The sequence below is a fragment of the Dromiciops gliroides genome, chromosome 3, assembly GCF_019393635.1.
Source record: "Dromiciops gliroides isolate mDroGli1 chromosome 3, mDroGli1.pri, whole genome shotgun sequence".
NCBI classification, from domain to species: Eukaryota; Metazoa; Chordata; class Mammalia; order Microbiotheria; family Microbiotheriidae; genus Dromiciops; species Dromiciops gliroides.
This window is the reverse complement of record NC_057863.1, coordinates 417,944,840-418,089,018: the sequence shown is the minus strand read 5'-3', so window position 1 is coordinate 418,089,018 and position 144,179 is coordinate 417,944,840. Positions and strand designations below refer to the sequence as shown.

At 37.5% G+C, this 144,179-nt stretch overlaps 3 protein-coding genes and 1 pseudogene across 4 annotated transcripts; 2 read left to right on the top strand and 2 right to left on the bottom strand.

The window, feature by feature from the left end:
- Positions 1-7,899: 7,899 nt before the first annotated feature.
- Positions 7,900-9,720, bottom strand: LOC122747739 (calpain small subunit 1-like). Its single transcript, XM_043993600.1, has 2 exons — positions 9,665-9,720; positions 7,900-9,145 (listed from the first exon to the last, which is right to left on the bottom strand). The coding sequence occupies exons 1-2, from the start codon at positions 9,718-9,720 to the stop codon at positions 8,542-8,544; spliced, it is 660 nt and encodes a 219-aa protein (XP_043849535.1). The 3' UTR covers positions 7,900-8,541.
- A 6,015-nt stretch (positions 9,721-15,735) lies between these two features.
- On the bottom strand, positions 15,736-16,089 carry LOC122747738 (60S ribosomal protein L34-like). The gene has a single exon (XM_043993599.1). It carries the CDS (start codon positions 16,087-16,089, stop codon positions 15,736-15,738), a length of 354 nt encoding a protein of 117 aa, XP_043849534.1.
- Positions 16,090-27,246: 11,157 nt separating this feature from the next.
- LOC122747737 lies at positions 27,247-27,622 on the top strand (annotated as a pseudogene).
- A 26,852-nt stretch (positions 27,623-54,474) lies between these two features.
- GLS (glutaminase) lies at positions 54,475-143,731 on the top strand. 2 transcript variants are annotated; one of them, XM_043997090.1, is made up of 18 exons: positions 54,475-55,071; positions 76,065-76,161; positions 76,491-76,612; positions 80,254-80,383; positions 83,413-83,492; positions 87,478-87,641; positions 92,856-92,914; positions 100,393-100,425; positions 100,519-100,577; positions 105,366-105,432; positions 105,973-106,023; positions 111,153-111,329; positions 112,279-112,410; positions 114,707-114,799; positions 138,517-138,578; positions 139,861-139,937; positions 140,024-140,087; positions 142,958-143,731. In XM_043997090.1, exons 1-18 carry the CDS (start codon positions 54,710-54,712, stop codon positions 143,112-143,114), a joined length of 1,986 nt encoding a protein of 661 aa, XP_043853025.1. In that variant the 5' UTR covers positions 54,475-54,709; the 3' UTR covers positions 143,115-143,731. The 2 variants fall into 2 exon arrangements, with proteins under 2 accessions (XP_043853025.1, XP_043853026.1); XM_043997091.1 differs by lacking the exons at positions 138,517-138,578; positions 139,861-139,937; positions 140,024-140,087; positions 142,958-143,731 and adding an exon at positions 116,105-123,197.
- The last annotated feature ends 448 nt before the right edge of the window (positions 143,732-144,179 follow it).

Below are 144,179 nucleotides of genomic sequence, written 5' to 3'. Positions count from 1 at the left end.
AGACAGCTCTCTTGGATTCAAACACAGGCTTAGTTATTAATGGATTGTGATATGAAGACATAAAAAATAGCCCCTGCTGTCAAGGAGCTAATGGGTGAGACAAAGAAAAACTATGTACAACAATCTGTGCAAAGAAAACCATGTACCCCATCTATTCTCTGTAAAAGCTTTGGTCTTTCTTCCACTGGGGAGAAAAGCCATCTCCTTCCCTGGAGGCAAAGTCTTTGACTTCCCTCTTGGTCACTTTCTCCAGCACCCAAATAAAAGACTATTTTATTCTAATTGGATTGTGTATGAGAGTTGTAATTCTTTAAAGAGGAATACCTAAGGACCCCCACCACCTATTTCCCCTGTGACACTATGGTTGAAAGTTTTTTCATCTAAAAGTGGCCACATCTTTGGTGATGAGCCTCTCTGCATTTTAGCTAGTTTAGTCTTCAGTGAGCAGATACGCCTTCTGTAGGGGGACTGTCCTTGAAACTTTTCCAGTTTCATACAACCTGCCAGAGCTGGCACTTCTCCTGGCATAATCTTAAGAATATAGAGTCACCTTCATAATATGATGAAGCATTATAGTAGGACTTTAATATGAGAAACCAAGAAAGGTAATTTACTTTAATGATTGAACTTGACACAGAATAAATATGCTAATTGTTCATGCTTCAGGATCTTATTTAAGCTAACAAATGATTGTGTTTGATGTAGAATTCAAAGGGGACATTAATGAATTCTTGTTCCATATATTATATATAATACATGTACATCTGTGTATATAAAGAAAATATATAATACATGCATACATGTATATGTAAGGAAAATATTTGGTCATAATGTGTTGAATAATTGAAGTAGAATTAAGAATTTTCATAATTTTTAAAAAGTTAATTAGGTCCCCCCCCCTTTTTTTAAAGGCAATCATGTAAGAGCTGGAGGGGGAGGGGTGGTTTCCACCATTAAATATCCTTCAATATGAGGCATTAGATAAGCAGCATGATTCTGCAAGAACTGAACTGTAGCCAGTCCCCATGCACGAACTCATTTCATAAATATTCCTCCCTTTAGAAAATTCAGAGGATTGATGGTTACAAAATATTCTAGTAAGGTATTTAAAATTCTGATCACAGCTGTCTCAGGGGGTAGCTCCCATCTGTTAGCTCTAACAGTTCAACTTGCTTTACTTTATTCAGTGATTCTTAATGAAGACTTTGAAGCCTCAGCAGGAGAATAAACATTTTCTATTTTCTTCCTTTTTATTAAAATCTCATGTTTATTTGCCCCAGCATAATGGCTGCTCCTCTTTTTGAGGGAGTAGGGGATGGGGGTGATCTATGGCACAACCCAAAGGGCACATGACTTTTGCTGCTACAATTTTCTTTTTTTTTTCTTTTTTTTTTTTTTTAGTGAGGCAATTGGGGTTAAGTGACTTGCCCAGGGTCACACAGCTAGTAAGTGTTAAGTGTCTGAGGCTGGATTTGAACTCAGGTACTCCCGACTCCAAGGCCAGTGCTCTATCCACTGTACCACCTAGTTTCCCCTGCTGCTACAATTTTCAACTGGATGTAGACCACTGGGTTATCTGCAGGTATCATCTGGTCCCTCTGCTTCTCCAAAGAACCTGATCCTCTAGACATGGTGGTAACCTTTGAAAAACGAAAGCACTGATTAGACTTTTACTACTTTTTAGTCTACTTTTAGACTGGCCAACCAACCTAGTTAATTACCAATTCAATAAGCATTTACTTAAGGCCTACTATATACAAAGTAGCCAGGAATCACTGAGAAAACAAAGAAACAAGAAGAAACAATTCCTTTCTTCAGGGACGTTCCCTTCAACAATATATCAAACAGTATGTACACAAATGCAAAGGGCTTTACAAACTTTAAAGCTCCCATAATTGTCTATATGAGCTATTTTTTTTTAAATAGCAAGGCAACCAGCAAAACACAAATTAGAGAAAATATACATTTGAGAACGTATCATATGTGATGTCCAAAAAGTCTTTGTGCAATTTTAAGCTTTAGTAGTTTATAAATATCACAAAATAAATATGAAGTTGGGGGCAGCTAGGAGGTGTAGTGGATAAAGCACCAGCCCTGGATTCAGGAGAACCTGAGTTCAAATCTGGCCTCAGGCACTTGACACTTACTAGCTGTGTGACTCTGGGCAAGTCACTTAACTAACCCTCATTGCCCTGCAAAAAAATAAAATAAAAAACAAACAAACAAATAAATAAATATGAAGCACTGAGGGATGAAGAGAGAGCATTTCCAAGGTTGGAGAAGGAAAGCAGGAAAGGCTTTGAGCCCAAAGTAGCACATTAAACAAATGAATACAAAAACATGTAAAGTATTGAAATGGATTGTTTTGTGTAGTTCATAAAATGATTCTGGAGGTCACTCCCAAAGAGGATGTTAAAAAATATTCTGAGCAGTGGCAACATCTTTGTAATAAGTGGACAGTTGCCCCAGGTGACCACTTTGAAAAGTAATATTCATGGGGGCAGCTAGGTGGATAGAGCACCAGCCCTGGAGTCAGGAGGACCTGAGTTCAAATACAGCCTCAGACACTTGACACTTACTAGCTGTGTGACCCTGGGCAAGTTACTTAACCCTCACTGCCCCACACACAAAAATAAACAAATAAGTAGACATAAAAAAATAAAGCATTTTTTTTAAGAAAGAAAAGTAATATTCATTCGGCAGCAAACAAGATTAGGTCACTTTATCATCAGGTCCAATACTCCTGCTTATTGTATATATGCTATTTGCTGCTTTCTTCCATGGCAATAAAACACTCTCATACTTTTAAAAAAATCACAGTTTTTATTTCCACCCCCAGAAAGTTGTTAGATTTTTGTTTGAAATGGCTTTTTGTTTTTATTTGCTTCCTTCTCTCCTTTCAATTGAATGACTGGTTGTCACTTGTGACTCCTACCTGAAACCAAACAGGGCTAAGGACACTTTATCCTGGCTGTTATAATCATGTCTCAGCTTTTTCTTTTATAACAGATTTCTATAATCAGAGCAAGTAATCAGTAGAAGATATGAGCACAATACAAGTATATAAGATCTTACTGTTTTCAGTCTAAATGTGTGGTTAGTCACTCAATATGCTGAACAACTAGGTACATTAATGCTAAGGGTTTCCAACTGCCTGCTAATGCCTACTTGGTATTATGATAAGGCTAAATTAACTGGGTATCTTCTTTTTTGGGTTAGAAGAAACTGTAGGTCCTCTCCATTGCAAACATGTTTTGATGAGGGGGGATGGTAACTAGGAGGATTTCTTTAGATTAAAGATAGTTATGCATTTCATGTTTTCCATTTGGAAGAAAGAGTACTATTGACCTCAAAGAATTCTCCTGTGAAGCATGTGGTCTATGGGGTCACAAAGACTCAGACATAATTGAATGAATGAACAACAACAACAATTTTCAAAAAATGTTGTGTCAGAGCACAGGACTAGTAACAGTGGGTTTTAGTGATCTGTTATGTGGCTTTGAAGAATAATAATAGTCCTTTAAAAAGGAGGGGGGAAAAAAAGGAGGGGGGAGGGACAGCTAGGTGGCACAGTGGATAGAGCACCAGCTGTGGATTCAGGAGGACCTGAGTTCAAATCCGGCCTCAGACATACTTACTAGCTGTGTGACCCTGGGCAAGTCACTTAACCCTCATTGCCCTGCAAAAAAAAAAAAAAGGAGGGGGGAGGAGGAGATGGGAATGTCACTTTTACGCACTAATTTATACCAGCAGTAGTGACCTTTTTATGTGTATATTCCATACATAGGATTGTACTTAAAGATTGGTGGGACACTTACTAGCTGTGTGACCCTGGGCAAGTCACTTAACCTCAATTGCCTCACTAAAAAAAAAAAAAAAGATCGGTGGGGCCCAAGATAAGTCAGATGGTATGCTCTCTTTTCTGTTCTCCCCAACCCAAATAGTTACAAATTCAGGTGAAATCAAGAATAGTTAAGGTGGAAGATCAAGGTAATCTTGAAGGTGGAAAGCAGCCACAAAAAGCAAGCATATTGCTTGAAGGATTGTGATGTGTGTGTGTGTGTGTGTGTGTGTATGTGTACGCACAGGCGCGCATGCACAAAAAGGGTTAAGTAATACAATCTACTTGCTTTGGTGGATATAGGGAAAGAAATTAGGGAAAACTTGGATACTTGGATGCTATTTGTTTGCCTGAAAATAGGCCTTAGGAACTTTTGTTTTTTGAACTATCTATTAAATATTTTGTATTTTTCAGATGAGCAAATGTAATGGGCCTTCAAAACCATTGAGTTCAGCTCCCTCATTTTACAGATGAGGAAAATGAGACACAAAGAGGTTAAGTGACTTGCCCAAGGTTATATAGATAGTAAATTGCAAAACCTGGAACTGCAACTGGGTCTGCTGATTCCAAAGACAATGTTCTTTCCACTGTACCATGAAACTCTACCCCACCCCAACCTGGCGACTTACAGGTAGCAGCAAGTGGCAAGTAACTTAGGGAATTGCTTAAGGATTCTTAGAGGTTAAGTGACTAGACAGAGCCTGCATGTGTCAAAGAAAGGTCTTGAACCTAGGTCCTCTTAATTCCAACGCTATCCAGTTCTCTATCCATTCTGACATGTTGTCACTCATTAATATTTGCTTAGTTAAAATATTAACAATGATAATAACTGCATATTCATAGATTACTCAAAAGAACTTGAAATAACTACCCACAAAGAAAAAGACAAATGTGAGAAAGGGGTATTTCTCTTTCATTTAATAGCTAATTATTGTATTAGAATCAAGGTTTTTCCCCTTTTTTACTTCTTCAGCCAGAAACCAACCAGTATGGGAAATCTTAGGTAGAGATTTACCCAGGCCAAGATCTAATCTAACAGTCAAAGAAATTCTAAGCTGGGGCTAATGGGTGCATTCCTGTTTATTGTGTTTTCTCAGACAGGTCTGGGAAGTATAGATTCTCCCTTTTGTCAAACAAGTGATATGGAAATTGCTAAATCTCTATGACCAAGATTTGGGTGATCCAAGCCATGTATCCCAAGAACCCATGGCCATTAGGGGTCTTTGGTCTAAAAGAGACAACCAAATGACCATCCATTTATTAATAAAAGTGCTAGCCTTATTAATAAAATGATTAAATTACCCAGAAACTGTGTCTCTTCAGAATCATCACAGTGGCTAACAAATGTCTATTGTCCAGAGTATAATATATAATCAGTTGGACAACCTATGGAATTTGTTGATTTTATACAAACACACGTGCACACGCACACACACACACAAACACATTCATATATGTATGCATCTTAGATGCTTCAACTAGATAGTGAGTTGGGCCCAGAACTGCACATGAGGCAGACAGTCAACTTGATTGCTTTTGGGAAATTGTATGGCGCTTTTTTTTTTAGTGAGGCAATTGGGGTTAAGTGACTTGCCCAAGGTCACACAGCTAGTAAGTGTTAAGTGTCTGAGGCCAGATTTGAACTCAGGTACTCCTGACTCCAGGGCTGGTGCTCTATCCATTGCGCCACCTAGCTGCCCCTGTATGGCACTTTTAATGATCTTGTTATGAGGTAATTAGATACAGGTTTGAGGTAGGAGTTCTGAGGAATTCCTCTTTAAACAATTATACCCTTGGGGCAGCTAGGTAGCTCAGTGGATAAAGCACCAGTCCTGGATTCAGGAGGACCTGAGTTCAAATCTGGCCTCAGACACTTAACACTTACTAGCTGTGTGACCCTGGGCAAGTCACTTAACCCCCATTGCCCCACAAAAAAAACCAAAGCAAAAAAATAATTATACCCTCTTGAACACAAATCCAATTAGAATAAAATAATAATTTATTTAGGGGCTAGGGAAAGGAAACCAAGAGAGAAATCCTTGGACTTCTCATGGGGAGAAGGCATGGCACAGAGGTGTGGCTCTCTGAAATACCTATCTCCTCAGGCAGGAGACAGGTAGATACTTTTATAGAGGACTGATGGTTGTCCCATGAGGTGATCATCTGACTGGAAAGTTCCCTTACTGGGGGAGGACAATGCTCCACTGGTGGTGGCTGGGGGAAGTTGAGTGAGGGGCAGCTCTGGATCTCTCAAGCCATCTCTGTTCTCCCCATGCCACAAAGGCAGCAGCCACATCTAATCTTATCTCCTTGAGGGGTCGGGGAGACTAGAACAAAGGGTGGTGGTGCTGGGGCTAACTCAGTCCTGATCCAGTGCCACTTATCTCTTTAGGTGTATCTGTCCTTTGATTTAGTTTCTCAAGGAGAAGGCTCTTTGATATACCCCAGAAAACTTCTGAGGTACCCAGGGGCCCATAACAATCCCAAGTTTTCCCTGAAACAAAGGCCTATCTTCTTAAATACCAATGTTTTTCTAAGGTTATGTAGCAGCATGTACCATAATACTACTGTCTCAGAAGGTTTTAAGTTGAAGAACATGAAAAATACAATAGGGTGGCACATGGTGGGTGCAAACAGATTGTAACATCATAAATGAACAATTATACAGGAGGAATCATGTGAAGAATATCATCCCAGAAAGGTACAAACAAAAATAAAGGTGGGTCAGTCATATAGCAAGAGTGAGCAATTCACAATCAGTGGAATGCCCACATGGCCCATTGGTAACCCTACAGTGTTAGGAAAATCTGAGAAAGGACCCAGAACATTAGGTGGACCCCCATGGTGAATTTATGGGAAGAACAGTCACATAGGATGAACAGTAATGGATAGGTTATGATTGATCTCTATTAATCACAAATCCCAGTACTTCATTGATCACCATGTAGGTCAGTAAGTTATTGAATCTTTGAGTATCATCATTAGACTATTGAGTATCATTATTAGACTTATTCCTCTTTACTTCAATAGAGATTGATACTTTGTACAAATGGAATTTTGACAAATGAAATGTGCCGATGAAATACCAAAATTTGAATCCTGTTTCTGCTATTCACCATCTGTATGATTTTGTCTCTCTGGGGCTCAAAAAACCTCCTATAAAATGGGGACATTGTCTACATGACTTCTGAGGCCACTTTTTTTTTTTTTAGTGAGGCAATTGGGGTTAAGTGACTTGCCCAGGGTCACAGAGCTAGTAAGTGTTAAGTGTCTGAGGCCAGATTTGAACTCAGTTACTCCTGACTCCAGGGCCGGTGCTCTATCCACTGCATCAGCTAGCTGCCCCCTGAGGCCACTTTTGGCTCTAGATTTATGGTACTATATTTCTGTGGAACTCTTTCTACAAAATTATAGAGGCTGTCTTAATTGACAAATCTGATGTTCTTTTCTCAGTCTCCATCCTTCTTGGCCTTTGTGTTACTTTTGACCCTGTTTATCACCTGTTCCTCCTGCATACTTTTTTCCTCCTCTAGACTTGAAAACTATGCTCTATTTCAATTCTCCTACTTGTCTGTACACTACTTAGTCTCTTTTGCTAGACCAATATCCACAAACCTTGGTTGCCTCCCAAGGTTCTGACCTGTATTGCCATTACTTCTCTTTTTACATCCTGACTCTTGGTGACCTCATCAGTTCTCACATGTTTGTTATCAACACTATGATGACATAGGTCCATGAGGATATGTCCAGTGAGGACATATGTCCAGTCCTCTCTCATGAACTCGTCTTGTATGAACATCTTCCTACTAAACATCATCTGGATGTCCCTTAAGTACCTCAAGTTCAGCATGTCTAAAATAGAATTCTTTATCTTCCTTCTCACACAAAAAAATTCCTTCTCCCCACCTCCAAACCTACATATTTCTGTTAAGAGCACCACCATCCTTCCACGAAGCCAGGTTTTTAACCTCAAAGTCATCTCTGATGATTTCCTTTCCAATGTCCTCCATACCCAAACAGTGATCAGATTTTTGTCGGTTCTAATTCTATAACATTTCTTTTTTTTTTTCTGGTGACCACTGTTTATTTGGGGCTTGCCTGCCCTGCCCTGCCCTGAGGTCCACCCAGAGAGGAGGGGAGGGGGCCTGAAGCACATGGGGAGTGGGAGAAGGCACTAGATGCCAATGAACCCCATGGGGGCAGCATGTGATGGCACCTGGCTGACATGTGCATGTGGTTAGCATGTTAAAGCATGTACCATGCACCAACAGGTCTCGGAGCAGTGGCAGGCATGGCATGTGATGTTTACAGGGGATCTGCGTGGGGGGGATAGGGCACTAGAGCAGGAGGATTTCTAAGGATGCTGGGAAGTGTGTGACTGGCGTGTCAGAGCATGTGACATGTTTACAGGGGTGCTGGGGGGCAGGGTGTTAGAGCATGAGGGTTCCCGAGCCTGTAGCTGGCACACACTGGACCTGGGAGGTGGGCAGGGCTGAGGTGGGAGTAGGGGCTCCTTGGTGGCCATGTTTGTATGGTCAGTGGTAGGTGGGACACCCAGGCACGACGTGTGACATCAGTGTCATGTGGTGCCTGTGCCAGAGGGTCCCCACCTGGGGAAATGTGGCGGGGAGGGAGAAGGGGAGCAGCTTCCTGGTGATCTCTGTCCTGGGGGTCCCGGTGGGTGGACAGACACATGGGCCTCAGGAGTACATAGTCAGCTGCAGCCACTCCTGGATGTTGACACGAATCTGCCCGCTGCCGTCTTTGTCCAGAGACTTGAAGGCACGGAACATGGCGTCCAAGCGCACAAGGCAGCTGATGAAATTGTCAAAGTCCATATTCCCGTCCTCATCGGCATATCGCCGAATGATCATCTGGTACAGCTCTGGGCTGAGCTGGAAACCTGCAGCTGAAAAGGCTCCAGGAAGCTCGTTGCTGCCGATGGTTCCTGAATGGTCGATGTCATACTGTTTGTAGATGGCCTGCCACTTCTTGATATTGTTCCAAAGGTACTTAAACTCCTCAAAGCCAAGTTTGCCCGTGGTGTCGCTATCCATGACTGCCACCATGCTCCGACAGGTGTCGATGCCAAAGCCGTCCGTCTTCAGGTCAGGGTGTCGGGTCACCACCTTGTTCAAGATGTTCATGAGTTCAGATGCGCTGACTTCCATGTCATCTCCGGCCAACTGAGAAAACAGCCTCCTGAACTGTCGCACCTCCTCACTTTCATTGGCCTCGATGTGGGAGAAGTGGGATCGAGGGGGCGGGGGCTCTGGGTTATAATTGGCTGCAGCTTCGCTGGGTCTCTCTCACAGTTGGCCTCTATAACATTTCTTACAAGAGGGAACCTAGCATAGAAGATTGAGAGCAGGCATAACCAGGAAGAGATAGGTTCTACACATAATGGCTCCCCTCTCCGCCCCCCACCCCCCAACCCTATAAGACTTTAAATTGCAGAATGGTTGCTGACTTGCATTGGTAAAGGGAGTTTCTTCTCCAAATTTCCCTATACCATTGAAATCAGAGCTCCTGATAAAGCAAAACATCTCTTGCATCTGGCTACTGCTCCAGTTCTGGTCCTCATCACCAGTGGTTGGGACCTGTAATAGTCTCCAACTGAGCTTTCCTGCTTCTTCTCTTGCCTCTCTCCAATTCTCCTACCACATAGTTGCCAAAATAATCTTCTTAAAGCACAGATCTGGTGATGCCCTTCCCTAGTCAACAAACTACAGTAGCTCCCTGTTGCTTCCAGGATAAAATAAAGCCCTGCTTAGCAAACGAAGACTTCCACAATCAGATTCCTGTCCACTTTTTCAGACTTACATTCCATTATTCCTCCTCACATGTTCTACATTGCAGCCAAACTTGGCATCATACATCTTGCTTCTCTGCACCTTTATGCAGGTGGCCTTACGATCACCTTAATTCCGTCTCACATCAATACTATATGCCAAAATAAGGTCAAAATGGATCAATGGCTTAGACATAAAGAATGATAGGGGAGCATAGAAAATTAACCTGTCAAATCAATGGATACCTGAATATTTTATGACTAAACAAGAAAGAGAGGATCACAAGAAGTAAAATGGATAATTTTGATTACATGAAATTAAAAGGAGTTTGTACAAACAAAAAAGCCATTACTTCATCTAATCCTCAGAATGATGCTATTTAGTACAGTTACCATATCACCCCTGTTTGCCTGAGGCTAAGAGAGATGAAGTCACTTGCCCAAGGTCACACAAGTAGTACTCAAATAGTACACACACAGAAGTAGGACTCAAGCCCAAATTTTCTGACTCAAACCCTATACTCTTTCCACTACTCCCAGATATCTCCAAGCCTTCCTGGCCATATTTATCTATATCTAGAGTCATTTAGCTGCCATGAGTTTTCTCACTCAGCAATTTTTAAAGTATAACATGACTTATCTTCCTAGTCTTTTTCTTTCTTGGTTAGCAGGAAGAAAAATCTAAGAGAGAAAAACATCTTGACTTTTGTTCCTTCCTCGTACTTTCCTTCCCTGCTCACCTTCAAGAAACAGGAAAGTAGAGAAAATCCTAAAGTCATATTTTCCTAATAAAAGCTCAAAAGTTCAAGTAACTAATCTTGTTCATTGCTCATTCATTCATTCCTAAAAGGTACCCAGGTCCCTGTGTTCTGTTTTCATTTTTGAGTGAGAAACAAAAACACTCTCTTCCATGATCTCTCATTTCACTTTGAATCTGTTATGCACTTACCACAATTAGCTTGTGCCTATTTTTTCTCATTTACTAGATTGTTAAGAGCATAGACTAATTCATTCTAATTCATCTTTGAATCTCCAGTGTGTAGTCCAACACTTCACACGTAGTGGATACCCCATAAATTTTGAATGAATGAATGAATGAAACAGTTCTTCCAGCTTCCCCTTCCCTTATGATAAATATCTTAACTAACAATGAAGATCTTAGTAATTCAGTAACAGCCTGCAACTTTAACAAAGTGTTTTTTTCAGGACTAACACACTGAACAATTTTCTAAAAGAACCAATGTCTCTTATGGAATTAATATTTCAGAGCAATGTTTTTAAAACAGAAAACTCATCATGTTTTTAAAAAAACAAAGAGTTGTTGTGCTGTTACCACACTTAACACAAGCAGTGGAGCCAAGGATCCAAACCCAATGGAGCACACTGGAGTTTTGCCATAGAACAAAGTATCCTCTGTGATTTTTTTAAAAGTCCTTTTATTATTTTGGGAAACATCTTCTGTATAAGGTACTAGAATATAGAAAGCATGTAAGATGGAATTCTAGGATGGCCAGTCCACTGTGGGAAAGAGTGAGAAACAAGCTAAAAAAGGATCACTTCTCCCTCCCTCTCATCCAAAATTCGTACTTTGCCAAAGTAATTTTTCTTTGCACAGACCTTGTGCTCAAAAAATCTTTAGAGGTTCCCTTCAAAGGTTCAAATTCCTTTGCTCTCTATTCAAGGTCCTCCACTATCTATTGCTCTCTTGTCTTTTAAGTCTAATCTTATAGTCCTGGCAGCTACACACTTCACACTCAAGCAAAGCTAGACTTTTTTTTTCTGTTCTTCCAGCCTCTGTATTTCTGCTAACACCTATATGTTCTTCTCTCCGTTCTTCTCCTGTGGCCTTCCCACCCATCCTTTGAATGTCAGCTCAAGTTCCAACATCCCTTCACTCCCCCAAACCTCCCCAGCCCACCTTGATTCTCCTTATTGGTAACAATTGAAGGGACAGCTAGGTGGCACAGTGGATAGAGCACCAGCCATGGATTCAGAAGGACCTGAGTTCAAATCTGACCTCAGACACTTAACACTTACTAGCTGTGTGACCCTGGGTGAGTCACTTCACCCCAATTGCCTCACCAAAAAAAAAAATCTTGGGTAACAGTTGACTGTTGCCTGTCAGCAACCACACAGCAGTTATCATGTATATACATATAATATAGTTGTCTGTATATATGTCTCCTTCTAAGGCTATAAGCTCTATGAAGATAGCTCTATTTGTCAAAATTTTGTATCTCATCCAGCACCTAGAACAGGGATAAGGCACATAGTAGGTGCTAAACTGAACTGACATCTTGAGACCACAGTGAAGGACCTAGACAAGTCATTAGGTGGGCCTAAACAGGTGTAACATGTTAATTGCACTCTCATAAGAATCATCTTAACTGCCACATATCATGGGTTCGTACTAAGCTTAATAAAAGGTCCCCTGAAGTTAGGAGGTGCCAAAGAGATCATAAATTTTGACGCCAAAAGACAGGAGCCTATTTTGAGGTATGAAGAGCAAACCACAAGGGTCAACTTTGGAATATTAAAATGGCATGGAGGGGCAACTAGATGGCACTGTGGATAGAGCACTGGCTCTGGAGTCAGGAGTACCTGAGTTCAAATCTGGCCTCAGACACTTAACACTTACTAGCTGTGTGACCCTGGGCAAGTCACTTAACCCCAATTGCCTCACTAAAAAAAAAAAAAAAAAAAAAAGATGAGTTTGGAATTCTGAAAGGTTAAGATGAAAAGGGAGAGGGGCAGCTAGGTGGCGCAGTGGATAGAGCACCAGCCCTGGAGTCAGGAGTACCCAAGTTCAAATCTGACCTCAGACACTTAACACTTACTAGCTGTGTGACCCTGGGCAAGTCACTTAACCCCAATTGCCTTACTTAAAAAAAAAAAAAAGATGAAAAGGGAGAGCATTCCAAGAATGGGGGATAGTCTAAGACAAGACATAGAGACCAGGAGTAGGAGGCTGTATATTACTAAATACTCTATTTTAGCTGAAACAGAGTGGGTAAGGAGAAGTAGTATGGAACAATAGTCTCGAAAGATACCATGGAACCTGATTATGAAGGCTTCAAATGACAAAGAAGGGAATTTTTCTTTCATTCTAGAGTTAATAGCTAGTCAGAGAAGCTTCTTGACAAGTGGAATAATATAATCAGAACTGTGCTTTAGGAATGTTGGTTCAACAATTATGTGGAAGAAGAATTGGAGAGGGGAGAAATTAGATACAAAAGAGACCAACTAATAGTACAGGCTAGGATGAATTAGGATAATGGAGAGAGAAAGGAATGCATGCAAGAGGGGTTGTGGAGGCAGGATCAGAAAGAATAGTGAGGAGTAAAGAAGAAAAAAAGGAAGTAAGTATAACCTCAGGGTTTCAAAACTGAAAGATGAGAGAGATGGTAATGCCCTTTCTAGAAACAGAAAAATGAGGAAGAGGAATGAGTTTAGTGAAAGAAAATGAGTTTTGTTTTGTAGATGTTGAATTTGAGATACATATGAGACATCTAGGTGGAGTTTTTTGGCAGGCAGTTGGTTATATGGGACCAGAGCTCCAAAGAGCCATGAGGGCTAGATATTTAGATATTAGAGTAATTTGCATATAGATGGTAATTGAATCCATGGAAGCTGGTGAAATGGCTGAGATAGTATGGAGTTAGATGAGAATAGGGCAAGTGACAGAATCCTGATACATGCGTCTATAGGGTAGGGGATATAAATGATGATTCAGCAAAAGAGCCTGAGAAGTAGTAATTAGATAGGTGATAGGAGAAATGGGACAGAGCAGTACCAGGAAAAACCAGAGAGGAGAGTGTATCCAGGGCAAGTATGTAGTGAAAATTTCTAAGTCCAATGAAGGAAAAGAAACAGCAAAGTCTCCAGGCCATAGAAAATAGGTTTATTGAGAAAGGGTACCAGTCTCACAATAAAGCCAGTCAGTCAGGGGTAGGAACTGAAAGATCCCGAGTAGTGTCACTCGGCTGCTCTTATACCCCAACAGGGCTCTAAAGTATTTATATAATACTCATTTTGGACACACAACATAATCAAAATGGGGCACTTCAGTAAGACAAACATACTCAAACTCAAAGTAATGCATATTAGTACATATTTAAAGAAATAAAACCACTGAACATAAGCAAAGTGGGGGTTTCCACAACTAAAGTAGGTGGGACATAGTGGATGATCAGTCTTGATTGGTCTGTCTAGCTCAGGAGTTACTATTCTTGGTAGTTGACCTTTTAAGTGGTGGATTTGACTGCTAGTACTGTGTGGATTCAGCTAATAATTATGTGTTTGAAGACCTACTTCGATATTGTATGTGGATAATCTTACCAACATCTATCTTACCTAATCCATATTACTGACTTAATCTACTAATAAAATAAAGTATCTAGATATATTAAATCACAATTTTAGTTAATGTACTGATTATTACCATAGTTAAATCACTTATAACTAAGGGGTGGGGAAAATCTCACTCACATTATCCCTCCTTTGATCCCAACCCCAACTGCCTCACCCCCCCCAAAAAAAATCAATAATACTGGTTTTATTTAACCTAACAGAAGATGTAGAATAGGCTCATACCAGAACCCCTTGACAATTACAAAAACTCTTCTTCCTTTTCTGGAAGATGTCAAGCAATCTTCCTACCTTCCCTTGATACCTGTACAGTCCATAATACTCATTCAGGTACTCACTATTTGAATTTCAAAGAAAATGGGCCAGAGATATTTTAAAGGAACACTTCTATTCATTTGGTTCCTTTTTTGGTTTTGAGCAATTCCCCCCCCCCCAATTAGGTCCCACCTTCCTATAGGAATTATTCAGTATCCCTGACTCAGGTCTTTAAAATTGAATTTCAAAGAAAACAGGCTAGAAAATTTGTCTTTTAAAGAAATGCTTTCATTCATTTCATGAGATTTCTTCAGCCAAGCATTTTTATCACTATTCCTTCAGTTAATAGTCCATTCTTCTAACCTCTTTCCACTTTCTTCTCCTATTAGTCCCAACTAACTTTTCCCTGGTTTTATAGCTTTGGTAAATAGGTAGCATGAACCAGGTGGGAAGATGGGCAGACTTTCAGTTGTGAAAGGGACTTTGGGGGCAAAAAATGCATTGATATGTATTAGTTATGTCCTGTGAGTTCTTTAATGTCATGCTGATGGAATAGGCATAGGTCCTGAATGACATCTTAATACCAAAATGAGCTAACCATGGGATATATTGTCTCACTGTCACAGAGTTTTTATATACAATTATCCAGTTGGTAGGTCAAACTTTGGCTATAGGGCTCTAACCATAATAAAAACTCACATTTAAATAGAACTTTATGGTTTACAGAAACTTCCCTTAAAATAACCTCACGAGGGGGCAGCTAGGTGGCACAGTGGATAAAGCACCGGCCCTGGATTCAGGAGTTTCTGAGTTCAAATCCGGCCTCAGACACTTGACACTTACTAGCTGTGTGACCCTGGACAAGTCACTTAACCCCATTGCCCCGTAAAAAAAATAAATAAATAACCTCACGAGGTATGTGCTCATGTCATGAGGCAAGTAATGGTATCATTTTTAAGATGAGAAACTGGCTTAGAAGTGAAGCGACACACCCAAGGTCATATAGCTAACAAGCACGACAGCCAGGACTAGAACTTAATCTTCTGCCAGTCCTTTCTTTCCATAAACCCTCCCTGAATTTATATACTGTTCTTCTCCACCCCAAAAGAACTGTGGCTCTTCCAACTTCATGGAATTGACTGATGTCTTTCCAGAGGTTTCAGCCAGGATGTTCTGGCAGAGGCTATAGACAGAGATTGGGAGAAGAATAAAATCTTAAGGACAAGTATAAGCTGGTGGCCCAGGATGCAAGTCTTAGAACTACAAGGGTGAGGTGACAGGCATGTTTAAAGCCAGAGCAAAGGTCAGTAGACAGCTAAGTTAATTATGATGCTAAATTCCTGAACGCCACCATCATTTAGGGGCCTGTACCTCCTGTCTTTGATACTCTGAAAGATCTGAGTCATAAAGTGATTAAAACAGTAATATTTCTTTTTTTCTTCATATTTTAATTTTTTATTATTCAGACAACATATTCTTTTTATTTACTTTTTTGACTCTGAACTTGTGCTTCCAACACCTTCACAACCATTTTCTGCTTCTCAGTCAGGAAAGCACGCTTGACCCTGTCACGGACACATTTAGCACACATGGAGCCACCATCAGCCCTGCTGACGTGCTTTTTTGTCTTTGATAGCCCCATAAAAAACTTTAGGTCTCCCTGCACAAACACCTTGAAGTCTTCCTGGACACACACCACAGGCTGACTTTGGTGCTTTTCCAATTTTCCTGGTATAATGGTAAATAATTCTGTTACCAGGGGTTCATGACAGCTGAGTATTTTGGAAACTGTATCATAGGATGATCTATGGCAATATGTCAGATGTTCAACCATTTTTAATTTCTGTCAGATCCATCACCAGAAGAGGGAAAAGGATATTTACTTCTTATTGGCCTTTCCAAGGATATAACAGATGAAAAGATCCTTGAGAGGAGGGAAAACCTTATATCTTCCACTCTGATAGCACATTTTAATTGAGCTGTTTCAATATCTCAGAGTTTTTCACTTGTCACTGGAGGTGGAAGGAGTACTTTCTGGTCTTAAGAACTAGCTTATTTAGTTCTTTGTCCAGTATACCCAAGAATATCATAACGATCAACCTCTCAAAAGTGCACTGCCTTCCTCCCTTTCCAGTTTTTTTTTGCATGTTTCCCATGAGTTAAACATGAAACAATATGGGAGAAGAGCTATACAAAGTCAAAACCATGTTTGATATATGAAAGCACCATTTTGAAAGCATATGGTCTCTCATCATTGTCCACATTGACTACAAAATCTTGAAGCACCTTTAAATGATCTGATAGCATAAGCACTACATGTTATTTTAATATATTCAATACTGTATCACCATACATGTCACCACTATCTGTGGATAAATATACTGTCATGGAAAGCAGAATTTGAATACCCAATAGACCACACATGCTGATGAACCATATTGAAGACCAAAAGCTTCAAAATCATATGATTTTGACTGTGCCCCCTCAATTTGATCTACTAGTTAGATCTATGAGACATCTATACCCAGTCTCAGAAGTCTTACTTCTAGATTGATAAAATACCCACCTCAAAAGAAGCTCAGTTTCCAATAAACTCCTACACTTATCCTCATGTCTATACATTTTTCTCAGTGAGACTAGATGGGCAATATTCCTACTTTGCCCCTGCCATGACACCCCAGGAGTGGGACATATGGGTCTATTCAAAATTTTACAATTATTTTCCTAGGACTTTTAATGGCCATAAATGAAATAGTCTTGGCAGACTGCCAGATAAGTTTAGGTAGGTTTAGTGAACATTTCACTTAGAGCTAACTGATAATAGACAAGTAGTCAAATACTACACAATAATACCCATCAGGTTGGGTCAAGTCAAATCAAGTTACCAAGCATTTGCTAAATGCCTACTCTGTTTCAAGCACTGCTAAGAACTGGACAGATATATTCATGATTTAGGTTCTAGAAAGAGGCTAGGTAGAGTAGTAGGTAGAGTGCTGCTACTGCCTTAGACTCTTGCTATGTGACCCTAGGTAAGTCTTTTCTATAACCACTCTATGCCCCATTTGCACTCGATGACTTCTGAGGTGTCTTCTAATTCAAAATCTATTCTTCTATGACCCAGTAATATTATTCTACCATGATGCCTTGCCCTTGGAAGCAACAAATCTGTTGGTTGGTCATTCTGACCAAAGTTGGTCCTCAAAAATCTCTTGGCATCTCTGGGAGATGCCCACGCACATTCCTTAATAAGGGTCTATATCCCATAAAAGAAGGGTGGCTCAGTAAGCACCTGACTTTTATAAATGGGATAAAACAAAGGAAACCTTGGCCTAGACTGTAAGGACTTCTTAGAAGTAGAAATCCTTGAATAATTTGCAGTGGGCTAGAAATCCTTGAAGACTCTCCACTAGCTGGATAATAGAACTTCTACTACCTACAGATAGGACTTCTGACTCTACCCTTATCCAGGGGTTCTTAATTTCTTTATTTCATGGACCACTTTGGCAGTCCAAACAAACTCTTCAGAATGATGACTTTAAAAAAATTAATAATTGAAGGAAATGCTAAACTTCAATGATAATTTAATGAAAATAAAAATGAATTTTTTCCCCTTCAAGTTCATGGACCTCCTGAAATCTATCTATAGACTACTATGAGTCTATGGACCTCAAGTTAAGAAATTTTATCCTATATAACTACAGGATTTATTAATAGAATATAACCAACTAGTAGTACACTTACACCCAAGGTTTCACTCTTGTTATGGTCATATCATAAACAAATGAGAGGAACAAGGAAGAAATTACCTTGCAGATTCATAGATACAGTTAGAGTTCATGACCAAACATGGGTGGAATGAATCACAGAAAATAAAATGGACAACTTTAACTCACAAAATTTTAAAAATGGCACAGAAACAATGCAGCTAAGATTAGAAGGGAAATAGTTAATTGGGAAAAAGTCTTTGTAGAAAGTTTCTCTGACAAAGTTTTCATTTCTAAAAATGTATAAGGAACTGATTCAAATGTGCATGAAGAAGAGCCATTCATCAATTGATATATGGTCCAAAGTTATGAACAAGACATTTCATTTTTTAAGGAAGAAATTCAAGCTATCTATAGCCATTTGAGAAAAAAAAGTTCTAAATGACTAATAATTAAAGAAATGCAAATTGACTCAGAATAGCAAAGTTGACCAAAAAAGGGAAAATTACAAATGTTGGAGGTGCCATGGGAAAACAAACATATTGATACACTGTTAGTGGAGCTGCAGATTGTATAGCTATTCTGGAAGGCAATTTGAAACCATGACAAAAAGTTATTCAACTTTGTATCCCATAGGAGGTCTATATGCCAAAGAGATCAAAGACAGAGGAAAAGTTCTTAGATATACAAAAAACATTTTAGCACCTCCTTTTTAAGTAGCAAGGAACTGAAAACCAAAGAGGCAGACATTAATTGGGGAATTGTTGAACAAATTATTGTATATAAATGTAAAGTTACATCATTGTGCTATAAGGCAGGATGAAAGAGATGGTTTCAGAGAAACTTAAGAAGATTTGTATAAACTGATACAGAGTGAAATGAGCTGAACTAGCCAGACAATGTAAACTGTGACATTAATATTGTAAAAAATGAACAATTTCGAAAGATCAATGTAATAAGTAATCATGATTCTACAGGACTGGTAAATAATGCCACCAACCTTCTGAGAGAGATGTGATTGACTAATACAAAGAATGAGATATGCATGTCTGGACACAGCCAATGTAGAAATTTGTTTTCCTTGACCATGCTTATTTATTGAAAAAGTTTTAGTTTTCTTTCCTTCTTTCTTTTTCTTTCTTTCTTTCTTTCTGGAGCTCGAAAAATAAATGTTTGATAATTGAAAAAATTAAGCAAAAAAAGGACTTATGCTTATACGACCATGTCTCCCTGCTTTAAACCTCACTTTGTCAATGCTCAGTAGGGTTTTTTGGGGGGGTTTTGGTGGGGTTTTTTGGTATTTTGGTGAGGCAATTGGGGTTAAGTGACTTGCCCAGGGTCACACAGCTAGTAAGTGTCAAGTGTCTGAGGTCTGATTTGAAGTAGTTATTGATTAAAGTGACCTGGTTAGTGGCATCTGCCAGAGTCTTAATTAATTTTTACTTTTATTGTAGAGACAGGGACCCTTTATTTAGGGGAAAATCATCAGAACTGCATATTGTTATGAGTCAAAAAACTTTTTTTTTAAAAAGCAGCAAAAAAATAGGTAAAATAAAAAAGTAACAAGGGGCAACTAGGTGGCACAACAGATAAAGCGCCGGCCCTGGATTCAGGAGGACTTTAGTTCAAATCCAACCTAAGATACTTGACACTTACTAGCTGTGTGACCCTGGGCAAGTCATTTAACCTTCATTCTCCCCCCCACACACACACAAAGTCAGTCTTATATCCCTTATTTGTCTCAGTTTTGTGGACCAAAAGATTTGTAGAAAATTGTCTGCCAAAACCTTTTCATTCCCTTTTCATGGTTTCATCAGTGTTAGAACCTCAATGCATACAGAGGCTTATGACAGATTAGTCACATAATAAATAAGGCCTCATCAATAACTTAGTGCTCTACTCTCTATCATCACATACATCCTTTTACTTAAGTGTATGTGTCATCTATTATGTAGCACTAATGACTCTGTCCCCACTTACAGAACCTCCCATTCATTCCAGATTAGTCTCTCACTACCTCAGTGGCATTGTTTAAGCAAATATTTTAATAAAGTTAGATAAAGTCATAGGAAAATTCAGAAATAATAAACATATGTATTATACAGGGTGATAGTTTAATCATTTCCAAGTTCTAACTCCATAAAGTAAAAACGCATTATGTTAGAATCTAGTCTTCTGGGGGCAGCTAGATAGTGCAATGGATAGAGCACTGGCCCTGGATTCAGGAGGACCTGAGTTCAAATCCAGCCTCAGACACTTGACACTTAACAGCTGTGTGACCCTGGGTAAGTCACTTAACCCTCATTGCCCTGCCAAAAAAAAAAAAAAAAAGGTTGGGGCAGCTAGGTGGCACAGTGGATAGCGCACTGGCCTTGGATTCAGGAGGACCTGAGTTCAAATCCAGCCTCAGACACTTGACACTTACTAGCTGTGTGACCCTGGGCAAGTCACTTAACCCTCATTGCCCTGCAAAAAAAAAAAAGAAAGAATCTAGTCTTCCACCCCTTCAGCCTTTCAAATTGCAAGTGGATGAAATCAGGAATTTCATTTGCTGACAATTGCTCCCATTTCCTGATTCTTGACACAATGCAACTAGGGAAGTAGGTCAAGATAGGGCAGTCAGGGCCCTGAACATAAGAGTCAGGTGGGACTGGATTCAAAACCCACCTCAGATACACACTGGTTATGATCTCTGGGCAAGTCACTTAATCTTGCTCTGCCTCTGTTTCCTCATCTAAAAAAAAAAAAGGAGAGCATTGGACTTAATGTATGTGAGATCTGTTCTAGTTCTAAATCTATGGTCCTGTGATACTATGATTCTATTCTACCATGATCCTTTGCTCTTCCTAGAAACAACAAATCTAGTCGTTGGTTTTGCTAGACCAAAGTTAGTTATCACAGGTCTTTTGCCATTTCTGGAAATGACCATCAGTATTCCTCCATGAAATGGAGGGTGGCCCAGCATGCAGCTTGCCCTTACAAATGAGATAAAACAAAAGCCACCTTGGCTTGGGACCTACAAGGAGTTCCTAAGAGTGGTCCTTGAACAATTTGCAGTGGGCTGGAAAACACTGGGGTTGGATTCAATGGCCCCTAAAGACCTTTCTCATTCTAAATCTATTCTTATATGCTCCCTTCACTGCACACCCAGGAGGTTCAGTCTCTCCAACAACAGGCAAATGCCAAGCTGGGTTCTGGCCTCCACCAGAGTCACTGTTTCTCTCACAGATGTGAGGTCAGGATCAGGATCCTAATAAGTTGTCCTTCCATCCCCGATTCCCCTACCACCAGCCTCTGTGGGGCACACCCTGACTCAGGAGAATTGAAGCAAAGCTGCCAGAGCATAGACTAGAGAAGAGGAGACCCCTCCAGGTTCTATATCCATCAAGAAAAAGGGGCACAAATACTTCTGATAAAGGCCTCATTTCTAAAATATATCAGGAACTAAATCAAATTTATAAGAATCCAAGTCATTCCCTAATTGAGAAATGGTCAAAGGATATGAACAGGCAGTTTTCTGATGAAGAAATCAAAGCTATCTATTGCCATATGAAAAAATGCTCTAAATTACTATTGATTAGAGAAATGCAAATTAAAACAACTCTGAGGTACCACCTGACACCCATCAAATTGGCTAATATGACAAAAGAGGAAAAAAATAAATGCTGGAGAAGCTGAGGAAAAATTGGAACACTAATGCACTGTTGGTGGAGCTGTGAACTAATCCAACCTTTCTGGAGAGCAGTTTGGAACTATGCCCAAAGGGCGATAAAGCTGTGCATACCCTTTGACCCAGCAATACAACTTTTGGGTCTTTTTCCCAAAGAGATCATAAAAAAGGGGAAATGACCCACATGTACAAAAATATTTATAGCTGCTCTTTTTGTGGTGGCAAGGAATTGGAAATTGAGGGGCTGCCCATCAATTGGGGAATGGCTGAACAAGTTGTGGTATATGAATGTAATGGAATTCTATTGTGCTGTAAGAAACGATGAGCAGGAGGAGTTCAGAGAAACCTGGAAGGACTTTCATGAATTGATGATGAGTGAGATGAGCAGAACCAGAAGAATATTGTACACAGTATCATCAACATTATGTGTTGATCAACTGTGATAGACTTGATTCTTCTCACCAATACAATGGTACAAGAAAATTCCAAAGGACTCGTGATGAAAAAGGCTCTCCAAATCCAGAAGAAGAAAAAAACAAAAAAGAACTGTGGAATATGGATGCAGATTGAACCATACTATTTCTCTTGCTTTGGGTGCTGTTGTTTTTCTTTTTTGAGGTTTTTCCTTTTTGCTCTGATTCTTCTCTTATAACATGACTAATGCAGAAATGTGTTTAATGTTATTGTACATATATAACCTATATCAGATTACCTACTGTCTTGGGGAGGTAGGGAGGGAGGGGAGTAAGGGAGAAAAATTTGAAATTAGAAATCTTATGAAAACAAATGTTGAAAACTATCTCTACATGTAACTGGAAAATAATAAAATACTTTTATAATTAAAAAAAGAAAAAAGAAAAAGGGGCACAGTGGAGACAGTTCTGACTTCTGCGACAGAACCTGTCATCACTTTCCCCTCTCTCCTCTCCCTCTCCCTCCCTCTCTGTCTCTCTCTCTCTCTCTGTCTCTCTCTCTCATTCTCTCTCTCTGTCCTTCTAGACCCTGGGCAACGTTCCTATGTCTGATGTCACAGCTAAATTCCACCAAAGTAAGCTATGTTGTCAACAAGCCACCCAGAAACTGGTCTGTAATGGAGTTCCTGTGGAAATACCACCTCCAATGGGCTCATTTCCTATAGAACATTCTCAAAAGATTATTTAGAGATAACAAAGCAAACATAGAGGGGCAGGAGTTGCTAACATTCTCTCAGTCACACACACACACACACACACACATCCTTTTTGGGGGGAGGCAAAAGTACCCATTGTGGTCTTTAATGTTTTAGATTTTGGGAGGAGATAACTTAAAATTAATCCTTGAGAGTGCTTACAACTTTATTATCCTTAAAGAAACAACATAGTACAGTGAATCTGGAATCAATCAGAGGACCTGGGTTTGAATTCTGCCTCTGTCACCAAATACCTGTGTGACCTTAGGCAAGTCACTTCAACTCTGTGGGCCTCAGTTTTTTCACCAGTAAAGTGGAGGAATTTGGACCTCTACGATCCCTTCTAGCTCTCAATTTATAATCCAGTGATCTTCTGTATGTATTTGATCTAGTCAAGCTGTTTCTCTTGACTTCATCTTCTTAAATGCAATTGCCACCTATCTATATGGTACATTAGGTACAGAGGTAGTAGTAGAGAAGAGGGGTCAAACACGTGGCCCACAGCCCTCTTGAATGTAGCGTGAACCAAATCAAAATACAGTTCCTTTTAGATTTTAATGTGTTGGTTTATTAATAAAAATGCATAAACATTTGGGGTTTTCTAAGCCAATCTGTGGCCCACAAGGATCCTTATGTCCAGTTCAGTGGCCCCTATTTCTATTTGTGGTAGAGGACAAATATGAAGGCTCCATTATTTTTGTCAATGAAAATAGATCATTATAAGAGTATTGGCAGGTCTTCTATTTTGAGATTGTGGTCCTCCTTCCAGTTTTATCTACAAATGTTCTCCAGATAATTTGACCAATTATTTTATGCTTGTTAGAGGCATCACCCTTGGCTGTGATGTCCATACTGAAAAGACCAAGCATTTTCTGGCTGAGATTGGTTGTTTTTTTTTAAATCTCATGATGGTCACCATTGTACATAAGCTAAATTTCTCTGAGAAATTAGGATAATTAGAATTGATGTCTTTACTTTTGTCCAAATCCTACTCCATTTTGTAGTTGATTGCTTATTTGAATGGGTATGACTGCATCTTTTCTTTTTTTTGTTGTTGTTTTTGGTTTTTTGCAGGGCAATGAGGGTTAAGTGACTTGCCCAGGGTCACACAGCTAGTGTCAAGTGTCTGAGGCCAGATTTGAACTCAGGTCCTCCTGAATTCAAGGGCAGTGCTCCATCCACTGTGCCACCTAGCTGCCCCCAATGACTGTCTCTTTTAAAATTAAGCATACTATCTTCTTTTTTTAGGACACCCACGTGGTCCAGTGATTAGAGTACCAGGCCTGGAGTAAGGAAGACCCAAGTTCAAATCTAGCCTCGGTCCCTTACTAGTTGTGTGACCCTGGGCAAGTCACTTAACCCTGTTTGCCTGAGTTTCTTCATCTGTAAAATGAGCTGCAGAAGGAAATAGCAAACCACTCCAGTGTCTTTGCCAAGAAAACCCCAAATGGGGTTATGAAGATTCAGACACAACTGAAAAGACCGAAGCACAACAATCTTCTTTTTTAATCACTCTTATTATTTAGCATTTCCTGTGGACTTTACCCTTGGGAGTAAATGTTTAGATTGCATGCAGACAGCTAATTCTAAAATAACTGATAAAATCTATCTTGGTATAATAAAAAGAGGATAGTCCCAGAAGTCAAATTCCACCTCAAGCACTAATTGACTTTGGGCAAGTCAATTAACACCCTTGGATTTAAATTTCCTTATCTATAAATGAAGGGATTGGACTAGACGTTCTCAGGCCCCTTCCAATTCAAAATTATAATCCTATTACTTGTTTACCTTCATTCTTTTCCTATCTGTTAAGATAAAGTCAAGTGACATTTTTGGAATGTTGTTTGGTACTCACAATAATAAATGAGTCTTTTGACTCATTTTAGTGAAAGTATTCATGCTATACAAATATGAAACTTCTGAGTAGTCCATAATAAACCTCTAGACTCTCTTATCTCATGATCTTGAACCAAATTTTTCAAGTTTTCACAATCTTCCCCAGTGCCCATTTTTGTGCTGAAGTCACCAAATGTCAAAGTATATAGTGACTTAGTTTTGTAGATTTTCATCAAGTTCTTCATGGAATTTCTCTATTTCTTTATCCTTGCAACTATTTTCATGGTGGTCTTTTTTATGACACCAACTATGAAATGACCAAAAGTTGTTTCTTACTATTTTAGCTATTATTCTTTTTTGTTTGTTTATTTGTTTTTGGGTTTTGGGGTTTTTGTGGGGCAATGGGGGTTAAGTGACTTGCCCAGGGTCACACAGCTAGTAAGTGTCAAGTGTCTGAGGTCAGATTTGAACTCAGGTACTCCTGAATCCAGGTCCGGTGCTTTATCCACTGCACCACCTAGCTGCCCCCCAGCTATTATTCTTTTACTACTTCTGGTATCCCTTGTGAGGGAAAGTCAATTTTGACATGGTTTTGTTCCATCAGTAGTATATCACCTTATTGGTAGTTGAAGAAAGGTAGCTAAAAGTATCAATAATTAAATGATTTTGTAGACAGACTAAAAATTGTAATTCTTAACATCTTCCTCCCCACTACCATCATCACTGTGGAATCTGAAAGAGCCATTTCATGGGTTGTGGTGGCTTAGAAATGTAATACTTTTGGTTATCTTTTTGGGATGGTCCTTGGACAGCAGACTCATAGTCTGTCACCAGGACTGTGCTTGAAATCTTTCAAACATAGATGAACCCACCAGATTTTTTGTCCCACTTAGTCTTTGAGAACCCTGGGTCACCTTTGTATTATAATCAGTTTCTGGAGTAGGACTTTTGCAGAAGTTGAGTCCCCCTTATTTCATTTACAATACTGTGATCTCATCTAATCATACTATTAAGACCTGAGTAAACACCATAGTAATAAGGGTTTTGAAAATGAAATCAAACCTACATTTTTTTTTCTTGACATGGTTAGTGCTGACTGCTTTTTACAGATGAGGAAACTAAAACTTAACATGGGACTTTTTGGAAGAGGCTTAAGTATATGAAAATGTACCTGGGATATTTGGAATCCAAGGGAAAAAAAATCCAATTAAGACTAAAAGCTTCTGTTCAGAACTTTTTTTTGGGGCGGGGGGGGACTCTAGTGTCCAAGGTTTGACTCTTCTTTGTAGCACAAAAAAGTTACTTAGTCAAACTTGCCCATTCTTTTTTAAAAACTTATAAAAATAGTAACCATCAACCAAATTGTACTCCCAATACATGGTGGAAAGGCATATGCTGGTCCCATCAGAACTCTACTCCCCAGAAAACTGTGTATCTAGGGTGTAGGAGCTACTGTGTGTATATGAGTGGTAGAGATGGTGGTGGTGACAGCAATTTCTGGACTAGAAGTGGAATAGCCATGTGGAGAAAGATTGAAATGGTGCTGTCCAGGAACCAGAGTGCCCTGACATTCCTGACCCCACATAAAACAAGAAGAGGAAACATAGACTATACTACCTCTAATGTCCTTCCGATCCTAAATTTATTATAACATGATCAGAAGGAATCGCAAGACTTGGGACTCCTGAACAAGATGTTTATAGGTAATTAGAATAATCTTCAAGATCAAGAGTACCTGCAAATGTCCCATTTCATTTCCAGGGAGAGAGAGAAAGTGAGATAGTGAGACTATGACCTTCCTCCATCTGAGAGTTATGAGTTGTGGAGATAATTTTCCCAGATTACTCTAGTGACAATTGGGAATATCTGATTTCATGTGGGAATTGCTGTCAAGATATATTTTCTTATTCTTTTGCTAATTGCTTTATGCTCATTTAAGTGTTTTATTTTTTAAATGTACATTCCTTTTTTAGTATTACAGAAAGGTGCAAAATTAAGTTTCAATGATTATAGAGATTTCCATCTAAGTTGGAAAGGAGGACTTAAGTCAGTTGAAGTATCCTTGTTCCTAAATTATTTTACATTGAACCCAGTGGTTCCTATGAATCAAGAGCTATGTGGAATGAGACAACAACTTATATAAGCAAACAAGTTAAGAAATAAAAATATAAAACCACAAATTCTAAACTATGATTAGTTTAAAACAGGAATATGTAAATAATAAAAAAAAATGTTTTATTTGCTTCTGCTTCTAATCTCTTTTTCCTCTGTGTAGTTTATTGGAATATGTTGTTTATATGTGTTTATATATTTATCCTTCTTTCTATCTATAGATATTGATATCCATCTACCTAAATAGACCTGAGTTCAAATACCTCCTCAGATGCTCACTATCTATATCTATAGATAAACAGAGGTACATAGATATATTAGATATAAATATAAGCATAGTCAATTATATATTATTATTCTGATTACGCCTTCTTCTTTCTGTATCATTTCAATGTTTTTCCATCTTCTATTCTTTTTTTTTTAATTGTTTCTTCGTCCCGCTCCCCACGTGGATGCCCCGCCCCGGCTGGCCAGAGACAGTCCAGGTTTGCAGAGCCCGGCATGGCCCACTACGAGGAGGTGCGCGTGTCAGGCTACGGCGACTTCTGCAAGGCGGTGGAGCAGTACTGGAACAAGACCATCTTCGCCTACTTCACGGGCGACAAGGACGCCGAGGGCCGCGGCTGGGGCCCGGACTGCGTGGAGGGCGAGCCTGTGGTCCTGAAGGCCCTCAAACACATCCCCGAGGACGCTGTGTTCATCTACTGCCAGCCAGGTCGGGGACCGGCCCTATTGGAAAGATGCCAAAAATGACTTCAAGAAGCAGCTAAATTTGACTGCAGTGCCGACCCTGCTCAAGTACGGGACGCCCCAGAAGCTGGTGGAGTCCGAATGTGTGAAAGCCAGTCTGGTGGAGATACTGTTTGCGGATGTCTAAAGAAATGGGAGTAAACTGTGCCGGCAGACCCCGATTCGATTATAAAGGACCCTCGCCATTGATCGTGTGATAGCAGCATTAGCCGAAATAATGTTTAGAAAGCCCGTAATGAATGTTTTGCAAATAGAGCACCCTTTATAAATGGTAAAAAAAAAAAAAAGTTTCTTTTGGTAATACATTCATATACCATCAATCATTCATTTTTCCACTTTACAATCCCAGGACATAGTGGCTATTCCTAGTTTTTCATGATTATATATAAAGCCTTTATGAATATTTGTATACAGGTAGCTTTTCCCCCTTTTAATAACATGCCTAATATATAGTTCTAGTAGTAGGATCACTGGGTCAAAGTATATGATCAAATGTAATCTTTACTGTCTTTTGTCAGATTACTTGCCAGAAGATTGCACAAATTTATAGCTCTACTAAATATATAATAGCGCCTTTCCCCCTATATCTCCAGTAACAATAAATTTTATTGCCACTAGCTCTTTGCCACTTTAATAGGTATAAGGTCATGCTTTAGAGTTGTTTTTAATTTGTATTCTTATTATAAGGGAGTTTGAACAAACTTTTATATAACTATTTAAGTTTTATGATTTTTTTTTCTTTTTAGAACTGCCTATTCATATTCTCCTATCATTTATCTATTGGGGAATAGATATTACTTTTAAAATTTGTGTCAATTCCTTATCAGTGTAGATATAAGTTTCTTATACTATATATAAAATGACAATTTTTCTCATCTTTTCCTTTCTTTTGTATTTTTCTTGATTACTTTTTGTTTAAAACTCCTTTATTTTTATGTGACAATCTATACATTTTGTCACCTTTAATTCTCTTCTATTTGTCAAATAAAAAAGAATTTCCCTTCCCTACACGGTTGTAAATATATATGAGTATGTGTATATGTATATATATATATATATATATATATATATACACACCTATATACATATAATAGATATTTCATTTTCTTCTTATTTATTTCTGGAGTATTCCAGAACTTTTATATCATCAATTCACCTTGAATTTATTGTAGGATATAAATTTAATATACTCTTTATGATATTACTATTCAACTTCCCAGAAGTTTTGATTGAATAATTATCTTATTTTATAATGTGGGGTTTATCAGACATGAATCTCCTTTGGTCTAATTCTTGATTATCTATTATGTCCTAATAATTTATTTGTCATTTTTTGAAATCTAGTATAAATAGTTTCATAATTATCTTTTTAGAGTATAATTTAAGACCTCGCTAGGCCAATCCCCTTTCCTCAGTTTATTATCATATTGTTCTTCTTGATATTCTAGTTCTTTTCTTTTATATAAAATTTTGTTATCAATTTATCTATTTCTATGAAGTGGGCTTTGGTATTTTTATTGGTATTATATTAAATCTCCAAATTAATTTGGATAGTACTGACATTTTTACTATGTTGGCTCTACCTAACAATGCATATTCAGTAGATTTCCAATTACTAAATTCATCTTTTATTTTTGTTAAAATTGTTCTTATAGTTGTTATATAGGTCTTGGAATTGTCTTGGTAGGTTATGGCCCAAGAATTTTGTATAGTTTTGCATTATCATAAATGATATTTCTAATCAGTTTATCCTGGTTAAGTGATATAGAAACAAAGATGGTTTTGAGGTAGTTCTTTTCTTTAATATTTAGAGGCAGCGTAGTAGAGCAAAGAGCATTCTTGACTTAGAAGAGACCTGAGGGGCAGCTAGGTGGCACAGTGGATAAAGCACCAGCCTTGGATTCAGGAGTACCTGAGTTCAAATCTGGCCTCAGACGCTTGACACTTACTAGCTGTGTGACCCTGGGCAAGTCATTTAACCCCCACTGCCCTGCACAAAAAAGAAGAAGAAGAAGAAGAAGAGACCTGGGTATGAATCTTGCTTCCAGCACTTATTTGCTGTGTGACTACAGGCAGGTCACTTAACCTCTCTAAGACTCATTTTCCTCATCCACAAAATGAGGATAATAATAGCTATAGTATTCACCACATAAGGCTGTGAGAATCAAATGAGATAATATACATAAAATTTTTTGTAACCTCTAAAGTTCTATCTAAATTTGTCAATATGATTATGATTTGGTGTAGCCTTATAAACAGAGTGATATGGTAGATAGAAAGATGCCCTCAGAGTCAGGAAGACCTATGTTCAAGTCCCTCTGAGATGTATGGCCCTTGTGTGTAATCAGCATCCTAGAACTATCTGATTCTGTTGTGCTTTTCTAGAGCCTGCTTAGAGGCAGCTAGCTGGCTTAGTGGATAGAGTTCTGGGCATGGAGTCAGGAAGATCTGAGTTCAAATATCTCTTTAGATACTTATTAGCTGTGTGACCCTGGGAAAGTAATTTAGCCTCAGTTTCCTCAACTACGAGATAGGGATAATTATATTACCTCTCTCCCAGAGTTATTGTAAAGCACCTAGCACAGGGCCTGGAACATAGTAGATGCTTAATAAGTATTTGTTTCCTTTCTTATTTTACTACATTACATATTTATTACATTACTTATATTCCTTTCTTATATTACTACAAAGGCCTGTGTGTTTGGTTATTGCTAACCTGAAAAAACTAAGGGAAACCTTGCTAACTCTAGATAGGACAAAGAAAGGCTTATTCTACCTGATTGTGCAATTTTCGACAATCCCTTATCTGTTAATGTGTTACCTTTCTCTGAGTATTCTGGAGGAGGTTGCTATACTTCAGTGATTCACCTATTCACCTTTAAATGTATCCATTAATTTCATGAATAATTCTATAAATTCACTAATCTCCCAAACTCTCATGCTCTGTTGTCCCTATACTGCACACCCTTTCATCATTGATTCTTTTTCCTCTTTGTTAAAAGTTTTGGATTGTTCTATTTGTTGAGAGATTCTTGCTGTCCAGACAAAACAGAGTTTGCAGTGGATCTTTCCCATGTATACACCTATTAATAAAGGTAATATGCCTTGGCCATTTTAGAGTAGAGGAAGGATAGTTATTTCTTGAACCCTGGACAAGTCGATGAACCTCTCAGTGCCCTTGGCAACTATCTAAAATTATAAATTGAAATATAGTCACCAATCTGCTATGGTAAAGGGAATTTTCTCACTGGGATTTCCCTTCACCAATGAAATCACAGATTTGAACCAAAATCATCATCACCATTACCATCAACACTACCACCATCACTAGCTCAACACTAAGATTGTCATCCCTCTGTGAGAATTAGAGTGCTACCAACCTGTTAAGGAAGATATTGCAGGGAAGCTCTGCCATGAGGAGAAACCATGTGACTTTGGCATCTGAAAGTTGTGTCTGCTGTCTGAGTCCTGTCAATCAGTGCTACCAACCAATTAGCTTGGAGCTATGTGTGAGGACAGCCAGGATTCCGATGTCAGAGGGGGATTCTAGGAGAAGGCCCGGTTAAAAAAAAATTATTAATAAGTATATCTAATCTGAAAATATATATAATTGTACTTATGAAAAATTATGAGTATATGAAAAATTATAGGTTTCGGAAAATTATAATTGGGCCATAAGTCCCTTCGTGGTCGCCATTCAAATGTAGAAATATTTTTAAATGACTAGGGCTAATTTGGGGGGCTAATCTGACTGGGGTGACTAATCTTCGGACTTTTGACTATTTGGCTATCTGACTGCTATTAACTTAGCATGGGCCGTTTATAAAGTTCCACCATACTGCTCCACTCCCCAAATTGATAAGCAAAGGATTAAGAAGCTTCTTAACTAAATAATCAAAGCAGAGTTTATTTATGAGATACTATTTAAAATTATGAATACAGGGAAATAAAATGTACAACCTGTCAGCCTCTCTTTTCTCTGTTCCCGTTCCTTCTCATCTGCCAGCCTCCCTGAGTCCTCTTGTCAGCCTCCTCCCGCTTCTTCTAATCTTGTCAGTCCTGTCTCCCTTGCTGTTTCACTCCCAAGTCTATATATATCTTTCTTATCTCCACTCAAATCTCGAGACTTTTTTTGCACCAAATGGGCAGCAGGAAAGGAAAGGTGCAGGGGAAATGAAGAGGAAGACAAATGGGTGGCCTTGGACTCTATAAAAATATGGGTCATGGAGACAGCTAGGTGGTCAAGTGGATAAAGTACCAGCCCTGGATTCAGGAGGACCTGAGTTCAAATCTGGCCTCAGACATTTACTAGCTGTGTGACCCTGGGCAAGTCACTTAACCCTCATTGCCCCACAAAAAAAAAAAAAGGAAAAAAAGAATAAAAAATTTTTTTTTAAAAATAAGGGTTGAGAGAGCACATAATAGGAATAGTAGCCTTGACAAGTAACATAATTGTCCCTGGCAATTCTCTACCAATATAACTTGCAGATAAGTTGCTGGTCTGTTTGAGAGAGCAGAAGCCAACTACACTGGTAGTTCCCTATGTAAATGAAACCACAAGTCAACACCCATATATACTGGTATACATACCACATAAACACATGTATAATATAAACAGAGGAACACGTGTTCCAAAGATCTCTATAATTCACTGTAGCATTTTCAAAAACATTTTTCTTTATTATACTAACCACTTGAGAAACACAGAGTTCTAGCATAATCCAAGGTTATAATTTGAATAAGATTATCTTCATGCCTATTGTTTCAGAATTTAGCATTTATGGGTCTAAATTAAGCGGAAGGAGGAGGGCTAACTTTTTTCAAGTACAGAATGTGCTGGTGTGGGGTTTAAAGTTCGCATCATGATCTAGTTTCGATTTTCTCTGAAACACTTGGGAATTTATTTATCACACTAAAAACCTCTCAGGTGCTCATGCTCCTGAAAAATGCTTTGTGCTCCTAAAGGAAAGCTACCCTCTAAGAATCTTATTGTACCCAGTTTTTAGTAGTTTTTCTAGCAAGATGATCTATCGTCTAGTGATTCTGTCACAAAGTCAACAATAAAATTGAGCCTCCCCCCACCCCAGTACAAAACACAGCACTAAAAATTACAGGAAGAAGTAAGAGTCTGTCCTTTAAGTGTGTGTAGTTGTGCTTCCTTTATAAGCAAAGGCTCTTCTCAGCTTTGCAATATTTCCCTTGGGAAAGCTTATACCAGTGAAGATACAAGATTAGAGGTACAAATAACCTGTATCTCAGCAAAAATGTTTAGGAGGTGCCTTCTCCCGGACAATAGGGGCCCTCATACTGCTTCCTGGCAACTCAGACTCCCTCAGTCTGACCTGGGTCTAATTTCTCCAGATCATGCTCCTGTTTCAGTAATTTTTTTCCCCTTTTCACCCTTCTTTCCCACACTAAAATGCACTTGTTATGTGACTATCCAATGTTCTCAGGCTTGCTTTCAAAAATTACAGCTCCTTTCCCTCTGAGAAATTATTCCATACTAATATATTAGTATGTCAACTATTAGTCAGTCAGCTAGCATTTATTAAGCACCCACTATATGCCAGACTGTGTGCCACTTGTTGTTGATACAAGAAGGACAAACAAACAAACAAATAGTCCTTGCCCTCAAGGAGCTCACAGTCCAAGGTGGGAGACAACAAGAAAACAGCACAAGATACAGGATAAATCAGAGGTAGTCTCAGAGAGAACTAAAATTAAGGATGACTGGGAGGACTCCTTCTAGCACGGGAGCCAATGATCACACAGCCAAATAGCACGGAGAGAGAAGAGAAGAGGGTCAAAGGACAAGTCTTAGGAGACAACCACAGTTAGCAAGGCATGGCATAGATAAAGATCTGTCAAAGGAGAAAGAAAAGGAAGAGTCAGATGTAGGAGGAGAACCAAACAAAGAGAGAAAAGAGTAATCAACAGTGTTGAACACCGCAGAGGGGTCAAGAAAGATGAATATTGAGAACAAGCCATTAGATATGGCATTGAGAAGATGGTTAATAAATTTGAAGTGAGCCATTTTGGTTGAATAAAGTTGAAAGCAGGACAACAAAAAATTGAGCAGAGTGAAAGGAAGGGAAGTATAGGCACCTATTGGCCTTATCAAGGAGTTTAACCACAAAAAGGAGGAGAGATATAGAATAGGAAGAAAGCTAGCATGGTTGGACCAATCAAATGAATGCTTTTTGAAGATGAGGTAGAGATGAGTATGGTTGTAGGCAACAGTGAAGCGGCTGGGAGACAGAGATTGATGACAAGTGACAAAGTAAGGATGGTGGAAGAACAATTTGCTGGAGAAAATGGTATGGAATGGGATCACTTGTGCACATTTAGCTCTCTATGTGTATGTATATATGTATTTATATGGCTATATATGTGTATATATATGTATATATATGTGTATATGCATACATATATAGCTATATCTAGAATCTAACTACAGATATATCTACATCAATATGTCTATAATTGGGGGCAGCTAGGTGGCACAGTGGATTAAGCACTGGCCCTGGATTCAGGAGGACCTGAGTTCAAATCCTGTCTCAGACACTTGACACTTACTAGCTGTGTGACCCTGAGCAAGTCACTTAACCCCAATTGCCTCACTAAAAAAAATGTTTATAATTGTATATAAACTGTAAATTCTTTTCCAATAACTTTCTTTAAATATTATTTTAACAAGAAAGCATAATCACCTTTCATTGAGCCAAGTTAGAGTTCTGTCTTATCTAAAGGAAAACAAAAGAACTTTACTCCTCCAGATGAAACAATGGCACCTGAAACTTTGATCTGCCCATTATTAACTGGAAATTACTTTTGTTGAACCTAGATTATAAGAACTCCTCACTCACATCTTTTTGTTGTTGTTGTTGTTTTAGTTTTGGGTTTTGTGTGTGTGTGTGTGTGTGTTTGCAGGGCAAGGAGGGTTAAATGACCTGCCCAGGGTCACACAGCTAGTGTCAAGTGTCTGAGGCCAGATTTGAACTCAGGTCCTCCTGAATCCAAGGCCAGTGCTTTCTCCTCTGTGCCACCTAGCTGCCCCCACCTCACTCACATCTTAAAAACAATTTATACCAGGATGATGAAAATTATACACACACATACATAATACAAATTATATAAATATATATGAATATGTACATACATACACACATATATATTTCTATAGCAGCTCTCTAGGCTGTCCAGCTGTCCATCCAATTGTGCATTATAATCTGTTCAACATACATTTTTTTTTTTGCTGGGGCAATCAGGGTTAAGTGACTTGCCTAGGGTCACACAGCTAGTAAATGTCAAGTGTCTAAGTCTGGATTTGAACTCGGGTCCTCCTGAATCCAGGACCAGTGCTTTATCCACTGAGCCACCTAGCTGCCCCCTATCAACATACATTCTTTATGTATATGGTTTTTCCTGGGAAGATAGGCCAAACTCTTTTAAACAATTAAGGTCATTATTTGGGAGGCTCTGTAATGTTGTAGAACTTACCTTTATTTGTTTTGTTTTTTTTGTAGGGCAGTGAGGGTTAAGTGACTTGCCCAGGGTCACGCAGCTAGTGTACTGCGCCACCTAGCTGCCCCAGGACTTACCTTTAATCAGCACAATGTCATCTACAAACAGGAATATCTGGAGGACCTCATCTTCAAAATCCCTTTTTGATTTATGCTCCATACTGAACTTTCTTCATGGAAAGGGGAAACCCTTTTAGTTCTAATGCTTCCCTATTTGATGCTTTGCTTTCTATAATCAGAGGGGGCATTGAACACAGTTATTTCTGTTGTTTTATTTTTCAAGGTATTGTGCATGATTTGGACACATGCATGGGAGAAAGCTCACTGGAGAGCATTTATGGTTTCATTCTGCTCAGCTCTTCAACCCAAATACCTTTTTAATAGTCAACAATCACTAAGCACAGTAGAATCTTGTATTCTCTTCACCTTTCAGCCAGTTGTGACTGTAAAAAATATGATCTGTTACCTGGTCCTTCTTCTTACCCTTATCAAAGATTTCTTTAACCCATGTATAGATCATTCTCCCAGAGAATTTGTAGAGATGGGAAAGTAATAATGGGGTTGGTAATTACTGATATTTTCTCAAATATCTTTTCCAGAAGCAATGTCATATAAGTTTATTTGTTTATTTTCTGAGCATTTGGTACCATCCCCTCTTTCAAGTATCTAGAAAATCCATCCCTCAGTACTCTCAGAATTGTACCACCTCCTGCAATTATCTTTATGGCAGTCTTTTTACAAATAAATGGTCATAAAAAATCTGGAGAAATTAGGCCCAGGTCAGACTGAGGAAGTCTGAGTTGCCAGGAAGGGGGGCTGCTACAAGAATGCTAAGGAGGGGCAGCTAGGTGGTGCAGTGGACAGAGCACCGGCCCTGGAGTTCAAATCCGACCTCAGACACTTAACACTTACTAGCTGTGTGACCCTGGGCAAGTCACTTAACCCCAATTGCCTCACTAAAAAAAAAAGAATGCTAAGGAGACTGAGGCTGTGTAAAGAGAAGGGCTGATGGAGATGGAAAAAATGCTAAGAGCAAGGAAGTGGGATTCTTGTAGCAGCCCCCCTTCTGTCCGTCCTCTTAATCTTCCAGCCTCCCTGCGCCCTCCTAGTCCTTCAGCATCCCCCCTTCTCCTAATCTTCCGGCCTTTCCCAACCTCCCTATGTCTGCCTCTTCCCTGGCTCACTAGCTCTCCATATATATATATATATATATATATATATATATATATATATATATATATATGCTCCTTCTCTCTCCTCAAACCTCGGGCTCTCTGCACCCCCACACAAGCCAAGTTAATCCGCCGGCGACACTAGGACTGTGCCCAGTAGGGCTGGAGGGGCCTGTGCCCCTTGCTGTGCACCTGGAACCTCTGCACAGGCTATGCTAGGGCCTGGCAGGACAAGCCTGGGATCTTGGGCAGCTCCCCTCAGGGCGTAGGGAGCAGGAGCTTCTTTTTTTTTTTTTTTCTCCCAGCCGTCTGACTTGGTGTCCTGAAAAGCCCATGGGGCTTTTTTTTTTTTTTGGCTCAATTAAAGTGGAGGGGGAGGGGCACTAGCTCCTCACATAAAAAAACCCCTGAGAGCCTAAGGCTTTTTAATCTCAGCCCAAAGGTAGGGTCCCCAAATCAAAATAAATACCCACACCTGGCAGAATGGGTGGATGAGAACAATTTGTTCCAGCAGCCATGAAGGCGGCTGAAGCAGGTGCTATGGAATGCTTAAGAGTTTGTTTAGACATAGAAGATGCCAAGACCATCCACTGAATCCTGGGCCATGGCCAGTCATCTTGATTTTTGTCCTGTCACCGGACTTTGATGAGTCTGGAGGAGAGAGTGAGGCTGATGACTTTGTGCAACTCTGCCTCACTTCAATCCAATTCACACTCAAGACATTACCCATGATGTCGCTGATTTCTACAGAAAAAAGGACAAAAAACAATACATTTATACATTATTGCATAGGTATACAACTAGACTGCCAATTTCACCAGTGTCATAAACTCTATGAATATCCTGCCTGACCTTCTTTATTGCACTGGGTTACACATTCTTCCTCTCTGTCCCTTTCTTTAATTCTCTTGTAGACCTGGATAAATCTGTGAAAGTATCAGTTGTTGGCCTTTGCTATGCAGTTCTTAGAATGGTGTAAAAAAGTAGGGGTTTGGGGGCAGCTAGGTGGTGCAGTGGTTAGAGCACTGGCCCTGGATTCAGAAGGACCTGAGTTCAAATCTGGCCTCAGACACTTACCACTTAGTAGCTGTGTGACCTTGGGCAAGTCACTTAATCCCAATTGTCTCACCAAAAAAAAAAAGAAAAAGAAAAAGAAAGAAAGAAAAGTAGGGGTTTTGGAAGAAGAGGAGACAAATCTTTTCTGACATTTTCAGTAAAATAACTGAGAACATATACTGTTCCTGGGCAGAAGGAGCAAACATTGCCCTTTCTCTCATGAAGACATCCTGCCCAGTACACTTGACTCCAGTTTGATCATGGATGAGAAAAATCTGATGTGTGCTTTGGAATACTACATATCTGTACACAAGACTGACCTTAATATGGAGAGCTAGCTTGGCCTTCCTTCCCCTCAAACTTGCTAGTTGAAGAGGCTATCTAAAAAGTGAGCAGAGTATATATAGAAGTTTCTGATAACGTTCTGCAGTTTCCCTTGAATGAATTAACAAAGACATTAACTAATCTGCTCCTGTGATTTCCTAACTAGTGTCTTATGACTCCAAAACTTGTAGGGTTGATTGGTAGGCTGCAAATTTTGAGCTGAAGTGTGAATCATATAAACAGGAAGAAAGGACAAATGTGCTTTATGAAGACTTAGGGATGTATAAGGATAGAACTAGCCTTATTCATAGGGTCAGTAAGCTGTGCCTATGTAATATGATCATATTTCAGTGGTGCCAGGAAAGGTAGGGACAATGGACTTCATGCTACAATTAGAGATATGAATAAAATGCACATGCCACTTGGAGAAGTAATGCAATTAGTTTACACTAAAATGTAAATGACATATGAATGCTTCTATGAGAGCAGTTTTTAGGGTACTGGAGATTAAAGAGAAGGAGAGGAAGCTGTACTCAAAGGAAAAATCTAGGAAGCTGAAAGATCCAAAACCAAACTTTATTTACTTCACAATTTTGCCTACAGTGTCACTGCTTGAGAGTATACAATGTCCAAGCAAACCTTCCAAGAGAAAGAAGAGGAATTCATAGTAACTACTAAATAACTGTCCCATTGATTCTAGTGACTCAATTATGGATAATTTCAAACCATTATAAGCTATATTTCACTTAAATTCAAATATTAATAAATAGTTATTTATAAGCTCCTACTATGTGCCAGGCCCTATCTTTGGCACTGGGAATACAGTTCAAATCTGGCCTAAGATACTAGCTATGTAAACCTGGAAAAATCACTTAGCCCTGTTAGCCTCAGTTTCTTCATCTGTAAAATGAGCTGGAAAAGAATATGGCAAACCACTGCAGTATCTTTTCCAAGAAAATCCCAAATGGGGTCATGAAGAGTTGGACATGACTGAAAACTGAACAACAACAATAATATCAAGGTGCTTACATTCTCATAAGTATTTATTATATTACTTTGGAAATGAACAGATGGTTAAGAAGATGGTGTCTGAAATTGGGATTCAGATTTCAGTAATGACTTAAAATGTAGCAATGATCAATTCGTGGTCAGGGATGGAGTGCACCTGGTAAGAATGTACTTGTCTGGAGTCAGGCAAACAATCAATAAAGCAATAAATAGAATAAGGATGATGGGGAAAGGAGGGGACTTGTCTACAGTATTTCTACCAAGTTAGTACAGAGAATAGTTAAAATGAAGAAAGAAAAGCAAGTAGAACCATTTATAAATTTAGAGGACACAACATTCAAGAAAGGAGCTAGTATTAAAACCCCTAACTTCAGATATCTATATGTAAATTCACAAAGCATGGGTAACAAGCAAGATAAACTAGAGATCCTAATGCAGGAAGGACAATTTGACCTTATCAGTATTCCTGAGACCTATGCCTGGAGTATGGCTTTGAAAAGTTATACTTTGTTTTAAAAAACCAAGATAAGTAATAGTGGAATCAAAGTGGGATTTTCTATTATGATTATATACTCATGATGAATCTAATAATAATAATAGCATTCATATATTCATTTGGTGCTTTAAGGTTTTCTTTGCTAGTATTATTTCATGTTATCTTCACAACAACTCTGTGAAAAAAAAAGCTCTATTATTATTCCCATTTTACAGATGAGGAAACTGAGGCAGAGGCTAAGTGACTTGCCTTGGACCACACAGCTGGCCTCACTAGGCTTGATTTGAACTCAGGTCTTCCTGACTCCAAGTCCAGTGTTATAGCCACTGAAAAATTTGGGGAAGGGAAACATGGTAAAGAGTGTTTGGATAAAAAGAAATGGAGGTAGAAACAGAACTGATATTGTAGAGACCCTGCAATAATTTTGGGAAATAGACCATAAGCCTGGCATAATGGCATAATACAATAGTGGTGGGGAACTTCAATTATTTTTATATCTACCAGAGCTCTCTCTCACTGTCAAAAGCAGAGTGGTTAATACTTTATTGATTTACCTTAATGATAATTTCATCCTTGGAAAGGTGAAGAAACCAAGGAGGGAAAATTCTGTTCTGGGTCTGATGCACATCAATAAGGAAAAACTGGTCCCTGTGATAAAAATGAAGGAAAATTTGTGGGGAAGTGACCATTCCATTTTGGAATTTGTGATAGAGGAAAGGAAATCCTGGCATAGTATTACATCAGGCTTAGCTTTTGGGAGAGCAGGGTTCGAAAGGTCAGAGAAAGGATAGGTAGGATCCCATGGGCTAAAATTCTATAGGGGAAGTCAGTCCAAGAAAGATGGGGGAATAAAATGAACAGAATTCTCAAGAATACTCAACAAAGAGAAGTAATCTGATAGAAAGTAAAAGGGGAATTTGTCTAAAGGAGCCAATGTAGATGTACAAAGAATTCAGCAACCAATTTAGATTTTTTAAAAGATATAGATAGAAAATGAAAACAAGTACAAGTAACAAATAACGAAGACAAAAATATGGCACAATTCTGTGAGATAGTGTGATAGTTCAGAATGAGTTGAAGCTAGTGAGAAAAGTAGAGAGGAGAGGGTGTGGGGGTAGTAGGCAGAAGAAATTAGCAAATCAGAGAAAGGATAAAACTATTTCTCAGAGTGGATGGAATAATGATAACTGATTATGGGAAGAAGACAAAGTCACTTGCTGGGAATGTTACAGGGGGGATTCTTTTTTTTTTTTTTTAGTGAGGCAATTGGAGTTAAGTGACTTGCCCAGGGTCACACAGCTAGTAAGTGTTAAGTGTCTGAGGTTGGATTTGAACTCAGGTCCTCCTGAATCCAGGGTTGGTGCTCTATCCACTACGCCACCTAGCTGCCCCAACAGGGGGGATTCTTGAACAGGTACAGGTTGATTAGGTGGCCTCAGAGGTCTCTTCCAACACCAAAATTCTGAATTTTATGTTGGTTGTAATCAGAGAAGATCATTACTCCTTTAGAGACCAAAAGGAAGATAAAAGTAGGAGCTCAATTCCTTGGAAACAGGGAGGGTCAAGCCAAAACAAGGCAAGGCCTCATGGGGGGAACTAAAGAGACATGTCAACAAAGAATTGAGTGCTTTAAATTTGAGAATTTATGGATAGTTCATAGGATTGTTGATTTAGAACTGGAAGCTATAAGTCATATATTTCAGTCTGATTGCCTCTTGAAATCAAGTTGTGTACTAGGCTTTGTTATGTTAGAATCATCATCTATGAATGATGAACTACAATGGATAGTTTGGGAATAAGGAATACCGATAAAGAAAAATAAGTAGTAGGAAAAGTCTGGTACCCAGAAATATATGACCTTTGGTTCTCTGATTTTTGATCTTCCCCTTTTCTACCCTTGGTACTGGCAGAAGCTGTCCACTCATTCAGTCATGTCTGACTCTTTGTGACCCTGTAGATCATACTGTCCTTGAGGTTTTCTTGGTAAAGATACTGCAGTGATTTGGTGCCATTTCATTCTTCAGTGGATTAAGGCAAAGAGTTTAAGTAATTTGTCCAAGACCACATAGATAGTAAATCTCCTGAGGCTGGATTTGAATCCAGGTCTTCCTGACTCCAGGCCCACCATTCTATCCACTGAGCTATCTAGGTGTCTCAGCTGGTAAGTCTGCTCTCTTAAAGCCATTCCTGTCATTCCTGTAAGTACTAGGGACTTATCTTGTCAAGCAGCCAACCACAGTGAGATTATCGGGTGTAGTTATTTGGAGTGAAAAGATTTTGATTAAAGATAAATGGAGGATGGGTATTTTGCCTCCTGAAAAGAAGAAAAGAAACTGCTCTTGACTTAAAAAGTGCCTCTGCCCAAGCCTTAACTATCCTGCTATTTTCTTGTGGTTATCCACTTTGAAGTGACTTTTTCTAATGATCCCGAAATACAGCCCTCAGCCATCTATGTCTCCAATAATGAGTGGAGTGTCACTATGGCAGCTCTAAAGAGAGCCAACAGCCGTTTCTGATGACAGTGAGCACGTGCATATAGAATGACTATGCAATGATCACTACCCCAGTGGCATGTATCCAGCCTGCTGCATAGTGCATGAGCTACCCTTGGTTTTTATCTATCTCTGTATTCTGATAATGTCTACTACTGGAAAAAACTCAGACAGTGGGAGGAGATCACAGCCCTATCAGCTGGGATATTGAGACACCAGTCCACACCCTAGTGACAAGTTTCCACTAGGTAGCTTACTCACCCTAACCTAAAGCCTTTGATGGTGCTAAGCCCATAGACTATGGTTCTTTTAACACTTCTAGTTGGCAGTCCAATATCATAAACCAAAAGGAACTGTATTCTTTATCGTTGTTGCAAAACTGCCAAGTGATTATTTATAGCTTTGGTCCAGTCTGGGCACTGTTGTTGTTGTTTTACATTTTGTTTGGTATTTACAGCATGTCACCTGTCATTTGAGGTATCTGATGTGGAGAGGGGGCAGGAGAGGGCTAGAAGGCTTAGTCAGTCAAGGTCTGGGAAAGATTTCATAATCTTCAGCTAAAAGATGCAATTCAGTGCAAACTACCAATAGAATCAAGGAATGTTCAACTGGAAAGGATGATAGAAATCACCTACTATAGTACAATCTTTTTATAGGAAACTGAGGCCCAGAAACAAGAAGTCATATGCTAGTTAGTGATAGGACATCTGATTTCCAACCCAGTGTTCAGTCTATAAACCATATACAGTCTTAGTAAATATTTTTAAATCAATACCAAAAAATGGATACTTTTCACAGCAATGTTCCTTGACCTACTTTCCACGTTACTGAGGCAGAGATTATTCATGGGGAAAAAATGTAAAGAAGGGGAAGTTTGTCCTTGTACCTCTCCCTTTCAAAATGTCTAATATTACCCCTCATCATTTCATTGGCCCCACTTGAGCCTTTTCTGTGAGGATAGTAGTTCATGCACTGAACTTTTCTTGATCTTTTTCCCCTCACCCCTAATATAATTTACCTTTGTTCCATTCCTTTGGGTTATGTTCTCTAAAGTGAATGCTATTGTAGCATGGCATAATAGAATATTACAATTTAAAAGGGCCTTTGGAGTAACCTAGTCCAAAATTCCATGCCCTGAAGGGAATTCCTTCTACAGCTCACTCACTAGCTAACCTCTGACCTTTGCTGGGGGCCTACCTGTAGAGGTGAACTTTACTTTTCAAGACAACTAATTCCATGGCTTATTTATTAGGTACCACTCACAGTATATGTCAGCCAAAATTTTGTGAAGGATGCCTTTTACATCTTCATTCAAATTATTGATAAAAATGTTATATATGACAAGAAAGAAGACATCCCTGTGGCATATTCTAGAAATCTACTTATAGGCATACTTACATATAGTGCACAAGGAAATCATGATAGAGACTTTGTCAAATGACTTCCTGGAATCCAGACATGTTCTCTACAGTGTTTTTCTGTTCTATCATTATAACCCTAGTCAAAAAATTATGAATTTGGCATCACAAGTCTGTTGCTACCTAATGATCCTGCTTCTTTCCTTTTAAAAAAATTGTATTTTTCCCCAATTACATGTAAAAACAGTATTTAACATTTTAAAAAAGTTTTAAGTTCTAAATTCTATCCCTCCCTCCCTTACGTCCCCCCTCCTTGAGATGATAAACAATTTGATATAGGTTATACAGCTGCAATTATGTAAAACATTTCCAAATTTAGTCATTTTGTGGAAGAAAACTTGAACAAAACAAAAGAAAGTGAAAAATAGTATGCTTCCGTTCTGTATTCAGATACCATCCCTGTTTCTCTTTCCAAAAGCTCACAAACCATTTAGGAACCTGTTTGGGAATTTAAATTGGGAGCAACATCAACCAGCAGACAAAGCAGAGCAAATATTCATATGAATAGTTGACATTTATATAGTAATTTAAGGTTGACAAAGCACCTTATATACAGAATTTGAAATGGATCCTCACCAGACTATAAAGTATATAACAAGAGGTATTATCTCTGTGAAATAGAAAGAAATTGAGACCAACAGGGGTCAAATAATTTGCCTATGACCACTCAGGGAGTGTCCGCAGTTCCAATCCACATCCCTCCTGGCTGTAAATACAACATGCTTTCCACTACAACAGGCTGTCTCTCTCACCAGTGGATGGGTTATGCAGATGTCACATCCATGGGGAATGATCTAGATTGAGAAATTTGTGCTAGAACATCAGTGAAGATATATCTTTAATTTCTGTTTTCTTTAATCATTCTTTTTTTTTTTTTTGTCCCATTCCCCCTTGGAACAGACATGAGAAGGCTCCTAACATTGACTCGTGGTAAGGTAGAAGGGCCCGACAACTTCAAATTCACCAGTCTAGAGTTTCCAAAATCCACTCCTTTTTCCCGCTGCTGGCTGCCGAAGTCAAGACTTTTGCCTGTCTTTAGTACTCCTGTCCTCTCATTTTCCACAGTTCCTCAGTCATTGATTTCTTCTCTAAGTTCTTTGGGTACTATAGGATGTAATTTATCTGGGCCTGGATATTTGAACTTATCTAGCATAGCTAGGTACTTTCTTACTATCTTCTCACCTATCTTTGGCTCCATTCCTTTTTAACCATGCTTGTTCTGCCCTTTTCAAGTTAAGAGCCTTTTGTGCCCATGCTACTCTTTTATAGACATCTTTGATTATGTGCCCCTCTTACAATTATTTGAATAGATCCTTTTAGTTTCATATAAAAGCTTCTGTGTAGTCACATAGGTCTCTTTCTATGATTTCCCTTTACTTTGTTAACTGGGATAATGCACTATTATATTATCAACATTTCTTTTTGAAGAGACTCATCCCTCTTGGATCTTTTATCCTATTAGAGCATGAGGTCATAGTGTCATGTGTATTTGTTTGAACATTACAAAAGTTGCTTTCCTAAATGATGGTCACTTTCTCCTAGGGTTTTCATCACTTCTACTTTGCCATTTCCTCTGGCCAGAAATAGGCCCAGATGAAAAAAAAAATGGTATAAAAATGTAATGGAAAAGATTGAGCTATAAGATGTGATGAAATGGATGGTTTCAGAAAAACTTGGGAAGACTTGTATGAACTGATATAGGGTGAGATGAACAAAACCAGGAGGACAATGTATATAATAACAACAACATTGTAAAGAAAAACAACTTTGAAAGACTTAAGAACTCTGATCAGTGCAATGACCAACCCCAATTCTAGAGGACCAATGTTGATCCTACCTACCATCTGACAGATTAGTGATGCAGATTGATAGATACGTACAGAACCTACACGACAGTGGGTATGGAACCAACACATGGTGGGTTCTTGCCAATTGATTGATTCCTCTGCTTTCTGATATGGAACTGCTAACAAGGCAGGACAAAAATGTTTTAGATATGCTTTTAACAGAACGATATTTCTAGTAGATATCCAGGTAGCTGAAGTCCCCTCTTGCTACTGTTACCTGCTTATGTACCAATTTAACAATCTTCAACAGGAAAGCATCATTCATATTCTTTTTCTCTGTCAAACTAAGTCAGGAAGCATTTATTCAGCGTCTTCTATGTGCCAGGGGCTGTTATAAGTGCTAAGGATACAAAAAAAGCAAACACAGGCAATAGCCTCAAGAAGCTTACCATCCAATGGGAGAGACAATTTGCACACAACTATGTACAAACAAGATGTAGACAGGATAAACTGGAGATAATTCTAAAATGGGACAATCTCAGGAAAAGTTTCTAGCAGAAGGTGGGATTTTAGCTAGGACTAAAAGAAATCAAGGGAGCAAGGCAAAGGTAAAGAGGGAGGGAATTCCAGGACAGCAGCAAAAATGTAAGGACACAGACAATCAGGAAGCCAATGTCATCGTGGAGTACAATGGAGGGAAGTGAGGTATGATAATATCAGAAAGGTAGAAAGGTGTCAGGTTTGAAGAACTCTAAATGCCAAAGATTTCATCTCTGATGCTTGAGGTAACAGGTAGTCATTGGGGTAATATGGGGAAAACGCAGTGGGCAGTGGAGGACAGAACAGTGTATGAAGGGTAAGAGACAGCAATTCAGAATCCCTGGGATAAAGTTGCAGAGGATAGGCTGTGTGTTGTGAATCTTTGAGGAATAAATTCAGATAGGCTATCAACATCCCTAGGGGTATGATGTCCTTCAGGAAGAGTCCCCTCAAGCTGTTAAGCAAGTAACCAAGGAGGGGAGCTGAAGGAAGTGCATATTTGTCCTTCCTTGCACGCAGATCAGGTGAGGTCAGGAGTTTCCCCTTCAGGAAGGTGAGATTGCACTGTGAGGCAATGCCACCTAATCTCAGGGCCTTGGGCAGAGTTGGAGGAGGAGTGGGAGAAAGTATATCCACTGGGGAGTAAGGCAACCAGTGTGGAGTTGTCAGAGTCTGGGAACTTCCTGGCTTCTCTGGTCAGGAATTCTGTAGAATATTTCCACTGAGATCATTTATATTTTCCCAAGCACAGATGCAAATTAGCAACTTAATAACTGGTAACCTATAGGCTTAGAGAATAGCCTTCTAGTTGGTTTCTCTGCCTTACGTCTATCCACCGGTCTACTCCATCAATCCATTCAGGGCCAAAATGATTTTCCTAAAATGTAGGTCTGACCATGTCATGCTCTAATTCAATAAACCCCAGTATCTCCCTATTTTCTTCAGGATCAGATATAAAGTTCTTTGACATTTGAAGATCTTTAAAACCTAACTTCTTCCTACGTTACCAGTCTTTTTACACATTTCTTCCCACCATCTATAGTCTAGAATCTAGCTAGTAATACTGACCTTGCTATTTCCTAGACATAATCCTCCGTTCTCCAGACAACATTCCTTTTTCATTGGCTTTCACTTTACCTCTTGACTCATGCTTGGATTTTCTCTCAACTAGCCTCTTAGTTTCCCTGGCTTCATTCAAAATAGCTTAAATCACACCTTCTGCAGGAGGCTTTTCCCGATTGGCCAGCTGCTGTCTGAGATTACCTTCCATTTATTCTGTATTTACCTTTTACTTCCTAGTCATTTAAATGTTGTCTTCCCCATCAGAATGTGTGCTCCTTAAAGTCAGGGACCATTTTTGTTTTGGCCTTTCTTTGGATCTCCAGCATTTACCATGGTGCCTTAATAACAAGCACTTAATAAATGCTTGTTTAATGATTATCTGACACTGCAGTTGATGTTTTGAACCCATGTTGAACCAAAATAACTCAAAGCTTATATCATACACAGTGCTTTTCTCAGAGAAGCCCTATGAAATACAGGTAGTACAAATCTTATTTAACAGATGAGGAAACTAAGGCTCACAAAAGTTTATAGCAGAAAAGATTTAGATGTGGAAGGGACCTTTAAGACTAACTAATCCAACACTTTAATTTTACAGATAAGGAAATAGGCCTAGAGAGGTTGTGACTTCTCAAAGATCATATCATAGTAAATGGTAGACTACTTATAACCTTGGTTCCCTTCCTCCTAATGCATCTCCCTTTCTACTGCACCATGAAGTTAAGTAATTGGCTAAAGATCACTCAGATAGTACTGTTCAAGTAACTGATTGGCCCCCCTGGGTCTATAAAGAGCTGAAAAGGTGATCAAAAATTTAGTGGGATAAAGTCAGCAGTTCAGCTATTTGGAATCATTGATAGTAATGTGCAATGCATTGGTGCTCTCATGACTAGCAATGACACCCTAGTGTGAATCTGAGATGCATATATATATATATATCATATACAAATTCATATGTATACTGTGATGATTAAAATCTAATGTGTGTGGGGTGGCTAGGTGGCACAGTGGATAAAGCACCGGCCCTGGATTCAGGAGTACCTGAGTTCAAATCCAGCCTCAGACACTTGACACTTACTAGCTGTGTAACCCTGGGCAAGTCACTTAACCCCCATTGCCCCGCAAAAAAAAAAAAAAAAATCTAATGTGTGTGTCCTTACCTGCTTCCCAGTGTGTTGGGGGGGGGGGAGAAGTAGCTAAGGTTTACTTATAAATTCAGCAACAGTTTAGGCTTTTAAGCATTTATTAAAGTATATTAGGGGTTCGCAAAGAGAGAGAGAAAGCTGCCTTCACCTAGCTATCCAAGAGACTGAATTTCCAAAAGTTAGGAAACCTGGCTACCTTCCTCATTCTTCTGACACCACTAACTCCTTTCCAAACCAAACAGAGCAATCCTGAGTCTCCTCCAGCAGAAGCTTCCTGCCTGACCTGGGGAGGGGAGGTCCCCACGCAAAGCTCTAAGCTAATTGGCTGGTCTATTGATCGACAGACTTACAGGTGGTTCTGTGAATAGAGGTAACTTCCAGATACCAGGCAGCTTCTGGAGGCTAGTCACATGCTTTCTCATCAGGGGTGGTGCCCTGGTTCTCACAATATATATGTATATGCATATATGTGTGTGATATGTTTATATCATTATATATTTATAATGAGATTTGTGATCTCATTAATGTGTGTTCCCTCTAACAATGCAGATCAATCCATGACTGTCCATTCTGTGTGGCTCTTGTCCAAGTCATTCCATAGGTTTTCCACAAGGATTCCACCAATCCTGCTCTCTCTTGAGAAGATACCAATGGAGCATACAGGCTATCTGTCAGTTGTTCCTCATTCTTATCAGGTGACCAGTTCATCATTTTGATCATGCATTTCTTTGATGACATCCTTTGTACTACAATGTCTATGCTTACCTTCATTTTACCCATTTTTTCTTTTTTTTGGTGGGGCAATGAAGGTTAAGTGACTTGCCCAAGGTCACACAGCTAGTACGTGTTGAGGCCGAATTTGAACTCAGGTCCTCCTGAATCCAGGGCCGGTGCTTTATCCACTGTGCCACCTAGCTGCCCCTACCCACATTTTTTAAAAGTAGTTCTTCCTTTTTTTCTTCTTTCTAATTGTTTGCACGTAGCTGGTAACCTGGGCACTGGGCTTAGGTTTGGTTAATCTAATTGCCTCCATAGCATCTTGAAATTCTGAATTTCATCTTGAGATGCTTTCTAAATTATGTTTAGTTATTTTAAGGGAAAAATTAGATGTATTTTTAGAAGAGATGCTTTCATGATCTGATGAATAATTTTAAACTGTCTTTGACTTGTGTTTTCAAAAGTAGGAATGGAAGTTTATCCCATTAGTAGGCCTCCACCAGTCGCAGACAACCATGGATCAAGCACCTTGAAGAGCCACAGGACACAGTGTGGCTGTGCAGTCCGATACAGGAGCCACAGCTCCTGAGTGACTTATAACCGGTAACTGCCACATCCCGTGTTGTATCTACCCCAAGAGGAGTAGCTGGAGTGTCCTCTCCAGGGTGCTGGCCTGGGCAGATCAATATGGAAAACAAACTGTTGCCCATGCAGCAGGTTTTCCCTCTCTGTGACACTGGTGGATCCAAAGGAGAGGCATAGCCAGTACAGTTTGGCACCAGTGCCGCTGCAGGAGTTTGCCAGAGGGATGTGCTGTCCAACATCCAACTGCCTAAGGGACTCCACTCCTGATTTTTCCTCAGGGTTAACTCCCAAAGCCTTTTCCATATGCAAAGCAGCAGAGGTTTAAAATCTAGGTTTCCTTCCCCTAGGCAGGTTGCCTGCCAAGGCTAATGAGCCCCACCTGTCCATTCACATTACTTAGAAAATTTACAGAGGGGGATTAGCATTGAGTACAGATCACTTCCGCTTATATTAGTCTATGTGTATTGTGTATGTTTTCCAATTGTGGTGCTGGAGACGACTTTTGAGAGTCCCTTGGACAACAAGGAGAGCAAATCAGTCAATACTTAAAGTAATTAACTGTGACTATTTATTGGAAGGCCAAATACTGAAGCTGAAGCTTAAATATTTTGGCCACATAATGTGAAGATGGGACTCAATGGAAAAGACTGATGTGGGAAAGACTGAGGACAGAAGGAGAAGGGGATGAGATGGATAGTATCTTTTTTTTTTTTTGGTGAGGCAATTGGGGTTAAGTGACTTGCCCAGGGTCAGACAACTAGTAAGTGTGTAAAGTGTCTGAGGTCGGATTTGAACTCAGGTCCTCCTGAATCCAGCGCCGGTGCTCTATCCACTGCGCCACCTAGCTGCCCCCTGGATAGATAGTGTCATGGAACAATGTATGTGAGCTTGGACAGACTCCAGGAAACAGTGCTATGGTGCACAGGGACACAAAGAGTCTGACCATACTGAATGACTGAATAACAATAATATATATTATAGGAGAAAGTGAGTCTCTGGACTTTAGTAAGTGAAAGCAGGAAATTAACAGCAACAACAACAACAACAAAAGACCAGAACATACAGACTCCCTAGAAATTACTACAAAAACTACTGTGAGAAAATAATAGGGTTTTGGGACTCCCCAGAGGCCGCTGAGAGAGCCTGGCCTGACCTTTCTTAAGGTCAGCCCAGAGCCAGGAAGTGACCTCACTCAAAACCACACCTACCTGAAAGCCTTGTTCCTGCCAGAGGATCTGTTCTCTGACCTCAGCACGACTGTGCATTCAGTGAACCAATAGATCTGAGTGATGCTAGCCAACTAGCTTTGAACAATGTTTATGGGTGGGCTCTGTTCCTGCCCCCAGGAAGCTTGCCGGGACACTAGATCTTTTTTGGTGTCGGAACGGGGGTGAGAGCAGATGCAGCCCTCTAGGGTTCCCCATTTTCTCTCTTCTCTCTCTTCTCTTTCCTAGCTAGGCTTTCCTATCTTTCAGAGCCATGCATGCTCTCTTTACTAATATTTAATATACTTTAATAAATGATTAATGTCCCAAAACTGGTGCAGTAGCCTCTAATTTCTAAGTAACAAATATATTAGAAACCCCAGCTAATTTTCCCTACACTTGGGACAGTAATAGGGCTACTACATATAGTTTTTTTTTGGTGGGGCAACGGGGGTTAAGTGACTTGCCCAGGGTCACACAGCCAGTAAGTGTCAAGTGTCTGAGGCCTGATTTGAACTCAGGTCCTCCTGAATCCAGGGCCGATGCTTTATCCACTGTGCCATCTAGCTGCCCCCTACTACATATACTTTTACTCACCACACTACAAATGTAATTTTAAACTATAGTTCTTTTAAACTGCTGTCTGTGCGGAACATGATTTTCTGTGTGTTTTAAATTTTCATCAAAATTATAAACTAATGGTATTTTTTTTGTAAAGGAAGAATTTTGTTATTCAGCTATACACTATAGAAAAGCATTAAGATCCTGAAAAATTTGTTATCTCAGACCCTCAAATGCTGTCTAGATTATGACAACTCAGAAACCTTTCTTATTTTTTTGTTTTTGTTTTTGTTTTGTTTTTGGTGAGGCAACTGGGGTTAAGTGACTTGCCCAGGGTCACACAGCTCGTAAGTGTCAAGTGTCTGAGGTCAAATTTGAACTCAAGTCTTCCTGAATCCAGGACCGGTGTTCTATCCACTGTGCCACCTAGCTGCCCCACATCTTATTAATTTATAAATCAATCAGTCAGTATGTATGAAGTACCTACTATATGGCAGGCACTATGCTAAGGGCTGGGGATACAGAAAGGGGCAAAAAAGACAGTCTCTGTCCTCCAGGAGCTGACATTCTAAGCAGGGGGCAGGGTGGGGATACAACATGCAGATATATACAAAGCAACCTATATACAGGATAGACATCTTATTATTATTATGAAAATAGTTTGACCTCATGGACCCCATGAAAGGGTCTCTTCCTCCCTCCTTCTCCCCCAGGGGTCCCACTGGGTCACCCTACACTTTGGGAATCTAGGGAACTCTCCTAGGTAAGGAAACTCAAGTCTTCTGTTTTTAACTTACAGTTTTAGGGATTGCCTAAGGCACTCAAGGGGTCAAGTGACATTTTCCGGGGTTAATCTGTATGTGTCAGAGGTAGGACTGAAACCAAAATTTCTTGGTTTTTCAAGGACAGACTTCTCTCCACCATGTCATGCTGCTTCTCTTTCTATAACAAAATGAGATGATGTGAATTTAATAATAAATACAATGAAGTCAGGAATAAACTTGAAAATTAGATTCTGTAGTCACATTTGATTGAAATAGTCTAATATTGATAAAAACATTATAGGACAGATAGAATACAGCTATTTGAGAATCAGATTTAGAATATTAATGATCTACATTTTAATTCTAAATTTACTTACTGTGGGTAATGGTTTAGATTTGTAGTTTACAATTTGCCCAGTTGTTGATTCACTGAATGTGATGGATGGTATGCTCTAAGCTTATCTAGCTCCTTGGAGTAGCAGCTGTCTTTCCTCTACCAAACTCCCTTTCTCAACCTTCTCCCCCCCAAATCACATAATTCTGCCCCAACTCTTTTGCGTTTTGGAGTTTTTGCTTTGTTTCATAGGTTTCCTTGATCAATGAATTGCCACCCTATTATATAGTCATAAAAATGCAAATAAATATAGTAATTTATATTAATAAATATATGCACAAACAGGTTTATAAATATATACATAAATATATGTTTGCAACAATATATATTTGGGTGGGTCCTCAGTAGACACCTTCTATCTTTGGGATTGTACTGAAAGCATTTCTAATTTGGTAGAAACTGTCTCTACTTCATGCCATGTCTTTTTTTTTTTTTTTTTGGTGAGGCAATTGGGGTTAAGTGACGTGCCCAAGGTCATACAACTAGTAAGTGTCAAGTGTCTGAGGTCGAATTAGAACTCAGGTCCTCTTGGATTCCAGGGCGGGTGCTCTGTTTACTGTGCCACTAGCTGCCCCCATGCCATGTCTTGATGAGGCACAGGAGGAGAACATTTGTGCTTTTATTACATGTAAATGGAGAGAAATAAATAGGTTACAGAAAAATATAAATATTTCTCATTTACAGAGGAAACTGACAGGATGAAAGAAAAGTTATTAGGGGAAAAAAGGCCTGATTTGGTAATAGCTTGGATGTGAAGTCAGAGGAGGGAGGAAGCTATAATTGACACCAATATTAAAAGAGATAGGGGAAATAAAAAGGTTTATAAGAATCATTAATAAAGGAGAGATGTAAGAGGGAAAGATTAGCTGTCTCCTTCTGAGTGAGTTATAGATACTGCATTACTAAGATGTAATAAAAAGTATAATAAAACAGTAAAGAAAAAACTTTTAAATTGGATCAAGTGGCTTTTTTTTTTAAAGATTAACCTGTTTTATAGCTGTTAGTCTTCTTAAAGTTCACTAAACTGATCAAGCATTTATTAAATGCCTGCAGTGTGAAAAGTGTGGTGCTAGGTGCCAGGGAAGATAAAAAGTTTAGAAAAGATGGAGTTCTCACAAAGCTTACAGGAAGACACAAACCCAGATAACCAGAATACACAATAATATGAAATAAAAGCCTAGGCAAAGTTCAATGTGAAGTGTGAGGGGAAGGTTGTTATGGGAAGGGAAGCTTCCCTGGGTGGGGTTCTTTGGCTTTTAAATGGGGCTCTCTCTCAGTTCCTGGGTAGGAATTGGGGGAAGGGGGAATGAAAGATGAGGAGGACTTTCAAGCATAGGCAAGGTGAGCAAATATCTAAAGATTGTTCTATAGGTAGATGAACCAATAAAGTTAGCATTTTATGGAACGAAAAAAATATGTGCACAGGAAGGTTCTGACATTCCAAAGGTCGTACAACTCTTAAGTGCAACCAGATTCTCCTCACTATTAATGAAATGTCAGGATTCTTTAGATTTCTAAAGAGCTATTTTTGACATACCATTTATGGTGAACTATTTATGACATTACTATTTACGTTTCATAAGTATTATATCTGAAAACTGTGCATCCATTAATTTTAAATCTATTTTATCGGTATACATAAAAACATTATGACTAGGAAGCATCATAAAAAAGGGTTTATGGAATTTCTAGGATTCCAACTTCACCGGAGTTTTTAAGATAAGAATGAAGAGATATAGATGTAGTTTAGTCTAAGTTGACATAGTTATTAGGAGGCTTGGATATTTTCTCTTTAAACAATAAAGCAGATCACCTAAAACTACTTAAGGTTTTATTTTCAAGCTAATAAGTAACTGATCTAAGTTGAATGGTTGCAATAAAAAATTCTGACTTTTTGAAGCATATGTGTAGACCTCAAAATAATTCCTAAAGAGGAAGGGACATTCGGGGTTTTTTTTCCCCCTTTTCTCTTCTCCTTTGTGGCTTAAGTCACATAGCTGAAAGGATTTTATTCATTTTTTCCAAAACACTTCACATCTGGGTGGAAGCCAAACATGGAAAGTTTCAGGGGCAAAAAAAAAAAACCCAAACCAAAAAGAGTGCCCTCTGGGAAAGGTATGATGCTCCTCTTAACGGGACTGCTCTGGCTGTTTAAGTGCATTTCCTTATTCCTTTATCGGATGGTTGGGGGTCCCAAGGCAAGCTTTGGAGCATCCAGAACTCAATCCACCCTTATTTCCCAGCTGCCCTCCAGTTCCCCCTGCTCTACAGCCAAGAACTCAGGGCCCATCAGTTTTCTCGTTTAAGGCCCCAAATTCAATAACCTTCCTTCAATAACCACACCGCTTTTCAGTTTAGGCTGCAATCTGCAAGAATGCCTGGGTCCCCGCGTTACGAAGACAAGGGGTACTGATGCACGTCTGAGGGCACGCGAGAGGGGTCAGAATCCCAGGATCCAGATCCTCCCCCTCTTCCTACGTCAGTTTAATTCCTCATCCCCCCCCCCTCCACCTGCCCCCCTCAAGCACCGGCCATCGAGAGAAATTTGACTGCTTCATCCGCCAATAAGAAGAGAAGTCTGTCCTGTGAGCCAATAAGGATTGGCCTGGTGGGCGGGCCCTCCCCGGCTTCCCGCCTCTGGGTGGGCGAGAGCGGAATGTCTCTGGCCCTCCCCTCTAGTGAGGGCCTCAGTGCAGAGCCCTCGGCGGCCGGAGAAGCAGCAGCAGCAGCAGCAGCAGCAGCAGCGGCCGTAGCTGTCAGCTGGGCTAGGATCCACGCCACGCCGCCTCCTTCCTCCCATTCTCCACCCCAGCCCCGGAGCCCATAAGGCCTCCGTCACTCCCGCGGCTCGAGAGCCTTCCCGAGGAACCGCTGACCGGGCGCATCCTTCCTTCTCTAGTCGGCGCCAAGAGAAGCCCCGGGTGGGGGTGGATAGCGCGGGGGTGAGCGAAGCTTAGCGGCCGGCATGATGCGGCTTCGAGGCTCCGCGATGCTGCGGGAGCTGCTGCTGCTGCATCCTCCCGCCGCCGGGGCGGCTCTAAGGCGGGGACAGCCCCTCACCACCTTGTGCCGGCGCCCCCGAGCCGGTGGCCGAGCTGCCGCCGCGGCCCGAGAGCTGTTCCCCTGGCGGGGTGGAGGCGCCCGTCGGCCTGCGACGCCACTAGCCCGGGGGCTGTCGAGTTCCCACTCGGAAATCCTGCAGGAGCTGGGCAAGGGGAGCGACCAGCCCCAGTCATCGCAGCCCTCGTCGACCCCCGCTAAGGACGGCCCCGGCGAGGCCAACGCCTATGGCAACAGCGAGGGGAAGGAGCCGGCCGGGGGAGAAAAGTGAGTCGCTTCCTCTAGCCGGGCGGAGGAGGAGGAGGAGGAGGCGGCGGCCTCTCCCTTCTCCTGGACTTGGGCTGGGGAGTGGCTGGGGCCGGGATGGAGATCCAGGCTTCGAGGAGGGGAGGAGGGAGGAAGGAAAGGGAAGAGGGAGGAGACTGGAGTTAGTGGTGGGGAAGATGCCGGCTCCGCAGGCTCAGCTCGGTGCTAAGTGCGCCATGTGATTAGGCCCGGGGCCCCGCCCGCAACTCCACCAGCCTCGAAGCCGCGTGCATTCCCTCCTCCCTTCCCCTTCCTCCGCGCTAGATGCCCGCGGGCCCTCTTCGGGCCTGGGCCCCCCTGGGGCGGGTGGGGGAGAGGTTAGAGGACCCGGCCGGGGCCATGCCGCCCGCGTGCCGAGCACCGGTCGGCCCCGCTCCCCCGCCCCCCATCCTAGGGCGTCCTGCTCCCCGACGCCTCTACAGGGATGATGCCCACGTGAACTTCCTCTACTGGCCTGGGGCGGGTAGGGACGCGGGGAAGGAATGATGCTGGAGCCGCGCGGACCATAATTCCTTCATCTGTCACACCTTTTAAAGAGGTCGTCTCCCACCTTTCCCTCTCCCTTTTTGACCCTCTTTCCTCTCCTCCTCTCATTTCCTTCTCTTCTTTCTCTCCGCTCCCTTCCTTTTTCCTTTCACCCCCTCTCCCTTTTCGTCTGTCTCCTCCCCCCTCCGTCTCCTCCTCCACCTTCTCCGTCTCCTCCCCCCCCCCCCCACCTCTTCTTTCCTCTGTCTTTCCTTTCCTCGGATCTTGCCAAGGAACAGTGGTATTTCCGAGGAGTCTCCTTTTCTTAGGTGCAGAACACTTGAAACAATAAAGAAAACCAGGTTATGAGGAAAAGGGTCCTGTCGACCTGAGGATGGTCTAAGCCCCTTGCTCTCCCACTCGCCAGCAGCTTTTGGTCTGACCCTCACGGACAATGTGCTGATATATCTCTTAGGAAGCAGAGAGAGCCAGACTGGAATATGACAAAACTGGTTAACCTGATGAAAAGAAATATTATTTAAGGCATATGTTAATAACCGTCAAGATTTATTTTAAAATGTGTTGCATCTGGTTCGTGGTGCTTTGTTCATTTATTTCAACAAATATTTTGCTAGAGATGTGAATTCGACATATTAAATATGTGAAACCTACTGATAAGCCTTGTAAAATCTAAGTCTACAAAAGGTAGAATGAATGGATTCTAAACTGCTGTTCTGGGTGAGAAATTCTCCTTGGTACCATTGTCTGGCTTTTGACCGAGTATGTGATCTCTGGTACTCTCCTACTTTAACTTTTCTCCCTAGTAAGAGAGAGTGGTACAACAGGAAGCTTGGCTTTTACAGGAGTAGCTTGGTTGCTACTCCTGGTAGTTAACATTGGTAACTCCAGAAATCTTCCCAAATGGTTCCTTGACTTTTTCATGTGTTCTTTGTCCTCCTGTAATTGTTTTCTCAGAATGGACAAACATTGAAGCATTTTTTATTTTTCGAAAAGGTGCACAATTTTGTGCCTTTTAAAAAAAAAAATATTCCAGTCTCAGAGCAGGGGAGGGTGTGTGTGTGTGTGTGTGTGTGTGTGTGTGTGTGTGTGTGTGTGTGTGTTAGGGGGGTGTCGTAGTAGCATGTTTACTTTCTAGATTTGAGCTATGCTGTTTTATAATTCGGGTAATTTACTTTTTTTTTGAGGCAGGTAGCCAATCTAGAACTACACAGACTGAAAATATTTGCATTTTTCCCCCCATATGTATATCATTACCTCCCTATGAATGACCTCAAGATGAAAGCTAGGCTAGGGCACTTCTATCTTTTTATTAATTCAATCCAGCCAATGAGACAATTGCCAGCAGATAACTAGTAAAAATGCAACAGCTTTTCAGTATTTGATAGCAGTGTCCAAAAAAGCCACAAGATGGAGATGTTAATACACAGATTTTCACCAATCTCTGTTTAATTCTTTTTTTTCTGAACTATACATAAGTGTACATATTATACATACACCCTATCCTTAGATATATTTATGTAATAGGATTTTAATCATTGTCAACCTAATGTATAGGTCAGTTAAATTTTATTATCCTATCACTCAAATCTTTTTTACATTGGTGGACTCTTCTCAATTTTCCCTCTGACCACCTGCTTTCCCCCTACCTGAGCCTCTCTACCACCTTGCCTTTCATTGGGAAGGAAAAAGGGTTCCTCACCTGGCATATGAAGGATCCTTAATGAAGGTCTTTGACTTGAATTTGTGAAATATGGTTAGAAATTTAGTATTTTCTGTTTCAAATACATTGAATCTACGTTCATCTTTGTTTACCCGAAAATTGAAGACATTTTACACTTACATTTTCTGGTGGAAGACAGTGCATTTATAAAATAGAATGTGCTCTGTTGTTAAATAGCCATCCTCTTTATTGACAGTGGATCAATAAGAATAGTTACCTTTAGTTATATAGATCGAGTAGAATTTGAATAATACACATTATTAAAGCCAAGAGTTCAAGATCAGGTATTCACAATACAAGTGGAAATAAAAAGGGAAAGTTGATACTTTGTTCAAAATAAGGTAAAGTTCTTTGTAGAATTACTGTTTTGCTGAATGTCTGCTTCCCAAAGGTCTGCAGCAGCATTTATGAGGAAAAGAAGCCAGAATGTATCAATTCACCAGGAGCAGATTAAGAGAGGGTGAAGATAGCCAGACTTGAATATATGTGAGTGAAAAGGAGAGATTACTTTCTACCTAGTCTTTGATAGCTCCAGAGAATGTAGAATTAATTATAATTAATATCTTGTTATTACAGAGTAAATTTGAAAAAAATCAGTCTTAGGGCCTATTGATATTTTTGCCGTATTACAGACTGAATCTTTGTCTTCTCTTTAATTGATAGATTACCCACAAGCTTCTCTATGTGCCTGAAATTCATAATAAAAACTCCTAATTTATCTGTGGCTATTTTTTGCACTGTTGTTTTTGTTTTTTTCATTGATAGCTTTATTATTAAACTCTGGTATCTTAATTTACTTAAAGGTAGACTTGCCTTTTTTTAAAGAGCCCATCGTTGTTTGGGAGTCAGGGGTAAAGGAACAGAGACTCCTAGGTAGAAAAACAAATGAACAGGAGCATGGAAATGGACAGTTCATGAACTCAGGATTTTAGAGCTGGAAAGTAAGTACTTTGCAGATCTAGTCCAACCTCTTCTTTTATATAGATAAGAAACTGAGATCCTTGAGATGTGACTTCTCTGAGGTCACAATGTGTAGTAAGTTAGCAGAGCTGGGTTTGGGACTTAGACAATTTAAATTCCATTCCGGTGCTGCACTTCATGTAAGGGCCATAAGCTGTCTGGTTTCTGACTTTTCTTGTACCTTTTACCATCCCAGCTTCCCCAGAGTGGACACTTGTGTTTTCTGCATTTATTTATCCCATTATGCCTAGCAAAATATTTGTTTCACACTAAGGGCATAAATCTCTAATGAATGCTCTGCTAATATATCGTGAGCTCGCTAGAGATTTTTTTAGCAATTACATTTTGAAATATCTTAAGTTGAAGGTACTACAGGTTACTGGTGTTGTGAAAAGACTGATTTGGAGGCAAGGGGCTTGAGTTCAAATCCTAGCACTACTACTTTGTCCTTGTTTGGTCTTGAGCAGATTACTTCTCTGGACTTAAGTCTCTCATCTGTAATGTTGGAGGATTGGATTAAATGCCTCTGGTTTTACATTTATGAGCTTTTGAATTATTGCAGTATACTCAACTATTTAACTATTTTTTTGCAGTGCAAAAAGTATACTCGTGCATCATATGCTTGTATTGCATGGGACCCTCAGTAGTTTGATGGTTCAAGTTGAATCATTTCTCACTTAGCACTGACTAGCTGTTTTGAGGTCAAATCAAGGTGGTAACCATTGTGTGTAACGTGCAGATTTGATGTTTAATTACTTTAGAGATGACTTCTTTCCCTGAGAATTATCAGCATAGTAGAGACTAGCTAGGATACTCCTGATGTTTCTGAAATTTTACTTCTGGGGTAAAGAATCTCTGGAGAAAGAATTCCATATTTATAGTTCCCTATTCCCTGAGTTTTCCTAACCATCAAAGTTGCATCTTTAAAGGTTTATTTGGTTGGTTAGAGCATAATGATGCTAGCAAGATCCAAGATAGCAAGGTTAGGCCTTAAGAATTTTGTTGGCTTCACACAGAAAGTTTACATCATCACAGACTACTATGTAGGCTAGATAGCCATCTTACAAATGTGTGCTCTTGGTGTCATTTGGAAGGAACAATGGGGAAATGTGGATATTTGGAACTTGAATTCATCACTACAAAAAGCATAATAGTTCTTCTGTTCAAAGAACAGTATTCCTTTAAAAAAACAGGCAGTCTGGTTCATATATGCTGTAGCTAAAAGCATATAAGATCAGTTTTGATCGATTTTCATTAAAATCCTCATTTTTACTTGTTTTGTAGCAGTTTTTAAGGGAGGGTTATATAGTCCTTTATAAAAATAAAATTGAGGACTTAGTTCAATGTTTCAGAAATCCATGGTTTCATAGGTGTGGGCTACTAATTAACTTTGCAACATAGCTTTTGAGATTTGCTGTGGCCAAAAAGTTCAGCCCTCCAAGTATGACTGAGCCTCCCTGAACTTAACACATCTGTCACTGTACAATAGGTAGGGGGTAAGCTGGTCGATGGCCAGGGCTTGGAGCCTTTCCAGCTTGGAGGGAAGGACTTGCCAGGACCTTCTGTCTTGCTAGGATAGCTGTCAGGAACCTATACTCATGTTATGAGGAAGCATTAGGATAAAATTTTATTAGTCGTCTAGCACATATGTACAAAATAGGGAAAACTAGTGATTTTCACATCAGTTATGCCAAATTTTATTTCAGATTTTTTTCTCTTGGAGTATTTTTTCCCCCTCTAAGTACACTTAGGTACAAATGTATATATGAGCTATCTGTGCACTATTAAAATCCATTGGATTATAATCAGTGAATGTATTTTTGGCCTTGAAAAATAAAGATGTGATTACTTTAAACATTGATCTGTGTCCTACTACACTGGTAGAAAAGCAGAACATTAATGTAAAGTTAATTGATATTACTATTATTCCAAAACCAGTCTTAAAATAACTCCTGAAATTATTTGCTATTTACTTGATAGCAACATACAGTTGAATAAGACAAGATTGGTCTAATTCTAGCCATATACCTCCCACCCCCCCCAAATCACTATGGACTAGGACTCCATTGTACCACTGTATTGTTGTGGTGTTCTGCTGGTGATGAGGAAGTGGCTGATGTATCACTGGTGGTAGTGGTGACTGTAAGCTGTCTGCCTACTCTGAGGTCTGCTAAAGCCTAGTTACTTCATTTAAAACCCTTTCTGGTTCCATTCCCTGAGCTAGCTAAAAAACTTCAAAGAAAAAAGGAAATATTGAGGATTGGTGTTCTAGGGCTTAGCTTCTTAAACTGTGGGTTGCAACCCCATATGGGGTTGTGTAACTGAATGTTTGGATCACGAAAAATTAACAGTAAATGTTTAATTTGTATACCTATTTTATATATTTATATACCCGTGGTCATGTAAAAATTTCTTGGCTGAAAAGGGGTGGCAAATGGAAAAAATTTAAGAAGCCCTGTTCTAGGGTTCTAAGAATTGTTTATTAAATCCTAAATCTTTGTACTGGAATTGTGGGTATAAATGTTTTTTGGCTTTAGAGATATAAAGGACTGTAACAGCCTCTATTATGTGTTCAAGGGTGCCTGGCAAAGACCTTTTTTTGGATTTAGTTTTTTCCTGTGGATCACAACAGAAAAGTGACCATTTTAGCTTTACATACCATAAAGGTCAGAGAAAGAATATTATTTAGTGGCCTATAAAAATAGCTATTCTGGAAGTTGTTTAACCTCATAAAGGGCATATATAGTATTATATATTCTTCAAATACTCCAGGCAGAAATGCTTTTGGTAGCTTAAATTTGTGGATTTTGTAGTTCTAATAAGTTAAAATAGGAAGTCTAGTTGGGGAGAAAGGAACACACATTTTTAAGATACTGGGAATTATATTTCAAATTGAATTTTTTTTTTTTTTGGCGGGGCAATGGGGGTTAAGTGACTTGCCCAGGGTCACATAGCTAGTGTCAAGTGTCTGAGGCTGGATTTGAACTCAGGTCCTCCTGACTCCAGGACTGGTGCTCTATCCACTGCGCCATCTAGCTGCCCCAATTTAAATTTTAAAAAATTAAAAAAAAAAAATTTTTTTTTTTAGTGAGGCAATTGGGGTTAAGTGACTTGCCCAGGGTCACACAGCTAGTAAGTGTTAAGTGTCTGAGGCCGGATTTGAACTCAGGTACTACTGACTCCAGGGCCAGTGCTCTATCCACTGCGCCATCTAGCTGCCCCCCAATTTTAATTTTTTAAAAATTTATTTCATTAAATATTTTTTGGGAGGCAGTTGGGATTTAGGTGACTTGCCCAGGGTCACACAACTAGTAAATGTCTGAGGCTAGATTTGAACTTAGATCTTCCTGATTGCAAGGCTAGTGCTTTATCCACTGCACTACCTTAACTACCCCTCAAATTGAATTTAAACAATGTTTCTATCTAAGTTTCTAAGTCTTAACTATGATCTTTCCATGTTATTACAACTCAGTAAATATTAAATTAGCTGTTTTTGGAATCCTTCAATTGCATTAATTTTGGTGGCTAAACCTATTTTATATTTCAAAGATATTTGATATTACCTAATTCAGATTTCCAGATAGCTTGAAAATTTAATGTTTTATATTTTTCCCTTCTGATAAATGAGAATATGATTGCTATATTTGATAACATTAGTATAACAGTGGCTTCGTTTTAAGGAGATTTCTTAAATATATTCTCCGTAATGTGGAAGAAGCCGCTTTACCTTTTTACAGGCAGAACTGCCTACCTCAAAACTAGCTAACTCAGGAAAAGATGATCAAATGGAATTTGTCCTTTTATTTATTGTGCTGTAGTGTGCTTGCTTAAAAAATAAAGGTGCTACTTTTATGCCATGGAAATAAGCATGAGTTTGCTGATTGGGGGTACAGCTAGGTGGAGCAGTGGATGGAGCACCAGCCCTGGAGTCAACAGGACCTGAGTTCAAATATGACACTTGACATCTACTAACTGTGTGACCCTGGGCAAGTCACTTAACCCTCATTGCCCTGCAAAAACCAAGCCCCACTTCCCCCCAAAAAAAACAAAACTGAATTTGCTGATTAGGGAAATTTAGTCAAAATATTGTCTTTTCAGTTGTTTCTAGTTCAGTTGAAAGATTTAATTGTAGACCTTTATAAGGAGAATGAAGAAGTGAAGGAAATCATAGAAACAGAAAATGAAATTCCTGTAGTTAATTTTTTTGTGTGTGAGTTAATTGGGGTTAAGTGACTTGCCCAGGGTCACACAGCTAGTAAGTGTCAAGCATCTGAGGCTGGATTTGAACTCAGGTATTTCTGACTCCAGGGCTGGTGCTCTATCCACTGCACCACCTAGCTTTCCTGTTAAATTTTTTTAATGATTCAGTAGCACTAAATTCTTATAAGGCTGTATAATTGCCTATGATTTCTGAATTATACTAATTCAACTCCTGACTGATTTGCTGATATGTGAAGTACTTAAGACAGCAGATATAATTGATATACTAAAAAATTTAAGTAGTATTGCCAAGACAAAAGACTAATCATTGATAAGTCTTCAAGTGAGAGTCCAACAGTTAATGTAGGGTAATGAAGCTGTTGGAAAATTTTTGTCATGGGATTCAGTGCTATTTGTTGTTTAAATTAGTTGTGCATGACCAAAACCAGCATTTAGTATTTAGGTAGTGTGATGTTTAAAATCTAATGTGTGTCCTCCTGCCCCTTCCCTCCCTCCCAGTTTTTTGGGGTGGGGCTAACTAAGATTTACTGATAAATTCAGTTAGAGGTTAGGCTTTTAAGCATTTGTTAAAGAGTAAAGATTACACATAGAGTATAGTAAAGCAAGTAAAGCCTATCTCCTTTCCTCTCTCCCTGCCACCAACCCGAAGTCCCAGATCCTCAGTGAAACAGGAAGCTGGGCAGTCTCCACACACAGCTCCAAGCTAATTGGCCGGTAGCATTGATTGACATGACTTACTGTAACTTCCCTGGCTTCCAGAAGCTAGTCATGCTTTCTTTTGGGCGGGGCGGAGGGGGGCGCGGGGTGTTGCCCTGGTTCTCACAATGTCTTTCATCAGGGGGTGGCACTCTGATTCTCACAGTAATTTATGAACCTGTAAAATTTAAAGCATACATTTTAAGGCAGTTGTCATGCTTTTGGCGTGTGTGTGTGTGTGTGTGTGTGTGTGTGTGTGTGTGTGTGTGTGAGAGTGAGAGAGAGAGAGAGAGAGAGAGATTTGGGGTAAGTGACTTGCCCAGGGTCACATAGCTAGTAAGTGTCAAGTGTTTGAGGCTGGATTTGAACTCAGGTCCTCCTGAATCCAGGGCCAGTGCTCTATCCACTGCACCACCTAGCTGCCCCCATCATGCTTTTTGACTACACATTAAGGACTATCCAATAGAGATTATTTGGAGTTATAGAGTTCATTATCATTGCTAATGTGTAAAGAAGCAGACATTTTAAAATGAAAGCATCTGTTTTTTAAAAATAGTATTTTATTTTTCCAGTTACATGTAAAGATACTTTTCAGCATTCGTTTTCATAAGATTTTGAGTTTCAAATTTTTCTCCCTCCCTCCTTACCCTCCCCTCTCCCCAAGACAACAGGCAGTCAGATACATGTTATACATTGCAATCATGTTAAACATATTTCCACATTAGTCATGGTGAGAGAGAAATATCAGAACAAAAGGGAAAAAAACACAAGAAAGAAGAAACAGCTACAACAAGAGTGAAGATAGTATACTTCAATCTGCATTCAGACTGTAGTTCTATTCCTGGATGTGGAGAGCTTTTTCCATCATGAGTCTTTTGGCATTGTCTTGGACCATTGTATTGTGTTGTTGTTTTTTTAAGTGAGGCAATTGGGGTTAAGTGACTTGCCCAGGGTCACACAGCTAGCAAGTGTTAAGTGTCTGAGGCCGGATTTGAACTCAGGTGCTCCTGACTCCAAGGGCCAGTGCTCTATCCACTGTGCCACCTAGCTGCCCCACCATTGTATTGTTAATAAGAGCTAAATCTATCACAGCTGATCATCACACAAAGTTGTTGTTACTGTGTACAATGTTCTCTTGCTTCTGCTCATTTCACTCAACATCAATTCATGCAAATCTTTCAGGGCTTTTCTGAAATCTGCCTGATAATCATTGCTTACAGCACAATAGTATTCCATTATATTCATATACCACAACTTGTTTAGCCATTCCCCAATTGATGAGCACCCCCTCCCCCAATTTCCAATTATTTGCTACCACAAAAAGAGCAGGAAAGTATCTTTTAAACCAACTGATAATGTATGCTAAAGTAAAATTACAGCTTTCAAGGTTGGGTATGTTTTTAGTCTGCTTACTTGTAGCAAAGACTTATAAAATAGATTATTTAAATGACCAGCTTGAAAAGCTCTACCAGTCTATTTCCCTATAAGTAATTAAATCTGAAGGAAGTTAGCTTTGTTATTACCCCACAATATTAAGGATTATATCAGTAATTTCCATGATATGTTTGGAAATGAGATTGTTCAAGGTGAGTAAATTTTGCAGGTAGCGGGATTTTAAAAAAAAATTTTTTTTTTTGGTGAGGCATTTGGGGGTAAGTGACTTGCCACAGAGGTAGCTGAAATTGAACTTATTGAGGTCCAAAACTTTTGATTTAATAATTTTTCATGTAAATGACTTTAAAATGCATCAAACATTTTGCTATTTTAAATGTAGTATAGCAAATATATTTAACCATTTGTTGATGATTCAGGAGACTCATTATGAAGAGGAATGATTTATGTTGACTTCAAATAAAACAGTATAGGGATTTCGGGTCAGGTGACCTGGATTAAAATCCCAACTCTGCTACTTAGTACCTGTATGACTGTGACCAAGTCACTTACCTGCCAGAACCTTCACTTTTCTCATCTGCAAAATTGACATGCTTTTTCTAGAACAGGGTTTCTTCAATTTTTTCCACTTGCAACCCCTTTTCAGGAGAGAAATTTTTACCCAACTCTGGATATATAGGTATATAAAATAGGTATACAAATCAAACATTTACTGATAATTTTTTTGTGACCTCCACATGCAGTTACACAACCCTATATGAGGTCTTAACCCACAGTTTAAGAAGCTAGGCTCTAGAGCACCTTGATTTTTGTGTGTGTCAAAAATAATAACAACATGCATTTATTCAGTGCTTTAAGGTTTGCAAAGTGCTCTGCAAACATCCCATTTTATTTTCATGACAAGTCTGCTGTGGAAGTAGGTGCTATTATTCCCATTTTACAGATGAGGAAACTGAGGCAGACAGGTTAAATTATATATCCTGTGTTATACAGCTAGTAAATGAGTAAGGAGGGATTTGAACTCAGATTTTTCCTGACTCCAGCTCCAGTGCACACTATCTGCTAGGCCACCTAATTGTCACATGGACCCTTTTGGCAATCTAAAGCCTTTTGTTTCCTTAAAAAAAAAAAAAACATGTAAAATACAAGGAATTGCTATGGAAAAGCAGAGGCTGGCGGACTGCTTGAGTTTGGGAATTCTGAACTACAGCATGGCTAAATCTGATGAGCTGTCTGTACTGTCTGACATAAATATCATGCATTCCTGGGAATGGAGGGTCACCAGGTTGCCCCAAGGTGGGACAAACTGCTGAGGTCTGAAAGCACATCAAAAATACTGATCAGTAGTAGGGTTGGCTGTGCCATAAGTGTTGTTACACTTCCAGATAAAAAACAAAAAGGAAAAGTACCTATGTGTGCAAAAATATGGCAGCTCTTTCCTGTTGGCAAAGTATTGGAAATTGAGGGAATGCCCATCAATTGCGGAATGGCTGAACAAGTTAGTGTATGATTATGATGGCATACTATTCTGCTATAAGAAATGATAGACATGATTCATAAAAATCTGGAAGGACTACGTGAGCTGATGCAAAGTGAAATGTACGGTGTACAAAGTAGCAGCTATATTGTAAGATGATCAGCTGTGAATGATTTAGCTATTCTCAGCAATACAGTGATCCAAAGCAAACTCTGAAGGACTTAAGATGAAAAATGCTATTTATTCCCAGAGAAGGAACTGATGGTGTCTGAATATAGATTGAAGCATATTTTTTTTAGCTTCATTTTTCTTGAGGGTTTTTTTTGGTCTCTCTCCCCCCCCCCTAGCATGACTAATATGCAAGTGTTTTGCATGACTACACATACATAACTTATATTGAATTGCTTGCCTTCTCAAAGGTGGGGGGGTAGGGAGGAAGGGAGATAATTTGGAACTCAGAGTTTTAAAAATCATGTTAAAAATTTTTTTACATGCAATTGGGGAAAATAAAATATTAAATAGAGAATTTTTTAAAAATTGAAATAACAAAATGACCTGAAAAAAAGTAATTATAGGGGCAGCTAGGTGGCACAGTGGATAAAGCACTGGCTCTGATTCAGGAGGACCTGAGCTCAAATCCAGCCTCAGACACTTGACACTATCTGTGTGACCCTGGGCAAGTCATTTAACCCTCATTGCCCCCCCCAAAGTAATTATAAAAGAATAAAAATAGTTAACTTATAAAAGTTAATCTTATAAAAGATTATGATATTTATTGTCATTTTATAGAATCTCAGAGTTGGGAAAAAAGACCCTAGAGGCTACTTAATCTACTTTGTACCTAAACAGGAATCCTTATAAAATACTTAGCTCGAAGAGTTGTTGTGAGGATCAAATGAGAAAGATAATTGTGAAGTGCTTAGCACAGTGCCTGGCACATAGTAATCACTATAGTAATCTCATAATTAGTAGTAATAGTAGTAGTTGTTGCAGTTGTAATAGGTCTCCCTACCTCAAATCTTTCTCTAGTATCCTCCACTCAGCTGTCAAAGTGATCTTCCTAAAGTACAGGCCTGAGTGTCTCCCTATTCAGTTAACTCCAGGATTAGGTATAAAATATGTCTTTTCAAGTCCTTCAAAGCCTTCATAGGCTTTTTCTTCATTTGACAGTCATCTCATATCTTACTTCAGTCTACATACTTTGCAACTTTCTTTACTGTTCCTTGAACAAGATATTCCATCTCCTGACTGCTTGTGTTTTCACAGAGTATTGGAAATTGGGAAGGGGAGCCGTTGTTTAGGTGGAAAACATGTAGCAACATGGCTGGAAAGATGTGCATTGTGCATCAGTGTGCATTGTGGTGGGTCTGGGGATCCTAATTAAAGGGACAATTGGTTTTGTTGAAGTGCCTGTTTATAGAATATGCTTCTAACTGCAATCGTTCCCTTTTTCTCCTCTCATGTAACCTCCTTGAGGTCAGGGATTCTTTTCAATTTTGTCTTTATATTCCTAATGTCTAGTACATGCTAGGCACTTAATGCTTGTTGCTGCTGTTTTCTATGCATAACATTAATTCACCAAGTGTTGTAATATCTTCTATGTACTCTTCCCTAATTGATTCCTTATCCCACTCACTAGAGTGGTAGTCACTTTTTTTCCAAAGGCCTTCCTTGGCATCCTTTCCTCTCACCCTCTCAGTTGAAGATCTTGCCAAGTTTGTTTTACTGAGAAAAGTGAGGCCGATCATTGAGAGCTCTATCTTCCTCTTAGAACCCTTTTGTCTTTTTTCTATATTTTCTCACTTGGTGACCTCATCACCTTCTGTGGGTTCACTAATCCTCTCTATGTCATTGATTTCCAGATTTGTAAGTCTAGCTTTAGTATTTCTCATGTTATCTAGTCTTACAGCACCATTTGCCTGTTGGACATTTCAAACTGGATATCATGTGGCTATCTCAAACTCAACATATTCAAAACAGAACTCATTATCTTCAGTAGCCTCCTAATTGATTTCCTGCCTCACATGTCTTCTCTCCATGCCAATCTATCCTCCACAGAGTCAATAGTGCTTTTCTTTTCTTTTCTTTCTTTCTTTCTTTTTTTTTTAGTGAGGCAATTGGGATTAAGTGACTTGCCCAGGGTCACACAGCTTGTAAGTGTTAAGTGTCTAAGGTCGGATTTGAACTCAGGTACTCCTGAATCCAGGGCCAGTGCTCTATCCACTGAGCCACCTAGCTGCCCCCAATAGCGCTTTTCTTAAAGCTCAGGTCTGAACATGTGACAACCCCTCTCCTTCTTCCCAATCATTAAACTCCAGTGGGTACCTTATTACCTACAACATCTAATTTAAATTAATCGTAATTAGTATTTAAAGCTTTTCACAACCTGAACCCATCCTACCTTTCCAGCTTTATCACACTATATTCCCCTTCACATATTCCACAGCCCAGCTAAAAATGGCCTTCTTGCTATTTCTCTCTCTCTCTCTCTCTCTCTCTCTCTCTCTCTCTCTCTCTCTCTCTCTCTCTCTCTTTTTTTTTTTGGTGAGGCAATTGGAGTTAAGTGACTTGCCCAGGGTCACACAACTAGTAAGTGTTAAGTATCTGAGGTCAGATTTGAACTTAGGTTCTCCTGAATCCAGGGCCAGTGCTCTATCCACTGCGCCACCTAGCTGCCCCTTCTTGCTATTTCTCACACATGATGCTCCATTGCCTGTCTCTGTATAGAGGTTGTTTCTCATGCTCAGACTTCATTCTGTCTTCACCTCCATTTCTTGGAATCCCTGGTTTCGTTAATGAGTGAACTCAAGTATCAACTTCTACAGGAGGCCGTTCCCGATTTTGCCTCCTTAGTACCTTTCCTCTTAACCCCTGCCCTCCATCTCCACCCCACCAGAGTTCCTTACTCGGGTTCCTCTGTTTTATATTTACAAATTTATGTTCATCCTTTCTCCACCTTTAGAATGTAAGCTCTTTAAGAACAGGTACATTTCACTGAACACATTGGAGAATGGTTAGTAAATCCATGTTGATTGACCATGTTAAGGATTAAAGTGTAATATGGTTTATGCTCTGTACAAACTTATACTCTAATTGAAGAATGATGATGGTTCTTGAGCTGGTGACCAAAATATTTATTATTTTTCTGCCAGCTCTTAGGCAGGCCCTATGCTCCATTGCCAGAGTCACATTCTAGTTCAATCTGCCAGAGCACGTTGTTGTTTTCCATTGTTTCATAGGCTTTGGGATTCCAGGGCCACCTCTTCAAGTATTGATGTAGGATTATAAAATGTGGCCAGTAATATTGAGGCTTCATGATTACAAAAAATTGCCAGATAGCTTATTGTCACCAGCTGGGCTTCTTATGATGGGCCTTTCCACACTAAACTAGGCAGCTCCCTGGCTAAAAGATAGTATTTGACCTGGCTTCTTTCCCAAGTGATTCCAGTTTGGGAGATTGCCAGAACCTACATCTCCACCGACAGCCTTTGAGAACCCTGGATCACATGTACATACATTAAGATGAAGTATATCAGAGAGGAGTGATTTTGGAGCCTGCCTTTGTTGATACCCATTTCAGGGTTCTTTCAGCTTTATTGCACTGCAGGAATAGTTGACTATAACCTTCCTGAGAGCAGGAGCTGAATGTACCCTAGTTATTGCTGTTTCTCCCTTACCACCTAGTATACAGCTTTGTATGTACTAGGTTTTTTGTTGTTTTTTTTTTAAGTGAGGCAGTTGGGGTTAAGTGACTTGCCCAGGGTCACACAGCTAGTAAGTGTTAAGTGTCCGAGGCCGGATTTGAACTCAGGTACTCCTGACTCCAGGGCCGGTGCTCTATCCACTTCGCCACCTAGCCGCCCCTGTTTTTTTGTTTTGTTTGTTTGTTTGTTTGTTTGTTTGGTGAGGCAATTGGGGTTAAGTGATTAGCCCAGGGTCACACAGCTAGAAAATGTCGAGTGTCTGAGGCTGGACTTGAACTCAGGTCCTCCTGACTCCAGGGCCAGTGCTCTATCCACTGCACTACCTACCAGCCCCTGTCCTAGCTTCTTTTGTTTGTGTTTTTTTTTTTAAGTGAGGCAATTGGGGTTAAGTGACTTGCCCAGGGTCACACAGCTGGTAAGTGTTAAGTGTCTGAGGCCAGATTTGAACTCAGGTACTCCTGAATCCAGGGCCAGTGCTTTATCCACTGCGCCACCTAGCTGCCCCCTCCTAGCTTCTTAATAACTGTTGAATATTGATTCTGTCATGTCCAGTCAACAAGCCTCTCCAAAGCCACTTGTCCTTTCAAGTCCCAACTTAAGTCCCATTTCCTCCATGAAGTGCTTTTTCCGTCACCTCTTCTCAGCTTGATAGCTTCCCTTCTATAAGTCCCAAATCTATTACTAGCTTCTTTATTGTGTTCATTTGTGTCCTTTGCTTTCTAGTTTTTTGTTGTCTCCTGATTTGGCCCTTCTTCACTAGAAATTACTTTATTATCTACTTTGTATATGTTTTGTAATCGCTAGTCCATAGACATGAGGTTTCTCTCCAACAGAATATAAACTCCTAATATTCAGTTATTATTTTTTTTTTCTGTGTGTTACCAGTGCTTGGCACATATTAATTGCTTAGTAATTGCTCGCTGAATGAATGATGGAATATTCCATCATGGCAATTTGAGACATTAACTGGATTCTGAAGGCTAGTTTGGATTTGATTAAGCAGAGTTTAATGGCTCTAATGGTCATAGGATCATCGACAGACAGCCTTTATCAATGATTTTGTGACCATGGTCCTCTATCCCCATCTCTTTGCCATTCTGTTATTCAGAATGTTGCCCATTGGCTCTGGCTGCTAAAAGTTCAACTGGAAGTGTCACCAAATCAATTGCAATTTGGGGAAAAACTTTATTAACCTATATGCTACAATTCACACAAACATGTATATATGAGCATCACTTATTTTTGTTTAGTACAGTTGTTTTTTAGGGAGCTAAAAATAAGAAAAATTTTTCTTTGTCCTTACCAAAAAAAAAATTAAAATATCATGAAGAGAATAAGTATTTACTTTTTTTTTTGCTAACTATAGCATTAGACCTTTATTATTTTTCACTATGTGGCATAAGCTGAAGAATCACATGAAAAAGTTAATTGTATGTTTTATGGTTATTTACTTTGCTTTTAGGCAAAGTAAACACCATTCACTGGCATGATAAATACACAGAAGGCTTATTCTGCAAGTTTTTTTCCAAGTGACAAACTTCATCTGAGGGTAGTTCATTTGACAAAATCATTTTCTGTAAATAATCTGAATGTTACTGTCTATTTGCTTTGACAGATGGTGCAATTTTTTTCTTCACATGTTAGGGCATTAGAATTGTTCAGCTTAATTGAACAGTATCAGATGTGAATAAAATATGGAAAACCTTTTTTTCCCTTTGCTGTTAAAAGGAATAGCTAGCTATAAATGTGCTTAAAGACCCACATCCAAAATACAAATTTTCTTATAAATGTTGTCAACAGTGGAAAAATTCACACTAATTAGGAAGAAATACAATATCTAGTGTATTTTAGTATAAAATATCAAAGCATACTGACTTTTAAAACAGTTCATCTAAAGTTCATATATTTGCAAACTTCTAAAAAAACAATTTAAAGAGCAAATACACAAAATGAAAACTCAATTACAGGGAAAAGCATATTAGGAAACGACTTTATACATGTGGCACTTGTTAGAATGAGGAGTCATTGCATAACTTTTCCATAATCCAGGAAATGTTCAGACATCTAGAAATGGTCTTTTCAGACAGTGTAACAGTGCTATTAACATAGACTTTGCTTCGTGGCAGTTTCTACAAAGGGGCTGTGTTCTATAATTTTCCTGCAGTAGTTGCCAGCATACCTCTGAGTCTTCCAGGATTTCATTAATTCAGTTCCTAAATTCAGTTATGGAAAATAACAGCCTTTGGGGGTTGTTGTTGGGGGAATGGGGACATGGGATTGATTGTTTTTGGTGAAAGTTTGGTATTTGTTACTGTTATAATAAAGAATTTAGATATAATAAAAGTGCAGAAATAGAGATAAAATTAAATTTCATCGAACTTATTTTTTTTTTCATTTTATAAACAAATATTGGAAGAGCAGGATGATGACTATCTATTGCTATTTTCATAGCAGGAGGTAATGGCTGGTGCTTTAGGGGAGTATTCTCTACTGAGTTTTTAGTACTTTGCAGTGATCATTGCTGTTGAGAATGAAAACCTGAAGACTTAATGTGATCTAAGGAAGAGTGCCTACTTTTACAAGATTTTTAAAACAATGAATGGAAAGTATTATTTACTGGTTAAGATTGTTCATTTGACTACAACATCTTATTACCTCAACATTCTAATTAATGAGGCTATAGTGATTTTATTATTGTGATCACATTTATATTTGTGACTCTTGGAGTTTAATCTATGTACTTAGATACTTAGCGGAGTCTGTGCTCTGTCTTTCTTATGGTCAAGTCTCTAAACTTTTTCTTGCTTGTTTTCCTCATCTGTTAAAGTGCTTAGGTTAAGTGTTCTACAATGTCCCTTCCAGCACAGTTTGTAATCCTATGTCAACCTATGTAGGTTAGAGTAGAGCTTCTTAAACTTTTTCCACTTGTGACCCCTTTTCACCTGAGAAACTTTTACTCAACCCTGTGATGTGACGGCATGCACATGTTGTGTGTTCAGAACCAAGGCTGCAGCAGCCCCCACACTCAGTTTCATGACCCCTTATGGAGTTACCCATAGTTTAAGGAGCTAGGGGTTAGGGTATCTTCTTATGCTTTGTGATTCTTCCATTAATCCTCCACAGAAGAGCCACTTGATGTCCTGGAAGCCTTCATCCAGTTTTTTTAATATTTTGGCAATTCCCCAACTAAAATGATCATTGGCCACCTGTTTTCTCTCGGCCTCAAGACATGACCAATCTGTCTTCTTGTTCTTGTTCATACATGTCCTCAAATATGTATTTTCTGTCATTTCTTTTACCCAAGTTCTGGACTGGGCCTGGCTTAGCCCAATTTAGGTTCATTATTAGAACAAGATAAGACACCTGTTAGTCATTCCACAGTTAACAAAAAAGAGATTTACTTAGCCATAGCAGAAGAAGGATATTCAACAATGAGAGCAGATTTAGCTCAGTGAAACTCTCCTTCATAATCCACCAGGCAGGCCTCTGAGAGCCTCTGGAGCTCCTGGCTGCTTTGTACTCAAGTTTGAACCATTAGTTCCCAGAATCTACTAAGTCCCAAGGATGGTCTTGATATCTTTTAAGGAAAAACTAACCTAATTTACATATGAGGAAGAGTTAGACATTGCTTCTATCACACAAGTCATTGAAAAATATGCTATAAGCTACATGTGGCAAATGTATGGCTTCCCATTGGTCCTCAAATTTTTTTTTTACAAGTTTCCTTGAGTTAAGAGCATTGAAAAATTTGGATTCATTGAAAGCAATGTCTTCCCATATCCAATCAGTCAGTCAACAGATTTTTTTTTTTTTTGGTGAGGCAATTGGGGTTAAGTGACTTGCTCAGGGTCACACAGCTAGTAAGTGTTAAGTGTCTGAGGCCAGATTTGAACTCAGGTCCTCTTGATTCCAGGGCCGGTGCTCTATCCACTGTGCCACCTAGCTGCCCCTGTCAACAGATATTTACTAAGCATCTACTGTGTATGCCTGGTACTGTGCTAGGCACTTGGAATACGAATACAAAAAATAAAGAAGCAATTTGTGTTGAGGAGTTTACATTTTATTAGGGGAGACAAGTATAGCCAGAATAAATAGAAAGAAATTAGGTATGTCATTATGTAGTTAAATGCAATGTAGTTGGGATGAAGGAACTAGCAACTGGGGGCATCAGGAAAGGCTTCGTGTGAGAAGTGGTACTTTAGCTTCTTGAAAGAAGAGGAGGGGATTTTTGAGGTGGAGTTGAAAGTGCATTCCAGGTATGTGGGATGTCCAGAGCAAAGACATGGATAAAGGAGATGAAATTTTTGTGAAGAATAGAGAAAAGCCTGATTTGGTTGGATCTTAGAATATGATATGGGAGAGTCATATAATTCTGGAAAGCTAGCTTGGGGCCAGGTATTAAGGAACTTGAAAAGTTCGAACAGGACTGGTTGTGGTGGGGCGTGTGCAGTACCTGGGGAGGCTGGTGCTGGTGGATCTTTTGAGCTCAGTAGTCCTGAGATGCAGTACACTAAAGCCCATTGGGTGTCTGTACTATAAGTCCAGTATCAAAATAGTTTCTGGGATCATGGGGCCACTAGACTGGCTAAAGAAGTGGACTGGTTCAGGTCAGAAATGGCTAGAGAATGTACCTGTGCCAGTCACCAGTAGATTCTTTTGAGTGGCTGCTGCACTTACATCCTGCACAAAATAGGGAAACTCAGACTTTCTCCCTTCCCTTCTGTCCCCTCTCCTCCCCCCCAACAAATGAAACAAAACAGAAAACAGAAGTTTGTTTATATTTGATCCTACAGCCAGTTGGGAGATATCAATTGGAGTAGAGCATCACTCCTACTACAAGGTTAAATTTGTACTTAAGATTACTTTGGCAAGTGGGTAGAGAACAAATTGAAAGCTGGAGAGGTTTAAGGCAGGGAGATGAATTAGAAGGCTGTTGGAATACTCTATACTAGAGTCAATGATGGTCTGAACTAAGATGTGAGTAGAGAAGAGTCAGATGCCATAGATGATATGTAAATACAATGGTAGGATTGGCAACTGATGAACTATATAGAGTGAGAGACAATGGAGAGTCAAGGATAATGCCGATGTTAGAAACCTGGGAGACAAGGAGAATGCTGGTATTCCTTGAACTATTGCCAGTGGTCCCCTTGTTCCTTGGACAAGATGCTTTATCTCCTGACTGGGCATTTTCACTGAATATCCTTCATGTGTATAATGCTCTCCTTTCTCAGTGCTACCTTTTGATTTCCCTGGCTTCCTTCATTAAATCCCATCTACAGGAAGTTTTTCTTTTTCTTTCTTTTTTGGGGGGGGAGGTGAGGCAATTGGGGTTAAGTGACTTGCCCAGGGTCACACAGTTAGTAAGTGTCAAGCGTCTGAGGTCGGATTTGAACTCAGGTCCTCCTGACTCCAGGGCCGGTGCTCTATCCACTGCGCCACCTAGCTGCCCCTGGAAGTTTTTCTTGATCCCTCTTTAATTTTGATACCTTACTTCTGTTAGATTATTTCCAATTAATCCTGTATATAGCTTGTTTGTACAGTTATTTACTTTTTGTTTCTTCTATTAGATTGTTAGCTCTTTGGGAACATGAACTGTCTTTTACATTTCTTTGTATCCCCAGTGCTTAGCACAGTGCCTAAAATATAGTAGATGCTTAAGAAATATGACTGACTGGTTCCTATTATAAAAACAGAGATTTTCTCACTAGAGGGGTGAGGTTGGGGGTTGGGTCATGGGGAGAGGAGATAGATAAGTTCTGTTTTGGATATTCAGTTTGAGATGTCTTTAGAATATCCATTTTTGAAAAGTCTACTAGGTAGTTGATAATCAAACCTTTTCTTTTCCTACTCGATTTTAGGCCCAACTCTTATGTTCAAATCAGCTACCATTTCCCACTTTCTCAAAGCCTTCCAAAATGTTAAGACTTAACTTTTTATTTGTTGTCTTTAGAAATGTCTACGTTTAAAATGATGTGATCAGTGCAATTCTGAGGTTTAGTTTTCATCTTGGGCAGATGGTTGAGTTAAAATAGAGTAGAAATCCAAATTTAAAAATTAACATCACATTTGCATATTAATAGAATTTGGGGGTTTTTAAAAAGTCTTTTAAAAATTATTGATTTGATTTTTGGTTATCGTTATTCTTTATGAAGATATCCATGATGAAAGCTGATATACAGGTTGATTCACAGTGATTTGTATGAGCATGGCCAAAATCTAGTTTTTGATATTATAAATATGATATACCTGACATTGTTTACATTAAATTAATCCCCCCTTCCTTTTTTTTCTCCAGTAAGATCAAACAGGGTCTTCTACCTAGCTTGGAGGATTTGCTGTTCTATACCATTGCAGAAGGGCAAGAAAAAATACCAGTTCATAAATTCATTACTGTAAGTTGCCATTTTGCACCCCATATCTTATATACTTCATTGGTAGCCCTAGGTCATGTAATTGAAATGTTTTAATGGCCCTCTATATGTGGATTCTGACAGTTTCCTATTAAATTTTTGTTTTCATGATTTTCCTATCTTTTTCGAATAACCAGTTAAGCAAAAATCAACCCATGAAAAAACTTTACAGAAATTGGTTAACAGTGATATTAGCACTCTTTGTAAAAATATTTTTCAAACAATTATATATATTAAGATAAAAATGTAGTAAGAATGAATGTGCAAATTATCTGGGATATGTATTTACAGATTCTTTTTTTTTAAAACAGGCACTGAAATCTACAGGACTGCGAACTTCTGATCCCAGGTTGAAAGAGTGTATGGATATGTTGAGATTAACTCTTCAAACAACATCAGATGGTGTCATGCTAGACAAAGATCTTTTTAAAAAGTAAATATTTGGTCAAAACTTTAATGAGCAATTTTTTGTGCTTATATGTAATTAACTATATAAAACTTTTTTAAAAATTGTATCTTTTTTGAAGATTAATGGTTTTATGAAACTAAAAAAGTAGATATGAAATCTCATTTTAAAGAAATAGCAAATGACAAGTACAACAAATTACATTTATGGTATTCAGAAATTGAATTGATTTAGAACATATAACATTCTTATTCATCTTGTACCAACTTATCCATATCATATCTTTTTATCCTTATAATATTCCCTCATAGTGATAGCCAGATTTCAGGAAGGACTCTTTTTTTATACATATTTATTGTGCCTACTCCTAATTATCTGAGCATGTGAAGTTAGTTATGTTATAATGAAAATATTGTTTTGTTTTGTTTTCTTTTTTGTTTGTTTGTTTTCTTTTTTTTTTTTTTTTTGGTGAGGCAATTGGGGTTAAGTGATTTGCCTAGGGTCACACAGCCAGTAATTGTTAAGTGTCCGAGGTCATATTTGAACTCAGGTCCTCCTGAATCCAGGGCCGGTGCTCTATCCACTGCGCCACCTAGCTGCCCCTCATTTAATTTTTAAAAATTAATTGACTTTAAGTCTGATTAGTTTGTATGAGTGCTTGATTTGTAATAATACATCTTTGTACATTTTGATTATTCCCACTTTTGACCTCTACTAACATGTTTTTAGTTTACTTTTGTTGTGAATTACTTATTGGATGATATATTCCCTGAGTCACAGTGTATTGTAAGATACAGAAAGTATGAAGGGTCTGATAGCAATCTGACATTTCTCGAGGACTACTCAAAACTCTGTGAATGAAAACTCTTTGTGAATGATTATAAACTGCATTCCTTAAAAGTCTATTAGGGGCCGGCTAGGTAGCGCAGTGGATAAAGCACCGGCCCTGGATTCAGGAGTTCCTGAGTTCAAATCCAATCTCAGACACTTGACACCTACTGGCTGTGTGACCCTTGGCAAGTCACTTAACCCCCATTGCCCCACCCAAAAAAAAAAAAGTCTATTAGGATCTTGGTAAGGCCTAAGGAATCTACTTTTTACCTGTTTTTTTTTTTTTTTTACAAAATCATTGGTCATTTGGTTTATTCATAGAAGCTTATGTTTTCAGATTAGTTGTTCTGGTTACCATGTGAGATGGTAGTCTTTTTTTTTTTTTAATAATTATTATTTTTTTATTTTTTGCCAGGCAATGGGGGTTAAGTGACTTGCCCAGGGTCACACAGCTAGTAAGTGTCAAGTGTCTGAGGCCGGATTTGAACTCAGGTACTCCCGAATCCAGGGCCGGTGCTTTATCCACTGCGCCACCTAGCCGCCCCGAGATGGTAGTCTTAAGCCATTTAGGCAGGGACTATTTTTTGCTTCTTCTTGTATCCTCAGTGCTTAGCACAGTTCCTGACACATACTAAGTGCTTAATAAATATTCATTGTTGAATAATTGATTTGTGAGTAACAACCTTGAGCTAAAAATTGTAAGAGTTTTTCAAGAATGATATACTTGGGCTGTTCATAGAGTCTGTTTACCCTAGAGATTTCTCTATTTTGTTAATGTTATTTGGAAATTAGTATGTCTTGTCCCATTTGTGGGAACCAATTCTAAATGGTAGTTTGTGAAACCCATTCTTATTAGTTGCACTTGGAATTTTGAGGTCTTAAAATTGCTTTAGGCAGGTTGTTGACTTGGGCAGCATTTTTTTCTTAGTATAACTGAGTGCCAGAAATGTGCTTTACATATATAGATATGTGACACTTATTTCAACATATGTGGCTTCTGAGGAACTTGAGTAAGGTAATATGACTTTACAACATATATTTAATTCTCACAGTGCTACTGTGCATAGGTAGGGAAAAGCTGGTTTTTCCCATTTTAAGAATAAGAAAACTGCCCAGAGTCACATCTAGCTGGAGATCTGGGAATTCAGTTTTAATTTTATATCAACAGAGAGTTCTTTTGATCAGGATTTCAAGAATAGGAAAGAATTAACATGTTATTTTTTTGTGGATAGAGTAAGACTTCATGAAAATAAAATAAAAGTAGCTTAACATACTAAGTACATGAAGCCCTATTTAATACAGGTGTTCTTATAAATGTTAAAATTTACCAACTAGCATCTTGTTAGAAGGAAAAAAAACCCAGTTTTTGACCATTTAAGAATGTTGTTTATTAACTGTTCCCCATACCCAAGACAAACTGATTAATTTAAAAGTACCTAATAGATTAATAGTTTAATTTTATGTAGAAAATGATTTTTGGTATCACTTCTTGAAAAGTAAGGTAATGTGGATTTTGTAGTTTATATCCTGAAGGAAATGTAAACATCATTTTTGGAAGAAGTTAATATGTTTTAATGTTAATATGGGTATTTGATTATTTTTTCCTCATTGATTTTGCAACAACTGAAGATTTTTTTTTACTAAATGTAATTGGAATAAATATTTTGAACTATTAGGAGATAGGTCAAGCTCAGGATGTTTGGGAGAATAGTATTGTTGTGCTATATTAGGACATTCTGATCACTAAAAACCTCAAACCTCAAGGGTTTTGTAATTTTTATCCTATAAAATGTTTAACTAATAAGAATGTACATGCAAATTTGACTTTTAAAATTAAAAAAAGAAAAATTTTAGTAAAAATCAAATGGACTTTGATCTAGATCAACATGAACCTGAAATATTGGGTTAACTAAATCTTTAAATCTGGAAAAAGATGGTTCACTTTTTTCAATTCTCAAATAATTCTTCAATGCAGATTTAATTGCAAAGAGAGAAAATATTTCTTAGCTTAAGGGTATTAAATCCAGTGTTTGGTAATGATAAAAAGCCATATTGCAATTTTTACAACATGTGATGAATGTAGGTTGCCCAAGTAATTAACTGGTATGACTCTTTAAGAGCAGGAAATGTTTGTTTTTTGGTTGACCCTTATCCCTAAATAAAAAGGAGAGCAGTTGCTGTATGCCATCTTTTAGCCAACTTGTAGGCATCAGTTACTAACATTGACTTTGGTACTAAGTGTAAGGAGTTACAGTGAGAAAATGAGCACAGCATCATGCACAGCCTATTGTGCCCTATTTATAAAACTTTCCTAAAAGGTTATATGAGCATGTTGTCTTGAACCATAAGTTTTTCTCTTTTGTGTTGTCATTTTGTCTTTTCTTGCTTAGAAATTGAGGCTTTTCCAGACATTTTAAGTGTGAGGTTTAATGAACTATTAACTTCTTCAAGCCACAATTCTGTTCATGTTGGAAATACATAATTTTTTTATATTTTCTGAAATATCAATGATTTTTAGAATAATAAACTATAAGGTCCACCTTTCCAAAGTCATCTAGCTAAAAATAAACTGAACCTAGATCTGAAAGTGAAAGAATGTTTTCCCCAAACAAGCAACACAATTAAATATTATTCTGATATGCTAAATGCTTTGTTTTGAATAGCATTGCCATTTTTGTCTTTAGGTATAATTCTCAATCTTTACTACAACTTTATTTAAAATGTATTTTTATGTGAGTACATGAAATGACAATGTGCATGAAAGAATGTCCTAAAGAACTATGTTTTATTAATACTCTAGTGGGAGTATAGCTAATTTTTTTCCTCCTATTCTACAGATGTGTCCAAAGCAACATTGTGCTGCTTACACAGGCCTTTAGGAGAAAGTTTGTTATTCCAGACTTTATGTCATTTACCTCACACATTGATGAATTGTATGAAAGTGCTAAAAAACAGTCTGGAGGAAAGGTAAGCTTTTATGTGACTTTATTTAATATCACTAGTAAAAATCCAAACTGAATTGTAGATAAAACACAGGAAAAATTGTTCAGTTTTATGATTTATTATAAAGCCAGAAAGTTAGAAGACTGTATTTGGTGTTTGTTATATCATTATATTTTTTTAAAATTTAGATTGAGTTCTCCCTGACTCTTAGGTCTGCTGTATCACATTACTTTACAGTCTTCGCTTTTCCAAAAGATTTCCATGTAATTAGGACAATGGGATTTAAATTTTTTTTGATATTTTAAATTTATCATTGGAAATTTCTTAAAAAGCAATATCATAATTGGTTTTTTTGCATATTTTGAACAAATGAAGGGATTTTTAAAAATATTGGATTAAAAATGTGTAATTGCTAAAATAAACTTCTAGTAATACAGGGCAGCACCTTATTGTTGGGACACTGAGAGGTTAAATTAATAAATCTAGAATTCATCAGAGGTAGGACTTTAACCTAGGTCTTTCTGATTGTGGGATTCTCTTTATTCACTATGGTTATATGCCCTTAATTGATTATTATAGTAAATTCATAATGTAAATGATAGCTTTGAAGCATTTAACTTTTTTTTTTTTTTTTGGTGAGGCAATTGGGGTTAAGTGACTTGCTCAGGGTCACACAGCTAGTAAGTGTCAAGTGTCTGGGGCTGGATTTGAACTCAGGTCCTCCTGAATCCAGGGCCAGTGCTCTATCCACTGCGCCACCTAGCTGCCCCTAAGTGTTTAACACTTGATTTTAATAATGCAGTAGATTCTTATTACAGTCATTCTTATTGAGAAAGCTAATTTTGTTTTATTTGTAGGTTATGGTCAAGTGATAACTTTAGGATATCCTTTTAATATATGTTCCATTTGTCAACTCAAACCCCTGAATGCTCATGTGTAACTGTTTTAATTTGTTCTTTCTACTTTCTGGGTGTATTCCCAGCACTTTAGCACAGTGCTTGGTACATAGTAGGTGCTTAAATGTTTATTATTGTATAAATCATTCTTTCCCTAGGAGACGTGGGGAAGAACAAGCCTCTGTTTATTATGTTTGGTGTGGTTTGAAAGGTAAAGAATGTATGTGAGAGAATGAAGAGGTTGCTTAGAGCTCGTTTGAGAGGTTTCTTCTTTTTCTTTTTTGGCTTTTTCAGTTAATTTTTTTTTCCCAACTAGTGAAAACTCCGTTCTTTCACTCCCACCCTCCAATGAGAGGAAAAGAAAAACAAACCCTCTGCTACAAACATTTATAGTCAAGCAAAACAAATCCCTGCGTTGGTCATGACCAAAAAAGTCTCCTTCTGCACTCTGAGTCTTTCACATTTCTGTTAGGACATGGGTAAAAGATTTCATGATAAATCTCTGGAATCATGTTTGGTTATGCTGATAAAGAGTTATACTAAGTCTTTGAAAGCTGATTTCAGTGTGTCATATAAATGGTTTTTCTGGTTCTGCTCACTTCACTTTATATTAGTTCATATAAATTTTCCCAGGTTTCTGTGAAACCACTCTCTTCATAATTTCTTACAGCATAGTAAGTAATTTTTCTTTTTTTTTTCCTTTTTTTTTTTTTTTTTGGTGGGGCAGTGAAGGTTAAGTGACTTGCCCAGGATCAGTCACACAGCTAGCAAGTGTCAAGTGTCTGAGGCTGGATTTAAACTCAGGTTTTCCTGAATCTAAGGCCAGTGCTTTATCCACTGTGCCACCTAGCTGCCCCAGTAATTTTTCTTACAGTAGAATTCTATCATATTTATATACCATGACCTGTTCAGGTATTTCTCAGTTTATGGGCACTCCCTCAGTTTCTAATTGCTTGCCACTATAAAAAGAAGAGTTTGCTTTTTTCCTTAAAATGAATCACTTCTCTCTTATTTCCCCTTCTTCTGTCTCCCCTTTCTCTTCTATACCCCTCCTGAGTGGAATGTATTTCTGAATCCGACTGTATGTGTGTGTGCGCATGCATGCATGATCTCCCATCCTTCAACCAGTTCAGATGAAGTATGGTTCACATGTGAATCACTTAATCCCTTTTCCCTGTTTTTATATACATTTCTACTTGTATAATAACCTGATTGTATGAGATAAATTTTCTTAGCCTTCCTCTCCCTCCTTACCCTCCAGTATATTCCTCTCTTCCCTTTGCAATCTTCTTTTAAGATAATCAAGACATAATACAATCACTTCCAGGCCTTCTATCTAATTAGACTCCCTCTATGACACCAGATGATGATAGTGTTCAGAAGGGACACATATATCATCTTACTATATTAGAATGGAAGCAATTGATCCTTGTTTAGTCCTTTATCATTAGTCATTTATTTGTACCTTTTTGTGTTTCTCTTGACTCCTGTGTTAAGTTTTCTATGTAGCTCTGATCTTTTCATCAGGAATTCTTGGAAATCTTAAAGGTCCATTATTTTTTTCCCCATGTAGGATCCACTCTGGATCTATAACTGGGACCTGGTAGTCAGTGAAAGAGCTGTCAGTTGGCATGTATTTCTGCATTCTACACAAGTTTAGACCCTTCTCTGATATATGACATCTCTTTTTGTCCTGGTGCACAGCCTCTCCCTGTGCTGGAACACTACATGTGCCCATGGAGTGAGCTCCTGGCCAGATATTGCATCTTCTGTGTTTACAGACCTCTTGTCTCCTTATACTGACCAGGGATGGAAAAATGACTTTCTGTCATTTTCCCTCCCTTGGATTTCCTAGTCAGGATTCAGTTTGGTGTGTTTTTGAGGGTGAAGGGACTATAAGGGAATGGAGCTCACTATACTTCTTTCTGCTACTCTGTCATCTTGGTTCTACCCAGAGAGAGGTGTTTTCAAAATACCACAGATGCTCCATGAAGTGAGGTAGACACCTATTAAGGTATTCATCCTGGGAGAGAGAATGTCTTTGTTAAAAGAAAAGGTATTCATTGTTGTAGAGTATGCATATTATTTGCCTGCATTATAATTTCACATTCCTGAGTCTTAATAAACTTCTCATTCCTTGCCAATATATTGGTTTAGGTTGCTGATTACATCCCTCAACTGGCCAAGTTCAGTCCAGATTTGTGGGGAGTATCACTATGTACAGTGGATGGGCAGAGGTGAGTTTATTTTTTTGTTTTGTTTTTTTTTGTTTTGCGGGGCAATGAGGGTTAAGTGACTTCCCCAGGGTCACATGGCTAGTAAGTGCCAAGTGTCTGAGGCCGGATTTGAACTCAGGTACTCCTGAATCCAGGGCCGGTGCTTTATCCACTGTGCTATCTAGCTGCCCCCTGGTGAGTTTATTTTTAAATAAATCATTTCTTTGTAAATGTCTAAAATGATTTGAATGTTTTGAAAGTTTATAATTTGTTGCAATATTTATTATTTGGGTGGTAAATGATGGCTTCAGAAAATATTACTTCAATAAAGCATTTGATATATGATACCTTAAAAGTATATTGGTGTTTAAGTGGAAAAAGGAAAAGTGCTGTCTGACTGAATTTCTCAAAAGTGTGGTTCACCAGTGTGTGTTCTTTTTTTGGACATTGTAAAAATAAAATCTTTAATCCTAATAATTTTATGAGTGACTTTCCCTCTGATTTAAAAGCAAAAAAGTAGTTCTGTTTATTAGATATTCACATAAATATAGCTTGGGGCTATATGTTTTAATTTGCTCTTAAAAAGTAAATCTTATGTTTGAATAAATGTGTATATATGCATTATGGTCATTCTAATTTTGTGTTTGTATTTGTGGAGTAAAGCCCCTGTTTTATGTAGTCATTACCTTTATGTTAAAAATTGTTCTTTGGGGGCAGCTAGGTGGCGCAGTGGATAAAGCCCTGGATTCAGGAGGACCTGAGTTCAAATCCGACCCCAGACACTAAATACTTACTAGCTGTGTGACCCTGGGCAAGTCACTTAACCCCCACTGCCCCACAAAAAAAAATTGTTCTTTGATGTTGAAATGTTTTCATTTTCTCTGAAAGGGTCTCCAAAAAACTAATTACATAGATTATTAACTCAGAAGCATTCTATCACTGGCTATTGAGAAAACGTGAAAGTAATCTCAGTGAGATGTAAATTTTCTGTGACTTAATGGCATGACATATAGATAAAAGAACCTTTTAAATGCTAGAATGAGGAACTAGCTTTCTGTTCTATGAAAAGTAAAATCTTTTGGTTATCCCAAGTTTCTTTAGTAAAAATCTTAACCTGAAACAGCAAACATACCTTATGTTGGCTTGTATGTATTATTTTTAAAAAAACCACACATGTATTTTAGAATACCCACCCACACATTCATATATATATATATATTCATTCTACGTGTTTAAAATATGTGACTCAGACCTTGTTGAAGGTGTCTTATAGAATTGGACAAATCTATATTCATATTGTAAATCATAATATTGGAGAAACTAATGTTTTCCCTGGGTATATGTAATGAAAGCTTTATTCACTACTAGCCAAACTGAGGATTTCATACATTTTGAGGAAGCTTCCTTTGGGAATTCAGGGGATTAAAACCAAGGTTTCAGTATCTGAAGGTTCTTTGTATTCAACTTTGGTGTGAACCTAAGAAAATAGCATTTTAATTAAAAAATGACACCATTGCTTTTATAGGAAAAAGTACCATTTTTCTAATAGTTCATTCATTGACAAGCAGTCATTTCTTGTCTCCTGGTTGGTCTTCTTGGATGCTGACCTTAACAGTGTTATGTATCTGAATAAGCATTAGTGAATCGGGGAACACACACAGGGAATTGTGTTCTCAGCATTGATTTTTCTTATTTCAGTAGTTTAGAGCCAAATGTGTCAGTATAACATACTGCTTACAAATCAATTTCTTTTATTAAACATAGACCTGTATCTTTTTTCTTTTAAGGCAAAGGTTATTTTTTTGTGATGGAGAACTTTTAAAAAATTTTAGGAGTAGTGGATCTAATAAAATATATTGTGTTTTAAACCTTAAACAGCTAATCTCCCTTGGTGACTGCTTCTTTAGGAATACTTGGAGGAAATCTTCAACCATACTTCTCTTAAGCTTCCCTTCTATTGCTTCATGAACTTATTGATGAAATGCTCACATGCATTCTTCACTGTCTTCCTCGAGCACAACTTCCTCCCACTTATTTCTAGAACCATGATCCCTATATTGTATCAACTCTACCATTGTTCCTGAATGGAGTATGTCAGTCTGTTCCCTCTCCTAGGGCCTCATTCACCATTCCTGTAACTTAATGGTCCAGGCCCTTCCCTGGACACCACTTCCAGTTGTGTATTTTTTTTGTTTCTTCCATTAGAAAGTAAGCTCCTTGAGAGCAGGACTAGCTTTTTATCCCTTTGCTTGCACTTAGTGATTTTTTTTTCTTCATTATACTGTATATACATGTTCTCCCCCCAATAGAAGGCAGACTTATTGAGGGTAAGGGCTATTTCATTTTTGTCTTGGTATCACTAGCATCTAGCATTGGATCTCTCACATAGGTGCTTAATAAATGCTTATTGATTGAAATACAAGCAAGAAGCTTCTGAGTAGGTTGCAAGCCTTTGGGCTCCTTCATTTTTCAGTCATGAACCCTATTTTCCAACATTTTTTACCATCACCTTCTGTGCCCACTTTCGTATTGAAAAAGTCTCGACTTTATGACATCTTTAGATTTGGTTTGGATGATCCCTACAGTAGAAGCTGGTACAGAAGTCACAATTATCTTCATGGTGGTCTTTTTATTTACAACATTCTGAACAATGCAAATATCTCATGAAATTTTCTTTTTTTATTTTTGGCATAGAATGAAACCTCTTCTGCCTCTTTCTCTGCCCTCCAAGGGCAATGTTGGTGGATATTGGTACAACCATTTTGGAACGCTAATAATGTAGCTAGAATGTCCAGACCCTTTGATGCAGAGATTCTGTGGCTAAGCATATACTACAAGGAGGTCATTGAGAAAAATTCCCCATATGCACCAAAATATCTATAGCAGCACTTTTTGTGGTAGCAAAGAACTAAAAACAAAGTATATGTCCATCAATTATAGAATGACTAAACAATTTCTGATATGCTAATCTAATATTGTGCTTTAAGAAACAGCAAATAAGGCAAATACAAAGAAGTAATAAACTGTTAGCGTGAACTGATGAAAAGTGAGGTAAACAGAGCCACTGACATCAACAACGTAAATGTAAAGACCAACCACCACAAAACAATTGTAAATGAATATTGCAAAACTGTAAAGAATAAGCTTGGCCTCAAAGAATACATGTGAGAAGATACTTCTCTCCTCCCCCCCCCCCCTTTCCAGAGGTGGTGGCTCCATGCATGTGGAACATTGCTTAAATTATCAGGGGTTTTTTTGGAGATATTTATCATTTTGCCTGATTTTTTTTCCCCTCTTTTCCTTTAAAAAAAGATTGTTATGGAATGATTTGAGAAATTTAGATTTTGTAAAAACAAAACTTTAATAATTTTTATATATTTTTTTAAGCTGTGAAGTACTGTGCAAATACAACCTGTCCTTTTTGTTTCAAACCTTTGGGACTTTATTATTTTTTCCCCAAATTAATAATTGAACTTTGAAACAAGTGGAACAAATTTGAAACAGTCAAAACTCATACTATACATTTTTTTCCTCATAGTTAAAAAATTGCTCTTGGTAGAATGACCAGAATTTTTTTTTACTCTAGGATCTATTCTCCATTTCATATACCTCCTAATTGCACAGCATAAACCCCACTCATTATTTCCCATATAAAATGCATGAAGGTATAGGTATAGGGAGTGGTATACTCACCTCTTGTATCCTTAGGTAGTTGATCTAGTTAAGTTTTTTGGTTTTTTTTAAAGTCCACCCAAAGACAAAGTTACTTACTCTTGCTCTATTATATAATGATCCAGTTTCCTTTTCTTGAGTAAATAAGATTTTGCCTATATGTATTGCTTCTGAAAATGAATTTGTTTCTTAAAGTTACTCCTTAAGATTCATAATTATTATGAAGGGAAAACATAGTCTTTTAAGTTAGCATTAATACATAAAGATGTAATAATTATACTATTGCATCTTTTATTGGTTGCTATTAATTACTTTTTTGTCTGCTTATAAAAAGGCATTCTATTGGAGATACCAAAGTTCCATTTTGTCTTCAGTCCTGTGTAAAACCCTTGAAATATGCCATTGCTGTAAATGACCTTGGGACAGAATACGTGCATCGATATGTTGGAAAAGAGCCCAGTGGATTAAGATTCAACAAACTCTTCCTGAATGAAGATGGTAAGATTCAGATAACAAAAGATGAGAAATTTCATTTTCCTGAAGAATTACAAGTAGTCATTACCTACCTTTTAAGGAAGAATTCAAAGCTATTAAACCTTAAAGACCTCTGAAATAATGAGGATAGATGGAAACTTTGACTCTTTAAAATATTACTATTTTTCTTCATATTGAGCTTGTGAACCACTAAAACCTCTAGTTCTTTGTCAGATGATTTTGCTGTTGAGCCATATCTTCCCCAGCTTAAACTTGGTCTTACAATTAAAAAATGAACTTCACATGTGCAAAGTGGAAGAGGGATACAAGATACTAGTTCATTTGGAACTATTGTATTATGGACTATTGTATTATGACAATCAAGAAAGCTACTGCAATCCTAGGTTTCATTAGGGGACATAAAGTATTTAGGCTAGAGGAATAATTGTTCTCACTGTGTTTTCTGCCCCGTCACATTTTGTGATTTTGTGTTTAGTTCCAGATGTCACAAATGTAGGAACAACCTTGATAAACTGGAGAGTGGTTAGTGGAGGGCAACAAGTATGGCAAAAAAGGGCCTTGAGATCATGTGATAGGATTTGTAGAAAGAAATGAACTCTTGACAGCCTAGAAAAGGACAAGTTCAGGGGGAAAATAATAGTTGTTTTAAGTATTTTTTGAAGGGCTGTTACATGAAAAAGGGAATAATCTTATTGTTCTTGGCCTCATAAGGCATAACTAGGAGAAATGAGTAGAAATTGCCAGAGTGGTAAATTTAGACTTTATAGGGAAAACTTTATAACAGAGCTATCCCAAAGTGAGATATGGACTATCTCTTGTCTGGTAGGATATAGAGGGCACAAATTGGATGCCTTCTGAGGTTTCTTCCAATTCCGAAATTTGAGAATAGATACTCAGTGTGTTTGAGTAGTACTTTAAAGTGTCTCTAATTTCTTTTCTAAAATGAAACAAAAACCACCCAGCTATTAGGGAACACAGTGATATTTGGGGGGGAGTTGAGGATACAAATAAATATTTTCATAATCAACTTACATTTTTCCATTCTATAGCACTTATTGTTTGAAATTTTTTCATGCATTTATTTTACAGAATATAGCTTACTTTGCTGACTTGCAAAAGAAAAAGATCAGGAGAGATGGATTTCTATAATGTATTGAATGTAAAAGATCCCTAAAAAGGACAAAGATTGCTTACTGATCATCCATTTTATAGGGGCTTTTATAATTATCATTTTAGTTGAGTTGAGATGAGTTTGAGATAATATTTATTAACTTCACTTGCTTATATTTCATGTAGAAATCAGTGTTTGAATTAATTGAATATTATGAAATACTGTGGGGGTGAAAACTATATCTCTACAGTGCTGGAGTAGAATGGTTTTCACTGTACCTGGTGGTGAAGTGACTATTGAGGGTTTGACCTGTAGTCAGGAAGATCTGAATTTGAATACTTCTTTCCTTTTATTACTGGGTAAACCAGCTAACATCTGGCAGTCTGTTTCCTTATTTGTAAAATGAGGATAATGATAACATCTATCTCTTAGAGTTGTTATGAAAATAAAAATGAGATATTTGTAAAGCACTTTGCAAACCTTAAACCTGAAAACTCCATATAAATGCTAGGTATTATCATGGTACTAGGGAATGTTTTGGCTTTTATTTCTGAAATACATAAGTATTTTCAATGTCTTTGACTCAGTTGGAACTTGATTTTTTTTTTCTGCAATGCTGTTCAGTAGTTGAATAATAGGAAATAGGAATACTTGAAGGTTAATCTCATCCTTCAAATGACAAATTAGTGTAATAACTAATGTAGTTGATATTCATTTAGTACATTATAGCTTGCAACAGCTTTCTGAACCTCATTTTATTTCATTAATATTAACAACCCCATGAGGAAAGTATCAGTTTTTGATACTTATTATATAAATGAGGTGCAAGGAGTATATGGCTTACTCAGGAATTAGAACTAATAAATCTCCTTGGTGAGATGTGTACCTAGATTTCTCCTGACTCTTAAAATAGTGTTCTTTTGAACTGCCTCTCAGTGGAGAAAACACTGAATTACAGGGGAGGAAATGTAATATAGAAGTACGTTAATGATAATCTTTAGAAGAGATGAACCATTATTGAGAGGTAATGTGGTTCAATAGAAAACAGGCTGAATTTGGACTCGGAGAACCTAATTGAAATCCTAGCTCCATGTGACTTTGGGCAAGTCACTTAAACTCTCTCAGCCCCAGTTTCCTCACTATAACATTGAAGGGGTTGGACTAGTTGACCCTCAGATTCTTCAGCTTTAAATGGGGATAATACTAATACCTACTTACCAGAATTGTTGTGAAGATCAGATGAGATAATATTTACAAAGCATTCAGAACAATACCTGGCACATAGTAGGTGCTTAATAAGTATTTGTTCCCTTTCCCCATGCCTTTACCCTAAGGTCCATTCCAGCTCAATCTATGATTTTTTGAATAATGTTAATCTCGTGGGAGAGGTATGATTTTTAGAAATTGGGTTTTCATCAGGTAAAATACTTCATATTTTATTGGCTATCGGCCCTACCTATAAGAAGAACTTTTTGCTAAATCACAATTATGGCAGTAGCTTTTAAAAATTCTTGGTCAATAGTGATATGTCAGAGCTAATCATTAAGTAAGCCAAAATATGCAATTATGTAAATTTGTTCCAACGTTTGATCATTACTTTGTATACTTTGATTTCCTTTAGTTATGCATTTGGACTGTTCTAGTACTGGGTTTTTCAGTTGCTCAAGGGTTCTTGGAAATGCTTTGAGGTCAAGCCTGGAGTCACCCCCTTGTGTCCGTATTCATTTTCTTTGTATACCTAGAAATTTGTGTAGAATTGTAATAACTGCAATATTTTGCATAAATATTGGGAAGTAGAGAAGGGAGAAGTTTAATGACTTGCACAGAGTCACAGCTGGTATGTGCAGGCAGGACCTAGAGCCAAGGCTTCCTGACTTCAAAACCAGCTCTACTACAGTGGGCTGCCTCATGTGTGATAGTCCAAGTAAATGACCTCTTTCATTAGGAGCTAATACTAATATAAGTAAATGTTTTAAAAAGATATTATAGTATATCATAGCAGTTTGATCAGTTTGTGAGTAATTATCAAACACCTACCTTGTTTGTATAACACTACAAGAAATGGTGAGATTTACCTGAGAAGCAAAAACACAGTCTTTGTTAATGAATTCACAGGTTAGCCAACCCATAAAATAATACAACCTATTGGCATATGTGTCTAGATTTGTGTTTTTGGCCATTGATGCAGACTGGAAACTCACCTGTAACTTTTTGTTTTAAAGAGAGTTGTTTGGCCCTTGAGACCTGGTGAACAGGGCAGCCTCCTGAAATATCAGTGCAAACAGCTATTGCCAGATTTGTTGTCTAGCTGTACAATGGAGATGAGATTATTTCCCCCTAAAATGGGATTAGGAATGCTCTTGAAGCACCAGGCAGGCACATAAGGGAATGGCGAAAACTTGAGATTTCAGACCTAATTAGGAGCCAAGGGGTGTTGCCACTTAAGAGTTTTAAAGCCTATGTTATTAATTTTGTTTTCATTGTATTAAACCCTGGTTGAGTTGAAATTTCATCTACTTTTCCAGAATGGCCCTGCTGTTCTGGACTTGTAACACTGTACTTTGTTAATTTTGATACTAATTTAATGAAATAATGCTCTACTTTATAGAAAAAGGAAAAGGAAAAAAGTTGATAAGTGACTTGTCCCATTGTCAACACAGTATGTGTCAGACACAGGACTTGAACCTGAATCTTCCTGACCCCAAAGCTAGTCTTTTATCCACTGTCATGCCAGTTGACCATCAAGAGTTTTATTTTTGGGTCCATACAGACTCTATCTAGTTGTGTCTCAAGCAATTGGTCAATTGATTTTTTTTTGTGTGTGAGGCAATTGGGGTTAAGTGACTTGCCCAGGGTCACACAGCTAGTAAGTGTCAAGTCTTAGGCTGGATTTGAACTCAGGTCTTCCTGAGGCTGGTGCTTTATCCACTGCACCATCTAGCTGCCCCAGTCAATTAATATTACAATGGAATTTGGAAGGTTGAGATGTATCATGGTATACTACAAAGAGTACTGATTTTGGAGTTAGAAGATTTTGTTTGAGTCCCACTTTGGAGATTTAACAGCTGTGTGACACCCTAGGTAAGTCAGGCACGCTCCTGCAGCCTCAAGGTTCCTTATCCATAAAATGAGTATCATAATACTCATGTTCCTTCAGCATGACTGTTACCAAAGGACTTTGTAAACCTTAAAGTACAATGTAATTGTAAGTTACTTTTCAAAGGAATGGATTGGGTAACAGTGTCAAATGAGGACTAATAGAGTTTGAGGAGTTTGAGGTAAATACTAATTAGTTATTTTCCATCAACATGTATTTCTAGGAGTGAACATTGAGGGGAAAGTCATCCTGGTTTGTCCCTGTTCAGAAGGTAAATGAGGAGTCTGAGCAGTATAGGTATTACTTGAATTTAAACCAACCTGACTGATTTAAGGATAAGGTTTGAGTGCTTCATAGGATCATGTAATTGTCATCTCTCTCAAACCTTGCATTTTTTATAGATTGAGGAAACTGAGGTTTGCAGAGATTAAATTGCCATGATAGTAAATAGTAAATGGCAGAGCTGAGATTTCAAACCAAATCCTCTGACTTCATATGCATATTTGTATGATACTATGCTTGCATTTTCCTTCCTGTGATTAGTGTTTTCAAATCTGGCCTCAGACCCTTTCTAGCCGTGTGACCCTGGGCAAGTCGTTTAACCTTATTTGCCTTAGTTCCTCATCTGTTAAATGAGCTAAAGGAAATGGGGGACCACTCCTGTATCTTTGCCAAGAAAACTCCAAATGGGGTCACAAGGAGTTGGATGTGACTGAACAGCAACGTTAACTATCAGTATGAGGTAGTGCTAGAATAAGTTTCTAATGTATAAAACGCAGATTTCCTCCAAGAATCTTTGTCTTAGTTTGAAACACAAGGTGACTGAGAAAGGGTAAAAAAAATCTTATATTCTAAGAATTTCTGAAATATTGACTTAATTTATTCAGATCTCTGTGCAAAGAACAACAAAAATTACTGTTCTAAGAAGTATATGCACATATGCATTAAAGATTTGTCTTTTTGGTATATTTAGTCATTTTAGATAATACTATGTCTTTATATTTCACAGATAAGCCTCATAATCCTATGGTGAATGCTGGAGCAATTGTTGTAACTTCGTTAATAAAGGTAAAATGTTGATATTTCTTTTTCCTTCTTTATTTTCCCTCATTATTTTCAGTGATTATAGCTTATTAAAAAGAATCCTGAATTGTTTTCCATAGATGTGAAATCAAATTTTTTGCTTTGACATTTTAAAAAGTAAGTATTTAGGAGTATTATTGTTTTCTATTTAAATATAAATAATACACAAATGTCAATAGGAAAATTTTTTAAAGGGATCTCTTAAAAGGTAGTTTCCTTTTGCTTCCTTCAGAATATATTAGTAAAAGACGCAGGTTGAAATATTTTTTCCCTTAATGTTCTGACATGTGCTTTCTCTTCTATCTGGATTTTATATAGAAAGAACAGCTTTGGATAGGGTTAAAGTTCTTAACTATAATGTCTTGTCATAAGCTTATATGTGACAGTCTGTCCTTTCCATTAATGCCAAAGTGCATCTATTTTAGTATGGTTCTCAATCTTCCCAGTCTTGTAAGACAGAATTATAATTGTGGTTGAATGTATTTCATTTGTTTCACTTTTTCATAGCTAGTAGCGACAGTGTATATTCTAATTATGAACATATGTTTTTTAAGTTTTAAATTTAAAATGAGTTTTTTGAGGTTTAATTTCTATAAATGTAAGTCACATCATTATTTTGGTAAAAGTATTTAAAATTTTCATTTATAATTATGTATAAGTCATTGTCTGAATTTCCATTTGTACCAAGCTCCTGTCATTTAACTTTGGAACTTCTTGGTCAGTAAACCCATTTGTCTTTCTGAACTTAGAAATGCTATACCACATGATTCATGTTAGGTGCATTGCTATGAATAGGGGTATAGAATCATTTTGTTTTATTTACATGAGAAAATGTTTTAGCATAAGTTATGCCATTTACTACAATTTATAAAAAGTCAATTTAGTCATTTTTAGATTAACCACTAGAATTATGCCCTGCTCTTCCATTTTAAATTGTCTATACTTGGGAAGGAAAAAAGCCTTGAATCAGATTTAGCTTTATGCATATGATTCTTAGTTATCATACTAAAAAAAAGACATTGCGCATGTGACTGCTCACAACTGTTATTTGCTATTTTGTATGACATAAAAGTCACCTGCTTCACAGTGAAGTAAATCTTTCATATTTTAAGTACCCTGTCTAAAATGAGGCTTGATCAAAAGTTGTATTAATGGTCTCAAAATTAGAACTAGTAATCCAGATTAGAGTTTAGAAAATTGATCGTGTTAGTTAATACCTTTAATGCTTGATGACAGAACCATAGAGATATACCCTAGGGTAGTGTTTTGTAAGTGATTGTTAAAAGACTTTAACTACTAAATTACTTTTTATTTACTGATTTTTGGGTTTTATTTTACTGCTTCGAAGTCTTGCATGTAGAAATTGCATGTTTGATAATCACGTTACACTATCACTTCATTCCTTGTTTTCAGTGGCACTGGACTATTTCTAATACGAAGACTTAAAAACACAAAGTAGAAATAATTGTATAGTTTAGTTTTCTAGTATGAAAAAGCCTTAATTCTACAAAGAAATTTGCTTAGCAAATTTTTAGTAGAAAATACACCTAAAAATAGGGATCCGGACTATGATTTTATATTCAAGGCAACTTTCTATTATTTTACTTTAACTAGATCTATATATCAGCAGAATAGTTAACTTGTAAGCTTATTTTAGAGAAAAATCCTTAACCTTAAAATAATTTTTTTAATGGTAAAATTGTTACCTAAGAATTTAGTAATATTTTCATGGTGCCTGTTTGATGAAGAATTCAGACCTTTTACAGAAAGTTTTAGTATGTTATACCTGTAGGTGACCTATTGTATAATTTTAGACTATGATATTTTCAAGTTGAAATCAGAGTCATAAAACTGGAAAACTTTTGAGGTTTTCTAATACTAAAATCCTGTGATCTTAGTTGGAATCTCTCAATATATGAGGAAACCAAGGCCATCCAAATTTAAGTGCATTTAATTAGGGAGCTACTTTCTTAGAGAACAAACCTGGGACAAGGGCCAGGCCTCATGTCTGCATTTTGCTGCATAATTGTTTACTTTTTCTTGAAGATGAGCAACTTTGACCTAGCTGCTTTATTTTATATGAATTCGGGAGGTGCTTTCCTAAAAGAATTCAATTCTTAAAAATCATGAATGATCCAAGGGCACCAATTCAATGGAACTAAAAAGTGCAGACAGATTTCTTAGGGAATTGTAATTTATTCAGATATGATTATCAGGGCAATTAATACTGATAAATGTGCTTTAAGGTTAATTTTTCTGTGTATATAGTTTGTAAGAGAAGCATTTAGACACAAAATGCTTCAGTATTTTGCTGTTAGCATGACTTGTGAACTAGCTTATTTTTCCACTCTTTTAGATAATATATTAAAAAAAGTTAAAACCTTAACTTGTGATACCTTATTAATTTCAGACTTTCTTATAGTGCTCTTTGCTCCATATTCCCTTATGTTGCTTCAAAAATTTAAAGGTGGAGTCTTACATATGACTCTTTAGATTACACTTTTGTAGTATTGATATTTTTTCCTTGTAGGATTGGTGGTGATCTCAGGAAATGGGGGAAGAGGCAAAGGAATTGTTCAAAAGGATTAGCAGATTGTGGAAAGAGGAGAATTTGGACAGAAGGAGCCTGTTGCATATATACTTAACTACTAAGCTTATAGGAAAACTCCAATTTTTAAAAATTTAAAACAAAGCTTACATAGGTAAATACCTTTTTAAAAACAAATGTAATCTTGCACTTAAAAGTCACATCATTAAGTTTTTAAAGGTGTTACAGTTACTTTTCTTGGGGGGAGGGTGTTAAACAATTGGTCACTAATGGGCATTTTTACATTTTAATGTAGCCTATTTCATTTGATCTCACATGTCTTCCGCTGGTTTTAAGTGAATTGGAAAAGCAAGAGAGTTTGAAAGAAGATGCTCCCATATTTGTGACAAATTTAACATTTTTAAACATACTTTATGCTCATTTCCTTTTTAGTAGTAGAAAATCTTTATGACCTAGTCTGAATTTACAAGTGTAACTATGGAAATAACTTGGTGGGGAAAGGAACAACAGTTATCAAAGAAATTTGGAAAACAGTTGTCAACTTCTCCTGCTTTTCCTGTTAAAAGGGAGTTGCCTCGTCTTATGTCACTTTTTAGTCAAGTAGTCTCAAGATTCTATTTTTATTATTTCTGATGTTAACTTATTTATATGCTGATTTAGCTTTTTTTTTTTAAGATAAATACTTTGGAATTTAAAAATATTGGAGTTTTCCTTAATTTAGAAATACATAAATATATAATTACAGCTTATTTTTCAGGTGCTCTTAAGCATATCACAAAAATTGAGCTAGGATTTTTGTCATGGTAGCAATATCCTTTTAAGCTTGCTTGTGTTATTTAGTTTTAAGGTCATTTGTGGTTCTAAAGCATAATTGTGGATACATTGGACTTGGTAAAGAAAGAACTATTTAGTCTGTTTCATTTTGTCTTCCTTGATATTAGTAACTATATATCAGATAAGAACTGAATTTATTATCAAATCATTTTTCTCTTATTTTTCCATTTTGTTAGGGATAATCAGTCATAACAATAGATATATGACTTGTAATTTTCTTATTTGTGGTTGTCATATCTACTTTACCTTTCCCAGTAATCTTTGGTTTCAAGGCATTCTCAACAAAGAGAGCTGATATGGTTATTTCATTAAACCATTTCAGTAAAACCTTCTTGTCTTTCTTGCCTGAATGCCTCTTCTCCCTCTGTCTTCTTGGATCAGTTTTTAAAACTCTGATATATGCAGTGGCTTGTTGCATTAGATATTGGAATCAGATAGCTAGTTCACTTGGAGAAGAAAGACAAACTAAACCCTTTTTAGTTAACTGATTTTATAAATGGACCATCCTATATATTAAATTGTGAGAACTGCTCCTTTTAAGTGCAGTTACATAATCACCTGATGGTTTTTTCCACATCAATAGAACTCCCTTCTAACATCCTTTATTTGTAAGAAGTATTTAGCTATATCATGGGTCGTATTATGTTTCCCCAAATATATACTAAAACAGTTGATTTAACGTCTTAACTTCCATTGTTATGGATTTTACTCTATAATTGATACAGAAAGTTAATTCTCCCCAAATTTAGTTTTTTGTCATAAAAATAAACTATCTTTATACAGTACTGTACAGTTTCAAAATGCGTGATGTTCACAGTAACTCTGAAGTAGTTAGTACAAGTGAAACTATCCCATTTTACAGGTGAGAAAAGTGGGACTCAGAGAGCTAGCTAAAGGCCAGGAAAACTCTCAAACTCAAGTCTTCAGACTGATTGCATGTCCAGTGATCCTTCTGCTGGCTACTTGTAGTTGATACTATATTGCTGGAGTTGTGAATCTGGATAATGTGGTGCTGCTATGTGTTTGAGGTTAAGATGAGAGTATAGCATATGCCAATGTCATATAAACTACAGAAAGCATTTTGTGCATTCCATATTTTAAATACCGCCTGAGAAGTTAATTAGGAAGTTGGCTAGATTTTATTGTTTTCTTTTGTACAATTCACTTTTTCCTCAAGTACTTACACTTTATGTACACAATTAAGAATTGCTTAATCAATTGCATAATCAAGAATTCATAAATTTAAAATAGTATCTCTTTTAAGGTTACTGTAAAAAATGCACGTTAATTTTTTTTATCTTTTCCATATAAACATCGACATTTTTTTAAAAAGTAGAGCTAAATAAATTACTTAGCCTTATTATTATTTTTTTTTTTTTTGGTGAGGCAATTGGGGTTAAGCGACTTGCCCAGGGTCACACAGCTAGTAAGTGTTAAGTGTCTGAGGCCGGATTTGAACTCAGGTACTCCTGACTCCAGGACTGGTGCTCTATCCACTGCGCCACCTAGCTGCCACTTAGCTTTATTTTTAATTAAAATGTCAGATTCATATAGGACAATAAAAATTTCTAGGCAGTATAGTTTTTCCAGTTATCAGAGATGGGAAAATTTATCATTTTAGAAACTGTGTTTACCATGTAAATCTACTTTGTATTCATTTAGAAACAATTTCACATTTATGTGTATATATCTTTAATAAAGGTATGATTGTATGTGTATACATGCATACACAAAACCATGCACGCTATTAGTCTGTGATATATACACACACAAGCATGCATTTAGTAATGTAAAAATATATTTTGTTTGTGTATGTGTTTACATAGACATGTATATATACATGAACACATGTTGGGATGAAACCTGCATGTATATTTTCCTTAAGTATACAAAATTTAATCTGAAACATAAAAAAATTAACCATCCAACACCCCGGCTCCCCAAAGACATCCAAAACCTAAGCTGTAGTTTTGTACATCTGTGATATTAAATGGGAAAGTTTCACAAAATGAGTAGTTACAAGTTATTATTGGGAAAATGTAGGTAGCAGATAATATATTTAAACATTTAATTTTAATGATAGATGGTACTTTCTATGCTTTACCAAATTTAAATGGTATTTCTAATACTCTCAAACCAAAACATGGAATTTGTGATCAAAATACTTTGTCAAAGACCATTTAAAGGTCTTCTTTTTCTCCATTATACATGACAAGATGTGAATTTAAAGTATGACTTTTAAAAAATACATTTTAGATAACATAAGTAAGATACTATATAAGAATGACATTTGTTTATTAACTCATACTGTTTCCTAAAGGTTCCAGTAGAAGCAACATTTAAAATTTTTTTCTTGATTTGCCAATTTATTACTTAACTCAGGCATCAGCCTATAGTTGGAGTTTAAGAAATTTTTACATTTGTCATTTTAAATAATGACTAAAGGACCAAAATAAGCTAAGACAATCAAAAATTTGTACTCATACAGAACCAAAGTGTAACTTGTTTTATTTTTACATTCAGTGTATAACCAGGTAATTTTCCATATGACATCCCATAACTAATGCTGACATACCTTTCCAAAAGAGATGTTCTTTGTTCTTTTTAAAAGGTTGAAAAGGTTTTTGTGGTTTAAATGTTGTTACATATTTTACAGCATTAGGATCTATGGAATATTTTGACACCTGCAACAGTTCAATGAAGTTGGTAATTTCTTCTTTTAATTATTTTTCATTGAACAGCTGGGGAGTTACATTTCTACATTTTGTATTTTCTGCTATATTTTAGAAACAATACTCTGAAATGTTTCATGATGGAGGCTTTGTAGGGAAAATAGTTAGATATGACTACAATATGGTTGTTTAATTGCCTTTATTTTGTACTTATAAAGTTTGATTAGTGCTCATTTTGATACAAGTGTATGATGTTGCTTACAGCTAGTGATTGTACATGTGCGTCTGCACGCCCTCATTCTTTTGTGGATAAATTTTAATTACATGGGAATTCACAGATTATCAGCAAATACCCCAGTCCATTGTAGAGTCAAAAATAGACCTGGCCTTATGCATTTCACCAAGTAAAATATTGATATATTGTCCTTCCCTTTATAACAAAAATATGCTTTTTTAAGGATAAAATGTATATTACATATTTAAAGTAGCTGCATTATTTTATATTAAACTTTTCAAAAAAATTAAAGATGTATTGTTTCTGTTGTGGTGCATATCACCAATTAATACGTTTGATTTCAGATCTACAACTTACTGCTTTGTAAACTTCTCTGAGGTAAAATGCAACCATTTGGTTACTTGAAAACAAAGTAAGCTTAGTAGGGTTTTCCTGTTTAAATTTTCAGTCACTCAAATGTTAGAATTAGAAAGATGAAACAATACATCTTCCATAAACTGAACTTGGTTCAATGCCACATTTTGTTGTTGATAGTTTTCTACAGAATGGACTCTGAAATAGAATTGATAGCCAAGGTATTGGTGTAGTAAATGATATTAAAGTGTAGACTTCTCTCTACACCAGTAGTTTACATACCTAGATTTTTTAAAAAAGTTCTTTAACAACAAAATACTAGTTAGCTTTGAAAATTAATTTATTTTTCTAACTCTAGTATTGATTGAAGCTAGTTAGTGAAAATAATAATTAAAATGTAATTGTTCCTGTGCTAAGGGTAAAACTTTATTTTAAGTCTTTGATATCAATTAAATTGACAGCACTAATCCTAGCAAACCTGGCCTAGGAGCAAAATGTGCTCATGAGAAAGAGAGGAAGGATTTTTGTACTCACAGTTAGCTTCTGTAAAGTTGTTGCATTTTTAAAGTACTTAAAATAAAGCACTCCCTTCCTCTTTCAAATTCATTCTCTATATACAGATGTTTGATGAAAGAACTTACACGTAGTAAAAGCAGAGTTTATCTAAATACTAAATTATTTGAATAGTTTTCTTAAATTTAAAAGTACTAATGTACCAATTAAAATGGTAGAAATTTTAAAGTACTAGATTTGTATGTAGTTTAGAAATTTATGGTAATTAACATGTTAACACTTTCTTATCTCTCATTTTTCTTTGCAGCAAGGAGCAAATAATGCTGAAAAATTTGACTATGTAAGTGAATTGTATTTCTCTTTATCACCTAACTTTTTTTCCCTACTGATTATTCTATTAAAGCTTTTAAAAAATTAAAATTTTATTTCATAGGTGATGCAGTTTTTGAATAAGATGGCTGGTAATGAATATGTTGGATTCAGTAATGCCACGTGAGTTTCTCCTATTGGGTTTGCTCAGTGTAGGGGAGTTTTTATGTGGGGTGAGAAGGGAAATGTTAGTCTGTTATTATAATATTTTAAAAGATACTTTTATTTAATTATATTCAGAATTTGAAATCAGAATTTGAGTCTAGCTGTATTTAGAAAGCTCTAGGAAAACACTTTCACAAATAGGAATGATGTGTTAGCAGCATAGAAACCCTTGAAAACTCTTTTCCTTAAGTAGCTTAGCTAATCTTATTGACTTTCTCTAGAGTATTGATATTTTTAGGAAACATTTTAATTATAAAACTGGCAAAGGTAAACTCCATGATGAATACTGTTTACCACAGATTTGAAATTAGTGATGCTTTTACTGCATTCCAACAAGATGGAATCTTTTGTTTCTATATGGTTTATTACATGATAAGTGGTTTAAAGTAAAAAGCATCTATAGAGTACACCCTTATTTTCTCATGATCATTGTGTATATTGTTTTCTGGACTTTGCTTACTTCACTTTCATCTCCATATTCATGTTTGTTATTTCTTGTAGCACTGTAATATTCCATTCCATTCTTCTACCACAGTTTGTTTGTTTAGCCATTCTCCCAATTGAAGGACATCTACTTTGATTCTAAGTCTTTGCTACTATGGAAAGTGCTGCTGTAAATATTTTGGTGTATATTGAGCCTTTTTTTTGTTAGTGACCTGCCCTGGGATTATATGCCTTGGAAAGTAGAATGTCTAAGTTCAAACTTCTAGGCATTTTAGCCACTTTATTTGCACAATTCCAAATTGCTTTCCAGATTAGTTATATCAATTCACAGCTCTACTAACAATGAATGCATTATGTTCCTGTCTTTCCATAACCCCCCCCCCCAACATTGAATATTCCCATTTTTGTAATTTTTGCCAATTTGCTGGATGTGAAGTGATAACTCAGGATTGTATTGATTTGCAATTCTCTTATTATTGATTTGGATCATTCTTTCATGTGGTTGTTAATAGTTTAGAATTAACCTTGAGACCTGTTTACTCATATTGTAATACTTAACGTATTAGGGAATATCTTTTTTGCCTTGTATTTCTGTTAGATTAGCTGTTTTAACAATTCCTCCACCCTTTCATCTCCAAAGTAAATAGCCCCTTTTAGGATTTTCTAGATTTATTCTGTTCCAACTCTGGAGGAACACTCAAAGGGCAAAATTAGCAAAAGAAGGGAAATTTCTAGAAGTATTACGTTTTCATTAAAAGTTGTTTCCTTATGTTATTAGGAGGCTAGGAGTAGGTGAAGATCAACAAAGATTTTGTTCCATTAGTAATTTTTGAACTCTGCAACAATGTTTTCAGGCAGCTAAGCTAGTACAGTGGTTCAAGCTCAGGGCCTGGAGTCTTTCTGACTTGGGTTCAAATTCTGTCTCAGGCACCCAATTAGCTGGGTAATCCAGAGCAAGTTGTTTAATCTCTGTCTCGGTTTTCTCATTTGTAAAATGAGGATAATAATAGCACCTACCTCTCAGGATTTTTGTGAGGAAAAAATATTTGTAAAGTGCATTACAAACTAAAATTAAAGTACCATATAATTCTAATATATGCCAACATATAAAACCTTAACTGCTGCTACTGTTGCAGCTGCTACCACCATTACTACTATTACTATCATTATTACTCTAACCCCTCTGATTCATGAGTCCAGTGGAACCCTCAGATCTCTTCTTCTGTAAACAAGAATTCATTGACTAATTCAGTATAGATTTATTGATCATATATAATGTGCAAGGCCTTCCTCGCTTCTCTTATCACTTGGGCTTTGTAGGGGAAAGCTACACCATAATTCTGAGGGAAACAAAAAACTGCTGTGTGCAGGATAGGTTGTGTTTAAGTATCTCACTAAAATCATACTTCTTTGACAGTTCATATTCTCTAGGTATCTACTTTTAACATATTGAGCTCTGAAATTGCCTACACGATGACACTTTGTCATTCTGCTTTGACCACACTCCAGGTCTAGGAGTCTGTACAGCTCATTTGGAATCTGTTCCTTTGAGCCCTCTCTGTTTTCAAAGTCTTGTTCTTCCAGGCATAGTGGCAAATGACTATAATCCCAGACACCAAAGTAGGCAGAGGCTAGTGGAAATTCTGAACTATAGTGGGGTGATTATAGGGTATTTATGCAAAATTCTGTGTTAGTATGGTGAGCCCTCAGGTGTGGGGGTGATTACGTTGCCTAAGGAGGGGTAAACTGCCCCAGGTTGAAAATGGAACAGATTAGAGCTCCCATGCCAATAAATAATGGGACCTAGCCTGAGAATGGCTCCCGTAATTCCAGTTTGGGAGAGATGGGAATAGCCACTATTAAAAAACAAACAACAACAACAACAAACCCTCAGTGTACTTTTCTCACCCTAGTATTCCCTCACTACTTTGACCTTCAGCTCTTCCTTCCCTGCCAGTCTAACTCTAGGCCATTCTTACCCCTTTTGGAGCCACAAAATACAATTGAAGGAAGTTAGTTAGAAAAATGTTTGACTAAGTCCACTATAAATTTATACTTAAAAGTAAATCCTTACTGCTATATGGCAGTCTTTAGATTTGTATCTTAGTGACTCCCTGTCCTACACTAGCCATTTCTATTAATTTAGGATTTCATTATTTGGACTCTTCTGTTCTTCAAATATTGCATATTTTTGTTATGCTAGATTTTTGATTCATAGAATATCTTAGGATAGTTCTGTTTAAGAAAAAACTATTCTGGCAGCTGTATATATTTTGGATTAGAGGTAGATGATCAGTGAAGGAGGCTATTAAAGCTGTTCAGGCTTAGAAATAATGAATGCCTAGTTGGATTAGGATAGTAACTATAACAATGGAAAGGAAGAGGCGAATTTGAGTGCTGCAGAATTTGGATCATATTATAAGCTATGACTGTTAGACATTTCAAAATTAGCATTCAGGAAGCTATAATTTTTCCTTTTTTTAAACAGCCTGTCTTTGAGTCTCCTTGGTAGTGACTTCTATATGGGTTGACAACATCCTATGGCATTTAGTTTTTTCCATTTTTATTAAAAATTTGGCAATATAGCACATTCTGGAATAATAGCAATTTAAGGAAAATAATAGTATTTGAAGTATATTAGTAAATTAGTAAAATATCAGTATTTGAAATACAATTCATATGTAATTTTCTTACACTGAATTTTTTACTCTAAAGAAAAAAGAGCAGAAGTCGTAGTTTTCCCAGGCCTTTATGGTATTAGAAATAGGCATCAGATTATGTCCACATGTGGATTTATATGAGTAAAGCTGAGTAAGTGGAATGTTGCTAAGCAGGAGAAATAGCTCTGTGAAAATACAATGAAAGCAGCTCTGTAAATGTTTAAGGAAACAGCTTTATCTCTATTTTTGATTGCTAGATCTTGTAGCTGTGACTTGCTATTTTTGAAACATTTGCAGTGACAGATGGAGTTGTGAGTCTTCACATGTCTCAGAACCTGAACTATAGTTCTAATGGCATGTAGTGTAAACATTTAGTGACTTAGTTAATAATTAACCTGAAAATGTTTTTATGGTTAATGGCTTCTATTCTACTAATTACTGTACCTGGATTATAAAGATTTGTTTCTAGCTAACCAAACAAATTAGCTTCATCCTAGAATGAGATTATTTTGCTTTCTGGAGATTCCTAATTTTTATAATACATATTGTAGTTTATTTTCTGTGCATACTGAAAATAAAATAAATGGGATAACAAATGACTTGGGTTTGAACACTGAAAAGCTGGAATGGATAAACTGGAATAGAAAAAATTTGATAAACACTATTTGCCCAGGGCTGTGCTAAGTGTCCCCTGGCCTGGGTACACAGATATAAATGTAAGACACTTTTTTTTTTTTAATCAAGGGGCTCCCAGACACAACACATAAGATATTTTAGATTTAAGGCAGATATAAAAGCCCAATGGTTTTAAGACTGGGAGTTTTAAGTGAGGCAGTTGGGGTTAAATGACTTGCCCAGGGTCACACAGCTAGTAAGTGTTAAGTGTCTGAGGCCGGATTTGAACACAGGTACTCCTGTCTCCAGGGCTGGTGCTCTATCCATTATGCCACCTGGCTGCCCTGAGACTTGGAGTTCTTAAAGAGAAATGGCAAGACAAGTTATAAGGACCTGGTGGTCTGCCATATTGTAGCTGGTAACCACATTCTCAGTGGTAATGTCCCTGATCAATATTATTAGCAATTATCACTTGGTGGGAACTGCCATGGGGTTAAGGGAGGAGAAAGAGATGATTCAGCTTTTTCCTCTTGGCCTTTATGGGTGAGCTGGCAGAGGGGGGCACAGTGAGCCCTCCCCTGTCTGAATCCTTGCTAAGACTAGAATGTGTAACTCACTTTAGTTTACATAGTCATTTGAGAGAGCCAGTATGTCAACCTCCACGTTTCTTAACTCTTATACCACACCCTGAAAGACCTGTTATTCTTTTATTAAAATTTCTTAGGTAGCAACTTCATCATATTCTTGCTTTCTTAGGTGAAAGACTTGGTTGTTGTACAGAAGATAGGACATACTCTTTTCAAGAATTCTGGCTCTTTTTGTGATTCAGTATTGTTTGTGTTAGCTCTACTGAATTGCTGTGTGGGCACAGTAGGAGAATTCTGGAAATTCATTTTTTTTGAGTTATATAACATTCTGTGAAATGTTTTGTTGTAATTCTTTTTGGAGATTTTGTTTATATATAACTTAACTATTAGAATGTTGAAGTTTTACAGAGTTATTCTGCTTTATTCATTTTGTTTCACAGGTTTCAATCTGAACGAGAAAGTGGAGATCGGAATTTTGCAATAGGATATTACTTAAAGGAGAAAAAGGTTTATCAGTCGTTTTTTATTACAAATTATGTTTTCATGTTACTGCTTTGTCTCAGTATACATTAGTTTTTTTAGCCATTGAAGAATGATTATCCTAACCCATTTTAAGGTGGGTAACACGTTTAACATGACCAATGGATTGTAAAATTTTATTTCAAGTTTTTTTTAAAAGATAACTGATAATATCATGTTTTTAATACTTGTTTGTTGTGATTAGCGATCTTCCCTAATTCCATCTAAATTATCTCCACTTATTACTGTAATTGCATATAGTATCTCTGTACCACAAAGTTTTGTGGGTTAGATGGTAATACGTTTCCAGTTGTTGTCCAAAAGAACTTTAAAAGTTTCCATCATTGTATTAAAGCAGCATCTGGAAATGGATATTGAATGCTGTGACTTAAGCAATGTGTTGCCTTATTTTTGCTTAGTTATTTTCCATCTTTGTCAAGGCAAATCACTGCTTAAATATCTTTAATTGGGCTTAAAATATTTTTTCTCATGTTCACATATTTATCATTTATTCTCTTTTTTCCCTAGTGTTTTCCTGAAGGCACAGACATGGTTGGTATATTAGACTTCTACTTCCAGGTGATTTGCTATGATTTCACTATATAAAATATGCATATCATTGTATCACACTTAGAGGATGGTTTTGTTTCTGAAAAGTATATAATGTCTATATACAAATTTCCCATTAACTTCCATTACAAATGTGTAAAGATTGTCCCCAATAAATAATTTTAATAAGCATGCTAGGTGTTTTTCAATAAATACTTTTGCTCAAGGGGCAAAGGAATTCGCAGGCTTTTTTTATATTTAAGAATTGAATGAACATTTAAAAATTAATAAAACTAAGGAAAAATAGTTTTTCTTTTAAAGCATTGGTACTTTGACCCATAATTTCATTCATTGGTATAGGGATTTCAACACAGAAATCAGCAGCTCCATATTTCATGTTGCCTAGGCCAAGAAATTCATCTTGTGAAGGCCAATCTTGTTATGAACTTCTTTGCATGACAGTAAAGCATTGGAGCAGTAGAACTTTTGTGGAAGAGGCAGAGCACTTAATATTAAGTGTCAAAATACTTTATACCAAAACTAGCTTCTTCAGATTTTGAACCTAAGACCAGGTGTGATGGTACACATGCACTAAGGCTAGAGGATTGTTTTGAGCTCCGGAATTGTGAACTGCAGTGGAGCTAAAACCACCTGAGGGAGGGTCCACACTAAACCTAGCACCATTAGGATTCCTGCCAGGGAGTAGGGGGCCACCAGGATGCCCACAAAGGGTCAGACCTGTCCAGGTTAGAAACAGCACATCAAAGGTACATAGATGGTGTAGAGCACTGGACTTGGAGTCAGGGAGAGAATCCTGTTTCAAATACTGACTAGTTATATGAGCTTAACTTCTCTCTGCCTCCATTTCCTCATCTGTAAAATGAAAATAAAACTAGTACCTACCTCTCAGAGTTATTGTAAGGATAGAATGAGATAGATATGTAAATCACTTTGCAAACCTTAAAGTGCCATGTAAATGCTAGTTGTCGTTATCATTTATTATTATTTTTATTATTCCACATGGAGCAGCAATAGAATCAGGCCTGCGAATGTTCCTCTTCTCCCTCCCCCACAAAAAAACTAAGCAAAGAGTACATGATTTGTGAACCTTTGTTTACTAGTGGAAGAAGGCTAATTATTTTCAAAAGACTCCTGCCCGGCTATTTAAAAGCACGTATCTTTTGTTTCCAGGATTATGGGATCATAGACTTAGAGCTTGAAAGGCTATTAGAGAACTAGAAGACTGCTCTGCTTCCTCTTGCTTTTTAAATAATTTTGGGGGGGGGCGGGGGGTGAGTGGGCAGTGCGGGTTAAATGATTTGCCCAGGATCACAAGTGTCTGAGGTTGGATTTGAACTCAGGTCCTCCTGAATCCAGGGTTGGTGCTTTATCTACTGTGCCACCCAGCTACCCCTCTAAATAATCATTTTTGTAATTATTTCTTTGAACTTTAACTGAGTTTCCCTTCCTGTTACATAATCTAGGGTTACTCACTATAGCATAACCATATGTTTTGGTTGACTTGTCTTGGATTTTTTTTCATCTAGATATATAACTTTACAGAATAATTTTGCCCCTCCACAGCAATTTCATGAGTACGATGTAGTCATTTTCCAGTGTTACTTGCATCTGTGTAGTATTTTTACTTCTGAAATCACTTCATTTAACCTCTTAGCTTCTATATAAAGTAATCTTTTTTTTTTGGTGGGGTAGTGAGGGTTAAGTGACTTGCCCAGGGTCACACAGCTAGTAAGTGTCAAGTGTCTGAAGCTGGATTTGAACTCAGGTCCTCCTGAATCCAGGGCCAATGCTTTTATCCACTGTGCCACCTAGCTGCCCCCAGCTTCTATATAAAGTAAATAAAATCAGATTATCTTGATGGAGGTTTCAAGATGATAAGATTACAACTAAAAAATTCCTACATGCTTGGAAACCCAAGGCTAGGATACAAAATATTGTCTATTAAGGGAGTGCCTTTTCCCTAAGATTGCTGCTGCTATCTGATGTGCATGCACATTTTTTTTTAATGCTGACTAAATCATATATCATCTAGTTAACATTCAGTAAAACCTCATTAAGTAGGAACTACTTACCAGGATCCTCTTCAGTACCATTACCCCCTGTTCCTTCCTCATTTCCTCTTCTCTTACTCTGCTTAATATCATTTATGACGGTTGTTTGTTTTCATTGCTCTAAAAGATTCTGCTACAAGGGGATTTACCAAGGAAAAATAGAGATGGGGGCGATCTTAGTTGTAAAATATTCCAACTCCCTATTGTTTAGCCGAGGTAACTGAGGGCCAGAGAAGTTGTGTTGTGTCTTTTCCGAAGGTCACTAAGTGTGATAGTAGCTGAGTTTTTTAATATGTAAACATGTTCCCGACTAGCTGACATTTGGTTTCATACTGTGTTGCCCATATACTGGAGTGTAGTGTGCTTTCACAGAATATTTGAGGCTTTTCTTTTTTTGTTTTTTAATTTTTTTTTTAACATATAAGGTATTTTATTTTTTCCGTTACGTGTAAAGATAGTTCTCAACTTTTGTTTATACAAGCTTTACAATTTCAGATTTTTCTCCCTCCCTCCCCTAGACAGCAGGTAATCTGATATAGGTTATATCTATATATCTATATACATAGACATATAGATATAGATACACACACACACATATATATATATATATACACATAATAACATTAATCCTATTTCTGCATTAATCCTGTTATAAGAGAAAAAATCAGAGCAGTAATGCAAAACCTCAAAATAGAAAAAAAAAACAATAGCACCCAAAACAAAAGAAATAGTATGGTTCAATCAGCATCTATACTCCACAGTTCTTTTTTTTTTTTTCCCTTGGATTTGGAGATCCTCTTCTATCACGAGTTCCCTGGAACTCTTCTGTGCCATTGCATTGGTGAGAAGAATATAGTCCATCACAGTAGGTCAACACTCAATGTTGATGATACTGTGTACAATGTTCTTCTGGTTCTACTCATCTCACTCATCATCAGCTCACGTAAGACCCTCCAGGTTTCTCTGAACTCCTCCTGCTCATCATTTCTTACAGCACAATAGTATTCCATTGTATTCATATACCACAACTTGTCCAGCCATTCCCCAATTGATAGGCACCCCCTCAACTTCCAATTCCTTGCTACCACGTAAAGAGCAGCTATAAATATTTTTGTACATGTGGGTCCCTTTCCCCTTTCCATGATTTCTTTGGGAAAAAGACCTAAAAGTGGAATTGCTGGGTCAAAGGGTATGCACAGCTTTATCGCCCTTTGGGCATAATTCCAAATTGCTCTCCAAAATGGTTGGATCATCTCGCAGCTCCACCAACAATGAATTAGTGTTCCAATTTTCCCACAGCTTCTCCAACATTTATTATCTTCCTTTTTTGTCATTTTAGCCAATCTGATAGGTGTCAGGTGGTACCTCAGAGTTGTTTTAATTTGCATCTCTCTAATCATTAGAGATTTAGAGCATTTTTTCATATGGGAATAGATAGCTTTGGTTTCTTCATCAGAAAACTGCCTGTTCATATCCTTTGACCATTTTGAGGCTTTTCAAATATAGGAAATATTTCCTTTTTGAAGACTTTTTGTGAATTTACTTTGACTCTAATATTTTTGTCATTTAAAAGAAAGTTTCAAAAATGTGCATTTTTTTGCCAGTCTTATCTCGTGTGTGTGTGTGTGTGTGTGTGTGTGTGTGTGTGTGTGTGTGTGTGTGTGTGTGTGTGTGTGTGTGTGTTTGGTGGGGCAATGAGGGTTAAGTGATTTGCCCAGGGTCACACAACTAGTACATGTCAAGTGTCTGAGACCAAATTTGAACTCAGGTCCTCCTGAATACAGGGCCAGTGCTTTATCCACTGCACCACCTAGCTGGATGTCCCCCCTGCTGAATATATTCTAATGTGAAAACTGGTTTAGATACAAAAAGATTTCGTTCAGCGTCTTTTTTTTTATGAAAAAATTTTGATAAGAATATTCATGTTTAGGCACATCTTAGCATCCAACGCATACCCTGCTCTCTGACCCCATACACTGTCTGCCTTACTCTTTCCTCCTCAACCTGAATATTTCTCCCTGAAATTTGTTTAATTAATAAATCAAACATTTTATCGGGTAAATATTATATACCATGCATTGTTCTAGGCTTTGGGGATACAACAAGAAGGAAGTGTGGAAGAGCAGTAGGTCTGTGGAAGAAAGAGTTTCCCTGTGGACATAGTTTTAGATTCCTATGGGACATCTAGTTTGGAATTTCCAGTAGTTAGTTGGACATTTTTCTTAATCATTTTGAGACTCTGTTCTATCTTTGTTCATTTCCATCATCTGAATAACTTCACTTAACTCCAGCATTGAAAGCCATAGAGTTTATATTTATACATACACACACACACACACAATTGTAGAGAATCTACAATTAGAATCTACTCTGGATTCTAATGATGGAGCAAGACATTGGGAAGGAGTGGCCAGGGAGGTATCTTTTAGTTTGGAAAGTTACTGGGATTGTGAGTATAGCCATAGAGTAGATGGATAAACTCTTTCCCATAGCAATGGCAGTATTGATTTGATTATGGTTCCAAAACTAGAAAGTGGGGACAGGGGAAATCTGTGTATATATCCAGTAACAATGTAGTTGGCAAGAGGGCAGCAGGGCAGTCTGTCTGGGCCTGCTTGGATATAATGGACCTTATGAGGCACTCAGCAATCAGGCAAGTGGGGTTTGGAGTACCTGTATGAGAGGGGTGACAGGGGAGAAGAATAGGGAATGGACCTGTAATTTCATTGGTTTAGAGAATCACCAGCTGAGGAAACTCCTTCTACCAACAAGGTAGATGAGACAAGACTTGAACCAGGTCTTCCTGCAGCCTCACTTATGTGGCTCATTTATGTTGTAAATTTGAGCACTGGGTTCTAATTCTAAGTCTGCTGCTAGGGTGACAAGCCATTTCATTTTTCAGAGAGTTTTTTAGTAAAGTGAAGTCTCTATAATGTTACCCTAATAGAACTGTATTATCCTCCAGGAAGAGAGTTGTCATATGTCCATAAAATAAGAATTCAGATAGCCTAACCTGGTAGTTAACTTTAAATTTGTCTTAGAGGAAATTAGAATTTACATTTTCAGAATTCTTTTTTCTTCTTTTAGTTGTGTTCCATTGAAGTAACTTGTGAATCAGCCAGTGTGATGGCTTCCACATTAGCTAATGGTGGTTTCTGCCCAATCACTGGGGAAAGAGTGCTGAGCCCTGAAGCAGTTCGAAATACACTAAGTTTGATGCATTCTTGTGGCATGTATGACTTCTCGGGTCAATTTGCTTTCCATGTAAGTAATTATTAGTTCTGATTTTCTGTATCAAGAAACTAGTTTGGACTGGTTTTAAAAGATGCATTCTAAAAACATTTGTACTTTGCATTTACACTGTACAATGACTTGAGAGGCTTATTATCAGGGTTAATTTATTACAGAATAGGTAAGTTACACATCTAAGTATTCTCTTTACTGCTCTTAAAAATTCTAGGACTAGTTTATAGAAATACTTCATGTCCATTTGTATTTTCAAGGTCAATAGAGATATACTTATAGTTGTTAATGTTTAGCACTGGGGTTATTAATGCTTCTGGAATTCCTAAAGTTTAATAAACCTTTAATTGATTTGGTAAACTCTTAGCATATGTGGTTTAAACCTGTTACTCATTAGACTAGGAAAGGTAAAAGAACTAAAAACATGAGAAATTTGTTTCCCTTTTAGTCCGATAAAAACATTTCTTTCTCTTCTTTTACATATTTTCCACTTAAGTGTTGAAGAATGTATTGGGTCTTTTAAAAAACAATCCTTTATGTTTCAGGCATTGTTTGTGTGTGTAGGGGGAGAAGATTGTATTTTACCTTTTTTTTTCTGATGGTCATTTATTTACCAACCATTTAATTCCCTCAAAACCTAGAACACTAGTATTGTTTATGCTGTTGGTTATTATGAAGAGAAAACTGAATTTGTAATTTGAATAGAACACCCCTTCTTTTTCATATTTTTTGTATCCCTTATAACAAGCATATAGATACAGGTAATCTTTAAGGAGTTGATGTATTTAAGGATTCCATCATCATGGCATAATGGAATGAGTGCTAGACTTAAAGACAAGAAGATATGAATTCTGTTTCTGTCAGAAGTTTAATAGATTTGACATCTTTAAAGTGCTATATAAATGTTTAGCTTTTGTTAATGTTTATCGTCATATTAACTTGGATAACATTTTTCTTTAATGTTTTGCAGGTTGGTCTTCCTGCAAAATCTGGAGTTGCTGGGGGCATTCTTTTAGTTGTTCCTAATGTTATGGGAATGATGTGCTGGTCTCCTCCATTGGATAAGATGGGCAACAGTGTTAAGGGAATTCACTTCTGTCATGTAAGCAGATTTTTTTAATAAGAGTAACCAGAGTGATTACTCCAAGAAATAATAACATTAGGTCAGCGTTGTTATTAGAAACTAATATGTGTACGTTTGAGGGTTGATACCCAGGATAAATAAGATAATAAGAGAGCATCTAGCTGCCATTGATGAGTTTGTATTACTAGGATCACATGAGCCATATCTTAGGGCACTGAAGAACTAGCAAATGTGATTCCTGAGCTGTTACTGGTGATCTTTGAAAGCTCATATAGCACAGGAGTGGTATACCACAGGATTGGAGAAGGGAATATTGTCCTGTTTTCCAGAAAGAGAAAGAATAATGGAGTCTGCAAGCTAGAGACCAGAGAACTTGATGTTCATTTCTGGCTCAAAAAAATCTAGAACATTAAAGGGCAAATCTTTTTATTAGTGAATATCTAGAAGAGGAAGCAGTGGTCAGAAAAAAGCAATGTTGCTTCAGTAAGAAAAAAATGTCCTATTTTGACAGGGTTACTAAACTGATAGTTCCAGGGAAGTGCTGTAGATATAATTTGTCTAGGTTTTATCCAAGCATTTGCTAAAGCCTAGTGTTATTTTGGTTTTGGGGGGCTTTTTTTTTTTTTTAGTGAGGCAATTGGGGTTAATTGACTTGCCCAGGGTCACACAGCTAGTAAGTGTTAAGTGTCTGAGGCTGGATTTGAACTCAGGTCCTCCTGACTCCAGGACCGGTGCTCTATCCACTGCGCCATCTAGCTGCCCCCTAGTGTTATTTTTGTGGGAAAGATGGAGAGATATAGGCAGGGTCTATTAATCTTTTTCTGTCCTAAACCCCTTTGCTAGTCTGGTGAAATCAATGGCCTCTGCTCAGGATAATAGTTTTAAATGCCTGGGATAAAATACATAAGATTACAAGGGAAACCAATTATGTTGAAATAGAAATATCCACATTTCTAAAAAACTAAGTTCATGGACCCCAGGTTAATATAATACTATAGTTAGTATAGTATAATTAAGTGGATTTAGAACTGGTTCAATGCCCAGATACAGAATAATAATCATTAGTAGTATATGTTAACTTGGAAGGATGTCTCCAGTGTACTATCCCAGAAATATCTGCTTGGTCTTAGGATATTTTAATGGGTGGTTTGAATTACAGGTGAGATGGCATATTTTTTCAAGTGTGCAGATAACACAGATCTAGGTGGAATAGTTAATACAGTGGATGAGTTAGGATTCAGAAAGCTCTGAACAGGTTAGAGCTTTGAGCCGATTACCTAATGAAATTTAATAGAACTCAATTTCATATTTTATATTTAGTTATAGAAACAAACTCCCAAATATAAGGTAAGTGAAGCATTGCTATGCAGAAGTTTGAGAAAGATACAAGGGATGAGAGGATAGGGGTTAGTGGACTTAAAATGCAATATGAGTTGGGGGCAGCTAGGTGGCACAGTGGATAAAGCACTGGTCATGGATTCAGGAGGACCTGAGTTCAAATCCAACCTCAGCCATTTGACACTTACTAGCTGTGTGACCTGGAAGAGTGATTTAACCCCCATTGCCCTGGCCAAAAAAAAAAAAAATGCTATGTGAGTCAATAGTGTGATTAAAGCATCCAAGAAAACTAATGCAACAGTCTGAATTAAGAGAAACCTAATCTCAAAGACTAGGGAAGTGTTTGCTTTTACTATATTCTGCCGTGGTCAGACCTTCCTCCTCTAGAGGATTGTGTTGCGTTTGGGGAAACCACATGTTAGGAAGGACTGTAGTCAGTAAAGGTAGAGAATATATTATGTTGAGTAAAGTACTCAACGTGGTAGAGGCGGACGTCAAATTAATGTCATAAGAGGCTCAGTTGAAGGAATTAGGGACATTGTTTGAAGACCCATTATATGGAATAGGTTCCAGAGGGCATAACTAGGAACAATGGTTGGAAGTTGTTGTTCAGTCGTTTTTTTCAGTTATAGCCAACTTTTCAGGATTCTGTTTGGGGTTTTCTTGGCAAAGATACTGGAGTGGTTTGCCATTTCCTTCTCCAGCTCATTTTATAGATGAGGTACTGAGGCAAACAGGGTTAAGTTGTCTGAATCTAGATTTGAACTCAGGTTCTCCTGAAATGAGGGCCAGCAGTGCACCATCTAGCTGCCCTTGGGCATGGAAGTTACAAAGAGTTAAATTTGGATTTGATAAAAAGTAAAAAACTGACTGCATTTTCTAAAAATGCATTGTATTTTGTTTTGGGAACGTTTATTCACAGTAAATTATTAACTATTAGTAAGCTAATTTCTTATTGCATCTCTTTAACTTACAGGATCTTGTTTCTTTGTGCAATTTCCACAACTATGATAATTTGAGACACTTTGCAAAAAAACTTGATCCTCGAAGAGAAGGTGGTGATCAGAGGGTAAGCTAAAACTTTATACTACACTGTAATTGCTTTATAATAAAAGAATAAGAGATGTACCTTTCATTGGTATGTCAGTATTTAATAAAGCTATTTAGTTTAGATTTTTATTAACTACGAATGAGTCTAAATAAATTATTTGAAGCATTTGTGGAAATGATCTTATTCAAATATATGCACAGTATTTTCCCTTGTGTTTTTAAGAACTAGGGCAACTTATCCTTTTTTTTTTTTTTTTTTTTTTTTTGGTGAGGCAATCGGGGTTAAGTGACTTGCCCAGGGTCACACAGCTAGTAAGTATTTAGTGTCTGGGGTCGGGTTTGAACTCAGGTCCTCCTGAATCCAGGGCTGGTGCTCTATCCACTGTGCCACCTAGCTGCCCCTGGGGCAACTTATTCTTAATAATGTTTTCTGTCTTTTGCACTATTTAATGAATAAGAGATTTGAAATTAATTCTGTATAGAGATGGAGATAGACAGTGGTAGTGCTGCAAACAAATATGCCTTGTTTTCATTGTTATTTTAAAAAGCAAGTTCTGCTTTGAAGTGAACCTTTTTTCTCACTAGAATATTGGTGAATATGTTAGAAAAGAAGGTGCTGTAGGGTTTAGTGGTAAAGGTTACCAAGTTGAGAAAGAAAACTTTATAGGTCCATGATAAGTTAGATATTTTTTATTTTAAAAAAGTTTAACTGTGTTCATTTTCAGCCAGTTATACCCTCAATTGAAAGTTGTGTTTTTATTTCTAAGTTTCAAGTATTGTAGTGCTCATCATTTCCTTGTTTTGGGGCTGGCTTCAATGAGAGGCAAATTCAGCATTTAGTGCACTTATAAAAATATTGGGTTGGGCATTGGACTCATGTGTTGAGTTTTCAATCAGCTCTTTTTTGCCTTTTATGTAAAATGGGTATAGTCGTTTTTAGATCATGGAAATTTGAAACTTTCTATAACTAGAAAAAGATCTGATAAATGCTTTTTGATGTTTTTGCTGTTCTCCCTTGGAATAATAACAGTGATAATGGCTAACATTTATAGAGTGCTGTAAGGTTTGCAAAGCACTTTACATAAATTGCATTATTTGTTAACTCTCTTTTGAATAGTTTTACAAAGTACATAAGAATAATGAAAGAAAAGATAGAATCTTCCAAAAAAGGTTTCCTAAATTATGTGAAATAAAATATCAGGTGGTGGTGGTGGGTGAATGCTAATGGATTCTAATAACATTCATTGAAAAATACCATTTTGTAGCTTGGACCTTTCTTCACTCAAGTGCACTAATAAAATTATGTATGTTGCTTGACAACTAGCATGCCTTTGGACCCTTGGATTATGAAAGTCTCCAACAAGAACTTGCTCTAAAAGATACAGTATGGAAAAAAGTGTCACCTGAGGCAAATGAGGACATCTCCACAACTGTAGTGTATAGAATGGAAAGTCTGGGAGAGAAAAGCTAAAGGAAATGGGATTTAGTGTCAGAATTTTCTTTATTGAAACTCACGAAATGTCTTTTGTTGCATGCATATTCTCAATATTTATTTGATATTTTTTGTTTGTTTCTCAACTTTTGGGGCAAGCCATAGACTTTGATCTCCTCCTAATCCTTGTGTAAAACTTTCAAAAACTGGATTCACTTACCTTTAAAGACTGCAAGAGGCATCAAAGAAAATTTATTTTAAAGGAAAGTATAAAAAGGAAACTTCATTTATTTTAAAATTTGTCTCTATTTTGCAATAATTTGTATTATATGCTCTGATAAGAAACATTTTCATATTGGAAAAATAGAAGCTCTTGATTTAAAATCTCTTACTAAACCTTTATTTTTCAGTTCTATAAACTGACTGACATGGTGTCTATAATGTCACTTTCTAAGCCAAATTCAAAGGACAAAGTTATTGATTTTCAGGTTTATTTTATTTAATGTTAATTATTGATACCATATCAGAATAGTTCTAAAATACAAAGTGACTTCAAGTTAAGCTCAAATATTTTTGTAGCACTTTTTGATACTTTTTATTACTTTTAATATTCTTAGCAATTTTTTGAGGTCTTGTAGTGAATGTATGTAGTGCCTAGTTATTCTTTGCAACCCCAATGTTGCAGTAATGATAAGATTTCAATGGGTAGTGAGTAACTTACATTACTCCTAAATATTCCAGCCAAAATAACTTCAGGTATAAAATTAATGCTCAAATTGCTAGTAGACTAGAAGGAACAAAAGCATTTCCAAGAGAAATTGTCTCTGTTTATTAGTTATATTTTCATTTTCCAACCTAACAAGGATCTTTTTTTTTTCTTTAACTTTTCATTAAGGTTTTTTCCCTCCCACAATGAAGTAGGAATATATCTGTTAGCTTCAAAGGATGTTTTATTTGCACTTTTTAAGTATAGTGACATAGGAATGGACTAAAGAACTTCTTGGAATTTCATACTATATCAAGCCATTTAATTTTATATGCTAAGTCCTTGAGGTTAGATTTCTAGTACCTTAATTGTATTGAGAGTAACATGTCCAGTTTATTGCTTTCTATTATGAAGAAAAAACTGGTAACTATGATAAAGAAACTCTTTTGGCAAATGTATTTTGAAATTACACAGGACCTATTCACAATTCTTCCCTCAGTTTACCTGCTTGCTTTACCTAAAGTTACATCATAGTCCAGGTCCATATTCTTGTCTCAAGCTGTAAACATTTCTTTTGAAAGGAATAGAACATGTAGACTTTGTAATTGTAGGTTATGGATGTCAGGGTAAAGATTACTAAAGGATAATAAGACATAAAGGTTGTTTTAGAACACTTAGAGGGGTTTTTGGCTGTGTAATGACTAACCAAAATGAAGAGATAATAGGTTAAGGACAAGACAGTGTGGCAAAAAAACTAGCCTTGAAGCCAAGAAATATTCAGTTCACAGTTTGCCTCAGACACATATTGACTAGTGCTCAAAAACAAACATTTTTAAGGTTTTTCCCATGACTCATGGTTATTTAAAATCATTATACATTACTGCTATGAAAGCCATTATTATTTTTTAAAAAATTTTTTTAATGGAGAGCATCTTTACCACTGTAACCTTGGACCTGATTCAGACTCAATAATATTATTTCCCATTAGAGATCTGAACAGGTTGAGTGCCCAAAGAAGTCTTTCTTTCCTTGACTCCCCAACCTCTCCAAATCCGGTGCTACTATTCATTTTGTCATAAGTTTTGTTTTTTAGAGCTAACATATTTAATAAAGCTGATTTTGTTAGTAAAACTGGAAATAGTTAAGAAAGTACCACAAAAAGGAAATGCTATGTTTTCATTCATTAATATACATTTATAATCATGTTGTTTATTTGTAGAATTTACATGACCTTGTAAAACTTAAATTTTTATTTAGAAGTAGGATAACCACGAAATTACCACAGTAAGTTTATAGAACAAAAGCCCCCCCACAAAAAAAAAGAGAGAGAGAGAGAAAATAAAAGAAAATATTCACTCATTGGAGAAAGTAGAGGATGAAATAAGAGGAAAGATGCTTTGTGAATAGGACCCAAAACATCTGTTAAAACCAAAACAACTTTGCCAGAGGCTTAAAGGCTTTATCTTGTGTCATTCAGTATTACCAATACTATTTCCAAGATAATCCTTTTAAAAATGCCCATGATTGTTGGGTTTCATTTGTTTCATACCATTACTGATTCTTGATATTCAAGCATTTTAGAAGTTAGTATGTTGTTTTTCTTTGTTGGCATCATTGACATTTCATTTGAAATGTTTCTTTAAATACTTTGGTTTTTTAGCATAAATGTTGTGCATTTTGCTTGAGTATTTAGATTTAAAACATTTGTCTTATTTGGCCTCTTTTTCATTGCTTTGTATATTTAATGTACCTTTTGTTTCCAGCATGCATATTTTTGTATTGTATAATAAATTTATTTTAAGCTGATTTTATTGTTTTGAAAGTGTTTTTGATGAAAATAGCTCCAACTATTTATACAAATCATGTGTTGGAGATTTTTAATTGAGAAAAAAAATTATCTGCTATAAAAATACCACCAAAAGTCTTGAACATTTTTAATTCTAAGATTGCTAAGAAGAGAAACTGGAAATACTTAAAGGTGCATCATTTGCTTTTTTTTTTTTCAATGGGCAGTGGGTTTGTTGGGGGATTTTTTTTGTTTCATTTTTGTTTGGTTTGGTTTTTTATTGATTGTACTTCATTTAAATAAAGACTTTTTCTTTGAGGGTTTTTTTTTTTGTTGTTTTCCATTTAGTAACACTAATTCCCTTCTTCACCCAAAACCCAAAACAAACCATTGGTAGAGAAGTAAATGTTCAATTAAATTACTTTCTGCTTTCTGAGAAGAGTATTATTAATTCTGACACAATCCTAGATTGTTACTGATTAATACATGACCCTGAATTTATTTATTTGTAACTTACAGAGTAGGGAAAATGTATTGCTCAGTTTAATGAAGAATGAGTTTAGAATCTTAGAGCTCACACACCATACTACAGAAGCATAATCTTACACCCTATATATGAGAATTTCATTTTTGGAATTACCTCATGATAGTTTCACAGTATATACTAAAATATAAAAAAGCTTCACCTTTCCCATGAGTTGCATTTCATTGGTTTTAAAATTAAGTCCCCATCCCCTCCTTCCCTGTACTTTTCTTGTTTATGTTTTCTTCCTTAGTGAGCTTTGATATGTGGAATTTAACTTCAAAATAGGTTAAGGAACACCTAAATTATTGTAACAAGAGACCAAGACTTAAATTAATAGGGTACAAAAACATATGTTTTAAAATATTGGATTAAATAGTGCACATCCAAGATTGAACATTACCTTTTGTGGGGGTAACATACATAGAAAACTAGATACAATTTTAGTTTTAATAGCCTATTTTACTTCACCAGTGGGAATTTGTGCGTTGATGTGTTTTGCTTCCTTGATGACCTTGGAAGCCTTGAAATGTGTTTTTAAAAGGTAACATCTTTTATTTCTTCTCAAAGAAATGGATATATCAGCAATTTGTACCTCCCTTACTGCATTTCAGTATTTTAATCCTTAATCTACTATTTCTAATAATAAAACCCAAGTTGGCCAAAATTTAATTGGAGAGACACCATAACTTGGAATTTGGTGTACTAGCTAAACAATAGGCTGTTTTGCAATATCACTTAGATCAAGTCTTCTTTCAGTCCCTTTGGCTTGAAACAGTGTAATTTTTTTATTTGTTTGTTTGTTTATACAATTAGAAAACATAGCAAGAAATTTTTATTTGTAACCTGTTAATTATTTGTTTGCAAGACAGTGGAAATGTTCATTTCTTCTATTGCATAGAAAATAGAAGCTTCTTTTGTTTTGCCAATTAGGTGATTACTGTGATTTCTATAATAAGAAATGGATCAACTTGAAGAAACAACATTTTATTGCCACATATTTTTATAAAGCGTTGTCACTGTATTATTAATCTGAAAAACATTTTCAGAATTATGGTTTTGCCAAGTAGCAAATGGTGTTAATATTAAGTTCATTTCAGAACTCTAGATTTCAATTATTCCTTTGCCAGGATATAAACTAAAGTGTTGTTCCGGAAAGGGGAAAAAAATCTAACAAGTGGAGTTAATTGTGTTTACTTGAACCTTTTTTTTTTTTTTTGGTATGGATAATAGAATACATTTAATTTTTTTTTAAAACTGGGTTTACATAAGCTCCATATGACTTCATGTTGGTGAACTTTGTGTCCTTATTCCCATAATCTTTTTATTTTTTTATTGTAATCGCCAGAAACTGAACACATTTTTTTTGTCTGAATTGTAGGCTTATATTGTTATTTCCATGAACTTATAGGTAGGAACTTCTGCCATATAGCATTATCTTAATAATTATATTGAATAATAGTCTCTTGATTTGCTGTTCAATTCAAATGAATATGGCCTTGGTGAGCACTTGGCTGTATTTTAGATTATTCATTGTACTTTTCCATCTAAATTACCATACATTATCAGTATGTTAAAGGGTATCAGCTTCTTTCAAAACTAAATCTTCTATAATAACTAAATTCTGAAATTTTTGTTATTGAAATGAAATGATAGGCCATTGTGAGGCAAAGAACAAAAGTTAACATAACATTCTGAGAAGTTGGCTTTCAGTTTATCTTATAAAATATTTGTTAATATAAATACTGCAGAAATGACACCTGTATTATACAATGTGTGAATCTAAAAGATACTGTGGAAAGAAAAATTATCTGAAGTTATTTTTTATCTTTACAATATATACTTTGTCAATATTTTCAATAACTAAAGTGCCTATCAGTTCAATTTAGAAATTTAAGCTTTATGCTCAAAAACAGCCAAATAGACTAATTTTCTAAGATGAGCCAGTTTATTTCAACATTTTTATGCTGTTGATTTGGATTTTTATTTTTAGTATCTCAGAAATTCAGATTAGAGATTAAGACCACCAAGTCTAGTCACTCTTATTTTATTCAGTAGGGAATTAACACCTATAATCATTTGAATAACTGACTACGAATTTTGAACACGTATCAAAATGCTTTATTTTTGTGTGTCTTTTTAAAGTATTTTTTTGTTTGTTTTTTTTAGTAAGGCAATTGGGGTTAAGTGACTTGCCTAGGGTCACACAGCTAGTAAGTGTTAAGTGTCTGAGGCCGGATTTGAACTCAGGTACTCCTGACTCCAGGGCCGGTGCGCCATCTAGCTGCCCCCTAAAGTATTTTTAATAAAAAAGAAGAGGCACAATGAGCAGAAACCAATCAAAGGCAAATAAATTGTGGGGTGTGATCAACCTTTCTGAGATTATTAAACTCTTTAATTTTTTTCCACAATTATATAAAAGTTAATTCCTCATTAATTCTGGAAGTGATTGCATGATTTGTAGTGGTTCCAAAAATGAAGTATCACCCTTAGAGCCTTTGCAGGTCAGTTCTGGGACATTATGACTCCAAAAATATAGATAGATGTTGCACCAACAGCTTTTGGAGGCAAAAGCTAGTCATAATAACTAAGGAAGTGGATGAGAAAAGGGCTTTTAGGAAAATTGGGAAAAGGTATTTTCTAAGTTTATTTTACTTAGCAAGTTCACCAAGAAGCCTTAAACCACATAAATGGGGATCACTCTTAATCTTTTATTGGAATTGCTTGACTTCAAAATAAACAATGACATTACCAGTCCATATTTAACAAAGGTTTTAATGCTTGATTTTAATCCTCATTTATCCTTTTAAATTGGATAAATCACAAACTCAATATGTTTAAGCTGTTGGACAGTACTAGATCTTTTAAAATTAATTTAATATATTAATTTAAAAATAACTAGTGCTACCCCCAAATTTAACAAATTTGATTAGTGCCTGAAAGCACAATGAAATAGGCACTCAGTTAAAAACAATTGCTCTTATAGCAACATGTATACTCAAATTGGAACAGCTTGTCAATATGCAAATTTATGAAGTATTTCATTATAGAATTAATGCTAAAATCATTAGTATTTAGTTCCTCTTTACACTGTTACTCTGGGGGTTTACCTTACAAATGTGTTTTTGTTCTGATTTTAGTTTGATCAGCACTTGAAATGTTTTGCATCTGTTATCATCAAGAAATATTTATTAAGTATCCATGTGTGTTTGACACAAAAATTAAGTCTTCTATTTTGAATTTTCCATTCTGTAAAATGATATTGGGCAGCTAGGTAGTGCACTATTTAGTGAATAGAGCATTAGCCCTGGAGTCAGGAGTTCAAATGCAACCTCTCAGATACTAGCTATGTGACACTGGGTGAGTTACTACTTACCCTGTTCTCCTCCCCAGCCCCAAAATATATATACATAAATTATGCTTTGCAAACGAGCCAAAATTTATTTAGCTCTATTCCTCCTTGTTTTCATTTAACACTGTTTTAATTAAAAATATCTTACCTTTACTCTTTTTCCATATAAAATTTAGAATCTGGGAGCAAAATAAACTATTGGATTATATAGCCTGCCCACCAAAAGTTTTCCCATTAATCAATCTTTATTTTACAACCCAGAAATTTAAGATAAGTATTTTATTCCATAACAGCTGTATTTTTTAAAATCTATTTTCAATATTAATAAAGACTAACATTTCTTTTCCTTTCTAATTTTACCTTTCATTGTAACTTCTTGGCATAGCTTTGGGTACATTTGGATTTGGCCATGTGTCCAAGCCTAAATGCACTGACTGTATTTTAAATAAAAGAATGAACTAAATGATTTTCTATTGTTGATTATAACCATTTAAAAATAGGTAGAAGTGAACTGAAATAAATTATTTCAATTAATGTAAACTCTACACATGTTCTCTGCATCATCAAATTGAAAGACAACTAAAATAATGAACACGTTTGTTAAACTAATTACAACAATAAAGCCTCCTTTTTTGTTCTTTTAACCTGTTCTTTTAATTTGTTAGCCTATTTGGTTGAAAAAAATTGTTCCACTGAAGAAAAACCGTATCTTCCATTCAAAATATGGCACTATGTCAACTGTTTTTAATGGTTTAATCTTAGCTTTTTAAAGTAGCGAACTTTGTACTCAGTGTTTTTACCTGGTTTCCATGAGCATCCATTAAGTGCTTGTGAATCAATACTGACATTTTTCTACCCTCATCTCCCCATTCTGCCACCCTCCTACTTCTCTCCTACTCATTGCCTTTGCCTTTCAGTTTATGTTGACTCTATGTACACAACTATATTATCTTGCAAAGTTATAGAAAAGAGCTATTATGGAAACTGGACATTATGGACAAAACTTTATTTGGATGTCTTTTTTTTAACCATACAAATCAAATGTTGATGGCTTTATTCAGATAAATTGCCAAAGTACCTGAATTAATAGCACCAATCAATCCTAATTAATTTTGAAAGCTTTACTTTATTCCTTAAATTCCACTGACTTTGGGGCAGCTAGGTGGCACAGTAGATAGAGCACTGGCAGGAAAACTGGACTTCAAATCATACTAGCTGTGTGACCATGGGCAAGTCACTTAACCCTGACTGCCTCGTAAAATAATTTCCATTGACCTTAATACAGGTCTTATATGATGATATACAACCTTAAATTACTGAGGTTTGTAAGGGGAAGGGGGTTTTGCAGGTAATTTGTTTCTTTAGCTGGAGTTGGAACCCAGAGGAAAATACTCCTCATCACAGACTATCTAGCCCTGAGAAGACTTCACCTGAATATATGTGTTCTTTTCCTGCTCAGTATCAGAGGCCACTGTTTGTTTGGTGGAAGATCATCCAGTTCTCTGTAGAGATTTCCCTATTCCTGGTTTATATTATTGCTAGATTTTTTGTTTGTTTGTTTAGTTTTTTGGGGGTTTTTTGGTGAGGCAATTGGGGTTAAGTGATTTGCCCAGGGTCACACAGCTAGTAAGTGTCAAGGGTCTGAGGTCAGATTTGAACTCAGGTCCTCCTGAATCCAGGGCTGGTGCTCTATCCACTGCGCCACCTAGCTACCCCTTATTGCTAGTTTTTAATCAACTACATAGCAAGAATTATGTGCCTGAAATACTAATTCTAGGAGCCACTATGAAGAATCAAACATGAATGTCACAGTTTTCAATAGAATTGATAATCATACAATGCATCTACTCTATGCTGACTATAAAGTACTGCTGAATACATTCAGTTGAACTTCAGTGCCAGCCTCTTCCTCCTCCTCCTCCCCCTCACCCCGTGTGTAGTAGATTTTTCCCAATAAAAAATAGTGTAACATAAGGGTTATGTTTGCTGTGACATTGATAAAATATTTTTACTCCATATTTCGTCCTATATGAAATTCCTGTCTCCAAAGGACATCTTGTCAACTCACATGCTATTGAACTGTGTGTGTTGTATTGAATCTTTGGACTTGTAATTTGTAGTTAGGCCAAGTCGTGGCTGATGATATTTTCCTTCATAGGGAGCATTCAGTGTTTGCTTCCCCAGTGACACTGAAGAAGTATGTAGGACCCCACAGGAGATAATGCACTGCAGTATAAAGAATGTTGCTTCTAGAGTCAGGATGTTCCCATCTCACCTGATTCTACCTGTGTGACCTTTACATATCACAACCTCCCTGGAATACAGTTTCCAAATATGTAAAAATGAAAGATTTGAACCAAATGGCAACTGACATTTCTTCCAGCTCCAGGTCTATGATCCCTCCTTTTGGTTCTAACTCGAGTAATGAATTGTAGAGATCAATAGTTACAGAAGATCTGAAAAGTCAGTCTAGGTCTTTGACTTAGTTGAGTAAAATGCTCTTTGAAAGAACAGGGCTAAACTAGGTAGTTAGTTTACCTAGTTTATCTTTCGTAGCAAGAAATACTGATTGCAGATGAATCCTTACTTATTCTGATTATCGAGGGAAATAGAACCTGTGGTTTTTAAAAAGTTCTTCCTCGTATAGATCTGCTTGATAAAGGATAACACCAATAAACCTTACAAGAATGTTTTATAGGTGGGAATTGGGGAAAGTAGTGAGAGAGTAGGGGCGAACCCTTCAGTATCTAGGGGCTACAGTGATCCTTAGCTCGTTTTAAAACTTTTTAAGAGGATTTTGTTTGCTTACTCTAAGTAAAATATTTCTGTTCATAAGACAATTCACATCTTAAAACTTGTTAGGCTTTGATGAGGTTATTTATTTAACGGCGAAAGAATTCATCCCCTCCTGTCTGGGCCATGCCAAGCCAGGCTACTGATGGTGAGGCTCTGGGTACTTGTTTAAGCTAGTCCCTGGAGAGCATATAGTCTATTCAGACTGTTCTCAAGGCCTTTCCATCTCATTAGAACCTGCTACCGCTTGTTCCTTACTGTGTGGCCTTCCCTTCACATCAGCAAAACAGAGGAGGGCTAACACTTGCTGAATGCAATGTACACTGACCATAAAGACAATTTTAAGGGTAATTGCTTAGTGCCTAACTTACTCTTCCCCACAGTGAAACAAATGAGAATTTTAAAAGATATTTTACTTCAGTTTAAAAGAAGTCTGGATTTTATGTTTCTAGACATTCTGTCTGCCATTCTATCTCAGTAAATTATATTCATGCTTAGCCCCTGTGGGGGAAAACAAAACAAAACAGGGCCAGGGTGGGGAAGGGGGAGGCATGACTGGGAAACCAATCACCTGGTGAAAAACCTCTAGTTCCGCAGACTTGCTGAACCTGCACTTAAAAGTTTTTATAGTTTGGCAAAGGTCAGACTGCTGCCTATAGTTTTAAAAAATCTACGATTACTTGCACAACATGCAGTGAAATCCCAGTACTTTGGTTGAATAAAAAAAAACAGTTAAAAATAGTCATCATTTTTTCTACTTCCAGATTCCTTCCCTGTCCCCCTTTTACGGGTGAGATTTACAATTAAAAGTCTATAAACCATTCCTTATATTTTTCCACAGAACTAGTTTCCATGTTTTTAATACCATCTTGTAATCTACCCATTTTGTGGATGCTTTGCAAAAACATACATCTCTAGCTATTAAAAATGCAATTGCAAAAGTTAATGCATAACCCTGTAGAACAATGAATGCAGTGAATATATGAGTAAGTACCAGGATTGGAACAGTCACAGAACATGAGATTTTATAATCGGTCTTTGAGACCTGTTAGGAGACATATCTTTATAAGATCTGTATGGCAACATAGGCTTAAAAACCACAGTTCTGCATGTGTGTATGTCCACGTCCTTTTCCATTCACTTCCAGTAGTTCCTCTGGCTAAGATAGTTCTTTGGACCTCAGTAATCCTTAGTTTTAAGGATTGACATCTAATTATCTCTTGTCACAAATCACATTTAGCTTCCTATCTATACACATGTTGTTTTATTCAGTGGCATTCATCACAGTGGTAGGGGTAAGCATGAGATGGGACAAAAATGGTGCATGAGAGGGAAAGCTAAATGTACTGAAACCACCTCTAGACTACTACCTGGAAAAGGTTTTCTATTGACTTTTAAAGTTTTACACCTGAAAATCTATTTTTTTCCCCTTTTATTTGAACCTACTACTAATTCTACAAGTTGAGTAAAACAGTTTGAGAGACCAATACCAAATAAAGATGTGATAGTTAACTTTTGTAATCCATAATAAAGGGAGGGATACTTGTGAATTATTGCAATGTCCTTTTAAAGCATTTGTTGGGAGTCTGGTGGCATACTATGAGCCACTAAGAGATAAGAGATGTTTACCTCTGTTGATGTTTCAACAGCAATATTTGCTTTTATCGACAGGAACTCAGAATGTAGGCTTCACTTTTAGAGCTTTAAAGGCAAATAAAGAATAATAAAAGCTTATTTGCTTCCAGCTTTCCATCTGTTCTTTAGTACATAAATGTATCAACACTTTAATTTGATTTTCCTCGCTTTTTTGATCTCCTTAAAAACACACACACGACTACCATCACCGCATCTGCACCCCAAAATGGCTTTGATTACCTCCTAGATTTAAAAATAAAGTATTTTCTATACTAATAAGATTTCTTAGGTACTTTTCTGCTTAAATGGTACTTCAGCTTGGTCATTCTACACATTTCACGTTGATAGTATGAAGTTGTGAGATTTTCAGATTTTGTTATTAAGATATACTTCAGCCTGGTAATATCTGCTTATGCTTGTTCATAGGAATTTGTGCTGGATGACATGTTAGGGGTCATTTAACAACTTAGGGTATTTTTTTAATTGAATACTTTTTAAAAACCTGAGTACCTCGGTGTGGTATAATAGTGGAGACTCTTGTTCAACAAACGTCAGGTGATGAAGTTTCCATTTCAGGTTACATTTTCTGAAATAAACAGTCAAACATGACCATTTTCTGGCCCAAGGACCTTAATTAAAGTTTTGATGTTTGATAGGTTGCAAATTCTTCCTCCATGAAAAATACAATTTAAGAATTTGCCTCTTTGTTAATTCAGGATCTGGATATGAAATTGCAAAATTGTTATTCCCATAAAGGATTCTCTAATCAAGTGATCTAGTTGTTTGGGATTCAATTTTGTGCTTTTTTCAGGATATGTTTATCCAGGCTCTGGTCAGCTCCTACTCACTAAGCCTCTCTCATAGAAGTTGGTGACCTGTACTTGTTGATAAAGAGAATTTCCTCATTCACATGAGTTTCCTATAACAGGGCTTAACCTTTTTCCACTCCTTATCCCTTTTTGCCCAAGAAATTTTTATGTGACCCTGGGTATATAGGTATATAACAAAAGCTTCTTAACCTTTTAGTGTTGCCACATTTTTTGTGAACCCCCCCTCCCACATTGGGTTGTGACCCACATGTGCCCTTATACAAATGGACCTACAGGGCCAGTTCCTGCATTATACAGGATATGTTGCTTAGGATATGCAGGATACATTGTATGGAAAGCTTAGAAAAATTTATAGTAGTCTTAGTTTTTCTCCAGACTTCTATGATTTGATTTTTAAAAGTACATTTACATGGCATTAGCTGCTAATTAGTAAGTGAACGGAATTCTAAATTACCTTTTGGTTTTTATGAACTTCCCTATAATAATATAATGGCATGCATAACATTTTAAGATTTTACTAAGTATTTTTCCCATGATAGCCCTGTCAGGCAAATAGTGGAAATATATTTTTGGGGGGTTCAGGCCTAAAATTTTAGCATAAGATACTCCATGGATGGAAACTTACTAGTCTTAGTTGTGTAGGCCACTGAAAGTTTAAAAGAGGTGATATGTATCAATTGATATATATTCTAAGGCTGACTGTCACAATGCCCAGCTGTGTCTCATCTCTATCTTATAGGAGAAAACAGACTGAGGTTAAGAACTTGTTCCAAGACATAAGCTAGAAAACAGAAGCATGGGAGTTTAAATCTCAGTTTTCGGCTGTTGAGCAACCAGTGTTTTTTATACGCTACATAGCATTATGTAAGGTGCTTTTTGTTTGGTTGTTTTTTTCAATCTTGTCAGGTGGGGCAGTTAGGTTGCAAAGAAAGAATGATGCCTACATGCCCATCATTTGATCATCTCAACAAATTCCATTTTCCCTTCACTTTTATTAACACTTTAAATAATGAAGGGGGAAGGGAGATTAAGTGGAGCTTAATAAACCAAAAACATACATGGTATCATTCTGCATGACATGCCACCCATCTGAAAATCATTTACATTCAAGACATCTGATTTTATGGTGACAGACAAATTCGACTCCGGGTAGTGGTGGTTTATTTAACAGAAAGAATGTTCCACCGTCACAGATCCCACAGTAAGCCTGAAATGAGAGCAGAGTTTATATAAAAGCTGAAACTAGTGGCCAGAAGACAACATTTCAGTTAACTACCTTTTTGATTAGTCATTTCCTTCCTTAAATGCCCTATTTTCCCAAAGCCCAAAAGCCTGAATTACAGCCTTTGTGTGGGAACTGGAACTAAAGTTGAGTAAAAGAAGCTGTAGTAACGTGTTGTTTTTTTTTTTTTTTTCAAATTGGGATGTTGGGAAGCGTGTGGGATTAAAGGCAATGTATCTACATCATCATCATCATTATTATTTTAGGCTTTCCATAAATGCCTACTGGGACTGAAGCTCAATCAATGTTTAATCCCTTGGTTTCCTTTTATCCCCTGGATAAAGCTTTGAGACTATATTAAAAAGAGGCTTCGTGCCGAACTGCAGGCCTGGGGATCAAGAAACCTGGGTTCTCTTCCCAGATGCACCACTAATTCCCTCTCTGACCTGACCTTGAGCAGGTTCTTAATCTCAGTGATAATAATAAATAAAATACGTATAAAAGCATTGGGTCTTCCTACTTAACATAAAATAGCTATTTTAAATTCTAATTTAAAAAGAAAACTTGCAGCCCTACAAGGACTAGTGTTATATATAAATTAGAAAAATTAAATGATTCTAATAATCACTGTTTAGCTGCTTGGAAATTCCAGTTAGAGGGGGAGGGAAGATCACAAAAAGTCTTTGTAAACTAATAATTTCTTATAAAAACAAACTACAAGCTAGAAAAATAAAGCAAGTAGTGAAAAAGGATGTGATAACTTGCTTATGACTTACAAATCAGATGGAAACTCCAGTTTCCAGCCCCACCCAGTGTTTATGGAAGAAAGGGACTTGGGAGGGGAGGTGGGGGTGGGGTAGCTCGTGCCTAGACAAAGTTCAGAAGAGTTAAACGAACCAGTAACCTGGAACATTTTTGTTCTTCTGTTGTGACCTTGTACAAATACAACCCTGATAAAGTTTACTGGTTCTGACAAGTTCTGCCAAAGGGATTTGATAAGGAAGGTCTGGTCTAGCCATTTCAGTAACTCTTCAAGTAAAAACCTTTCACACATTAGGTTTATGCACTCATGGTGTCTGTTTGCAACGGTAAAATATATGCCAGGTGCTTCTAGAATGTATAATTTTGTGTTGTTGTTTCCCCCCTAAAAGAACCATAAATTAAACATTAGGGCTCATAATCTTTGCATTTAGAATAGACTGCTGCTACAGTAGAGTTTGTATTCCAGAGTAATGAGTAATGTTTCAAGTGATTCATCAAATACGTCCCAAGCTCTAGGCACTGCTGTTAACACTTTACCTGCTGGACCTTGGCATTGATGTCGTTTAAAAGCAAGTCACTAAAATATTCATAAGAGTTCCTTTAGTCATTGGCTTATAAAGGTGACAGAGGAGTGAACTCAGATTGGGCAACCCTAGCCATGTGTCTATTGCTTGGCAGAAATTGGTTGAGGATAGATGCACATCTTCAAGCCTCCCTCCATCTTTTTTTTCCTCCATGGCAGCCATTCCAGAGGTTGAGTCAGTTTGGTTATTTAGAACCCGTTAGTAGACTAAAAACACGGAAGAGGGCTTGCTACCCTGTACGACACATCCCAATGTCAGTGTGATACAACTCTCCCAAGTTTTATTTTAAATGAACCAGAAAAGCCCCCTCCCTCCCCACCTATCACCTTATAGCTCTTAAAATGGGCACACCTTCATTCCTTTTCAGTGACAAGTCAGCTTCCTCAGCTCATTTTATGCTGTCTGTAAATTTCAGAAGTGCAGGAGCTCCTAGGAGAATTTGATGAGGGAAGTATTATGGAATGATGATGACTTCGCTAACACTGCCTCCTAGTGTTCTTCCATTTCTGTGCTGGAGACAGGGAACTCTTGGATTCATTTTCATTTTCCAGCATTCCATCATGCATCTTGGAGGTTTTGTTAGTTGGAGAAGAAAGTAGGCCTTAAAAGTAAAATTGTGTGTGTTTGCACATATACATACATACATGTATATGTTTATAGATTTTACTTACAAGGTTTCACTGAACTTGCTGATTTTATTCACTCTGTCCTTTCATATACATAAGCCGATTAGTGCTTAAGAGCCTTATAATACCCTCAGTAAGGAATCTATGATTTAGAATCCATCCAAGCCCCTTACTAGGGGATCTCTGTGGGCCTTACCTATAATTTATAAATGAAGGAATTTATTTACCTGCTAATATTGTTGTGGGAATTCAAAATAAATTATTAATAAGAAGGTGCCTAGATGCTATGGAAAGCACCTTACTGTTAAGGCTTACTTATTTGGACAGCAGGATGGGAGAGGAACCAAATCTAAAGTAGTAAAACGCCATTTTTTTCCAAAGGCATGGATTAGAAACGAACTAGGCCAACAAAGCATTAGACTTATTTTCATGGTTACAGAGGAATACTATTTAATTAACAATTATATTCTAATTTCAGATGTGTCCTTTAGTGTTTGAATTCTGTCTTTGCACAAGTGGTCCCTAAAGTCTGGAATGTACCTCTTGCAAAATAATTGCTTGTTCAGTTGTGTCTGACAGGCCAGTACTCCAGGGGGTTTTCTTGGCAAAGATAATGAAATGATTTGCCATTTCTCTAGTGGATTAAGATAAACAGATTAAGTGACATGCCCAGGATCACACAGCTAGTAAGGGTCTGATGCTGGATTTGAACTTGGATCTTCTTGACTCCAGGCCCAGCAATCTGTTCACTGAGCTGCCCCCATCCAAACCTAGCACAAATTTTGTGAAGCTAGTCTTTTTCAGTTATTAGTGAAGTGTGACTAGAAGCCAGCCTGGAAAGCAAGAAAACATGAGTTCAAGCCTCATTTCTAACTTGCTGGCTGTGTGACCCTGAGCAAATCACTTCTTTCAGTGCTCTAGGACAGACTAAATCAATTTTAGGAAAGGTGCAGGTGTAGGGAAGGTGAGTTCCCTCACCTGGATGTTTTCTAATGAAAATGTGGGTCCAGTCCAGTCCTTTTCTCTTTATCCTTTATGGAATTACTTTTGTCAGTTTACAAGCATTAACATAATAAAAATTAACCATAAGAAATGCTTACTGTGTGCCAAACACTGCTATGCACTGAGGAATACCAGGAAAGGTAAAAACTGCCCCTGACTTCAAGGGACTTAGATTCTAATGTATTTATTTCATACCTAATTTTATTGATCCAGAAGTGAACTTAGAGGTTTTATAGAAGAGGAAACTGAGGTTCAAAGAACTACTCAATGCCAAGTAGATGCAAAGTTGAATTAGACATGGTCTGACTCTTCATGGCCCTATTTGGGTTTTTCTTGGCAAAAATACTGGAGTGGTTGCTGTTTCTTTCTCCAGTTCATTTGACAGATGAGGAAACTGAGGTAAACAAGATTAAGTAATTTGCCCAGGGTCACACAGCTAGTAAATGTCTGAGACCAGATTTGAACTCTTGAAGATGAGCCTTCCAGATTTCAGACCCAAACTATCCACTGTGCCACCTAGCCACCCTAATAATCTTTGTTAAAAGCCCTTTTAGCCTTGTAGTGAGCATGTGAACGTTTTGAGAATATCAAGCATTTTGTGTTTGGCTTTGGATCCCTAGCCCTTAGAACTGTGCCTTCCTGTCAGAAGATTAATACTTGTTTATTGAACTGAAATAGGTTATCCTCCCTAAAGTAGATTTTATAGCTCAGTAGTTAAATTTGAGCCTGGTCACCATAGGGTCAAAAATGACAGGAGCGGAACCGAAGTCCCTAAATTGAACTAAACAAAGTGTTGTTGCATACTAGTTGGCCAGAAAAAAGAAATTCACAAAAATAAAAATTTTAAAGTGCAGGGGGCAGCTCCCTGGATTCAGGAGGACCTGAGTTTAAATGTGGCCTCAGACACTTGACACTTACTAGCTGTGTGACCCTGGGCAAGTCACTTAACCCTCATTGTCCCACAAAAACAAAAAACAAGAACAAAACAAAAAAGAAAATGACAGTGGTCTAAAAAATTGAAAAGTGCAGGAGATGGAGAGAAATTTGGAGCTCTTAAGACACCCTTGAGATTGTCTAATCACAAATTCCTAAAATGGCTTGGTTGTAAGGAATCTCCTCTAGTGCAACTCCACTTCATGTCTCCTTTGTATTAGAGGCAGAGATACCAGTCCAGAGAGCCCACTGGTTTTGACTCTGGGTCATACAGCTAGTCGGTGGCATAGCTAGAACTAGAATCCAGTTCTCTTATCTGCTCAACAGATATTTTTTCTTAGATTTAGAGCCAGAAGTGAACTTAGAGGTCATCTAGTCAAACCCCTAGTTTTACAGATGAGGAAATTAAGGTTCAGAGGACTACTCAGTACCAAGCAGATGCAAAGGTGAATTAGATATGATCCCTACCTTTAAAATACCATGAAACACAAAAGTATTAGACAATGTTATAAATGTGACTTGAAGTGTTAATAGGAGCTCAGGGAATGGGGGAGGCCCTCACTTCTGACTAGGGTTATCTGGGAAGATTTTATGAGGCAGGTAGCATTTGAGTCTTGAGGAATGGATAGATTTTCAGCAGATAAAAAAGTCAGGACAGGGAATGTTAGAAGAAATTCAGAGAATTGTAAAAGGGCCAGTTTGGCTGGAACATAGGCATTAGAACAAGGTAGAAGTTGGGGATTCACAATCCAACATTTTTTCCACTCCACGGACAGTGTGTCATGAGGTAGTATATGACCACCAAATAGAACGTATGCGTGACTGCTTTGTCTCTGGGTGGTCATAGAAGGAGGGATGGAGAAAACATTGAAATTTTCTGGCAGGGGTTTCTGGAGAATGAGAATTGGCGCTGGATTTGTGGGTAGATAATTGGTGGGTAATATCCCTTTGTGGGTCCCTTCCCTTTTCAGCTCCCCCATTGGGAATATAAGCTCTTTTTTGTCCTCATGGCTTAGCACAGCGCCTAGCACATGGTAAGGGCTTAATAAAAACTTATTGACTCAATCATGACTTTTAGTTGGAAGGGAACTTTTGAGCCTTTTATAGATGAGAAAGCTGATACCTAGAGACATTCAGCAACTTCTTCAGCCTTAGACCTGGGACCCAGCTCTTCTGATGTTATAATGTTTTAACCATCATACCATGCCTCCTCCCTTAACCTGCCACTAAGAACAAGGGAGAATATAGTCCAAGAAGAATGGATTACATCATAAGCCGATGCAGGATGTTCAAAAATCACAGTTCAGAAAACCAAGAACAGATCAGTTTGACCATACATAACAGTTGGGCTAGGGATTCATTTCATGTTGGGGGCTAGCGAGAAATAATGACGTAGGCAGTTATATTGGGGCCTGATTGTGGAATACTTGTGGATTTTATCCAATAGACAAAGAGGGGCAGCTGGAAGTATTTGAGCCAGAAAAGTGACATAAATCAATGAATCGGTGAAGGAGTTGAAAAGAATCCCAGCATTATGTTTACTGTGTTCCAGGCAGTGTGCTTATTTTATTTTATTTTTTTATTTTTTTAGTGAGGCAATTGGGGTTAAGTGACTTGCCCAGGGTCACACAGCTAGTAAGTGTTAAGTGTCTGAGGCCAGATTTGAACTCAGGTACTCCTGACTCCAGGGCTGGTGCTCTATCCACTGCGCCACCTAGCTGCCCCAGTGTGCTTATTTTATAAAGCCTAAGAATACAGATAGAAAAAACAAGAAGTCTGCATTTTAATAGAGGGAGACAACATCCATAGGGGAAGTGCTGGCCAGGGAAGGGCACTTATGGAAACTTATAGGGACGATGAGTAGGGCAGAAAAATGGGTCAATGTGCCCCTTCCAGGAACAAGAACTGAGTTAAGTAGCTCTAGTTAAGTTGACTGGTGAGGGCCCCCCTGGGAAGTAGGGAGTGGGGTGAGGCAAGGCTCAAAGCAATGTTTTGATAATCAGGCCATGGTATACACTTTACATGGGTAGATTAGAGACAGAGGGACAAGAGTCCCAAGTCCATATGCAGGGACCTAGGTCAAATTTGGACGGTTGTAATGGGAACAGAAAAGGATGGGAGAGTTACAAGAGATACTGTGAAGGAATTGATGGGACTTGACCTTTAGTAATGATAAGAGAAATGGGAAGAACGAAAAATTACTTCCCAGTTTTAGACTTGAACATCTGCCTCTGTTGTGAGGATTCAGTTCAAATGAGGCGTGTGTAGCTGCAGTTATCCCCTGTTCCATTGGTGTAGCTTGCACCTCTCCACGTTTTGTTATCCTCTGCAGTTCTTACTCATTCTTGTCCTAAAGCTGAAAAGGTGGTCATCAGTGTCTGAAGCTGGAGAAACGGGGAAGAGGAAGAGAGCTATTAATGACAGGCCATACAATTCTGTTGTTATTAAGTGTCTGGTGTCCTTTGACAAAAAAAGTTTCAGGAGAGGGAAGCCTGCCTCTAGAGGGTTAAGGCAAAACCAGCTTCTGATTTGAGAAAATTGACAATGAAAGGAAAAATGAGAAGAAATAGCAGAATCATTTGTAGGGCTTTTTGTTCACTTGCTCTTCTTTTCTTCAAAATAAGGGAGATTTATGTATATGTGGAAGCAAGTGAAGGAGCCAGTGGAGAATTGGATGTGCTAAAGGGAGATAATAATTGAGATAACAGCGAAGCCAGATAGGATTGAGACCATAGTAAAGGTCATAGCCTTGGGAAGGAAGAGGGACATTACTTCCTTTAGGAGAGAAGAAAGAAGATAGAGATATTTATATTGGAAGAGAGAAAACTTGAATGTAATTTTAGGCTCATTAAAGTTGAGGGTGAGGTCATCAGTAGAGAGTACTGGACTTGAAGTCACAGCTGGCCTGCATTCAAATCCTGGCCATGTGAACTTGGGCAAGTCACCTATCCTCTGTGGTTCTTTGTAAAGCAAAGGGATTGGACTAAATGACCTCTTAAAACCCCTTCCTTAAAGGGCTCTAGTTCTGTAATCCTGTGATCTAGAGGATAGAGAATGGAGAAGAGGGATAGAGGGTAAAGGGGAAGGGGAATCAAGTGGAAATGAATTTTAAAAATGTGATAGCCAGCACAAAGGATCCAGTTAGCTAGCATGAACCAAAGTAGCAGTGTGCCCATGACTTCACACAGCGCCTGGCACATAGTAGGTGCTTAATAAATATTTGTTGATTAATTGACTTTCTACCAATGCCCCATGGCCTGGAATTCAGGAGTAGGCAAAGTACAAGGGGATTGGTAGGGTCCACGTTAAGGAGGTGAGACATTCTTAGGATGTTTGTGAAGGTGGAACACGGAATCCAGGTAGGGCAGAGTCACAGGGAGCCTGCAGAAGTTCTCATTTCAGATGAGTAATGACTTCTGTTTGTGCCCCATCCCAGCTAATGGGCCTGGATGAATTGGGAAAGCGTAGCGACCACTTGTGAAGGGGAGAAATTACTTTAGTGGTTAGCCCAAGTGAGAGATGGTAGGTAAAGAGGCTGTGGTTGGAGGGGGATCATTAAGTCTGAGATATTAGTGGAAGAGGATGGGTGACTATTTATTTTACATGGGTGTGTCACATCAATAATCCAAAAGCACCATCATTCCCTCCAGTGGCTTTGCATTTTCATTGGCAGCCAGGTGTCCCTGTGAGCTGGTGGCCTGGAATCAGGAAGACCTGAGTTCAGAGTGGCCTCAGATACATACTAGCGGTGTTACTTAACCACTGTCTGCCTCAGTTTCTTCAACTGTAGAATGGGGATGATAATAGCACCTGCTTTCCAGAGTAATTGTGAGGATTAAATGAGGTAATATTTGTAGAGCTCCTAGCACAGTGCCTGGCACAAAAGGTAGATGCTTAATAAATACTTATTCTCTTCCCTTTCCACTCCCTACACTCTTGTTGGCATTTAAACCCTTCACAGTTTGGTTCCAACCTATCTTTCCAGACTGATCTTATATCACACACTATTTCAGCCAACTGTCCTACTTGCTAGTCCCTGAAAAACATGTTCATCTCCCCTTTGTGAGCCTTTGCATTGGCAGTCCGCTGGATATGAAATGCCCTCCCTCTTATAAGAATCCTTCATTTCCTTTGATGCAGTGTCCTACATAAGAGCTTTCCTGAGCCTCCATACCCTAGGTGTTAGTGCTCTCTCCCCATTTCCAAAATATCAATTTTGTCATGATCACTCTGTGTACATGTTCTTTCCCCCCACCAGAATGTAACAGCCTCACAATGAGTATGTCCCGGGTTTTTTTTCTTCTTATTTTATGTCCCCAATACATGGCACAGGGGCTGACATGGGCCTTGGTTTCCTCAGGATGTGTGCCTACTAAATGCTCATTGATTAAATTAACATGGTGTGTGGTACTAAAGGTCAGTTGAATTAAGGAGAATGCAGAACCTTGGGGTTAGATGGGTTGTCATTGTGGATGCCAAATTCACTGAGAACAACAGGTTGCTAAAGATTTTTACTATATAAATACTGTATATAGCTGCTAAGCAGATGCCCCAGTATATGAATCGAACTGGTGACCGACTTTTTTCTTGGAGTTGGAGGAGGCGTAGTGATGGTAGAATGCCATATTCTCCCTTTGCTTTGCCCATGATAATCTCAAACCAGACATTACCTATTCATCAGTGTTCTGCTCCCTGGCACTTGGGAACTCCCTCAGCCCCCTCAACAGAGGAAATCCTACACCCTAGACACAGAACCAAACATGATACTTTCTTTCAGCCAAATCTCATCTGCTATGCTGGAGGGGATAATTAAAAGTGAATTGTGTCTCCTTTTTTAGTTACAATTCCAAAAAGAGCTAATGGTTCTAGTGATGATGTGATTACTAGCAAGGTATTGGACCAAAGGTATTTCTATGGTGTGTGATCCATCTTTTTTTTTTTGGTGAGGCAATTGGGGTTAAGTGACTTGCCCAGGGTCACACAGCTAGTAAGTGTTAAGTGTCTGAGGCCGGATTTGAACTCAGGTCCTCCTGACTCCTGGGCCGGTGCTCTATCCACTGCGCCACCTAGCTGCCCCTTCAGCATCCATCTTTAATCATGAGGTGGTGAATCATTTTCTTTTCTGAATTGTTAAATATTTAAGGGATACCACGATGCACAAAAAGTAACCCAAACTACATTTTCCTCCTCTTCATCCTCCCATATTTTTATAGCATAAGGATTTCCGCAGTCTTTAAAAAAAAAAATTCATGTGGTTTGTTGCCAATGTTTGTTGAAATGAATCCTCTATTTTCCATATAAGCTGTCCTATTTGTTCTTAGTGTGTTAATTGACCTTTCTTATGCTTTAAAGAGGAAAACTGGTAGCACAGACCTGTATTCTGGTATTTCTAATTAACACAGAATGGTGGGGATGGGACAAACAGGTCAATTTCCTCTTGTTTGTTAGGAGTGCTACATATTTAAAATATGTGTAATAATTTACAGACAGCAGACAAATACCCTGCATTTTTTTTCTTTAGCTCACCCCTGAAATTTATCTTTTTCACAGGTGAAGTCAGTGATAAATCTCTTGTTTGCTGCATACACTGGAGATGTGTCAGCCCTTCGAAGGTCAGTTAAAAGGGTGGGAGAGGCTGGCTAGAGAAAGTCTTGTTGACACATACACAGAGCTTATTTCTTGTCTTAATTTCTCAACTTGTAATATAAGGGCCCAGGTAGAATTTCAAAGGGGGCAAAGCTTATGCTAAGCATACTCTTTCACTTAAGACTGCTGCCCCTAGGTGACACCCACTTGTACTCTTGGGCTCTTCCCATCTCTTTTGATCCATAAAAACTCATGTAGCTTATCTTTTTCTCTCTAAGGACCTCATCTTTGTATTCGAAGGCTGATCTAATAAACTACATTTATGGGTGCTGATGCACCAACTGTGAGGGGTCCCCATCCTAATTTCCCTACCCAAGTCATGTTTTAACAGTGGCCTTCCAGAGACAGATCAGACTCCTAGGACCCCTGTTGTCTAAGAAAGAATGACTCTTACAATTAAATAGTGGGGCAGAAAAGTAGGTGAAGTGTTTTTATCCAAGTAGAGCCCTTTGATGTCCCCAAAATACTGTGTACACAGCTGACTATTCCAGATTTATGTACCCTTGAAGGGCCTATCACTAATATAAATTTAGAGCTGGAAGGGAACCTTTAAGGTTATCTAGTTAAACCCCCATAGGTGAAATCGTCTGTCCAGGGTCATACGGGTAGTAAAATAGCGGTGTGTGGATGTGAACCCAGTTCCTTTGGACTCCCAATTCGGTAGCTCTTATTGCCATCATCTATTTAGGCCTCTGAAATGGAAAGATCCTAGTGTTTCATTTCCCACTAATGGTTTTGAAATCTTTGATTCTCTACTGTTCAGACTGCAGAATTTAAAATGTAGGGCAAGCAGGGTTTTTGTTTGTTTTTGTTTTTGTGAACGCGGGAGATTTTTTGGTGTTGGTTTCTTGTCCTCCAGAGACTTGAAGGTGCCTGTTGTGCTTCCATTCTTCAGATCTCTGAGTATTTATCATAATGAAGTGTAATTGTCTTGTGAGGTGCTCAGTGTTTATACCCCTATGCCAATCGAGCAAGCTAACAGAGAGAAGCAAGGTAATTCCCCCAATATGCATGTGAACTAGTTGTCCAGTATCTTGGTTCCCATGAACCTTGTCACAGAAGGCGTCTGCCCGATTTAGCTATCCAATAATAGAATTAAAGAGAAAAGTTTGGCTGAGAGGTTTTTAAGGTAATTCTGTAGGTAGGGTGACAAGCACTTGTTGTGCTAGCCTACCTTTGTAAATGTCACGAGTGAATTAATTTTGGAGTATCTCTATTTCATGCGTGATTATGCTTGGGAATTTTCAGATTTGCTTTGTCGGCTATGGATATGGAACAGCGGGACTATGATTCTCGAACCGCATTACATGTTGCAGCTGCAGAAGGTAACAACTAAGCCTCTGATTTATTCATCTTCACATTAGCTTTCTGGTAGATACTAAGGCTGACTGCTTTTGTTTTGGGGTTACAGGTCACGTGGAAGTAGTTAAATTTTTGTTGGAAGCTTGCAAAGTGAATCCTTTCCCTAAGGACAGGTGAGCAATTATTTCAGCCTCTCCCGTGTAAATATGGAGGTCCTTACTGATTCCTTTCATTATACTGGTGGTGGTTTATTTTCCTGTGTTAGGTGGTGGTGCTTTTTAAATGAACACTCATACCTGCAACCATGATGTATTTTCCAGTCGGTCTCATAGTCGACAAGTTCCTTGTTTCTGATGTGTAGTGTCTATTTTCAGTCTTTCTTTGCTTTCCCGCCCCCACCCACCCACCCACTACTCCCAACGCCCAAATTCTTGTCTAGGGGGACTATAGAGGTATTTGGATTTTTCAGTCTGCTTTTAGTCAGTCAGTGTTTAGCATCCTCTTTGTGTAGAACACTATAGTGAGTGTTGTGGGAACAGAAGACTGGTTCCTTGACCTCAAGGACCTTACAACCTAATGAGGAAAAAAAGATAAACATGTGAACACTTATATAAATGCACTTAGCAGAGATGCATATGAGCAAATGCACAAACAATTAATGGTACACAACTATATAAACCAGTACTGAGGGTTCCTGGAAGTCTTGAATCTGGATGGTGGGATGCTGGGATGCTGGGAAGAAGGCCTTTATGGAAGAATGGAGTTTTGAACAAAGAGTATGATTTGGAATAAGGAAAGAAAGAAGGCATTCTGGGCAAGAGAGATGGTTTATAAGGAAGAGAGGCAAGATAAATAACTAGAATTTGTTTGAGCAGAATGGAGGCTATGAGCCACTGGATAGCATAGATGGCAACCTCGAGTGGTGAAGTGGTTTTCCAAAGGTTCCATAGGTAGTTAATCACAAAGCTGTCTCTTGTGCCTTTTGGCCAAGGCTCTTGCCAAAATGCTGCACTGTTTGGGTGCTAGTTAATCCATGTAAAACTATGCTGTGTACTTTCATCCGTTGTGTGGTACCTTTAACAGTCACTTGGGCATTCTTACACTTGAGTCTGTGTGAGCATAGATAATGGAACTCTGGTCTTGGAAGGAAGTAGATTCAGTAACAGCCATGGTTTAGGGGAATCTTACTTTAGTTTGGTGAACTCCCAAACCCTTCCCATTCTGGAGGATTCCATAGTAGCCAGGATAACCACAGATCTCACCCAGTTTTCCAGGTCTGCTCCAGTTTGGACTCAAGTACCCCAAACTGCACTTGGGGAATATAAAGTTAAACTGTCAGTTAATACTAGTATCCAGAACTTAGCTATTTACTCATTGTGTTACATTTATATGATACCTTAAGGTTTACAAAACACTTTTCTCACTATCACTTTGTGAGTTAATGCTACTAGTATTATTATCATTTTATAGATGAGGAAATTAAGTCTTAAAGACCTTGAATGACTTGCCCCAGGGCTTTTGATATTCTTTCTAACATACCATTCTGGCTTCTAGCTGCTTTTCAGAAATAGATAGGTTCTCAGCATGTGAAAGGGATGGCATTCATCCTAAAGACAGAAAAAAAAAATGCAAGCATAGAAACAGATGTGGGAGAAAGGCTCAGGTGCTTCTCAAGGGTTAGCAAATGCTATGTAACTGTTACCTGTTATCCTTATCATCATCATCATCTATATTAGTCTATATTCAGCTTCTTTGAGTGGCCTCACCATTTAGCGCTATTCTTTTTTTGTTTTGTTTTGTTTTGGGTTTTTGTTTGTTTGTTCTTGTGGGGCAGTGGGGGTTAAGTGACTTGCCCAGGGTCACTCAGCTAGTAAGTGTCAAGTGTGTGAGGTCAGATTTGAACTCAGGTACTCCTGACTCCAGGGCTTTTGGTGCTTTATCCACTGCACCACCTAGCTGCTCCCGGCACTATTCTTTAAGATGCAGATTATCTGGTTAGGAACTAGGTTAGCTTTGCCCCTAAGTCTTAAACTTTATCCTTTAAAATTAAAAAAAATTAAAAAATAAATAAACAAACTTGAAAAACCTTCGTAATCTCTGAATGAGAATACCAGATCACTGAAGAGAGTGGAAGATGTCCTAACTCTAGTGTGAAGTGGTGAATGGAGAAAATAAGACTGATAGTGACTGGAGCTTCCACCCCTTTGTTAGGAGATTAAAATTTGAGTTTCATAGTTAACACCATTACCTAGCTGTATTTGTGTAGCCCAGTTGTAGGTGTGTGTGTTTGGGGGGCGGTCTTTGAGTGGAACCTGAATTCACTTAAGGGTTTTGTTGATGGATAATTTATAGATTTGCGCGTGCGTGTGTGTGTGTGTGTGTGTGTGTGTGAGAGAGAGATATGCAATATATATACATACATACTATCTATACACATATGTGTATATATCACCACATATATATCTATTTATATGATGAGTCTATGTAAGCTATGTAAATTCATCTTTAAACATTTCTCTTCAAAAAAATAATTGAAAGAGATGCCTTGGCTTTTTCACTAAACTTTTTAGTTTAGATTGTTAAAGTCTTCATTATACCATCTCCCTTTAGCAACATTTTCTTTATAAAGTCTGCTTTTCAGAGTGACTTGGAAAGGCAAATTAATAGCAGAATAAAAATTCACTTTCAAGCATCACCTTTTTAATTTAAAGACCTTTTCCTGAATATCCCCTGTTAATTTCCATCTACAAAAATGACTAAAATAAAATTAAATGCAGATCATATGGCCATCCAAAGTGTAATAGGGAGAACACTAGACCAAGTTAGAAGATTTGAGTTCAGGACCCAGTTCTTACACTTGATAGGCAAGTCCCTTCCCTCTTTGACCTCAGTTTATCCATCTTATAGAAGAAGGGTGGGAGGGAAAGCATGCGTGTGCTGTCTACCTCATAGGGCTGTGGAAAGGGAAAGGCTTTGTAGTATATAGATGGCTTGTCTACAAGCACTACTAGCACTCTAGTCACAGTTGTGCTGTTTGTTACAGGTGGAATAACACCCCCATGGATGAAGCCCTGCACTTTGGACACCATGATGTGTTTAAAATCCTTCAGGAATACCAAGCCAAGTACACACCTCCAGGAGATTCCAACGATGGCAAAGAAAATCAAACGGTCCATAAGAATTTAGATGGACTGTTATAATGGGATCTCGAGCTTGATCGTAAGAATCGAATCACTTAGTTAGCTACTTCATTGTGAAAAATGATTATGAAGAGCGTGTGCACTTCCCTGGTAGTGATGTCTATTTTACAGAGTCTGTCTGTTATCTCAGTGTTACTGGAGTTTTTTCTTCATTGTATGCAGAGGACAAATCTGATCTCTCTGGAAAAAAAAAAAGAAAAAAAATAGAAACAAAGCAGGATCTCCCTTCATAATGTGAGCGATATTACCTCGTGCTGTGGATAATTTGATGTAAAAAACAAAATTGCCATTGCTTGCTTTCCTGTGGTCTTTACAATTTCTTTCTGTGTTGTGTGCAATTGTCATCATTGTTCTTTCTGCTGAGTATGCATTTTAAAACTGAAACCTTGTTTGTACAGTCAGCCCAAATGAACAAGGCTGCCTCCAGGAGCAAATGGAAGTGTTTTTTTCAAGATATCAGATTTGAAACGTGGGACTAGTTTGGGTGTTTTTCAGACACTCTATGCACTTAAGGTTGTATGTTTTTTCCAATGTTTCCTACGCACTCTATACCTACCTGTGATCTTAAAAGAGAATATCAGTGATGACTGTCAATAAATAGTGAAGGCTAATTTTGATTCGACTTTATCAGGGATTTTAAAGTTTGTTTGGTGACCAAAAGATCTGAGTATGAATGTAACTTTGGACCCTTTCAGAGGATTCTTTTTTCATATCTTCCTGAGTCCAGCCTTTCTTCCTTTCTTCCTTCCTTCCTTTCTTTCTTTCTTTCTTTCTTTCTTTCTTTCTTTCTTTCTTTCTTTCTTTCTTTCTTTCTTTCTTTCTTTCTTTCTTTCTTTCTTTCTTTTTTTCTTTCTTTCTTCACATTTAGCTGTCTGCTTCTTCTCTTCAACTTGGCAGTGGTGCTTCTATACTATGCAGTTTTGATCTTTGCTACATTAGTCAGGAAGGTTCTCAACTTTGGCCTTTTGCACAGTAGCTACAACTATGCCTGTTCTCTATGAAAAACAAACCAGAGACAGAATGAACCACTAAGCGAGGTCAACACCAGTGGAACTTAACAGACTT

What these genes read in the sequence shown, in the direction of transcription:
- LOC122747738 (XM_043993599.1), bottom strand. Translation starts at nt 16,089, where the DNA reads ATGGTTGAACATCTGACATATTGCCATAGATCATCCTATGATACAGTT.
- GLS (XM_043997090.1), top strand. Translation starts at nt 54,710, where the DNA reads ATGATGCGGCTTCGAGGCTCCGCGATGCTGCGGGAGCTGCTGCTGCTG. An exon ending in ATTACTTAAAGGAGAAAAAG is followed by an intron (nt 105,433 to 105,972) that starts GTTTATCAGTCG and finishes TTTTTTCCCTAG; the next exon opens with TGTTTTCCTGAAGGCACAGA. An exon ending in GATGTGTCAGCCCTTCGAAG is followed by an intron (nt 138,579 to 139,860) that starts GTCAGTTAAAAG and finishes GGGAATTTTCAG; the next exon opens with ATTTGCTTTGTCGGCTATGG.
- LOC122747739 (XM_043993600.1), bottom strand. Translation starts at nt 9,720, where the DNA reads ATGTATGATGCCAAGTTTGGCTGCAATGTAGAACATGTGAGGAGGAAT. An exon ending in GTGAGGAGGAATAATGGAAT is followed by an intron (nt 9,146 to 9,664) that starts GTAAGTCTGAAA and finishes ACTGTGAGAGAG; the next exon opens with ACCCAGCGAAGCTGCAGCCA.